This window comes from Narcine bancroftii, chromosome 12 (genome assembly GCF_036971445.1).
Source record: "Narcine bancroftii isolate sNarBan1 chromosome 12, sNarBan1.hap1, whole genome shotgun sequence".
NCBI lineage: Eukaryota > Metazoa > Chordata > Chondrichthyes > Torpediniformes > Narcinidae > Narcine > Narcine bancroftii.
In genome coordinates, this window is record NC_091480.1 from 91,055,867 (window position 1) to 91,200,045 (window position 144,179).

Genomic DNA, 144,179 nt, shown 5'->3' on the forward strand with positions numbered 1-144,179 from the left:
TATGAAGGGGGAGCTGAATGGTGAGACTCTTGATTGTCTAATAGTCTTGGGGTGTACTGACACCTACATTGACGAGAAAGTTGCCAGAGCCTTAAATTTGTGGAGATATCCAGCGAACTGAAAGATATCGATGGCTTGTAGTGAACTTACAAAAACTGTACGGGACAAGTGTAAAGTTACTTTAAATTTGCAGGGACATTGCCTTGCTGATGTGTGGCTCTTTATTATGCCAGAGCTCTGCACCCCTGTGTTAGTGGGGTTAGATATTCAATCTCAGGTGAACAGTGTAGTGTTAAATTTCAGTGGGCCACTACCCACACTTACCATCCCCCGCGCTAGTTACTGCAGTTACTGCATTAAAGATCAAAGCTCCTTCCCTTTTCAGTGATTTATCCCCTGAATGTCAGCCGATTGCCACTAAGAGCCATTTTTACAGCAAAGAGGATCATGAGTTTATCAAAGCGGAGACCCAGAGACTGCTTAAAGAGGGAGTAATTGAACCTAGGAAGAGTCCGTGGCAGGCCCAAGCGGTAGTTGTGAAAAATCACACTAAGAGACGACTGGCAAATCCCCATTAAGAAAATGGAACGGCCCTATATGGCTTTTGAGGCTGATGGGGGGTTATATCTGTTTAAAAGGGTGCCTTTTGGGGTCACTAATGGTGTGTCCGTGTTTCAGAGGGAAATGGATAAGATTGTTAGGACATACGAGTTACAGGGTACGTTTCCCTGTCTGGATAATCTCACTATCTGTGGGAAAACACAGGCTGAGCACGACAACAATTTAAAGAAATATTTAGCAACAGCTAAAGAACTCAACCTTACATATAACGAGGGCAAATGTGTGTTCAACGCGACAGAGCTACCCATTCTGGGCTACATTGACCGCAAGGGCGAAATCCGCCCCGACCCAGAAAGAATGGCCCCCTTTAACAAGTTACCACCTCTAGTCTCAGCAAAAGCCCTTCAAAGGTGTATGGGATTCTTTTCCTACTACTGCAAACGGGACTACGCCACGAAGGCACGCCATCTGTTTGACACTAAATCTTTTCCTCTCTCTCCAATGGCCTTGAAGGCTTTCAAGAGAATTAAAGCTGATATTGCCAAAGCTGCACTCTCGTCCATTGACGAGGATGTCCCATTCCAAGTGAAAACTGATGCCTCAGATTGTGCCTTGGCAGGAACCCTTAATCAAAAGGGCAGACCTGTGGCATTCTTCTCCTGCACATTACACGGACCAGAACTTAAACATCCTGCCATTGTAAAAGAAGCCCAGGCTATTATTGAAGCTGTTCGCTACTAGAGACACTTTCTAGCCGGCAGAAAATTTACTCTGGTCACTGATCAGAAATCTGTAGCCTACACATTCAGTACTAAACACGAAAGTAAAATCAAGAACGGTAGGATGGCATGCTGGCGAATAGACTCTCAACTTATAATTATGAGATCCAGTACAGACCGGGCAGGTTAAATGATCCCTCTGACGCGTTGCCACGATCTGCTGCTGGTGCTCAGCTGGAGGGGCTAAAAGAGATCCATAGCAGACTGTGCCACCCAGGGGTCATGAGATTCTTCCACTACATAAGGGCTAACAACCTTCCTTACTCTCTGGAAGAAGTCAAGAATCTGACTAAAAGTTGTCCCGTTTGCACAGAATGCAAACCACAATACTTCAAAGCTCCGGAGGCCACTCTCGTCAAGACAACCCGACCTTTTGAGAGGATTATCTTAGATTTTAAAGGACCCTTACCTTCCAACAACTGTAATTGACGAATATTCCAGGTTTCCCTTTCCGATATCTTGCCCTGACGTCTCGTTAGCGTCTGTCATTAAGTCACAACAGAATTTTCAACATTTTTGGTTTTCCCAATTACATTCATACTAATAGGGACTCAGCATCCTGCAGCGAGCCCTGCTACGGAAGGGGGTTGCCACCAGCTGTACCACGAGCTACAACCCGCAGGGCAATGGGCATGTTGGAAGGGCTAATGCTACAGTCTGGAAGACTGTTAATTTTGCTTTGGTTACCCTGTTACCCGGTGGCAGGAGGTGCTGCCTGAGGCGCTACATTCTATTCAGTCATTATTGTGTACTGCAACAAATCAAACACCTCATGAATGTATGTTTGCCTTTCCTAGGAAATCAGGAACTGTGATGGACTGGCCAGCCTACTTATCTGAGCCTGGAACTGTGCTGTTGAAGAGCCATGCTCGGGCACGTAAAACAGACCCCCTAGTCCAACCAGTTCAGCTACTGCATACCAACCCCAACTACGCTCATGTTAGATTCCCAGACGGGAGTACTGACACTGTACCCCTAAGAGATCTGGCCTTGCCTGGTTCACCCCTACTCAGAGAGAGCCTGAGAGATTGTGCTCACCCCCACCAGCCTGAGACCCCTAGTCAGCTTTCAGATGGCCATGGTGAGACTCCACTGCCTCACGCTGGTGATTTTGGAATGGGTCCAGAAGTCAGTCCTTCCCACACTACAGACCCAGGAATTGTACCAGTTCCCAAGGTTGCAAAGGAGCCATCTGTTTTGAGAAGAAGGACCAAAATTCGTAAACAACCTGATAGGCTGACATATTCATAAAATATTTCAATTGCTTGATAGATACTGGCATATTTTGGCTGTTAGAATATTCGCAAGGCCAAATATGGTATCCATGTATTGCTTGCTTCAGTCTTTCCTAGCAGCTGTCCTCTTGATTTTAACCCTTCTTCTGCTGGGGGGAGACTGTGGTGAATGTCTGCCAAGCTGCCTGTCTCCCCTCTGATGAGCCTTGCTGTACTAACATTGGCTGTGCATTATCTCTACTGTTAAGGACACTCCTCTTGGATATAACTGTAAATGCACCTATTGTCTTTCATTATTGTATCATGAGTTTCTGCTAATAAAAGCCATGATTATTGTTTGACCACATCGTCTTTGACTTCTTCATCAACTGGCACTTCAATCCTCTTGTTTTTAATGTCTAAATCACCTTGGGATTCTTTTTAAACCTGTTTGCCATTGACATTTCATGGCCTCTTTTGGCCTTCCCAATGCCCTGCCTGACTTCTTCCTTTAATACATATTATTCAAGGGCCTTGCCTGTTTGTTAGCTTCCTAAACCTTACATATCTCAAGTTTCAGATAATATTATCTTACTGCTACCTTCATTTATTCCTTCTATGTTTATGTCCAGTAAAACCCGTTATCCAGAATTCAAGCAACTGGCAAAAATATCTCGTAAAATTAATAGGTAAGAAATACGGTTGTTCAAAATTGGCACGCCTCGCCATTCATTAGCCAATCTCAAGCAACCAGAAAATTCCCATAGGTGCCAGATACCAGAGGCTTTACTGTACTTGAGACTGATCATCTGAGATAAACAAGCCTGCACTGCTCTTATTGCTCTCTCTCTCTCTCTCTCTCTCTCAATCAGCCAACAACTACTTGTGAAATTTACTCTCTAACAAGCATTTTCTCCTTTTCCCCTTCTCTACAAGTTCTCAATTGTGCCAAAAGATCACTGACCTGAAGCAATAATTCTGTTCACAGAGGCTGTCTAACCTGCACAGCATGTCCAACATTCTGTAATTTAATCCAGATTTTTTGTTGTTGGAAGATGCAAGGCATTTCTTGCAGTTGCTTGAATGCTATATTAATAACAGATTATTTAACACTATGCATTTCTGCAAAACTTGCCAGCATGCAATAGGTGCTTTTATTTTACAAGCATGGTAACATTCATTAAAGGATGTAAAATGACTAAAGATATGAAAGGGTCTATATAAATCTATGTTAAGGTTACATTCCAGAATGGGGAATTCTAGGGAAAACCTAGGGATCTAGGTGAAGTCCTTCACAAAACATCATTATATTAACAATGAAGCCGAATGGCATTACTACAGGGATTAACCTATCAGATATAAAATTCTAAATAAAAGGAAAATTCCAAGATGCTGATCTTTCATAACAGGATCAAAAACCCAATGAATCCCAAATCCTCTTGAGATGATGTAAAATATCAAATCGCTCTGAAGGAATATTATTTTGAGAAGCATATACATAACTCAGTGTCAATTCAAAATCTTCTTTGTACATGTTCCACTGCTGCACTTGACCTACATTTTTCACATGCCCTTCTACTTTTACTTACCCCTTTCCAGAGCATGACACAAATCCTAAAACATCATTTTGATTTTGACAGAGTCTACTTATATCTGAGTCTGGAGATGACTGGGGGAAATAAGTGCAAGGACTTCCAAGTCTGGCGATTTCTTTAAATTAAGTGGGTCATCAATTCAGTTAATGTCAGCAAGGTCCTGTGCCTGGGTGACACATCCGAGACTGATTGTCACATAATAAGAGTACAAAACTTCACTATTTATGTGTTTCTTTGTACATTACAAAATACTGGACATAATTATAATATTTTGCTGTTATTGTAGTCAGAATCCGAGAGCAACCAATCAGTGGATTGATCCAAGAAAAATGGCGGCCTGAGCAGAGCAATGGCCTGAGCAATGGCAGCAGGACCCAGGAGTGGAGAATGTGGAGATACAGCGCTGCTCCAAAGGGTTCAACCACCTAGTCCTAATGTCGGTGGCTCCGTACCTCCGTACAGGTGTTAAATGGCCTGTTTAAATCCTGCAACTGCAGTGTTTGTGTCCAAGATGACGTCGCCTGTGCTCGGTAGTGGCCACGAGGTGCTGGGGAGCAGCGGATGGGCACAGGGCACTAGAAACGGGGAGAACACTCCCCCCCCCACCCCCACCACCCGTTGAGAAGGGGAAGAAGAGGAGACGACCCTTCAGGACAGTGACCTTGGCGGCGGGCCAGCAATGGGCTCAGCAGTTGACTGATGGTTAGGGGGTCCCACACTGGCTGTGTGCTGCTGGACACTGGCTCATGGGAACCAGGCATTAGAGTCAGAATTCTAAAGGCAAGAAGGACTCCTCGGGCACTGAAGGCTTCCTGATCATGTCGGATGTTTGGATCTGGAGCTTTGGGTTGCCGACGGCTCCAACACGAATCTGTAGAGGTTGCAGAATCCACAGACGCCCAGTGACACGGAAGGGATCCTTTTATGATTCCCTTTCTCTCATACTGCAGGGGGCACTGGTTGACACTAATGGAGACTCTTTGTCTGCCTTACAGTACACTGAAGGCATTTTCATGTAATATTACATGTCAATAAAAGGAATCTTGAAACCACCAACTCATCCTGGTCGCAAAAGATACCAAAGTTTCAGCTTCCTTACATTTGGTCAAAGAACTACTTAGCAGGAACACAAAATCTATGCAGCTTATCGGATTTGCATCTGAAAGCAACATCAGGGAGCATCATGAGAGCAGAATACATATTCCAAAGTGGAAGTAGATCATTCATCAGAATGCACTGAAAAAAAATGTTCGACGTTCATGTTTGACAGTCCTCTTGTTACCTAAACTGAGCTGAGGCTCCAACCAAATGCAAGCAGCAACTGCAATCAAGATTTTTTAAATGCTGCAGAATCATAATTTCATTACTAGAACCTATGTCCACTAATAGGTCAGAGCATCCATCACTGTGGATTGGAACCCACTTGGATTCATGCAGATGTGACATTAAATTTGAAAATGTTTAATTTTTAATTTTTTTTAAATGTAGACCCTTTCGATCCATGAGCCCATGTCTCCCAATTACACCCAACTGACTTACAACCCCACCCCACCCCCTCTCCCCGTACAGGAAAGTGGAACTCCCAGAGGAAACCCATGCAGACATGGGAGAACGTGCAAACTCCTTACACACAGGGCCAGATTTGAATCGCTGGCGCAGTAACAGTGTTGCGCCAACTGCCACACCCTATTTCTCAATGTGAGGCCACAAACCACTGCCTCTGTTAGCCCGAACGTTGATTTATATCGGCAGGTCATTAATGGTCAGAATAAAATATACAGGGTCCCAAGGCAAAAATAGAAAAAAAAACTGCAGATGTTGAAAATCTGAAGTGAAAGCAAAAAATGGTGGAAGCACTCAGCAGGTTAAGTGGAATTCAAGGGAATGGGAAACAGAAAGAGTTAATGCTTCAGTCCAATGACCTTTCATCTGAGCCTGATTATGTTTAATTCATCACACGCCTTGTAGTCATTTCCTCCCCTCTCATCATCCTGACATTCTGCAGACATGTGGACCTTTGCTCATGTTGCTGGTTCAATAGTTCTACAGGGAACAGTAAATCACAGGCAGCAGATAGGCTAAATCTGCTTTTTGGCCTTTTCACTGTATCCAAGATCCTCAGGAGATCAGTCGTGTTTAGAAACAACTGAAAAAAAAGAACATAATAAAAAGGTAAAAAAATTATAAATTTTATTAATGTGAAATCACACAAAATTGTATTTAAATAAAGAGGGTTAAGAACTGTACCTCTTAAATTAAGATTGGTAATGTCTTTCAGACGAACAGGCTACATCACAGCTGGCATAAAATTGGGGAAGGCAAACCCCAAGAATCTGCATTTTGACTCATAATGAGCAAGTACAGAAATCCAGAGGTCAATGCACCGCACAACTCTCCATGGAAACCGCTTGTCCCACGGTTCAGGGCCATTAATTCTCTTTCTCTCTCACTCTGGTTGACCTGATTATTTCACAAACATGCAGTGTGCTTGGAGCAATGCTGTCAAGTCGAAAGTTATATCTCGATCGCAAAATATGGCAAAGTGAATCAAAAGGTAACACAAGAATAGGACAGTGTTCCTTTAAACAAGTAAAAGAACCTCTGGATGGGTCATGGTAGATTATCTAGACAATACACAAGGCCGGTTTTAAGCCTATTTGACCAATTTGATCAAATTGGGCCCCGCGCCTTAAGGGGGTCCCGCACACGTGTTTGAGCCCAGGCCTTGAGCAGAGAATACTGTGACAGACTTCATTTAAACTGGTAAGAAAATAATAATACTATAGGCCTGATTTGTCAGTGAACTCGTGCAGTTATTGCCCTTAATTGATCGTCTTATCTCAGTGAAATATTTTTAGGAAATACATCTTCGATTAAACTACTGGCTATAGGCCTCCTTTGTCTCCCTAGCCAAAAATTTCATGTTTCGTATTCATTTGACCCAGTAAGATGGATGTATTCCAGAGCTGATGAACAGAGCTGAAGATCAAAACAGGCTTTAGGCTAATCAATAAGAGAACTTGTACTTTAATGTGAGATTGAGATAGCGTCATGCTAGCCTAGGGCCGAGCCTATAGCCTAGGCTTCAGCAGTTGCCTGAACGTAAAGAGCCTAGGCCTAAGCGTAGAATTTCTGACAATGTTGGCAATTGTAGATGGAATTGGTGAGGATATTCGGGTCTTGTAAAGATGAATAACCCCAAAGTTAGATTAGTTTAAGATGAGCTTTACTAGGCTCGGTCGCTGTGGGGGTTATAGTCTCCATCTTTACAAGCTGGTTTACAAAGTTATTCAGCTTGGGGCATGTTCTGTACATCTTGGGATTATTAATCTTACCAAGATCCGGATATTCTTAGCAAGGCCTGCCTCTATCAGTGCTTCATCATTTAGCGGTGGTTTGATTTAGTAGCAGAATAGTACTAGGCTACTGTTACTAACTGTGCTATTGCACTGCCAGGGCTTAATATAGCCTCTTTCATCTTTTTAGTGATCTGGAACAGGTGCAGTTTAGCTTGACCATGCGGAAATTGTTTTCTTCGGGGGCAAATTTCATCCATTACACGCATCAATTTTTCCACCCATTTTCTAGCCAAATATCTAGCGAGAAACTAGCGCTAGACATTTGACTAGAAAATCAGCTAAACAAAACGGCAAAATTAAAGTGCGTTACCCCCATTCTGGAATGTAACCTTAACTAACTAACCTAACCTAACCTAACTGTTACTAAAAAAAAGGCAATTCTTACCTTATTCGAAGTTGTCGTCATTCAACAAATCCAGAGTCGGTCACTTGATTTGCTGTTCGGTAACGTTCACAAGTTCAGAGTTGGGTGTATTGTTCCAAGGTCTGCAGCTGACGTAAAGCTAACGAGCAAAATGACGTGGGATTGATGTCAGTTTCTTACATTGTACCAACGACGATGACAACATTGTTCCACTTTTGGAACAACGTAGACATGTTAACAGGGATGTCGAGTCCAAGTTTATAACAAATTGCTAACGTCAAGTTTTTTGTGTAATTTTAAGTCTAAACATTTTAAAATATACTTCTTTTACCTTTTTTTCCTTAAAAATATAGCCCAGAGAATTAGCAGCTTAAAATTTGTATGTCATTTGACATGGCAAGCACAAGCAGGGATAGAGACAAAGGGTGTAACCAGAAACGAGCACTAGCCAAGGCTAAGGTAGTTGAAAATGAAACTCGGAGTGCTATCACAAAATTCCTTGTCACTCCATCTTTGAAGCGCCCATGTATTGAGGATGAAGAAAACAAAAACAATTCAGAAAATGACAATACATCCTTGCGTCAAATTACAGTTGCTGAATTCAATGATGAAATTGATAACAAGTTAGAAAAGGATGACGCAGCTGTGAATCAAATTGAAGATGATCTCACTACACCCCAAGACAGTGCCAAAGCGGAAAGTCCACTTATAGCCGAAAAAGACTAAGCCCAAACATCACGCAATGATGGATCATCCATGAGTACAGTTGTAATTAACATTTATGATGACCCAGCCAACTGGCGAGCATATATAAATCAAAATGTAAGAGATTTATTTAACAATGAAAGGTCCTCATATTCAAGTGAACAACTTTCCATGAAATGAAAAAGGATTGTGTTTTTCAAAGTTTCACTGTAAGAGGAAACTTCCAAATGGGGAGTGTGTTGAAAGACCTTGGATTATATACTCTCAGTCTGCCGATAGAATTTATTGCTTTTGTTGTAAACTTCTTGGTAAGAACTCAACCAGCGTATTATCAACAAGTGGATTTAACATCTGGTCTAATCTTCATACAAGGTTGTGTGAGCATGAAAATTCTAAAAACCATTTGGAAGCCACATGGAGTTTCTGGGAGTCACACCAAAGACTTTGTAATGGACAGACAATTGACAAAGAACTTGAAATAATTGTCAATGAACATGCAAAGCACTGGCAGCACATATTCAAAAGGCTAGTAGCAATAGCACAGTTTCTTGCTGAGAGAAATCTAGTATTTAGAGGAACAGAGGAAAAAGTTGTACACAATGGAAACCTTTTAGGTCTTATTGAGCTGTTTGGAAAGTTTGACCCTGTTCTTGAAGAACATTTGCAAAAAGTCAAAACGCACGAAATTCATAATCACTATTTAGGAAAAGATACTCAGCATGAACTACTAGACATTATGGCTACAGCTGTTTTGAATGAGATACTGAAACACGTAAAAGCAGCGAAGTACTACTCCAGAGTTTTAGACTGCACACCTGATATGAGTCACCAAGATCAAATGTCTCTAACGATTGGATATGTGTCTGATGGTAACTTGGCTCCTTCAGGTGTTTACGAACATTTCATAAAGTTTATGCAGGTTGAAAGTAGAACATTATTAAAAACACTGAAGGAATTAAATTTAGAGGTGAAAGACATTCGAGGCCAAGGCTATGACAACGGTAGCAACATGGAAGGCCACACATCTGGAGTACAAGCACGACTGTTGAAGGATAATTCAAGAGCTTTCTTTGTACCCTGTGCATGTCACAATTATAACCTTTTACTCGGAGATGTAGCCAAGTGTTGTCCAGATGCTATAACATTTTTTTGGATCTTGCAAAGGATCTACATATTGTTCTCTGCATCAACTAAGAGATGGGCAGTTTTTAACCAACATGTACCCGGGTTATCAGTGAAACCCTTGAGCAACAGAAGGTGGGAGTGTCGGATTGAAGGTGTTAAAGCTATTCGTTGTCAGGTTGGAGAAGTATATGATGCACTTGTGGAAATATCAGAGATAAGAGACGAGCCCAAGGTAAAAGCAAAAGCTGAATCTTTAGCAAACCAGCTAAAAGACTTCAGTTTTAGTTTTTGATATTTTGGCATGAAGTATTTTTTAAAGTTAACTATGCAAACAAGGAACTACAAGGTGAAACAAAGGACATTGATGAAGGCATGGAGTCATTTGAAAAGCTATTATCATGGCTAAATATTTATAGAGAGGGCAGTTTTAATGATGTCCTAATAGGTGCAAATGAATTGGCTGAAGCTGTTGAATTACCATTGGAGTTTAGACAATTTCAAGAAAAAAAAACTACATAGAAGGAAGAGAATGTTTTCATATGTGGCAAAAGATCAAGCTTTAGATGATCCAAAAGAAGCACAGAGTTCAGTGCCTCAGCTTAGTGCTAGACAAAGCTATTCAATCTTTAGAGCCGAGATTTAAGCAGCTTAAAAGCCATGTCAAATTATTTGGTTTTTAAATAACTTTCAGAGCTTACAAAAAAAGGCAGAAATAAGAAAACACACAGCAGACCTTGAAGCAGCTTTAACTGACAGCATACTAAAAGAGAGCACTGATGAAGGGGTAGTTACTGAAACAACTAAAGATGTGGATGGTTATCTGTTGGCCGAAGAACTTGAAGCTCTGAAAACTTTTCTTCCCTTCAGTGTCGTTTCCTGATGTTTTTATTGCTTTGAGGATTTACTGAACAATGCCCGTAACAGTCGCATCGGGTGAAAGAAGTTTTTCAAAACTAAAACATATTTACGGTCAACAATTTCACAAGAGAGACTAACCAATTTGCGATGCTAGCTATAGAAAATGACATTACTAAAACCATTGACTTTGAAATTATATTGAAAGTTTTTGCAAATAAAAAAGCCAGAAAACTTTGTTTCTAAAAGACCTGCATAAACAGTATGTCTGTAATTGTCTTAACTTGTATTAAAAAAATAAAACTTTCATATTGTCTTTCAATATTTAGTATATCAAGCATTAAATGCTTTTTGGCTAAGACTGGCATACTATACAAAATATAAAACATTAATTTCGACTTTTGTAGAGTAGAGGCCCCGCTAACAATTTTCTAATTGGGCCCCGCAATTCCTAGCACCGACCCTGACAATACTAATTAACAATAGGAGCACACTCAATGTCCCTGAGAAGAGATCGGAGGAGATGGCACATTTCATCTACTGTACTTGTTTTACAGATTGGACATATATACAATTAAGTTATAAATTTATTAAACCTAATTTGTTTCTTGGAAGTCTGGCATCACAGTTGCCATCTCACCAGAAGTATTTTGTGTTCGCAGCATGCTGGGAAAGTGCATATCCTGCATGAAGATACTGCTCCATGATTACATGTATTTTAACTGAAAAGTACTAATGCTGGCCTTCGGACGATCTATACAGTGCCTGGAGATTCCTTTCTATTTTATCTGTTGAGCAAAGTCCCATCTGAAGGTCGTCAGTATTGTGCAGTTTAAAAAAATAGACTCAAATTACATTTTCCTTTATGTCTATTATAACAATGATTTATTGTGCTTGTGTTACCTCCGGTCAGAAAATAGTATGGCCGTGCATCAATAAAAGGGAATGGATTGGTTTTGGATGTACTCATAAAAAAAAATTATAGGTGGTGGTGGTGTGCAGTAACTCATGGGAAAATAGGATTAAGGATAAAGAAGTAAATTCAAATGGAGACCTAATTTTATTCAACTTCTACAACACCTGGTAGTGATTAAGTGACTGGCACAAACTTTCTGATTAGTTCTGACTGATAAACACAGTCCTCAGATCAGCAATCAATCCAAAGGACAGAAAGAGAAGAAAGTGAAAAAGCAAGAATACAATTCAAAATGTCCTGGTTGGACCCTATCCCTGCTAAGTCATGAAATGTCCCTTTTTCATTAATGACTGAATATTGTTCATTTTGACAAGCTTCACCAATAAAAAAATTGTGCTGAAGATGGCAGTGTAAGGATGTACTAAAAACCAGAGAAATGATCTCATAGGGGAATGCTATTTTGCAATAATCTTGTCCGTGTCATCCGAATATTAAAATATTCAAATCTCCAGGACAACAATGTTGATAATGGATAGAGGTATGGAATGGCAGTGTGTGATGAGGCTGGACCCATTTAATCTAATCACATGGAAGAGACATACTGCTGGCTCTTTGAATGCATGGCTGTAGTGATCAGCCACACTCATCACGTTCTGCTTGAGTATAGTCAAAACCCTGGTATTCGGAATTCAAGCAACCATCAGCCTCAAGCAACAGGCAAAAACAAATCGAGAAAAATAAATTTTAAAAATTAAAATAAGGTAAAAATACGTAAGTTTAGTAAAGTAAAAGTAAATGTTCTCTGATGTGAAGATGGGAGCAAATATTCAGCCAGCGGAGGGCCTTGGTTATGCTTTGCTCGAAACAGCTGTTTGAATAAAGCTGTGTGATACAGCAATGGCATCACCTAGGATGAAGGGTGGGGGTGGGGGTGGGAAGAAGGGGGTTAATTATCTACAATGTTATTGGTTGCCTGTCGGGCAGCTCCGTGGAGGGGAGGAACCTGCAGATGAAGCGATGGTTAAATGTTTCAAAGAACGTGACTGAAAATAAAGTAAAATTTTTACATATTCATGCAAGTGAAGTTCGTTCAGTTAAGTACAGTATAATATTTTTGTCTTTTAAACTGATTATTCTTAATGTAGGTGTGGTGCGCTTTTAGACAGAATCAGACACACACAAGGTATAAACTGTACAGCAAGCTTTAATCCACAAAGACTTCCACAGAGCCAGGCTGGTTGTGGCTGCAGCAACTCTGAGTGAGGCCTCGGGAGGCCGGCACAGGCTTATATCCCGGAGGGATATATATTGACACCCGACTGGGTGGGGCTTGATCCATTCAGGCCGACTGATTGACAGTCCCCTTACTGATTGACAGTCCCCTTACACTCCTGCAGGTACAGAGGTCGCCCCCTGCAGTAGGCCGGCGGTACACTCCTGCAGGTACAGAGGTTGCCCCCTGCAGTAGGCCGGTGGTGTAGCACCACAGCAGGTGAATTAGTTCAGTATTGCAACAGTGAGTCTCAAGCAACCAAAAAAATACACTGCATCTACCAATCACCATAGGTGCCAGATACCAAGGGTTTTACTGCATTAATATATTCTCATCAAAGTCTGGATAAGCTAGCATGTTTCTCTTGAAGGGAGGTGCTTTGTGGCTACAAATAGTACATTGCACATGTAGGAGAACACCGCTGCAGGAGGTGCCAGGCCATGAAAAGGAGCAAGTTCCACTTTTCTAGTTGTCTAATTCAGAAGCACGAGTGAATGAGCTAGAGAGAGGAGAGACATCCTGTACTGTACCAAAAAGAGCATATGGAGTCTCCCAACCAGACTGACTGGAGGAAATACAGCAAAGAGAGCGTAACAGATTGGATCAGGATCAAATGGTGTCAAATGTTTAAAGGCATCTCAAGCACTGTCAAGATCAGTCAGCAAATCCTAATCCTAAATGAAAGGCTGGCGTCATACACTTGGCTTGAAAGAACAGCAAAGAGGAGGGTTGAGGACAGAAAGAAGAGAAAGTCAGAAAGAATCCTGATGTTGCACACTGTCTGAAAGATGAAAACAAATCATGCAAAGTATGGAAGCAATCTTTTGGAGCAACAAATCTGCATCAGTCTTCAAGCATCTATTTATACAGTGCTCAGGGCAGCATTGAGGTTAGGGCAACGCTGTTACAATGCCAGTGACTTTTGACCAGGGTTCGAATCCTGCACTGTGTGTAGGAAGTTTGTGCGTTCTCCCCAGGTCTGTGTGAGTTTCCTCCAAGTGCTGAGATTTCTTCCCTCAATTCAAAATATACCGGAGCTAATTGGGCCGCACGGGCTCATGGGCCTAAATGGTATGTTTAATCGAAATACAAATTTAATTTAATCTAACTAAATTTAATCTATATACAAACACTACCCTAATCTCATTTTATTCTCCCCTTCAATTAGCCCTGATTTTGCCAGCCAGCTACTTAGAAACTATGTTAATCCTTCCTATTTTTTTTCAATTTGTTTCTCTTCTGAATTCTTCCCTCTGCTGTTCTTTCAAGAGATTGTTTTAGTCCCAGGTCTCCCTCTTCACCCTGCAGAGGCAAAATTGAGGATTAACGCTCCTCCACACTTTCTCCTATTACTTCTCCGACATTATTACGTGGGAAGCACAATGGTCGTCAGGATTATAATCACGGTGTTGGTTTTGGGCTGCAGTCAATTGCAACACAGAGGAAATAGGAAGTAGAATTTCAATAAATAGATCAATATTTGCTCTCTCAGAAAACAAGTATTGGTAAAATTGGATTTAAAAAAAGCAAGTCAGTACGCTGTTGAGAAATAAATGCCAGGGAGAAGCAAACAGACGGAAAGCCATCATACAAAAGGTAACAACATGATTGCAAGAGAAGCTTTCTGAACAGATATCTCAATTTGTACAAATCACCTGAAGGGCAAGAAAAGTGGAGATCCAACTAGAAGAAGGAAGTTGTTGAAAGGCAGGTTGGAATGGATAAATTGTCAGTTTTGGTTTTGAGCTGTAAAGCTGCTGTGTAGAAATTAAAGCAATCATTACCTGAGAAAGAAGAAGAGTTTGAAGATTTGCATGATGCCATGTCAGCGATTGAAAGTCAGTAACTACAGAAAACACAGATTTCCAGTGAAAGGCAAATATATATATATATATATATTTTTTTTTTTAATTTAGATATACAGATGGCAAAAGGCCCTTTCGCCCCACGAGCCCATGCCACCCCATTGACCTTCACCCCAGGTTTTGAAGGGTGGGAGGAAACTCACGTAGACATGGAGAGAATGTAAAAACTCCTTACAGACAGCACAGGGTTTGAACCCTGGTCCCAGTCGCTGGCACCGTTACAGAGTTGCACCAGGCAGTATGCTAACTGTGCCGCCGTTTGACAAGAGCTTCCAACAGTCAATAGAACATAGAACATTACAGTGCAGTACAAGCCCTTCAGCACTCAATATTTTTAGTACTTATGAAGATGAAATTTAAATGTCTCACTTTCAGGATATGCTATGAAGAAGATCTTCAAGAGGAAAATACAAGCTGAGTGACAATCTGGCAAAAAACTGATAGAGGCCTGTAGCAAAGAAGATAATTCAGATAAAGGGAGTCAGTTCATTGTTTGCCAAATATCTTCAACTTGAGATGATGTTCAAAAAATCTGATATATAAATCAATAATGTGAACTTTTAGTTTTGTTGGCTTACCTTGAGGAAACATTGGAAGATGCCACTGCCATCTCCTGAGTTGCGTTAAGATCTCAGCTGTTGCTTTTGTTAAATCTGAGAATCAAGTGTTTGGAAAGCCACCAATGAACCCAACCTAAAGTGAAGCTGTTTGAGATTGGTCAATTTCTGTTGACAGTATAGGAATTCAATGTGGGGTTAAATAAGATGGAAAGTGCTGAATCAAGGTTATCCATAAAGAAGTCAAAATCCACATCAAGATTGATCTAGAATGGAAGCAAATCAAGAGTTGACATGGATTCCCATTCTGGGTATAATGATGAAGGTGGAGGAGTAAAAGCAAGGCTCTGATGAAACAAATCCTGGGACTTCCTAGCAGAGTGGGATTCTTCTTCTTTGGCTTGGCTTCGCGGACGAAGATTTATGGAGGGGGTAAAAGTCCACGTCAGCTGCAGGCTCATTTGTGGCTGACAAGTCCAATGCGGGACAGGCAGACACGCTTGCAGCGGTTGCAGGGGAAAATTGGTTGGTTGGGGTTGGGTGTTGGGTTTTTCCTCCTTTGCCTTTTGTCAGTGAGGTGGGCTCTGCGGGATTACATCTATTAAAAACATCACAGTGGTTCAATAAAAGCAGCTTCATGCATTTTTCTCAGTAGTAGTTGGTAGGGGCATTAAATGCAAACTTTGTCAGCAATGTCCAATCCTGAAAAATACTTATTTTCAAAACAAAATGTTCCTACTGAATTCAAATCATGGCACCATTTTGTTAATGAAGAGATATCAATTTGTTCATGTAACAACTGAAATGTTAGTGTCAAAAGATGGTGAGAAACAGGAGTAAAGTTGAGAGTGATGGATGCTGGTCTAAGGGAGAATTAGAATCAAAAACCAAAAGTAACTCATTATTAAATGGGATGCTTGGTAGCCAAGGGCAGAGCTGATCATAGACTCTTTTTACAATGACCTTGGAAATAATAAGCATGTTGGAGAGAGTGTGGGAATTATTATCATCCAACCTGTGTAATGGATAGATTTCTTGTACTTGGGAGTTCAGAGGTAAAGTACTTTGCAATAATGGTGTTAGTTATGTGCATGTGCAGATAAATGATCCAATTAAAATATTTTAAACACCAAAACCCTTGCTTGAGGACATTGATAATGCATTTTTTGTCTATTAGTTTCAAATCACAGTGGTGTCAATTATCATGGTACAACCAGATAACGCTTAAAGCAAAATTATGCCAATTTAAGCCCATTTGCAATCTCAAGTATTGTTTACAAATTCTGTGCAACTGAATGGCTTTGAGAGCTCCAAGGTAACTAATAAATTGTCTAATAGTGTTTCCGATAACAAATATAGCAGTCCTTAAAATTAGCAATTAGGTTCATATTTGCATTATGCAGTAATATTTTGAATCCAAGTTTTCACTTTATGTGAACTGATAAGTTTGTAGATAATAAGAATAATAATTTACTGGACTCAAATTCTGTCCCAACGGCTGGTATCAAAAGAGGTTGGGAAAGAGACTTGAATATAACATTTTCAGATGAAGATCGGTATTCTACTCTCAGCTTGAGTAATGATTCCTCATTTTGTGCAAGACACTTGATGTGTAACTGCATTCATATGTCCAAACTTAAACTATCCCTTTCCTATGCAGATATTGATCCTTTTTGGGAGAAATGTAAAATTTTTGAAGCCTCTCTGATTCATATCTGGGAATGCCCAAATATAGAGAGATTTTAGAAAGAGATTTTTCAAACTTTATCAACCATTTCCAAACTTAATTTGGAACCCTGTCCATTAATTGCTCTGTTTGGTTTTCCTCCATCAGCATCTCAGGAAAAAAAAGTTTTAGCTTTTACTACATTGAATAGCCAGACGAGCTATTTCATTTAAATAGAAAGCAGTCGGTAGTGCACTTTGTAAATTCCTTCTTACAATGGGTGACTGTTCAATTCATTACGCAGCAATTTATATGGATGAAAGACTACAGCAAGGAGAAGCTTCAGGGTGTTTTCCAGCACAGAGAACTCATAAATAAAATGACAGATCTATCATATTTGAGGTGATTAACTGAAAGGTCACTTTTGTCTGAATTTTGATGTTTATTTGTGCGCAGCTGTACAATACCTGAGAGTCTGGGGCAGCCTCTAACCTTTGCGCTTTGTGTGACTGTGAGGTGATGATGCCTGTCTAAAACATCTTCAATATTGAGCAAAGCAATCAAGCAACTAATTTTTCCAGCTCGTTGTGTTATACAATGACACTTAGGCTCCGTGATTATTGATTATTAGCTGGTTAACAACACATCAACGAAAAATGAATAAGAAGAATTCTGAATCTGAAACTCAAATCCAAATATACCATGATTTTTAGACTGAAGAAATCCTTTCCAGCTTTGCTTGGATATAGTTTACTCTGTACTATTGCATGACAATAAGGAATCTTGCACATTGAAGATTAAGAATATTACAGGAAATTGCCTTCTGCCGGCCATAAAGCAGATACAGGCCCTTTATACGCTTGCAAGTGGTCCCAGGAATTAACAGCTAATGGGCCTAAAAAGGGTCTAGTGTGAAACAAAAATTTTCTTAATTCTAGGATGGACTGCCACGAGGCAGAGAAACCCCTCCATGAGTGCTCCGTGCATGCAGCCATGCATATAGCCCTTTCTCTGCTGCACGGCATTCTGGGAGGGCAGGTCCACCATCGCTTTTTCCCCACAGAGTTTATAAATTGTGCATGATAGGGCTTACAAATTTCCCATGCTGAACAAATTGTATGTGATAGCTCTACCAACATTCCCACGCTGTTTAAAAATTGTCCGCTATTGCTATTTATGGCTAGCATTTTCCCACAGTCCCTATATATAGTTTATATAGGTCGGCACAACAACAACAGGGGCTGAAGGACTCATATTGTGCTGTACATAAAATTAATTATATTATAATTAGGGATGATTAATTTTGTTCAAATATAATATCATAATTCATTGATCAGGATTTAGGGCACGTCAATGCTTCATGACATCACCAGTAGAAGGTAGAACAGTCCTAACCCCAGGGATGGCTTCTTGCAAGTGTGAATGCGTGCAGTGCCCCAGTTAAGAGTGGTCAAGTGTGAACAGCAGAAACACCATTCCTATCCCAGGACACTGAACGGCCAATTTAGTGGGACACAAGTGTAAAAGGGGCTAGAGAGTTGTTATTTGTATTGACAGCACCCCTTACAGGAAGAGAGAAAGACAAGCAAAGGAGAGTCCTTTCTGAGCACACAGACTGTCCATGTATTTGCCTCCAGTGTTCCCGCAGCCTCTGCAACCGCACAGGCTCCTGCTCGATCCATCATCAACCAGATCCAAATTTTCGATCCGATCAGGATGCCTTCGGTGTCTGAGGTCCTTCAGGAGCCCTTCTTCCCCTCAGCCCTCTCTTGAATCCCAGTTCCGAATCCTGGTTCCAATGAGCCAGTCTCCAGCAGCCCACAGTCTGCGCGGGTTCCTCGACCGTGTGGCCCACAACCTCAGCCACTGAGCCCCTCACTAGTCCCCTGCCACATTCACCATCCTTTTAGGGTCATCTCCTCTGCTCCTTCTCAACGGGGTGGGGGTGTTCTCCCCGTTTATGATGGGCCTGTCCGCTGCTCCCCTTGTGGCCACTGCCAAGCTTAGGCGCTGCCATCTTGGGCACAGAACTGATTGTTGCAGGATTTTAAAATAAAACACCTTTAAAAGGACATTTGAAGCCTGTGGGGAGCTGTCAGCATGAGGAGTGGGCAGTTGGACCATTTGAAACAGAGCTGTATCTCCAGTCTCTTGGGTCTGTACCAGAGGCAGCATTACCTTGACAGCAGCTCTGGCAGTGCCACCATTTTTTCAATTAATAAGAAAGGATTTTGGCAGATTCAACTGCCGTCTCAAATATCATCAAATCCAAGTCATTGCAAATTTATAGGTTTGAGTATAAGAGAAAAATGCTTTTAAACAAGGAGCATACTTTAGGGTTAAGGTTACACAGGGAGCTACATTAAAACTATTGCCTTTAACCAAGATGAAGTGAGTGAGTGCAGCATAAGCCCCTTTCACACTTGCAAGTGGTTTCAGGAATTAACGGCCAATCAGCCTTAAAAGGTGTGAAAGGAAAATCTTCTCAACAGCGTGAGATGATGTCATCTCATGCCGGGGATAGACTGCCTTGACAATCCTTGGCACCCGCAGGCACCAGCGTTGCAATCAGGCAGGTGTCGAACAGACAATTGTATTTTGGGATAGAAATGACCCAAGTTTTTGCGCGAAGGAAGAAAAGATTAAAATGAATCTTTAAAGTTTGCCGTTGGAAAGTCGCAGCGAGAGAGAGAGAGAGAGTGTGAGAGGAAATAAATAGCAAAAGCAGACAATTTTCAAACAGCATGTGAAAGTTGGTAGGGCTATAGCACACAATTTATAAAGATCGTGGGGAAAAAGCGATGGCGGACCTGACTTCTCAGAATGCTGTGCAGGAGAGAAACCCTTCCATGAGTGTTCCGTACACGCAGCCGTGCATACAGCCCTTCACGGTATTCTAGGAGGGCAGGTCCGCTATCGCTTTTTCCCAATCTTTATAGATAGTGTGTGATAGCGCTACCAACTTTCCCACGCTGTATAAATTGTACACGATACGCGTTCGCGCTACCAACTTTCCCACGCTGTATAAATTGTACACGATACGCGTTCGCGCTACCGACTTTCCCACGCTGTATAAATTGTACACGATACGCGTTCGCGCTACCAACCATCCCACTCTGTATAAATTGTACACGATATGCGTTCGCGCTACCAACTTTCCCACGCTGTATAAATTGTACACGATACGCGTTCACGCTACCAACTTTCCCACGCTGTATAAATTGTACACGATACGCGTTCGCGCTACCAACTTTGTATAAATTGTACACGATAGCACTACCAACTTTTTTTTATGCTGTTTAAAAACTGTCCGCTATTTATTGCTAACACTTTCTCACAGTCCCTTATAAAGGTTGGTCAAGTGTGAGCAACAAAAATGCCATTTGTATCTTGGGACACTAAACGGTCAATTTAGTGGGAGGAGGGTCAGCACCAGAATGTTTCTTAGATGGGGACATTGGCAAGTTAGAGGACGGTAGGGATCTAGCTGTTGAATCAGCGGGGGGGTTGCTAACAGAGACGCTGTTGATGGGATTGGGGGAATGCTAGCGTACGCCTAGCTGTTGACGGTGGGGGGGCATGGGAGGTATGCTAGCGGGACCTAGTTGTCGATGGTGGGGGGGGGGTGGTTGGGTGCAAGCCAGGACATACCTACCTACCTTACCTGTCACTAATGCCATCCACCCCTCTGACATGAGACACAAGGGCGCTCTTTTTATTGCATCTAGTGACGTGGCCTAGACGCTACTGATGCGTGAGGGAATGGGGGCAGGTCTGATGGCCTGGGGTAGCCGCAACTATATGGGGGCACTGTTGATCATGAAAATCTCCTTAAAATCTTCCTGTCGCGTACTGTTTTTGAGATTATAACCCTCTTAATCCCTACAATCCTCCAACTCAGGCTACATTTGTTCTCTAAAAAATTTTTGAAAATTATTTGAAATATTTGAACACAGGTCATGGGCCGTAAAGAAACAAATACTTTCTATTATTTCTAAAGTATTTCAAAGCTAGTAAAAGAGGGAAAAAACTGTTTTTGTGATTTCCTGTCACATTGCAATTATAATTGATGTCACTCCTGGTGTGGTTCTAACAGTTTTTAGAGCAGGAAGATCTGCATTATGGAGTTGTTAAGATTATCTGTTCACAACTTTCAGATTTACTGTCAGAGTACATACACGACATCACATACAACCCTGAGCTTCTTTTTCTTGCAGGTGTAGCAGAATGACCACTAATTAGAAGTGGAAAACAAAACAAAACTGTATACAGAGTATGCGTAGAAACCACGAAGAACCGTAAACAGATAATAAATGTAAACAAACTAACTGTGCAATGCAGAGAGAGAATAAAAAAGAAAAAAAAAATAAGAGTCCCTGATTGAGTCTGATGGTGGAGGGGTAGCAGCTGTTCCTGAACCTGGTGGTTCAAGTCTTGAACCTCTTTCCTGATGGCAGTAGTGAGAACACAGCATGTGCTGCTGGTGGTGTGGGTCCTTGATGATTGCTGCTTCCCTGTAGATGTTCTTATAGGGGGGAGGATCTTTTCTGGGATATCCTGGGCTATGTTCACTAACAGTACAACTAAAGGTACACCATTCATACCACAGCCTTAAGTAACAACGAAATTCTGATTTCCTGCTTGAACGATGTCACAGTAAAAGCCTTTCTCAAGATTCAAGATTCCTGTCATGTAATTGTACAAATTTACCTTCCTTACAGTAAAAGAGAAGCAAAAGGCAGTCCCTTCAGAGTCCCATCAACATTCAGACTTCAACCTGTTGCTCATTGAACAGTTCTAATGAAAGCCTGTCTTGGATTTGGCCCCTTGCATACATTAACAAAGGTCTAAAGAGTGGTTTAGGGACTAAACAGAAATAAGTTTTGACCTGTATGCAATATGTCTTAAGCCTGCTTTATTCATGATTGAGTAAAAACACAAGCAATACTTCAAGCAGAATATTGCATGCAGGAAATTAATGGATTTGTTTTAAAATCTGAAGATCCGATGGGAGCCAATGCCCCCTCCAGGCTCCATGCTATACAAGCTGATCTCGATCCTTCCTCAGTCCCTGACAATTCCACCTGCAATCACTCAGTCATGTTCCTGGGCTCACTTTAGATCCTCATCCTACTTTCTATCCACTTATATTTATCTGACATAATGGATAATATGCTACAGCCATGAGGCAAGTGCGCTATCGGCAAGTTCACATACCATTTCTGGCAGAGTCCAGTTTTCAGGCACACATCTTTTGCTGAACAGTATACTCCACGATGACTCATTTGTATACCTCTCCTTCCTCAGCACAGAGGATCTGATAGCCCCTCAACTTTAATTTCAAAGTGGTCCAAAAAGACGAGATATAGCAGCAACGTACCCTCAACCATTTAGTCATGAGCATGAAGTTTCAACCTTTTGTAGGGCACAAAGTTCAGGCCCTGTAGTGCTTTCCATCATGAAAACCAACAGATTGACTTCCCCAAAGTACATCAGTGAACCAGATAGTGCGCTGTTACAGTCTGTTCATGTCATGGGGAGTATTAATGAGACAGTAAAATCCACGAATTCAAGCAACCAGCAAAATTATTGCAGAAAATAAACAGGTAAGAAATACAAAAGTTTAAAATTAGTGATTTGTTCACCAATTACGCAAAATGCAATCTCAAGCAACCAAAAACCTCACTTATCTGGCACCTTATTCAGGATATCAGGGGTTTTACTGCACCAGAGATGGCAGATACCAGGGGTCTGTATTCTGATATATTTTGTTGAAGTTAAGTTCTCCAGATGACTGAGGATTTGACCTCATTTCTCTGAGCCATCGTTCCAGCAGTATAATACATTTTCTGTGAAATGTACTGCAGCCACTCACCACAGCACACATCTCCTTTCTCCTGAACCACCGAAATACAACTCGTGTGATTTCCGTGGATCTTATCTCGGCTCCGTCCCTTGACACACCCCCTCTTAGTTGAAGGAGTAATGTAATTCTTTCACCATGACTGAGCTGATAGCCTGGAATGCCCTATTTAATACCTCTGTGGGAGCACCATCTTAAAAACTGCAGCTGTTCATGTTTTAACTCCAATTAAGCAGTAAATACTAACCTTGCAGGCATCACCCACATATGGAAAAATTAACAGTATTTCACTGCCAGAGATTAACACTGTCACAAATACGAGGGAGTTGGGAGTAAAAATGACCTGCAGGCCCTCTAAGTTGTTCGAGTGCAGCAGAAAATAAAAATTCCTGAAACGTGAAAGTCTGCAGACACCGTGTTTGAAATAAAAACACAATGCTGGAGAAGTACAGCAGGTCAAGCAATGTACTTTATATTTCAAGTCAAGTTCATTGTCATCTCACTGCACAATTATAACCTGACGGAACAGCATCCTCGGTGCAAAGCAAGCAGTCACAATCAGACATAGTACACAAACAATACATATTCAGCACAAGTATTTTATCTATACAAATCAATATTGTTTTGTACAAATAAGAGTCCCAGATGGTCAGTGCGAGCAGTTCCTTTGGTCGTTCAGCATTCTCACTGCCGGTGAGAAGAAGCTATTCCTCAGTCTGGTGGTTCTAGCTCTGACACTCCCTTATAGAGCAAAGATACATAACCAACATTTCAGGCTTGAGCGCTTCATCAAGGCATGAGCAAAATGCTTGATGCCAGCAAAATCCTTGAAGAAGGGCTCAAGCCTGAAATGTTAGTTATGTATCTTTGTGTTTGCTATATAAACTGTTGGACCTGCTGAGTGCTATATTTTAACATTTTTAAACATAAATTTTCACTTTTGATAATGCCTACCTTTAATTTGACTAACATTGCTTATGGAAATGAATAAATCTGAAATTGAATTAAATGTGGAGTATATGTGTACGCCATTATTGAAATATATCAGTAGACCGACTTACTTCTTTATATATAATATAATATAACAATTACAGCACGGAAACAGGCCATTAGGCCCTTCTAGTCCGCACCGAACCAAACACCCCTCTCTAGTCCCACCTCCCTGCACAATGCCCATAACCCTCCATCTTCTTCTCATCCATAGACCTGTCCAACCTTTTCTTAAATAATACAATTGACTCCGCCGCCACTATTTCTCCCGGAAGATCATTCCACACGGCTACCACTCTCTAAGTAAAGAAGTTCCCCCTCATGTTACCTCTAAACCTCTGCCCCTTAATTCTTAACTCATGTCCTCTTGTTTTAATCTTTCCTCCTCTTAACGGAAATAGTCTATCCACATCCACTCTGTCTATCCCTTTCATAATCTTAAATACTTCTATCAAATCCCCTCTCAACCTTCTACGCTCCAAAGAATAAAGACCTAATCTGTCCAATCTCTCCCTATACTCTAGATGCTTAAACCCAGGTAACATTCTGGTCAACCTTCTCTGCACTCTCTCCACTCTGTTTATATCCTTCCTATAATTAGGCGACCAGAACTGCACACAGAACTCCAAATTAGGCCACACCAATGTCGGTCAAAAGCCGTTTGCTAATCTCAAGGTAGCCTTAATTTGAAATCTTATTTTTAAGATCTGTTGTATGAAGCTAATTCCTACAGAAGGGGTTGGTAAATGAAGCTCATATTCAGTGCAAATTAATAATTGCTTATTATTATAAAATGATGAATTGAGATAGAATTATCACTAAAATAAAATAGTTTGCTGGAAATCTTGCCGGATTACAGAAAACAGGAGACAACAGGAATCAAAACTGAAATCGGGATTGGAAATCTCACCTTAAACTGAAAAACATAATCAACTCTTCCAATCCTGTTTCCCCAAAATTCATTCATAGAACATAGAACATTGCAGCACAGACAGGCCCTTCAAGCTCACGATATTAAACCAACCCATATATACCTATCAAATAAAACTATACCCTTTGTAGAGCTCGTCGAAAGAATCAAAGACTTGTTGATCCAAACCAAGGCTTTTATTAGCAAAAGACAGGAGCTCTTCACAGGTGGCCGACCAGTCCGGAATGATCCGACCTGGCTAGGAACACAACTCTTTAAGGCCCAGACAGTAGGCGTGGCTAAGCTCTCAGCCAATCGCTGTAAGCACAGTCTAGATACTGTAACTATATACACTATATACATTGGTGATAGATCTGTACTATCACACCCTTCCTACCTCATAACCCTCTATTCTTTCATCGACGTGCCTGTCTAAGAGTCTCTTATTGTTCCAGCCTCCATCATCTCCCCCGGCAATGCATTCCAGGCACTCACAACTCTCTGTGTTAAAAAAAAGTTACTCCTAATGTCTCCCCTAAACTTTCCTCCCTTCACTTTGTACTCACGTCTTTTGGTGTTTGCTACTTCTGGCCTGGGAATAAGGTGCTGACTGTTTTTCATATCTCTGCCTCTCATAATCTTGTAGACCTCTCGCCATTTACAGTGTCCACGATCGGTACCGAACCAGGATCCAAATCCCGCGCTGGCTTGTAAGGAGTTTATGCGTTCTCCCCATGTCTGCATGGGTTTTCTCTGGGGGCTTCTGTTTCCACCTACCCTTCAAAAATGTACCAGGTTTGTGAATTGGGTGACACGGACTCATAGGGGAGAATTGGCCTGTTACAGTGTTGTACGTCAACATTTAAAAAATTTAAATTCTTCGCTCCAAAGAGAAAAGCCAGAGCTCTGCTAACCTTGTCTCATAAGACATATTTTCCACATCCTGGTAAATGTCCTCGCACGCTCACCATAGCTTCCACTACAGAGAAAGTCCGAGATTTATGCCTATACACAGCCTCAAATAGCTCAACGTTGACCATTTCTGCATTCACAGCCAACTTTGCTCTATGAACAGTGGGTGATCTCATCAATTAGCTTCGCTCTCCATCTTGAAAATCTCATCTAATTCCATTGACTTTACTGCCGCTCCCTTGATCATCAACAATAATCTCAAAACTTAATGTAGCATGCTATCAATTCTTTTGCCAAATTTTAATGTCAGACAGCATCCATTTTATCTCTGTGGAACAACTTTAAAGTTACTTCTCATAGAGTCATAGATTAATGACTCAATGGTGCTGAAGTAGTTCTAAAAATAGTGATTTTTCTATTTTCATTCTTTGAAGTTCTTTGTGAATTGTTTCCCCTTTCACTTTCCATTTCAACATTTGAAACAAAGGAGCAAAAGTAACCTGCTGGAAGAACTCAATGGATTGAGCAACATCTGTGGAGAAAGAAAGAAATTGTCCACTTTAAGAATTGAGAGGTTTCAACCTGAAATGTCGACAACTTCTCCACACCCCAAAAACACAGATCTTGCTGCTCCATGGAGAGTCTAAAAAGGGAAGTGCAGGAATTTTTTAGTCAATTCCTGCACTTTGAGATAGCCTGCAGGACCCTTACTACTTTTCTGGGGAAGCCTGCAGTCTAAATCTCACCGCAAAACTCACCTCATGAATTCAACGACCAGCCGATGACTCAGGCCACGTTGCTGCACGGAATTAATGTGCCCAACAACTTAAGGGGTGCAGAGTAAACGACCACAAGGTGAATAATTATGTTAATTTTATTAACATTTTCACAGATTTTTCCAACATGGTTGTCTAAAAAAACACTCACTGAGTTCCCCCAGCAGATTGGTTTGTTGCTCTAAGATTTCAGCAGTTTTATGTCTCTTCATGATAGGAAGGTTGTCCATTTTGTGCCTGATTTGGAATAGTTAAAGAAGAACACTCAGCAGGTCAGGTACCAGATGCAGCAGGAAAAGCAAGAATTAATGTTGACTAATAAAGGGACTGAGGAAAGATCAAGTCCGTTTCTCTCTTCTCAGGTGCTGTCTGATCCATTGATTATTTTGATAACATTCGCTGATATTTTTTTTAAATTATGGACTTTTAGCACCTACAGATTTTCTGGTCGTTCTCTTTTTTTTCTCTGTTCCAACACCTCTCGCTATGAAATATTTTGCACTGCCCTTGATCAAATCAATAGAAACTGATTATTTGCAAAACAACCTTTCTTTTTCCATCTTGGTTTCTTCCTGGATGGCAGATAATAATAAACAATAAGCAGGCCTAAATGATCTGTAAATTTGCTATGAGTTAGTTATTCCTATCTATGCAGATCTCAGGAATGCCCCGACTCTTTAGAGTCATCAGTTGTTTAGAGCAGCTATCCTCAACCAATTTTTTGGCTAAGGTCCCCTTGGGATTCTGCTCAACGTTTATGAGCTCCCTTCCCTGTGAAGCAGCCAAGTTTGGTTTCTTCTGTACTTCTCTCCTACCGACTACATAAAAACATTAAAAATATTCATCATTTCAGTCCGTGCCCCCCCCCCCCTTAAATATGTTGTGGGGGGAGGGGTGCTGTTGGCCCCCATTGAGAATGGCTGGTCTAGAGACCTTCCAACACTTTTCATTCATTTCTACACCCTGTGCCTGGGAAGTGAGTTTTTAAAAATCCATCCGAAGGCCTTGCTGGTATTATTTATGTAACGGTGGATGATTGATTGTGCTATGTTAATAGCATCTTGACTACAAGCCAAGAAAGGAATCAGGTATATAAAAATGCATTAACACAGTCACCTTCATGGTCACCAATGCTGTAATTCTTGTCCTGTCCTAAATGTGGAGTCATGGTTGAAACAGATAGCAGATTTCAGTGATGCTTCTGAGCAATATTTAGGCATACTTTTAAGATGATGTGACTCACTGAGTTCAGATAAGTTAAGAGCTCCTGGAGGGTTGAAACCTCCCACTAACTGTACTTCTCCACCTTCTCCCAACAGATTGCCTTTCTCTGCCTGACTCTTCCCCTGAACATGCTCAATTCCAGGAGGAGTCAAACCACAAAAATGCTGGAAGAACTCAGCCAATCTCGTAGCACCAATAGGAGGTAAAGCTATATTACCGACATTTCGGGCCTGAGCCCTTTTTCAAGGAATGAGTGAAATAAGACATTCCTGAATTAGCTGGGGAGAGAAAAGGGGAGGAGACCAGACCAACAGACAAAAAGTGTTAATTAGATATGATAAGAGGAATGATGAGAATAGATTTTAGCTCTGTGAAATGAAACAAAGGGAAAAGGTAAGAGAGAGAGAGAGAGACAGACAAACAGACAGCTAGAGGAAGATGTCGGGGAGGGGGGTTATCTAACAGAAACTGGAGAAGTTGATGTAAATGCTATCGGGTTTGAGCGTACCCAGATGGAAGATGAGGTGTTGTCCTTCCAATTTGTGGGTGGTCTCAGTCTGGCAGTGCATGAGAGACGTGTCGGCATGGGAATTTGGTGGGGAATTGAAATGGCTGGTGCTCCTCAACTGCACTCCCTGCCCATTGCTCCCCAATTCCAGGATTAGGTCCATCCCATGCACCCATGATAGAAAGCACCTGTTTTGTGGTTAGAAACCATAAAGTTAAAAAAAAACCCGAGAACCTGCCACACCATTTCTTCAGCTCAGTTTGGAGAATGGAATGAACCGTGGAAAGTATAAAGATAGAGGATTTACTTCATAGGCCAAAGAACTTAGCCCAGAACCAACTTGGAATTTCTGGATGATCCCTGTAATTAGTAGTGTGGGAGATGGGAAGTGGGGGTGGCCATCCAAAGGTCCTTCATGCTGCATACCCATGTATGGTTAAAAATCTATCACCCACTTGTGCACAGCTCCAAAATGGCCACACTGGAATCCAATCAGTGCTGCATGCTGACAAATCCTGATTACGTCTGACTAATCCTGCAGTCACATATTTATCATTTTTTCCCATAAAAAGTGATTTCTTTCTCAAAAGCTACAAAAAAAGCCTATCTAGCGGAAACCCCACCAAATTTGCGTCTCCTCCCATTCATATGGGTCTTTTCAATTTATCTCCATGTTGCCCACCATTCTAATCAGAGACGATGTTACTGCATACAATATCAAACCTTGAACAATTATAATTATTTCAGAATAATTAAGAACGCTGTTTCATTGGGTTGTACTTGTCAGATGACAATAAACTTGACTTGAATTAGGGGCAGAAACATTGGAGGCATTTAAGAAACTCTTAAACAGACAAATGGATGAAGAAAAAGAAGGTTATGGGGTGGGAAGGGTGTTGTAATGTTCTATGTTCTACATAATATTAACTGCACTCATGCTGGGGAAATCATTTTGGATCCTCAAAGTGCTACCACCCCAAATAAGTAAATGGCATACATTATCCCTACACAGGTCAAGGATTCCAAAATGCAGAAACAATTTTTTTTTCTGGAAATGGCAAGACTTTCCACGCTCTGCATTGATTGACAGAGAATAGCAAAAAGACTGTGGTCTGATTAGTAATACAGATCTGTTATTTAAACAGATCCAGTCATTGGGGAAGGAAGGAATAAAACATGAAAGACATCGGATTAGTTGCCATGAGAGACAAACCTGTTTTGATCACTGTCCTTTTGGATACCTAGCCATGGAAAACATCTATAAAAGGTTGTTTATGGTACTTTATTTACTGATTACATTTCAAGAGATTTGAGGTGGCTGTGACCTGGGTTGTATTGCATGGTCCGATCTGAAAATATCACAAAATGGCTATGAAGAGTTTCTTTTTTTTTCCAGAAGCAACACGAGGGAGCAGTTTAGTTAACTGATAACTTCATCTGAAATCAGCAGGTGGATTGATAGAAGCAGAGCAGAGTCTTCTGTTCCCATTTCAATTGATAACAAGTCTAATTAATTTTTAAAAGAAAGCATGTTAAACAAGAATCTCTCAGGAGAAATCTGTGCATGTTCACCGAGCTATATGGCAAGCAGAAGCCCCAGTGTGTGTGCAAGGTAATAATGCATTATAACTTGGCATCATCTCTGCAGACTGAGCTTTATTTCTATATGACATTAGGCTTCTAATTATTTTAGCCATTCATCAAATGTCAATAATTACCTGTTTTATTCGGACGGCATTGAGCAATCTATTGGGTATTTCATCTGCTGTGTGGTGAATGAAAGAAAACCTTCTCAATATTGCTCAGTGGATGGGGAAAATGGTGCAGTCTGTCTTTAGAATTGGTTTTATGTGGAAATAAATTCAATCAAATACAACAATCCCAAATTCCAACTGGCTTTAACTTCTTTCCAGCTTAGCAAATGTCAATGGCCTCATTTTTTTGAGATATCTTCGTTGATTAAGAGCCAGAAATGCTGAATTAACTTGCTTGGCGTTGCTAATGTTCAGTTCAAAAATTGAACTTCATATTGTGAGGTCAGCTTTCAAACTTAAAAGTCTTCCTTTGAGTCATTTCCCTGCGAATATCAAAGCCACCTCTGGGAGAAGTTATGGCATTCAATAGCAAGAATTTGTTCTCTTTAGCATATGTGCCTCAACCTCGACAATGATGATACCAAAGTGCAACTGACACGTTAAGCACAACATCTGGTGAAGAACTGTGAAGCTCATTCAAATCCTGGCGAGCAGAAAGTATCCAGAGAGGTTTGTAAGTGTAGTGAACTGCTCATCAGAATCACAGTGGAATTGGCAAAAATGACACAAGGCTTGTGTGAAGGCAAGAGGAACACTTACACTACATCACAGTCTCACAAACATTCACCCAAAGTAATTTTTTCGGATCTTATCTCTTCAGCCTTTAACGGTGGCCTGGTTACCACAGTAGTCAGCACAACACAGTTACAGGGCCAGTGATCGAGACCAGGAATTTGTCCATTCTCCCCATGTCTGCATGGGTTTTTCCCGGAGGCTCCGATTTCCTCCTATGCTTCAAAATATATCAGGGGTGCAGGTCAATTGGGTGGCACGGGCTTGTTGGCTGAAGGGGCCTTTTACCATCCTGTATGTTTAAATGACACTGAATCAGTCTTCTCAAATCATTCTGGTAGAAAGGAACAGAATAGTTACTGACCAAACAAAAAATCTTTTAGACTTGGAAATTACAAGGGCTTCCAAATGTAAATCAGATCAAATCCTAACTTAAGTCAGATCTGCTTAATGCCCATTTATAGAAATACCAGAACCTTAGATTTGACCATCGTGGGGTGAAAAGCTGCCTCACACCCTCAATTTTCAACCACCAGTTTTCCATTCTATAGGGAACGAATGTTATTTTTTTTTGTGCCCTGAAAATTGTTCCCTCTGGTCTCATGTTGTACATGTGCAAAGATGCAGACACACATATACTCTTCATCCCTCTTCACCACGACTTTTAAGAAATTTATTGGATATACAGTTGCTGGTGACAGGTGCCATATACCTTATCATTCAGAATTCAATTGTCTAAACTTTGTGACCAACCTCCGCTCTCAACTGAATGTGAGGCTTTTACGCATATAGTCCACAATTAAAGATTATGCTTGGAATATTTCATGTGTAAACTCTTTAATGAAGTGAAATATACTAATAGCTTGAGCACATATCAGTTGCAGAGAGGCAAAACAAGAGCAGAGAAAGGACTAAAGTTGAAACTTAATCTGCAAAGTAAAAAAATTAACCTGTGCAGATTGAAAATGGGTTCATGGAAATTGCTGACAAAAATTCCTTGCTTTTGTGATTCATTTATTTATAAAGGGCCCTCAAATATTGCCACAAAACAGCAATACTATGAATCAAAGCAGACTCTAAAGCTTCTTAGTTCCTTCTTAGGCTGGAAGTCCATAACTAGTGGTATTTCACTTCTTTCTTTGGCTTGGCTTCGCGGACGAAGATTTACGGAGGGGTAATGTCCACGTCAGCTGCAGGCTCGTTTGTGGCTGGGACAATTGTGCTTGGTCGTCTCCATCAATGATCTGAATGATAATGTGGTAAATGGATCAGCAAGTTTGCAGATGACACTAGGATTGGAAATGTTGTGGACAGCAAAGAAAGTTTTCAAAGCTTGCAGAGAGATCTGAACCAGCTGGAAAAACGGACTGAAAAATAGCAGATGGAATTTGAGGTGTTGCATTTTGGATGGACAAACCAAGAAAAGACCTACACAGTGAATGGCCAGGCACTGACCAGTGTGGTACAACATAGGGATCTGAGAATACAGATACATAATTTCCAGAAAGTGGCATCACAGGAAATAGGATTGTGGTGCGCTGTTAGCCAGAATCAGACACACACACAAGGTAAAGACTGTACAACAGGCTTTAATCCACAGACTTCCACAGAGCAGCTACAGCAACTCTGAGTGAGGCCTCGGGAGGCCAAAGCAGGCTTGTATCCTGGAGGGTGATTGACACCCGACTAGGTGGGGCTTGATCCATTCAGGCCAACTGATTGACAGCCGCCCAGGTATTGTCCTGTCCCCTTACACTCCTGCAGGTACAGAGGTTGCCCCCTGCAGTAGGCCGGTGGTGTACCACCACAAGGGTTGTAAAGAGAACTTTTGGCATATTCACAAATCAAAGTATTGAGTGCAGGAGTTGGGATGTTATGTTAAAGTTGTATAAGGCCAAATTTGGAGTATTGTGTGCAGTTTTGATCACCTAACTACAGGAAAGATATCAATAAGATGGAGAGAGTGCAGAGACAATTTACTAGGATGCTGCCCAGACTTCAGGAACTGAGTTACAGGGAAAGGTTAAAAAAGGTGGAATGTTATTCCCTGGAGCAAAGATTTGATAGAGGTGTTTAAAATTATAAGGGGGATAGACAGAATAAACGTTGATAGGCTTTTTTCACTGAGAGTAGGTGAGAGTGAAAGGGGAAAAGTTTAGGGGGAACTTCTTCACACAGAGAGCAGTGGGCGTGTGGAATGAGCTTCCAGCTGAAGTGAAGAATGCGGGCTCAATTTTTACATTTAAGAGGAATTTGGACATGAATGGGAGAGGGACTGGGTACAGGTCAGTGGGTCTAGGCAAGAAAAAAGTTTCAGCACAGACTAGAAAGGCTGAAGAGGCCTATTTCTGTTCTGTAGTGTTGTATGGTTCTAATGAACTGTTCTTGCAACTGAGATCAAGCCATGTTGAATCGCATTTGGAGAATGCATTTGTCAGTGTATTGATACCATGAGAAAAAGTTTAAAATAAAACATAATTAGGAGACAGTGCTCTACTGAAATGAGCTCATAAATATATATTAGGAGTGTAGACTGGTTCACTGATGGTTGAGAAAATATCAAAATTTTAATTAAACCAGATCTTCTTCGATAGTCAAAGATGATGATAATTAAAACATTGCAGTCAAGGAAACAGTTAGATTCTCTCAGTTGAGTTGAATGAAGTTTTATCAAATAACCTTTATGGCATAAAATCCATGGTTGTTTCTATCTCATGTTTTTTATTTATAAATGTTAGGGTCAATGTGACTTTTCATCAGTTTGAGAATCTTTCCATCCATGTTGGAACCAACAAGCCTGGATTTTGAAGGTTCATTACCTGTAATTTTCCAACAATCTGATATGATCATCAAAATCAAAGAATCAGTGTTTCCATTAATTGTTGAACAATCTGATTCATAGTTGGATCTGATAACTAAGCATTCCCAGTTGTCCATTTGCCTCATTGGAAATGCATGGCCCATATTGAAAAGGGTTTGTTGGATTTCTCAGTATCAAATAGTGAGAGTGACTCTTGTGGCTGAGAACAATACATTTCTAGCTGGAAATATGGCACAAGTCAGGCACCATCTGTGTGCCATTCTGTCCACCCCATTATAGAGAGGCTGCGAAGGGTTTGGAAAGAGCACAGAATAAATTTACCAGGATGCTACCTTTGGAGGTTTTGTACAAACTAATGATGTTTTCTCTGGAGCGTTAGAGGCTGAAGGGAGACGATAGAAGTTCATAAAATTATGTGAAAAACAGATAGGCTAGTCAGTCAGAATCTTATTCCCAGAATACATTTTTTAAAAAACAGAACATACATTTAAGGCGAGAGAGAGCAGGGGTTCTCAACCTTTTTCTTTCCACTCACATACCACTTTAAGTAATCCCCATGCCATTGGTGCTCTGTGATTAGAAAGAGATTGCTTAAGCTGGTATGTGGATGGAAAGAAAAAGGTTGAAAATCACTCTTTTAATCATCCCTCATTGACTCGCTATGTGCCCGGTTTCATAACTCCAAAGGACATGGGCGAATGCCAATTTTTATTGAGCAAAATATTTCGGTAACAATTGGGTCTAGAGCAGTGATTCTCCACCTTCCCTTCCCACTCACATCCCACCTTAAGCCATCCCTTACTAATCACAGAACATTGATGGCATAGGGATTACTTAAAGTGGGATGTGAGTGTGTGATAGTACAGATCTATCACCAATGTACATAGTGTATATAGTTACTGTATCTAGACTGTGCTTACAGCGATTGGCTGAGAGCTAAGCCACACCTATTGTTTGGGCCTTAAAGGGTTGTGTCCCTAGCCAGGTCGGATCATTCCGGACTGGTCGGCCACCTGTGAAGAGCTCCGGTCTTTTGCTAATAAAAGCCTTGATTTGGATCAACAAGTCTTTGGTTCTTTCGACGAGCTCTACAGAGTGGAAAGAAAAAAATTGAGAACCCCTGGTTTAAAGGAAACATGCAAGGCAAGCTTTTTTTTAAATAGAAGTCTATCAGGGGTAGTGGTGAAAGCTGTTAGATATGTGAATATGCAGGGAATGCAGGAGTGTGGACCGTATGCAAGTAAAAGAGATTTAGCTTGATTTGGCATCATGTGGGCCGAAGGACCTAATGCTGTGTTATAGTTCAAATTAGTTTATTCACAGGGTTGTCTATGATGTCATGTATGTACTCTATTAAGAAGCCCAAAAATCCAATTGTACAATTACAACCTGATGAAACAGCATTCTATGGTCCTCAGTGACATATCACATACACAGACAACAGTCCATATGCAGATCATATATAAAAATAAATAAATATTAGCTAATAAATAGTAGACCCTTGGAGAGTTTGTATGGACAGTTCATTTCAGTCATTCAGCATTCTCATTGGGCTGAGGGAAGAAGTTGTTTCTCAGCCTGGTGGTACTGGCTCTGATAATCCTGCATCTCTTTCCCGATGGGAGTAGCTGAAAGATGCTGTGTGCAGGATGGTAGAGTCCTCAACGATTTTGCGTTCCCTCTTCAGACAATGACCCTGTTAGATCACATTGATTCGGGGCGGGGGGGGGAGGAAGGAAGGAAGGGAGAGAGAGAGACCCCAGTGATCTCTTTGCTACTTGTATGGCCCTGTGGATTGATCTCCGATCCAATGGTCTACAGCAACTGTACCACACTCTGATGCAGCTGGCCAGGATGCTCTCAATGGAGCTCCTGTAGAATGTTGACAGGAAGGTAGCTGGTAGCTTTGCCCACCCAGTCTTCTCAGGAAATCCAGACACAGTTGCACCTTCCTGACCAGAAGAGGGCATGGCTTGGGTGGTGGGGCCTTGAGGATAGATGCTGCTTTCTTGAGACGTTACCTCTTGTAATGTCCTCGATGGAGGGAAGACTGACACCCATGATGGTGCTTGGAAGTTCACAACTCCCTGTAGTCTCTTCCTGCCCTGTGTATTGGCACCTCCATACCAAACAGAGATGCAACCAGTCTCTGGTGACATACCAAATCTCTTGATGAAGTATAGCCACTGGTGAGCCTTCTTTGTGATTGCATTGACATTGAGGGCCCAGGATAGATCTTCAGAGATGTTGGGACCTTTGAATCTGAAGTTCTGAACTCTTTTTACTGCTGACCTCTGTTAGGTCTGCTTTGTTCATGAATGAGTGAGACAAACACCAGGCTGAGTCGAAATCAGGGTTCTTTGTTCTTTATTACCGGATTGTAACACTTGCGACTAACCATGTTAGTCGGAGAATGCATTCTGCCGTTATCAGCAAAATGGTGATTTTTTATACCCTTGGATACATGCTTAGAACATCATCATATCATTACTTGTCCAATGACTAAAACTGTTGCTATCCTTTCCCTGCTAGCTTCCTGCCTCTCAATCCATCAATGTCTCTCTTATGTTGTAAGTACAAGGATGCATTTACATCTTGTTACAGCCCTGTACATTCCCATCTCATGATGTTTTACCTAACAGGAGTACAAGGACACCTCCCCTTCTTGTTACTGCCCTGTACAGGGTAACTCCCTACACATTCCCATCTCATGATGTTTTACCTTACACCTCTCAATGAGGACTGATTTGTGTTCTCCTAATTTCCCCATTCCTGGAGTCCACAATCATCTCTTTGGTTTTGTTAACAAGGTTGTTGTTGTGAACTAAAAATATACAAACAAATAAATGAACTTTGTTTTTATTTAACGCTACAAATTTTAAAATGACACTTGAAAACCAAAACAATATTTTGGCAGAAAGGATTGGAAATCAAGGCACTTGCATCACTTGAATCTATACCTGCTTAATGCAGCACAGCAAGGAGAGGGATCTGACAACTCATTGACCATCCCTGACAAATGTATCCATTGATCAAGCAATTTCCTGCGCCAGGGACCAGGGTGAGGGGCTACCGCAGTTCTGATTTAATTGGTGAACTACTGCTTTGGCCTCATTTATTTGCTCACGACTCTTTTGAAACACTTTCGAATATCAACGCAAAATACAGGACTATTTCATGAATATTCATCGCAGTATTTCTATTCTTGATTGAGGACTGTTAACTTTGAATGGCATTACAATGTCATTTGGAATAGTACAGGGTAATTCAATGCACATCCTTATTTTAATATATTAAATATTTAATGTAGAGATGTACTTTTTGTGCAATCACAAAGGCAATGACAATGGTGTGCAAGGATTGTGAATATACACAATATTGCTTTTGTACAAATCGTAGATGATCTGCAGGATTTAGAATATGTTTCAGAAAATAATGCTTTAAAATAATTGATGATCAATTGAAAAGAAACACAGGTGGAGGAGCTGGTATTCAGTACAGTGTGTAAGCATTGAAAAGTTTATGTAATAATTCAAGTAAAAATGTAAGCATTTCAAGTCAAGTTTATTGACATTTGATTGCATATGTCTTTGGCTTGGCTTCGCGGACGAAAATTTATGGAGGGGTAAAATGTCCACGTCAGCTGCAGGCTCGTTTGTGGCGGACAAGTCCGATGCGGGACAGGCAGACACGATTGCAGCGGTTACAAGGGAAAATTGGTTGGTTGGGGTTGGGTGTTGGGTTTTTCCTCCTTTGCCTTTTGTCAGTGAGGTGGGCTCTGCGGTCTTCTTCAAAGGAGGTTGCTGCCCGCCGAACTGTGAGGCGCCAAGATGCACGATGCAAGATGTACAACCTAACAAAACAGCGTTCTCTGGTCGCCGGTGCAAAACACACAGACATACAACCAGTCCTAACATACAAAAAAAAACAAACAATGCATATGGAGGACAAGTATTCCTCCACAAGTCATTTTGTTTCATAAATACGAGTGTCTCAGATGGTTAGACTGAGCAGTTTCTTTGGTTGTTCAGCATTCCCACTGCCCGTCCCAAACAGATATGTTGCATCACCATCAAAATTCGTCCTATAAAAAAAAGCCAACCCTGACCATATACATATTACCTAGACTCTTCAGATTTTTACACTTTGTACAGAATACCACCCCCTCCACTAGTGTTTCATTTCAATTTTAAAGCATTGTTTGCTGAAACACATTTAAATTGATCATCCCAAGTCATGCAGACGTAATTCAAGCAATAGTCTATTTAAATGAAATATAAACAAAGACGTCCAGAACTGCTGTGAAGTAGAGCTCCAGTGGCGCAATCGGTTAGCGCGCGGTACTTATACAGAACTGCTGTGAAGGACAATTTGGACTCTTCAGAGATTTAATGTTAGTTAATCGAATTAAAAGTAGCAGACAATGTCAAGTGAAATACAAGTCCACTCATCAACAATTCATTTGTTTGAGTGCATTCAAAAATGAAAGAGGCTAGATTTATTGGACTTTGAGACTTTGGGCCTTTTTGCAGGAGCTAAAAGCCATTTATCATGAAAACAGTTTTGCATGATGGCATCTGCCAATGTTTTGTACCGAGGAGTACATGGACCACACTGTTACCCCTTGCTTAATCATCTCATTTAATTAGATCATGGATGATTAGTATTTAAAAGTGCATTTTATCCATAACACTAAGGAAAATTCAGACTTGAAGATTGGGGCAGTATGGTTGGTGTAGGGGTTCGCACAGTGCCTTTAAAGCACCAGAGATTGGGACTGGGGTTTGAATCCTATGCTCTCTGTAAGGAGTTTGTACATTCTCTTTGTGTCTGTGTGGGTTTTTCCCGGGCGCTCCGATTTGCTCCTACTGTTCAAAATGTACTGGGGGTGTAGTTAATTGGCCGTAAATTGGGCGGCACTGGCTTATGGGCCAAAATGGCCTGTTACCGTGGTCCATCCAAACAAAAAAAAATAGACTATTACTTCAAATACCCAGCAATAAAATCAAAATGGGTAGGGATAAGAGTGGAAAAAGGAGTCTGATTTTGATTCACATTCTATCAAGGATAATAAGGTACGGTTCTTTCATTATATTGTTCCCACACATGACTGATGCAGGCATTGAATGCAGTGGAGTCCTTGATTCCCATCCCGTAAGATTATTAAGGGGAATATTTTCATCAGCCAAGATAGGATATGTATTTACCAATATGTCCCTCTCAAACATCACAATAATATCATGTCTACTTTGCTGCAATATCCATCCAATATGGATCACTTTTGTCAAATGGAAAATAGAATTTGTGAATGGACTGAAAATTATTAATAACTTAAAATATCACCAGTTCATGTGATTGCAGTAACTTAGAGCTGTTTCTCCAACACTGTGCATTGTAAGCGAAGTCTTGGAATGTTTGGGGAAAAAAGTTATTTCAATTACAACAAAATGCTCAATCATCCAGAACAATGCAACACATTTGGGGTGCACTAGAATTTCCAGGCCATTAAGTTTTAAGACCATGACTTGTCCCTTTTTTCATATAATTTCCATAGCAATTTTCATCAATAGCAGGAGACTTCTCCCAGTGGTCTGCCACAAAATTACTGCTTAAGTCAAAATAGAATCTCAGTTGCGGAAAGCAAATAATAAATATTTCTTGGCCTGACTTATATATCCCCAGACTTTTTTCCACTGATATTTATGGAAAGAAAGACTACTAATTCATTAGACTCTGTGTAGCCAAACCAATTCTCATCCTTTCCTGATCCTTTCTTCCATGATCATTTGGGAAACATAAGTGCACAAGAAGTGTACTTATACACTGCCCTTTTAACGGCTTCACTTACCTGTGTGTACGCCATGAACGCGGGATGGGGGTCATTTTAATCCCAGTAATTGCTCGGCAAGGTAGGTAGTATCAGAGCCAATGTGTTTTGCATCGGCTCTTGGTGTAAAAGGATAACCCTAACCCTTTTGACCTCCGGAATGCTGCGTGGTCATAATGACCCAGTTTTTCTTGGTTCAGTGTGAATGGCCTGACCGACGCAACCTGGCTTTAAACATGGGTCGTTCACGTGCCAATTGAGTGGAATCTCTGTGTAAAAGGGGAAAGAGAATAATGCTTTAAAATAATTGATGATCAATTGAAAAGAAACACAGGTATGGGAAAACCCACACAGACACATAGAGAATGTACAAACTCCTTACAGAGAGTGTAGAATTCAAACCCCAGTTCCAATCTCTGGTGCTTTAAAGGCACTGCGCGAACCCCTACACCAACCATACTGCCCCAATCTTCAAGTCTGAATTATCCTTAGAGTTATGTGGATAAAATGCACTTTTAAATACTAATCATTCATGATCTAATTAAATGAGATGATTAAGCAAGGGGTAACAGTGTGGTCCATGTACTCCTCGGTACAAAACATTCCACTTCAGCTGGAAGAAGTGGTGAATGCAGGCTCAATTTTAACATTTATGAAGAATTTGGACAGGAACATGGATGGGAGAGATATGAAGGGCTATAGGCTAGGTGCAGGTCATTGGGACTAGGCAAAAAAATGGTACAGCACAGAGCAGAGGGGCCAAGGTGGCCTGTTTCTGTGCTATAATTATTCTATGATTCTAAGACCTACTGTACTGAGATAACAACATTGAAAAAAGTTTAAAAAATATTTTATTGACAATGAATTCCTTAGCAACATCATAAGAAGTGTGAAAGATTAATTTTGTGTTTTTAAAAAAATCCTTCTTTGTTGATGCAACTAGCTACAGTGGGTGCTCAGCCCAGATATTTGATTCAAGGGTACATTTGTGGGAATACTATGCACTTTGACCTGACCTGCAACCTCTATTTGACCATAACATTCCAAGTATATAGAAATAACCATTGTCCAAATTGTAATGGAAACAAATGAAAATTTTGGTACCAAATTCTGGGAATAAATGTACACGATCCTTTATCCGGACATCTAAAATCCGGAAAGCTCCAAAATCCATTAAGTGGGGAGAGAGGCGGCCGGGTGGCCGGGGCTTGAGGGAGGCAGCTGGTGCTTGGGGGAGGTGGTCGAGGGGCCGGTGGTCAGAGGAGGCGGCCGTGGGGCCGGCGCTCGGGGGAGGCTGCTGTGGGGCTGGCGCTTGGGGCAGGGGACCGGCAGTTGGGGGAGACAGCCGGGCGACTGGAAGGGGATGGGGGTGGATACGGCAGCACAATTTGGGTGGGCTTTCCGAAATCCGGAAAAATCCAAAATTCGGAACACACTGTCCCCCAAGGGTTCCGGATGAAGGATCGTGTACCTGTACTATAAAGAGTAGTTCAAATAAGGTAACGTAAATAATTTACCAAAATATTCTCAGTGACGTTCCTGAAATAATTCAAGTAGTGCTTTCTCCCCAAAAAATCCTCATAATCATGGGGTCTTGTAATTATCATGAAATCACTAAAGATTAATGTAATTTTTGTATGAAATTATTGAAAATGGTGCAAACTTTTATAGGTAATTAGCAGGGATTTTTTAATAGAAAAGTGTAGGATCCATCTTATTCTAAACATTCAATTTAGCAAAAGTTTTAATCCACATGAATGCAGCAACTTTGAATAGTTCTTCAACATCACATGTGGCCATTATTCTTATTGCACAAGCACACTATAATACTCCAGTGAATTATATTATAAATTAGCAAACTAGAACACAGATAACTGTAACATTGCAACAGTGCAAATAAATTTTGGACCAGTACAGAAAATTCTTTTCTACTTGAGGCTAGACAAATTAAGTGCTGTGGTAATAAATGGGATATAGGAATCCACTTATCCAAGTGCATGGGTCCTGCAACATAAAATCCTGCCCCAAAATGACAGGAATCAAAGGTGGGGGTGAATCCTTGCTTCCTGCCCTAATGTGCAAAGATTTGCAGGAGCTTCTCATTACCTCTGATATAAAGACATATGAAAATTGCTTTAAATATATTAATATTCAAATGGGGGGAGGGGGAAAGGAGTAAATAAGTGAAACCAATGGAAATAAACATTAAAATAAAGTATTATAAATAACATTTTCACTTGTATTTCTTACTCTTCAAGCCGGGTATTAGCATTCCCCTCGTTGGGAATTCTGATCCAGTGTCAGATCTGATATATGCAGTGTCCAAAACCACACAATGCATGAAAATAACAATAAGAAACCTACAGATACCACAAATCTGATACCCTGATCCCATGTGGCATTTAAGTATAGAGCAGAAAGATAGATGGGGCGGCATCTATCTCTTAACCCATCCCAATTTTAAATTGGAACTACTTAAGTACATGAAGTAATTACCTGCAAACAAGTGCAGGCTGACAATTTCCTTCAAAAGCCTTGGCCACAGCCAATTAATTTCAGTCCAGCAGGACACAGTAGGGTTTCTGTTATAATGAAAGGTCTTGGAAACTTTACAACTTGAATAATGGCAAATCTGAAGTGCACTAAAGCCAAGGTTTTGGTTTTAGGAAGTTGCATCAAACGGAGAAAGCAAAATTGGCATTTAAAAATCAACTTTGAAATAATGCTGCCCAAATAATTGTTAACAAATGAAGGGCTCCCCTGAACACTTCATCTGATGGTCAGGTTATTTTTCAAAATGTTTACCCCTTCTATATTTGCAGTAATTGGTTGGAAGGCTATTAGGAACAGCTGTTTTTCTGTACAGGCATGTCAGAGCTACATATTTAGTCCCAAAACACAATTCAGTTTGAGTCTCTATTCCCACGAAAACAAATTCTAAATCTATTATTCAGAGCTAAATGATTTCTGAAGTACTTAAATGACAGATCCTTTGAAACCTGAACAGGACTTGATAAACTATCTGTTGTTTGAAAGTTCACTGAATGCTTTTCTTATAGGGACTGGTTCTACTTCAACAGTCTACAAAGCACATGGTACTGTGCACTATAGAATTAGCCTTACACAATTATCACTGCAAAAGGCCTTTCCTTTGTTCATCAGAAGTAAAGTATTAAGTTGAAGTAGATCTGTCTGAATGATTGCTACCTCTTGCATTGGGCCCTCTTATCTAATGATGAAGAAGGCCTTCACTTGCTGTAAGGGTTTATAGCACAAGAGGCTCATGGTGTCCATGCAACAAAATTTAAAAAAAAACATAAAATTCTGGAAACATCTCACATCTGGTAAAGAGAGTAAACAATTGTTTTCAGTAATAGAGAAGGCAAGGAAGGGATAGATAAAATAAATGGAGTATCTCTGAAAGGGTGAGGCCAATAAGTTAATATAATAATTAAATAACTAATTGATACGTGACTTCAATTATTTTCTGCTTTTATTTCAGATTTGTGGGATCTGATGGTTTTTTTTTAAGTTATTTTTATGCTATTGGACATTACAGATATCAGAAGTCATGTTTGCATCAGTGACTCAAATGGGCAGAGGACCAAAAAGGAAAATTGGAGATTTTACAATTCATTCTCTGCATTTTCAACAAAGAATTTTGTCAATTACATTCCACTGCATTGTGGGTACAAAAAATATTGCTAGTCATGGAGAGAGATAGCACAGAAACAGGCCCACTGGCTCCCTGTGTCTGTGCTCACCATCATCCATCAATTAACACTATCCCTACAACAATATTTCTCCCCCAAATCTCACGAACTACCCTTGGAGTCCATCACCCACCTATGCACATGTCAATTTATAGTGTCTAATTAAGTTTCCAACTTGACATCTTTCAGGTATGAGAAGAAAATGGAGCACCCCAAGGAAACCTATGAGGTTAAAGGAAGAACATGCAAACTCCACCCAGACAGCACTCAAGGTCAGCATTGAACCCAGGTCTCTTGTGCTGCCATGCAGCCACTCTACCAGCTGTGCCACTGTGTTGGCCTATGTGATATTTTCTAGGTTCTAATCCACAACAAATTCATATGAAATTATAAAAGTAATTCCTGTATAAGTTCAAGTCAATTATTATCATATAATTGTGAAGTACTACTGGAGGATACAGTGTTCTTCAATTCTTGGTGTAAAAACATGCAAACACATATGTACAAACATTTCTCACTTTTCAGGAAGGCACAACAGCGACTGCACATTCTAAGAAGAATGAAGTGGGCAAGGCTACTGGCCACCATTATGTCAAGCTTCTACAAGTGCTCCACTGAGAGCGTCCTGGCCAGATGATTCATAGTGCGGTACAGTTGCTGCAGAGAAATGGACCAGAGGTCAATCCACAGGACCATAACAGTGCCAGAGAGAATCAATGGAGACTCCCTCCCCCCCCCCCCCCACCCCCACCCAACCACTGATCTAATCTACCAAATCGTTGACTGAAGAAGGCATGCAAAATCATCGAGGAACCCTTCCACCCTGCACCTTTCAGCTGCTCCCATCAGAAAAGAGATACAGGAGGATCAGAGCCAGCACCACCAGGCTGAGGAGCAGGTTCTTCCCATGGGCAGTGAGAATGCAGAATGACCATTCAAGACTCTCATATTCACAAAACAAAACCTATTTATTTATTTGTATTTAAGATTACTTAACCTATATATGTCTTGTTTGTCTGTGCGTGTGCTATGTATGATTGTGTGTCTGCGTGTTTTGCATTGAAGATCGGAGAACGCTTTTTGTTGGGTTTGTATTTGTGTGATCGGGTGACAACAACTGGACTTGAATATGATATATGCACAGCACACATATTTACAAGTGATTTATATGCAGTACATTTATGAAAAGAAAGAAATATTGTTAGATAAATAATAGTGTCTGAGAGGGATTATATGAGCAGTTCATCAGTCATTCAGCATTCTCACTGCCTTTGGGACGAAGCTGTTCCTCAGGCTGGTGATTCTGGCTCCGATACTTATGTATCTCTTTCCTGAAAGGAGTAGCTGGAAGGTGCTGTGTGTGGAATAGTAGGGGTCCTCCATGATTTTATGCGCCCTCTTCAGACGATGATCCCAGTAGATCATATTGATAGGGGGTTGGGTTGTGACCCTACCCTCAGTAGGGTCACAATGATCAAATTGAACCATCCTATCTCTGGTTTAGAAGGAGACATGGTGAATTTGGTCCTTCAGGTCCATGCCAGCTCCCAAAGGATCAATTCTAGGAATCCTTATTTGCTGTGTTTTATTTTGATTTAGCCTTGAAAATTATATTCTCTTACATGTTCACCAATTCCCCTTACTCTTTTGCAACTTATCTCTGGTGGGAGCAATTTACCACATCCAGGAAACCTGTAATCATGTGATGTCTCCCGGGAAGAAACTGGAGCATCTGGTATAATCCTCCACAGTCACAGGGACAGCATGTAAACTCCATGCAAATTGCATTGTGGGTCAGGAATCAGCGCAGTTCCCTGAGTTAGTAGCTATTGCCTGAGGTCTGAGTTAAGCTTACTATAATTCATTGTCAAATAGAACTTCATTTATTTAAATTCCATTTCCAGATTGATCTCTTTACATCTCCATCCCCCATACAGCCTTTCATTTCTTTCTTGACCAGAGACCTAACCTGTCACCCTCTACCACAGTTCTCTGCCTACCAGAACTTGTTCTCACCCTTTGACTCATCCCATCCTTCATTCACAGAGCCATCCCCCCTCCCTTATCCACCTATTGTCTCCTGCCTGTTGGACTGTGCTCCTCCCCCACCGCCACCATTTTCTTCAGGCACCCGCCTGCATTTTGATCAAACCTTGATGAAAGGCTTTAGCTTTCAACGTTGGTTATGCATCTATCTGTGCTCTGTGAAGTACACTGTTTGACTTAATGAGTTTCTCCAGCATTGAGTTTTTACTTCAATCACAGTGTCTCCAGACTTTCGTGTTTTACTTGATTTGTGATGCTCTGTGGAAGCCCTTTCTTTGAATCAGTAGTTTGAAGGCTCACAATAGGGTTGGGAATGGTATATTAATGCACAGCTAAGGAAGGCTGTATCAGAAAAATGTTAACCATCACAGTAAACATAGGAGATCCTAGTGCATCAATTAAAGAGCAGTGAGGACTCTGGGGACCATTTTATTATCAAATAATACTGTAGAGATCAAATTAACTGGTTAGAAGGAAAATACTGTTTGTTCACCATTTGTAAACCCTGCTGTTTGCTGATTTAATGGGCTGCTCTCCTAAAGCAATTCATTGGTTGTAAGCACTTTGTGACATCTGGAGGACACGATAAACACTAATTATTTCTTTCTTTCCAGCAAAGTTACAGACTTCACCATCTGCGGGACATAGCCCCCGATGGTTGAATAATGAATATTGGAGGGAAGAACTGGTAAACCATCAGAACAGCATCTTGGAAAGGCACAACATATTACACAATGCCAGAAAGAAGAAGAAAATTAAAGAAGAAGGAAATTAACTGTATGTAGCTCTTCTTGATTTCAGTTGATCACTGGGTGAACCTATTAGAAGAAGAGGTAAGGACATGTCTCACGCTGCTCTGTGGAAAGAACGCGGATTGGAAAATGATCTCGGAGAACTCTGGCACAAATGGTGAGGCCTGCTGGCTCTTTGCTTCCTGGAACTCCACCTCAACATTTCTCCCAGTTGAGTGCAGCAGGAGTGGATTCTGCATGCTTTTCTGGCATTGATGTTTCACTCCAATCCTCCGCTGCTTTCTGAACATCTTGGAGGAAGATGTTGAACGACCCTTTGTTAATCACCTCAATTGCTTCCCATCAGTCCATTAGGAGTCAACAGTTTCACAGATCTTCAAAGTTATGTTCAACGTTCAGATTTATTGTCATAGTGCAATACGTACAACTTTGACATTTTCCTGCTGGCGAGGCTGAGTTACCACACATTAGTAGAGCAAAAAAATTCACTCAAGATGATATGCATACATATAAACAAGTAAAGAAATATAAATAAACTGAGCAATAGAGAGAGAAAAAAATAAAGTGCACAAGTAAAAGTCCTTAAATGAGTCTCTGATTGAGTTTATTGTTGAGGAGTCTGATGGGGGAGGGGTAGCAGCTGTTCCTGAACCTGGTGGTACCCAGATCTCTTTCCTGATGGCAGCAGTTAGAACAGAGTGTGTGCTGGGTGGTGTAGATCCTTGATGAATTCCGCACCTCTCCAATGGCAGCATTGCCTTGAGATGTTCTCAATGGAGGGGAAGGTTTTGCCTGAGATGTCCTGGGCTGTGTCACTAACTTTTGAAGGGTTACTTGTGTCCCCATACAAATCACAGAAATGCTGGAGGAACTCAGCAGGTCTTGCAGCATCCATAGCAGGTAAAGATGTATTACTGGCGTTTCTTCAACCTGTGTAAACCCTTTCTGGGGTCAGCATTTTCTTCCATGATCTCAACTAGTCATGTGTTTTCTTTATCTGTCGGAGGCAGTGGTCGGAGAACACCAGCATGGTGTCAATGGATCTGACTACGAATGCAGGACTGGACTGAGTCGTCTGGTTTTGACTCAATGTATTGCTGTGGTGCTGCTTCTGCAAGCAGCTGTTCCAACTGGCTTGCTGTCATCTCAGTTAGATCATCTAGTTGCAGCACTGATGTAGCTGAAGTCACCATCCAGAACAACTGGCTGAAACATTGCCAAGAGGAGCTCCTAGCCAATCATTCGTTCTTGAGAGCAATGATATTGAGGAGCAAGAGCACATTATTTATGAACATTACACATGTTTTAAAGAAATAACTGCTGGCCCAGAAAAGTATCACCTCCTCTTCTTGTTGGGTGCTGTGCCCTCCCTTCCTTATCCACCTATTACCTCCTGCCTGTGGTCTGTGCTCCTCCCTGCCTCCACCATTTAGTTTGGACACCTGCCTACATCTTACACACAACTTGATGAAGGGTTCAAGCCCAAAATATTGGTTATGTATCTCTATCTTTGGTTATATAAAGTACATTGTCTGACCTGCTGAGTTTCTCCAGCATTGTGTTTTTACAGCAGTAATTACTTCCTGACGTGCAGTTAGAGCAATCGGTTAGCAGGGCTGACTAAGTATCTTGATCTTTATTGTAAAGGACTTGAATACAAAGTGAACATCTCTTACTGAAATGATAAAGTTCCTGGTGATTTTGCACCATTCTGTAATATTGTGCACAAGTCTGGTCTCCCTATCTAGGGATCAATTTACAAAATAAGGAATGTAATAAAAGTTTACCACAATTGATTCCTTGGTTAAGAATTGTCCAATGAGAGGGGTTTATGCACCCTTCAGACTATTAAAGAATGAGAGATGATCTAATTAAAACATGCAAAATTCTTATGAGGCTTGAGAAAGTAGATTCAGTGATGATACAGTTCCGATGGGTGAACTGTTTAAAACCTACAGTTGCAGTCTAAGAAAAAGGAGTCTGAAATTCAGGAAGAAAAAGAAAGGATATCTTTTCAGCCAGAGGATAGTGAATAATTGGAAATCTTGACGCAAGAGGACTGGGGGCTCAGCCACTGAACACATTTAAGAAAGACTTTACACATAAATGCTGGAGAAAGTCAGCAAGTCACACATTGTTCTTTATGTAGCGAAGATAAAGATGAATAACCAACGTTTCGGGCCTGAGACCTTCATCAAGGTCTGAAGCGAGTTTCTCCAGCATTTTTATGTAAACTACAACCACAGCATCTGCAGATTTTCTTGTTTCACTACATTGAGAAAGAGATGGATAGATTTTTCGATGCTAATGAAGGAATTTGGGGTTAGTCAGGAACGAAGTTTTGAGCTAAATGATCAGCCATGACTGAGGGGCTAAGTAACCGTTTTCATGTTTTTATAACACAATGTCTAAGATGTGTGGTAGCATTCCATGAAACAGTAAACTTTACAAACCTTTGTAATGGCACTTCTGATAGAAAAGATGTGACATTTACATTAGTTTGTGGACAATTGAAATATAATAATGTCAAAGCCTTGGAGAAAGAGTGCAGAACAGGATAAGTTCAGGGAGGCAAGATTTTGAATAGCTGGAGAGATTGGAAAATTTTGGATTTTTTTACTTTTTGTTTTGCTTCAGTAAGGATGCTAAAAATCCCAAAGAATTTTGAAAGGACAATAGAGAGGCTCATTACAAGAGGAAACAGATTTATAGCAAGAAAGGTGAAAAATGCTGAATCCTTTATAATAATAACTCGCTTAAATCAAGATGCAACATTTGAAAGGATGCTTGAAGCAGATTTAGTAATAATCTTCAATGGATAAATGTTTGAGGGGGAACCATTTGTGGAGCAGGAAATGGGGAACTAACTAATTGGATAACTATATCAAAGAAATGACACTGGTAAAATTAGCTGTGTGGTATTGATAAATAAATCTTCCCTCATTCTTTGCCAAATATTTTTAATGAGTTTAATATATAAATCATACAAAGTCATCGAATAATACCAAACAGGTCATATCATGCACATATCACAGATGAAGCATATAACATAAATCAAAAGCCTATTTTGAGTTATTTCTTTAAAACGTCAAATTCCATAAATATGGTATTATTTCCTGCATCTTGATCAGTGTTCAGGCCATAACCTAGCGACCGGTATTACAAAAAAAAACTCAAAAGTGAATAGTCTGTAACAGCAAGTCTGTAACTGTGCAGTCTACTCAGCCTATTGGTAAAAAGCCTTGGTGCTCAAAAGCTAGCTGAACAATCAGTCATTGGAATTCACGCTTTGTGCTTTCTTGCTCTCTCAAGTGTCAGTCATGAAGAACTCAATGGTTCTTTTGCTTCAAAAACTGCAACAAAAGGATAAAGGGACTCACTGCAGCCATTAAAACTAATAAAAGAGCATTAATGTGCTCAAACCAGGATGATTATTTTTGGCATTCCCATAACATTGTTAATTCATGGCAGTTGTGTTGTTTTTGACATGACACGAACATCTAACTTTGGTCTTTCAATAGATACAAATGGCTTGCTGGTGAAAGGACATGGAGGAAGGTTCGACACAGTCGAAAGCGTTAAGTCTTCATTGGGGTAAAAATGCAATGGTGGGGAAACTCACTGGGTCAAACAAGGTACTTTATATAGCAAAGATAAAGATGCAGAACCAACGTTTTGGGCTTAGGCCCTTCATCAAGGTAAGAGCAAAATATAGGCAGGTGCCTGAACAAAATGGTGGGGGGGAGGGGGGAGGGCTGGGGGAGGAGTGCAGACCCACAGGCAGGTGGCCGAGCTCATGAAGCTGAAAAGCAGCAGCTGAGATTACAGATGGGGAGCAGTGAAAGAGAATCCCACAGAATTCCCTTCAGAGAGCAAAGGAGAACATCTTCAGGGAAGGCATTCCCTCAAAGAGATTTTGCAGAATTTTGCAATAGACAGGAGTAAAACAAGAAAGTCTGCAGACTCTGTGGTTGAAATAAAAACACAATCCGGAAAAACTCAACAGTGTGTACAGTACTTTACATGGCAAAGATATAGAAAAGTCTTCATTGGAATTTGTAACATAAAGTCCCATCTGCAAACTACTGGAGCCCTGGAACCTTAAGATTTTGTTTCCTGATAATAATGTAGCTTTCCATAACAATTCAATTTCATGAAACTTTTTTTCTCAGAAGGAGATGACCATTATTTCAGTTATCTCATGTTGGTTTGGAAATTTGACTGGGCATTTCTGGACATGGGAGCCTAGTGAAATGTCATTCTGGGCACAAGGCATGATGTCAGTCCCTGTTCAACATTTGTTTTGCAATACTCCAGCATAATCTGGATCACATTATTCCATAATTAATCACTCCCTGGACATTACGATCTTCCAAATGTTAGACCTGCACATCAGCCAGATAAGCAAATTACTTACTTTCATCATTCGGCTCATCCAACCAAGTACTGACACCCTCATTACACCATGATTTTCACCATCCCTGCACCTCATCCCAGGAAACTACAACTGAAACTGTTGATGGGGTCTGATTTCAATACCTATTTTATACATCCTTTAAGGCAGCTATTGCCAATGGAGGCTCCACAGAGGGCCACAATACATTTAAGTAAAAAACCTTGTTTTCTTTTCACCTCACAAAACATAATAATTTTTATGTATTTTATGCAGTTGGGAGGAGAGAAATATGGAAAAAACCAAAACTTCACTGCGTCACTGGAAAGGGGCCCCATAAATGTTAGGAGTTTTGCCAAAAAAAAGTTGAGAAAGGTTGTTTTGTATAGAAGTGAACAAGCATATTACAAATTACTCCTTTTTTAAATATATATTTTTATATATAATTTTTTGGTGTATGTGTATATATACATATAAACACATATGCACATGATTATACACTCAATGTAAATATATAGTATACAGTATATATATATTACACACATACATCCACTGCAAGTTTCAACTGGAACTGTATGTATTCATCCGAACTACAAGATGAAAATATGTAAAAACACACCAAAATGTCTTTCACCATCCATAAAAAGCAAAAGTATATTGGCCATGCTTCAGGCCCTTCAAGGAATAAGCAGGTTGAGTCAAAAGCAGGAAATCTCAGAATTCAGTCAATACTGGCTGAGGGAGGAATCCAGACCAACAAAAGGAGTTAATTGGATACCATAAGGGGAGAGATGAGAATTAATCATGTCTGTGCAAAAGGACACAGGGAAAAGGAAGAAACAGAGCTGGGGGAAGGTGACAGGGGAAGAAGTTGGGGAGGGTTGGGGTTTTTTAATGAAAGTCAGAAATATTAATGCTATTTGCTTGGAGGGTGCCCAGTTGGAAGATGAGGTGTTGTTCCTCCAATTTGCGGGTGGTGCCAGTCTGACAGTGCATGAGACCATGAACAGACGTGTTAGCAAGGGAATGGGATGGGGAATTGGGATGGGTGACCACTATTGCGGTGGACAGAGCCGAGGCGCTAAATAAAGCGCTCTGACTCTCCGATGTAGAGACCACAACAGGAGCACCAGATCTCAACAAAGTGATTCCCCCAGAATATGTAACTGTTCTACTGGACCACATGAGCGCTCTGAATTATTTCCTACATTGTTTCATCCAGCTGGAAATCATGTGAATGGGAAGTCTGCTTTAATGTTTTTAATCTGTCTCAAGGTTATACGAACGCTGTTACTTTCGGATTGGTTGATAAGCCACAATTTGCATTTTTGCGGTTAGGGTTGCAAGAAAATGTATAGAGATAATTTGGAAAAATGATGTGGAATTGAATATACAAATATGGCATAATGAACTGCAATCATGTTTATATTTGGAAAAAATAATATAATTTGCAAAATAATTATTTTTTTTGTTAAAATGTGGAGTTTATATTTGGATTGTATGGCTATTGATCTTAAGTAAAAGTTATGTAAAGATTTGGCACGTTGATTAATTCATGTATAATTTTTTGTAAGGCTCCGAGGAGTGGGGAGAGAGTTAAGATAATGTAGCTAGGAGAGGGAGGGAGGGGGTGGGGGCATATTACCACTATTTCTCAAATTTTGTTTTTTTTCTTTTCTTTTTTATATATCTGTATTTTTGTATCTTTGTATAATATTACAAATTTCTTTGTAATATTTTATAAAATTCTTAAATAAAATTTTCCAAAAAAAATCTGTCTCAAAATCCAGTCATCAATTGCTATTGTAAATGTTAACAGCAAATTCTATTAAAACTTTGGGAGTCTCATGAATCAGTGATAGAGACAGCTTGTGCTTGAAAACTCCCTGCTCCTTTTCATTTGATAAATAAATGTTCATTGTGGGGGTTAGGGAGGGGAAAGAGCTTAATAAAGCAATGAGATCAGGAGTCGCCATATAGTGACCAACAGCAGGTTCGCAAGACTGAGGCTTTTCCTCCCAATAGCTCCTTCAATAGGAACATCCATCCCATGGAGAATATTCAACTGTTCAATGTTCTTCAACGTGTCTCAACTCCACAGGGAGTAAAATTACTGAACCATCAAGTGGCAAGTCACACGAAAAATTTAAAGTAAGGGCAAGATCTTATTTTGTGAATTAGGAGCTCTTGACAAGTTGAACTGGATTCCAAATGCTGCTTCACGGAAACCTACTGTTCTTGCCTTCCATCGATGCACCCAATAAACACCATCATCTACACTCAGGCTAATGATGGCCATCATTTCTTCTCCAGTCTGAGGGTAACAATATTTCATAGGGAATTCATTCTATTGTGAATGGTGGCTGTCAGTATTACAAGAAAGGAAATCTGTCAGGATTTTGTCCTTGATTGGGATGTTTCTGAACAAAATCAGTTAGGACAAAAAAGCAGAAGAAGAACACACAGCTGCAAAGGCAAGAATTCTCTGTACGGTTAGCGCAATGCTGTTACAGCGCCCACAACCAGAATCTGGAGTCGAATCCTATGCCGTCTGTAAGGGCTTTGTATGTTCTCCCTGTGTCTATGTGGGTTTCCTCTGGGTGCTCCAGTTTCCTCCCATCGTTCAAAAATGTATCGGGGTTGTAGGTCATTTGGGTGTATTTGGGCAGCTCGAGCTCATGGACCGAAGGGGTCTATTACCGTGTTGTATAAATTTAAAATTTCTAGATTTAAATTTTAAAATGTAACCAACTGTCTCTGAAAGCATAAATCAGAACAATTTCCACCTAATCAACAAACAGGCGGCAACAAACACCAGATATTAATCCTCCCAGCAAAATAAGTCTAAACCATCAAAAGTAAAACACCATCGTGATGGGAACATGCAGGAAACATTTATTTGGGCAGGTTGTCTCTGACAAAAGAAATCAACTTCAATTTTCTAAGCTTTCATCACAACTGCAAGGATTTTAAAGGTGAAAAGCTTTTAAACAAGTACAGGGTGAATAAAGGAAGACAAACATAAGAGAACGACAAACAGCAGACAGATGAGGGCGGCATGCTTCCTGCTGTGGACGTAACCTTTCAAAAGACATTCAAAACAGTATCACATACAATGGCAGAATTGAACCAAATGCAATTAAAGGGATTGTTTCAGTATGGGTATGAAAATAACTACGTGATAGAAATTGGTGTGTGATAATCAGCTTATGCCCATATTAGCAGGGTGCATTCAGTGATGTCCTTGCAGTTCAGTATGATCATATTCATTGATACACATTTACACCAAAATTCTTTCTTGCTACAAACAAGTGCTTTGCAAACAAAAAAGTAACTCCAATATATTACTGAACAGAGAAATGATATATGGCAGCTAAAAAAAATTACCATTATAGCAGTGCAAGAATAAGATTGCTTTTGATACTTAGTAATAACATGGGTCTGGACATGCAGCACATTACTGAAAAATCAACGTTGCAGTCAAATTTTAAATTTAAATGTAGAGATACAGCACCGTTACAGGCCCTTTCAGCCCTCGAGCCCATGCTACCCAATTGTACCCAATTGACCTACAACCCACTTCATTTGGAAGAGTTGGAGGGTAGCAGCTGTACCTGACAAGTCTTGTGGTACCTATACCTCTTTCCTGACGGTAGCAACGAAAACAGTGTGTGTGCGGTATGGATCCTGATAATTACTGCTGCTCTCCAAGGGCAGAGTTCCCTCTGATGGGGACGGTTTTGCCTGTGATGTCCTGGGCTGTGTCTATTACCTTTTGCAGGGCCTTTCGCTCGTGGTTATATGTGTCCCCATACCACACCATGATGCAGCCAGTCAGCACACTTTCCAACACACAGCTGTTGAAATTTGACAGGGTTTCCGACGTCATCACTGAACCTCCTGATGCCATTAGTGTGTTTGGTCAAGGAAAGATCCTCTAAGATAATTATGTTGTTTAGATAGAATGTGCGTCTGAGGTGGCATTGGTTGTTCACACACGAACAACCAAAACTTGAGCTAGCTGGTTCCTTACACGGGTTTAGACAGTGTACCGGAAGTGCAGTGATTAAAGAGGTGGGACTTGCAACACTCATCATCAATATGTGCTATTCATTAACCCATTGTTCATGGAATGCCTGCAGTTAACTTTAGACTGCAGGCATTCTGCGAAATTTACCAGGGGTCTAGGAGGTAAAACATTGGACTGGGAATGACATCCTCATTCCCGTTCTGACCTTTTTACACAGCGCGCTTTCCAGGAAAATGGCAATAATTTCCTGGAACACAGCGGCTGTGTTAAAAAGAAAAATAAGCGACTCCCAAAAGTGTAAATGTTTTGGTCTGAGCAGGTCTTCAGGGATGCTGAAAATCTGGCAGATGATTGTCTAAGAAGGTGGGGGAAGGAGTGTTAGTTTTTCTTAGTTTCTGGGAGCAGATTAATTTGGTTTGGCAAAAGCATCAGAGACATGAGAAAAGATTGATTTCAGTGGAATCATGGAAAGCCCCCATATTTCTGGCCCCTACCCAGCACCTCTCAGCAATAAGGACAGGAGCATGCCTCTAAAACATCCTGACAACTTGAACACAATTTTCATTTAAACCCTTCCAGTCTCACAGGCAAGATCACTACATTATATATTGCAGGAGAAGTGATAAGAACATCATGTCTTCAATCTCCAGCACCTAACAATGCCACTAATCACATTCCCGACAAGTATCAACGAGAACACATTGCCTGAAAGTTCTCTAGCGCCCCATCTCATGCATTAAAATAAGGCCTTCTTCTCATAATTGCTAAGTAGCTGAATACTCCTCCTCTGTGGCACTCAGACAAACTCCCTTCCCTCTCCTCCTCTCTTATCCTGTCCATCGGCAAGATAGCTGTATTGAAAAGTGGAGAATCAGTTCAAAATTTGCTTGCATGAAACAGTTGATAGTAAAACAAGATTACATTTAATTCCAAGCTACGGAACAGCTGGTTTTGGCCTACGCAGAGTATATGAAATCATCTATTATTCTTCATCTTGTCAGCATGAATCACTAGGCCCATTCTTCATGCATAAGGTGATAAGTACTTTTGAGGTTCATTTTGTGATGGGAGCTCTAATTACATCACATTTGCAAATGGTTCTGCGTGATTCAACTCAAATAAAACTATTTCTACTAACTGAATTTTATCCCAACAGAATCAGAATTTATTGTCATAAACAAGTCACGAAATTCAGTGTTTTGCAACAGCATCACTGTGCAAGCATTCATATTATGAACCACCTTACAACAATAATATATAACAAAATAAAAATAAATATAGTGGTGCATGAAAAGTAAGGCAGTGTCTGTGGTTCATTGGTCATTCAGGAATCTGATGGCAGCAGGGAAGCAGCTGTCCCTGTGCCACTAAGTGCTCGACTTTAGGCTCCTGTACCTCCTTCCCGATGGTAGAAGAGTGAAGAGGGCATGGGCTGTGTATCTATCACACAGGTCTTTGAGGATAGAGGCTGCTTTTTTTTTAAGACACCGTCTCATGCAAATGTCCTCAGTGGAGTGAAGTCTGGTGCCCGTGATGTTGCAAGCCGAGTTAACAACCCTCTGGTGTGGAAGTCAGCCCGTGCTTCTGACATGAAAACAGACTGCAAAAGAACACACAGCAAAAATATCTCTTCAAAGCATGCAGGTTTTTATTATAAATATTCAGTTCGTATACGGAAAGTGAGGATGACCAGTCAGGAGATGTCCCAAGCAGACATCTTTCTGAAGTCTCAGCTCTCACTTCAAAGAGACAGATGGTTGCTTCTATATCTATACAATTTCAAATGAGTAAGTGACAGAATGAATGACCCTCATTCTTAATGTTACATCATTCTATATGTGGGAAAAAATAGTTTCCCAGCCCTGGTACCTGGCTTTTTGGTGCTTACTTTTCATAAGACAAAATAAAATATGTTATGCACTGAGATTGCACCGAAAAAACAAAATTAATGATGTAATACTAACTTTATCTTTTATTTTCATTGTATCTGTCCTTGCAGAGTCTGCACAATTGGTGCCTATTCTCAAAGCATGCTTGAAAGGTCAAATTTTCAGCCGTCTAACTGTTTTCAGCTCCTAGAACGCTTCCACCAGCATTGTCTCCGCTCCATCCTCAACATCCATTGGAGCGCTTTCATCCCTAACGTCGAAGTACTCGAGATGGCAGAGGTCGACAGCATTGAGTCCACGCTGCTGAAGATCCAGCTGCGCTGGATGGGTCACGTCTCCAGAATGGAGGACCATCGCCTTCCCAAGATCATGTTATATGGCGAGCTCTCCACTGGCCACCGTGACAGAGGTGCACCAAAGAAAAGGTACAAGGACTGCCTAAAGAAATCTCTTGGTGCCTGCCACATTGACCACCGCCAGTGGGCTGATATCGCCTCAAACCGTGCATCTTGGCGCCTCACAGTTTGGCGGGCAGCAACCTCCTTTGAAGAAGACCGCAGAGCCCACCTCACTGACAAAAGGCAAAGGAGGAAAAACCCAACACCCAACCCCAACCAACCAATTTTCCCCTGCAGCCGCTGCAACCGTGTCTGCCTGTCCCGCATCGGACTTGTCAGCCACAAACGAGCCTGCAGCTGACGTGAACTTTTACCCCCTCCATAAATCTTCGTCCGCGAAGCCAAGCCAAAGAAGAAGAAGAAGAAAGAAAGGATTTTCAGCCATCTTGCTTTAAAAGCAAAAGCTTTAGCATTGAGATATAACTCAAAACCATTAAATTATAAGTGACATAAATCATTGTTCTCCACTGGAGTTGATTCTTGTCCTGAGAATTGGTGCCTCCATACCAGGCAGTGAATCAACCAGCCAAAATTCTCTCCTGTAGAAGTTGTTGAGAATTTTTGGTGACATACCACATCTCCTCAAACACCTCATAAGTATAGCCTCTGGGGAGCCTTCTTTGTGATTGCATCAACATGGAGGCTCCAGAACAGATCCTTGGAAATGTTGACACCCAGGAATTTGAAGTTCTTGACCCTCTCCACTACTGACCACTCGATGAGGACTGGGTCATATTCCCCTGACTCCCTCCTGAAGTTTACAATCAGATCCTTGGTTTTGCTGATGTTGAGTGCAAAGTAGTTGTTTTGACACCACCCAACAAGCTGATCTATCTCCCTCCTAGTACATTTCCTCATTGCCGTTTGTGATTCTGCCGACAACTGTGATGTCATTGGCAAACTCGTAGATAGTACAGGAATTGTGCCTGGCCACACAGTCATGGGTGTATAATGAGTAGATCATCCTTGGAGTACGTCTGTGTTGATGATTAGTGAGGAGGAGGAGGAGACGTTGCTTCTAATTTGTACTGTCTATGGCCTTCCGATGAGAAAGTCAAAGATCCAGTGGCAGAGTGGGGTACAGAGTTTGTTTCTTCTTGACCAGTACTGAGGGAATAATGACGATTTACCCATAATACTACAGTATCCATTGTGAAGTGGGTTTGGCAGTGGAAAATTTCCCCAGCACGTGGGACAAATTTGATTGGGAGAGAGGTTGAGGAGACTGTTCCAGCTGTGTGGGGGATTATGGGTAGGGAAAACTCCAGTGGAGAAGAATGATTTATGTCACTTATAATTTAATGGTTTTGAGTTATATCTCAATGCTAAAGCTTTTGCTTTTAAAGCAAGATGGCTGAAAATCCTTTAGTGTGACATAAATTGGCTGAAAACAGTTAGACGGCTGAAAATTTGACCTTTCAAGCATGCTTTGAGAATAGGCACCAATTGTGCAGACTCTGCAAGGACAGATACAATGAAAATAAAAGATAAAGTTAGTATAACATCATTAATTTTGTTTTTTATGACAGGTGGCGGTACAACAGCCAGTCGTCCCGCCCCCATCAGTTCTAGGGGGCACTACGACGCTTCTCTATATGAATTCAATGCTGCAGCATCCTTTTAGGGCTGCTGTCTGAAAGATAAGTTTTAGATCTGTTCTTTTAGCTGGCCTTCAGGCAGAGGCCTGACATGAAATGGCCTACTACCTACCTAGGCAGTCCATCTCCTGCGTGATTTGACGCCTGCGTGACGATTAAGGAGTGGTCACACTGGACCCTTAACCTGCATATCGGCCGTGTGAAAAGGGCCAGTGTGAAAGGGGCTTTTGTTAGGTCTTGCCTCCTTCTAGTGCCTGGAGATATCTGTATGCAAATTCTGCCCTCTGGCACAGTTCAAGCTGAGGGAAGCACTGATGCTCAGTGCAGCCCCCACAATGCTTTCATAGTCCTACCACCACAGGGCACTGAGCCTCTTGTCCCATGCAACAGCATTTCAAATGGTTGTCTGTTACATAGGAGCATAGGAACAGGAGTAGGCCAAAAATGGCCCATCGAGCCTGCTCCGCCATTCAATACGATCATGGCTGATCTAATTTATGACCTAACTCCACCTACCTGCCTTCTCCCCATATCCCCTAATTCCTCTATCATGTAAAAATGCTTGAGGAAGAAAGAGGAGTGATAAGGACACATTATAAACACATTTCTGGTACAATAAATGTGGATAATGGCAGGTCCCAATTGTATTTTCTGTGTCTATAATTAATAGAATATTTTGAGGGAAAAATACAAAGCTTAATATTATTTTCTTTCACATTCTGATTTCTATTAATTTTAGTTTAATTTTAATTTAGTGTTACAGGATGGTAACAGGCCCTTCTGGCCCATGAAGCCTATATGCTGCTCAAATAAACGCATGAATTCAATGATCCTACTCTCCCCAAAGGTCTTGGGAACATGGGAGACAATGGGAGCTCCTGGAGGAAATCCACCCAGTCACGGCAAGAAAGTAAAAACTCCTTAAAAATGTTCAGTCATGTTTTCACAGGGATATTAGATGGTGCCCTGAGTTAAAGTCAGGAAAGAGAAAATGGTGGAGAAACACAAAAACTGCATATGTGAGAATCTCGAGCAAATAATGAGCTTTCGGAGGAACTCAGTGGGTAGAAACGGTCAGTCAATATTTCAGGTCAAGTCCCTATATTGAAACTAGGGTGGGAAGGGGAGAAAATCAACTGCATCAATTGGTAAAAGGAGCTGGGGAGGGGCTAAAAAGCGATAGGGTGTGAGACAGAAGGTGGGAGAAGGTTAGAGAGACGTCAGAATTGGAGTAGTTAAAGAAAACAATGAGGTGGGGTTACCTCAAATCAGAAAATCGATGATCGTGCCATTGAGTTTAAGGCGGTCCAGGAATAATATGATGCGTTGCTTCTCAAGTTTATGTTTGGCATCACCCTTTCAATGGACTAGGCTGAGGACAGACATATCACTTTGGAAATGATGAAGGGAACGGAGAGCGTAGTGGTTAGTGCAACGTTGTTACAGCACCAGTGACCAGGTTTCAAATCCCGTGCTGGCTGTTCAGAATTTGTATGTTCTCACTGTGTCTGAGTGAATTTCCTCCGGGTGCTCTGGTTTACTCCTACCTTTCAAAAGCATACAGGGGGTGGAGATCAATTGGGTGTATTTGGGCTTAAGGGCCGAAAGGGCCTGTTACCATGCTGTACGTATAATTTTAAAATGATGTCTAAATTGAAATGGTTGGCTACTTGAAATTCACAGCGTCCAGGTTATCAGTGAGGTGGTTTATGATAATAAATATCTACATTTTCATCCAAATCATTTATATGGATGACAAACTACAGTGGACCTCGCACAGATCCCTGCAGTACCCCACTAATCACAGGCCTCCAATAGGAAAACACTAATCTTTATGTTCATATGTACAGCTTCAAGCGTAAGGATTCCGTATACACATATAGTAGTGAAATGGGAGATTTAAGAATAAATACAGTTGCATTTTTAAACTTTTTTTTGCAAATAAACAATTGTGAGATTTTAAAGCCTGCACTTAATTGAATTCTGTACATGGAGCGAGATGTGGCTGAGAGATTGAGTTGCTTCTACCCTGCAGAGGGCAATTATGGTAACTGTGAAGAGATCCCTGAAACAAATAGAAAGATAATAGCTGTGAAGCCACACACACTGAGTGCAACAGCTTCTCCAAGTTCCAACTCAAATAATGATGCCAAGTTCAGGGAGATAATTCTGTAATTATTACCATTCCATTCAACTTCTCCACCATAAAATTGTTAGCTGTAGGCCACAGGATGTAAAAAAAAATCATTTATTCCTACACAGATGTTCATTTGCAGCTACCACTACAACTAAAAGAACCCTTCAAAGAGTATTTCCATCAGATGGTTTGGGAAACTGTACTTTGACTTAATATCCCCAACAGACTTACAAAGTTCATACATCACAGACAACCCTGAGATTCTTTATTCTGCGGGTGAGACAGAATTATCGCTTATTGGTAGTGCCAAAAACTGTACTCAAAAAACAAACTGACTGTACAACACAAAGAAAAAAATTCAATAAAATGCACAAGTGAGAGTCCTTAAATGGGTCCCTGATTGTCTGTTGTTGAGAAGTCTGATGGTGGAGGGGGAGCAGCTGTTCCTGAACCTGGGGGTGCGAGTCTTGTGCCACCGACACCTCTTTCCTGATGGTAGCAGCGAGAACAGAGCTTGTGCTGGGTGGTGTGGATCGCTGACGCTAGTGTTCCCTGTAGATGTTCTCAATAGCGAGGGTGGGGAGGGGGGGGTTGCCTGTGATTTCCTGGGCTGTGTCCATTCCTTTTGCAGGGCTTTCCACTCAGGTGTCTTCTTTCCAGACCATGATGCATCACACCTCCGTAGAAATTTCCCAGTGTCATACCAAACCTGCACAAACTCCTGAGGAAGTAGCAGCGCTGACGTGCTTTCTAATTTAGCATTGGAACATATGCTCTTGCATTCTCTATCACCCATTAAATTCTGTATTCAACTAACCACAGTATCCTATGTCTCGTTTTATGCAGATTCAAAACATTTAAAAGGCAAACTTCTAAATAACATATGGGGAATAGCAGGAAATAGGGTGAGACCATGTACATACAAATCTGACAACTATTCTGGGACAAATAGTATCTTTATTGTATTGCAATTTTATTAATTTCATGACTCAAGACTGAACTGCACTCTGAGGGGAACCCATTCTTTCCACAAAGTCTCCACATTATCTACAGAACACTTACTTAATCGCTGTAAGATTGCATTATCTGCAGATAATGAAGCAAACCATAGATCCGTTCAAACCACACCAACATGGAGTAATCTTCTTTACCTTGCCCCATCGGTACCATTCTAGGCACAGAGTCTTTTTTTTTTACAAACTGGTTGAAATTTCAGTTATGTTCGGTAAAAATCAAACGATGACTGGTTCCTGACAAGGTAGTCTAAAGCCTCCTTGATATAATGATGTAACATTCCCCGCTGACGGTTCAAAATTCTTGCCCTGTGTCTGTTCGAAAGGAGCACTTGGGAAGGCCTTGAAAACCTCAAGTCCATGCACTGGGACCACAGAGAATCCACAGGAGCAATGCACCACCTCACAAAATGCCCACACACGTACCAAACTAGAAACCCCTTTCCTTATCTTTGGAACAGTTAATGATTTGCACTTTAGAATCATCAGTCAACTTAGAACTCGCGCCATATTAGTGGAAGTTAAAATCCCTTGAGATAAAAGATGATTAAGGGTAGCCAAATATACTGCAATTAAATCGAAAGTACTGAATGTCACAGATGAAAGATGAGCTAATTATGCTGAAACTTTTGTATTCTTTTAAAGAAGGAGCTTCATCAAGTCTTAATTTCCAGGCCACAGATATTCACAAGTGAGGTCTGATAAATAGCCCTGAATGTCCAGGGCAATGAGGAGAGTTTATTGGCCAAACACACATGCACAAATGCATTGAAAATCTTCTTGCAGCTTTAAAGAGACATAAAATACACTAATAACCACTAAGTATAAATTAAATTATGAGGAAAAAGTAAGATAATCATTATAAGACAACAGATAAATATTTGCAGTTGCAGTTAATGCAAAAAAAGGAACGTTACAATAGTAAAAACCCAATGCTGGAGAAACTCAGCAGGCCAAACAGGGTAGCAAAGATAAAGATACATAACCAACGTTTCGACCCTTTTTCAAGATACCTGATGCTACCCTGATGTTACAATTGTACAGCCAAATCTTTGATCCTGGAGTAGTATTCTGGGTGAGGAGGTATGAAAACGTTCAAGAGCCTGATAGCTAATGGAAGAAGAATTAAATTTAGACAAACAGCACAGTATTAGGCCCTTTCGGTCCTCGTGCCCGTGCCGCCCAATTATATCCAATTGACCGACAACTTGGTATAGTTTGAAGGGAGAGGGGAAACTGGAGCATCTAGAAGAAACCCACGCAGATATGAGGAATACGTACAAACTCATACAGGTAGCGCCAGATTCAAACCCGGGTCAATGGCACTGTATCATCTTTGCGCTAACTAACCGTGCTGCCCTTCTTTAGCTTAGAAATGCTGGATCTGCCTGAAGGTGGCAAAGAGATATCATAACTATTGACATGGGGATCTTCTATCATGTTGGCTGCTTTCTTGAGGCAATGTCTTGCTTAGATGGGAAGTCAGTGCCTGTGAGGATCTTTGCTGGGGCAACTGTAGCCTTCTGCGTTGCTGGACCCTCGAGTTTCCAAACCAGAATACTTTCCACAATATAACTGTTGAGGTTTGACAGACTATTTGACGATATTCCAAATTTCCTCTGGCGCTTTGGAAACCAGAGCTGCTAGTCTGCCTTCTTCATTGTTACCTTGATGTGCTGTCACAAAGAAAAATTGTCTAATACATGCAAACCTATGAATTTGAAACTACAGATACACAATCCTTTATCCGGACATCTAAAATACGGAAATCTCCAAAGACCAGCATTTTTTTTTCCTGGTGCTGGTACAGCGGAGGGAGAGAGGCTGGGTGAGGGCGGGTGGAAGGGATGGCAGTGAGAATCGGGTGGGTGGGTGGGGGAGGAGAGAGAGATGGCAGCATAACTCGGGTGGGCAGGGGGTTGAGACATAATAGAGCACAAAAAGTAAGGCAGTGTCTTTGGTTCATTGATCATTCAGAAATCTGATGGCAGTGGGGAAGAAGGTGTCCTTGTACTATTGAGTGCTTGCCTTCAGGCTCCTGTACATTTTCGCTGATGGTAGCAGGGTGAAGAGGGTATGGCGTGGGTGGTGGGGGTCTTAGAGGATAGAGGCTGCTTTATTAAGACACTGCCTCTTATAGATGTCCTCGAATGGAGTGAAGGCTGGTGCCTGTCATGTTGCAGGCCGAGTTAACGGTCAACTACGATGATGTCATCAGTAAACTTATAGGTTGCATTGGAATCGACTTGGCTTTGCAATTATGCTTAAAGAACAGGGCAATATGCACACAGCCTTGTGGCATGTGAACCAACCAGTATAATGTACAAAAATTCTTTGCTCATGATGAGACTGAATAACATTTTTTTCAAAAGGCTTTCTTCCTGAAAAAATATTCCAGCTGAACACAAAGATATTTTCAGATATGCTACATCACATAGGAAGTTAGAGAAACATTAAATTAACTTTTATTGAATTTACCCTGTTTAATCGCATAATGATTGCGTTAGTTCAACTGACCTAAAAAGGTTTTGCTGCTTATTTTCATTTGTACTCAGCATCTGATGCCTCTCATGTCAGTGTCTAACAGAGTTGGCCAGTATTGATGGATTCCAGTTGCCATGAGACTACTTTTCCATTAATCACAAAGCTCTGGTGAAAATTTTCACAGCATTTCGTCACGGACAGCATCGAGATCAGCAGGCAAAAGCAGAAAAAGAATTTTCAAATGACATGGTTTTGTATGCTTTAAGTAGACTTAAAATCTGACAGGAAATCACAAAAAATAGGTTATATCTAAAAAAAACAATACGTGATAGGAAAATTTTAAGGTGATTTGCTTGATCAGCAGCCCAAAATCTATAAAATACACCCACCCAGAAGTGTTGAGGAAGCAAATTCTTCATTGTCCAGTGTTATTAGTGGAGAGCACGTCGAAAGAACCAAAGACTTGTTGATCCAAACCAAGGCTTTTATTAACCAAAAGACTGGAGCCTATCACAAGTAGGTCGACCAGTCCAGAATAACCTGGTCTGGCTCGGAGCCATCGTTGAAGACCTGCTAGTAGGTGAGGCTACACTCTCAGCCAATCACAGTCATCCTACACTTCTTCTTTGGCTTGGCTTCGCGGACGAAGATTTATGGAGGGGGTAAATTTCCACGTCAGCTGCAGGCTCGTTTGTGGCTGACAAGTCCGATGCGGGACAGGCAGACACGGTTGCAGTGGTTGCAGGGGAAAATTGGTTGGTTGGAGTTGGGTGTTGGGTTTTTCCTCCTTTGCCTTTTGTCAGTGAGGTGGGCTCTGCGGTCTTCTTCAAAGGAGGTTGCTGCCCGCCGAACTGTGAGGCGCCAAGATGCACGGTTTGAGGCGATATCAGCCCACTGGCGGTGGTCAATGTGGCAAGCACCAAGAGATTTCTTTAGGCAGTCCTTGTACCTTTTCTTTGGTGCACCTCTGTCACGGTGGCCAGTGGAGAGCTCGCCATATAACATGATCTTGGGAAGGCGATGGTCCTCCATTCTGGAGACATGACCCACCAGCGCAGCTGGATCTTCAGCAGCGTGGACTCTATGCTGTCGACCTCTGCCATCTCGAGTACTTCGACGTTAGGGATGAAAGCGCTCCAGTGAATGTTGAGGATGGAGCGGAGACAACGCTGGTGGAAGCGTTCTAGGAGCCGTAGGTGATGCCGGTAGAGGACCCATGATTCGGAGCCGAACAGGAGTGTGGGTATGACAACGGCTCTGTATACGCTTACCTTTGTGAGGTTTTTCAGTTGGTTGTTTTTCCAGACTCTTTTGTGTAGTCTTTCAAAGGCGCTATTTGCCTTGGCGAGTCTGTTGTCTATCTTGTTGTCGATCCTTGCATCTGATGAAATGGTGCAGCCGAGATAGGTAAACTGGTTGACCGTTTTGAGTTTTGTGTGCCCGATGGAGATGTGGGGGTGCTGGTAGTCATGGTGGGGAGCTGGCTGATGGAGGACCTCAGTTTTCTTCACGCTGACTTCCAGGCCAAACATTTTGGCAGTTTCCGCAAAACATCCTACTCTACCACCTCTACATATGTACATATACACACTGGTGATAGAATCTGTATTATCACGGTGTGTGTGGGTGGGTGGGTGGGAGTGTGGGTGTGTGTAATGCGAGTCGAAAGAACCAAAGACTTGTTGATTCAACCAAGGCTTTTATGAACCAAAAGACGGAGCATATCACAAGTAGGTCGACCAGTCCAGAATGACCTGGTCTGGTTAGGAGCCATCCTTGAAGACCTGCCAGTAGGTGTGGCTACACTTTCAGCCAATCACAGTCATCCTACACTACCATCTATACATATACACATTGGTGATAGAATCTGTACTATCACACGGAGGAAACTACCTGAATTTAATTCATTTTGATCTGCTTCATTTATAATTGGTCTTGAACAAAGGTGGGTTTGTAAACAGGAAGCAAGATCGCAGAAATCTGAAATGACAAGAGAAATTGCTGTCGGAACATATTTTCAAAAGGGGACAGAGCAAGGTTCATACCCAAAATGACCACCTATCTTGGTGTTCAATAATGGTTGAATTGCAATTTAAGCATTCAATTAAGTCACTTTTTAATAATCTCACATTATCATTTTGTCTCCCATTATATTTAATAAGGTTTTAAGTGAGAAATTAGTCTGGCTTCAACACTCCAAAAATAATGATCAAGATCCACACTTTATTTATTTTCCAAAGCAGAAAACATTTTAATAACCGTGGGTGTGTTCATGCCTCTGCTAGACTTTTTCTTCAATCAAATAATGTAGCTGAGGGTGCTACAGTGGTGAACAATCAAACAGCCTCCAACATTTAATTTCCTTAAGTAATCAGAGAACCAACAGCTCCCTAAATATTACTGTTACACCTGACAAATTAAAAGTTATAATTGTACAATTTAATCATACAAGGCCATGAAAATCTTACCACCAAATTGCTTTGACTGGCCTTGAATTGTAATTTTAGACTTAAGTGTTTCCAAATAAAGAGTACACTTGTTACTTATTTAACAATGGCTAATAATTAGGGACATTTGCCAGGTATGAAATCCAATATAAACAATTTTCCTTCCCAATGTTACCTTTATATTTGTTCCGTAATTATTTTAAATCGATGTAAAACATCTACAGATATTCCTAGTGAGAAACGTGATTCTGGTTTACTTATCTAAATGATTCATCTGATTAACATATGTTATCGCTCACTTTAATGCCTTAGGAAAGTTACAGACAAAGATAAAATGGTAAGTTCTTTAAGAGTCACACAGCATAGAAACAGGCTCCTCGTTCCAACTTGTTCACAGCCACCAAATTGTCTGCAAGAATTAGTTTCATTTGGCTCCATCTACCTTTACTGGGACAATTTTTCCTCTCCTTTACACACAGGACTCTGTACAGATGAACAAATTAAAAGTTGGACAAAACCACAAATAACTCGAAATGTTTGCAATTTATGAATGGTCATGGATTGAGAATTGATCATTGGTAGTGAGGCAGGATAAATTGGTGTTTCTTTGGTTGGGAATCGGTGTTTAATGGAGTGCTGCAGGAACTGGTGTTGGGCCCACAACTGTTCGCAATATCCATAAATGGTTTGGAGAAGGGGGTCCAAGTTAATATGAAATCATAGAGTTCATGAATAGTCATGAAAACCTTCTTCATATCAATCAAAATGAGCTCCCTCAAGCAAATTAACAATCCTTGGCAAATAAATAATATTGGGGGCATAAATTCATAAACAGCACCATCTGCAGTACAAGATGAAAAATTATATTCACCTTTTTATAAAGGCATCAGTATTAAAATAGCCAGTAGACAGCCTTATAGAGCATTCTAATTATAACATTGTTGTATGATAATATAGATTTTGACTCAAGCACAGACCTAATGAGATAAAGCCAACATTAATGAGAAAGTGCCTCTGGGCTGCCTTCATTAAGCATATGGAATGTTCATCTCCCCAGGCAGGGTTAATGCAAATCCTATGTCACAAGTAGTGACATTTTAAAATTATGAAACCTGCTCGGTATTGCCACAGATTATTGCTGGTTACTCTATGAGCCTCAACTGCAAGGCTGTTTCATCTCATTCTACAAAACTAACTAAAAAATCAAGGAGGGATTAGATCAGGAACCGAGGTGGAGCAGGAATCAAAACTTGTGCTGTGAAATTGATTTAAGGTAATGGAAATGAAATTAATGTTTTAGTTGCATCAATAATTAACATTTTGGGGATATACAAGACTCAATCTGAAGGGGAAAAAAAATCAAATTAAAATAAAAAGAAAATTCAGAGTTAAGAAATTTCTGGAGATGCCAAAACATTCCAGACACCAAACTAATATAGGTAATATTATGAACTGCTCAGATCAGAATGAATATGGGCATGTAATTGTAGGAAATTGAGGAGATGGACCAGGGAAGAGAGCAATATTAAGTAATTCTATTTTTCTCTTCCTTTCTTTCAGGATAAGGTCATTTGGAAGGTATAAGTGCTGGGCCTGCAACTATTCACAATATATATAGAAATAATTCAGAGGAGGGGACCAAGTTTCACATATCTCCATTTACTGCTGCCACTAAATTGAGTGGAGAAGTAAATTGTGTAGAGGACATGGAGAGTTTGCAGAGACATAACAGGTTTAAGTGAATGGCAAAGATCAGTCAGATGAGTCCAATGTCAGTAAACATGAGGGCATCCACTTTGAAGAGTTGTCGAGGCTGACACAGTTGGCATAATGGTTAGCACAACACCTTTACAGCGCCTGCAATCGGGACTGGATCGGGATTTTAAAAATTGTGACATTATTGCAGCTAAGCAACTGCAGCACTGGTGTTGATGTGGATGTGGAAGATCAGGGAACAGAGACACAGTGCTCCTCTGCAGGATCCAACATCATGTCCCACACAGGTTATGAATGGTGTACAGCCAGCATCAGTAAATCCACAGAAATCCATGCCCAAGGTGGTAGTGCCCGTGCTCCACAGCAGAGGACGAAAGCAGGAGAACAACACCCCCACCCTCACTCCCCCACCAACACCCGAGAGGGAGGTCAGAAAGAAGGAACCTACTGGGTAGGAAACCATGCAGCAGGTCAGCGGAGGAGCTCAGAGGCTGAAGGACTCACACCCAGTTTTGGGCACCTTGAGAATGGCTCGTGAGAACCTGGTATAGACACCAGGATTCAGTAAGGTACCAATGGCAAGCAGAGATCCTGAGGGCCTCGGGCACTGACAGCTTCCTGATTGTATGGGAGGTCTGGAACTAGGACCTCTGTTTCATCACTGGAATGAGCAGGAGGCAGTCTGGCTATAGAGGATATAGGAGTGCAGGAAGAAAACCCCTGGACACAATGTCTCCAAAGTACCTTCTTTTGCTTCTCTTCCTCATTGGTGGGGGCGGTGGGCCTAGTGGTGCCTCTGTTTGTACCTTTACAGTTAACAAAAGCAAACGAATTCTGTATATCTATGTGTGGCAGTAAAGGAATCTTGACTTTTAATCAAGAAGGCAAATAGATGCTGACCTTCATAGCTAAAGGGTTTGAATTTTGGAGCACGGAGGTTCTGCCGCATCTGAACAGGATACTGGTGAGGCCACACGTGCAGTACTGTGTGCAGTTTTGGTCTCCTCACTTGGTTTGGTGACTTTTGAGGTGGTGCAGAGGAGGTTCACCAGGTCAATTCTGGAATTGAATGCATTTATCTTATGAGGAGAGATGTCGTAACCTGGGAATCATAATCGTTAGAGAGGATCTTAATATGATGAAACTGTGGAAAGAATAGATGGAATCTTCCACTGGTAAATGAGACAAGAATATGAGGGGGTGTAGCTTCGAGTTCAGGGAAATTAATTTAAGACAGAGGTAAGGAGAAACTGCCTTTCCAAGATTGTGAAAATCTTTGCTAAAGGAAGCAATCAAAGCAGCCTCATTGAAATGTATTTAAGTAACGGATAGATAGATGCCTAAAGAAATCTCTTGGGACTGCCTAAAGAAATCTCTTGGTGCCTGCCACATTGACCACCGCCAGTGGGCTGATAACGCCTCAAACCGTGCATCTTGGCGCCTCACAGTTTGGCGGGCAGCAGCCTCCTTTGAAGAAGACCGCAGAGCCCACCTCACTGACAAAAGGCAAAGGAGGAAAAACCCAACACCCAACCCCAACCAACCAATTTTCCCTTGCAACCGCTGCAGTGCCGCATCGGACTGGTCAGCCACAAACGAGCCTGCAGCTGACGTGGACTTTTTACCCCCTCCATAAATCTTCGTCCGCGAAGCCAAGCCAAAGAGATAGATTTTTGAATAATGTGAAAATTAAGGGGAATGGGGAACAGGCAGGCAAGTGGAGCCAAGTCCACAGCCATGATCTCATGGAATAGTGGATCAGGTTCGACAGGCCAGATGACTTACTCCTGATCATATTTCTCATTCATGTGTCCTTAAGATGTCTATTTGAACAAGCCATCATTCATTCTTTGTATGAACATAGACAGTGGCTCTACACATGGAATTTAACCTGCTGAGTTTCTCCAGCATTGTGCTTTTACATGGTATTTGACATTGAATCATATCTCCTCTTCATTCTTCTCACATCTTCTCCATCAGAAACCAATGGTCCAATGAGTGCAAAACATTGGCTGGCATTCTCTTGTCCTGGACTCCAATCAAAAGCCCATAACCTGACTCACAGCACATTTTGAGTAATGAGTTTTTTTTCCCTCCTTCTGCAGCACTAAAACATGTTCATCATGTTCATCAGAGCTGCCTAGGTATTTCAATGGACTTAAGATGAATGTGAGAATTGAAAATACACCTTTCCACATTCACAATATGTGTCTGCCTGTCCCGCATCGGACTTGTCAGCCACAAACGAGCCTGCAGCTGACGTGGACTTTTTACCCCCTCCATAAATCTTCGTCCGCGAAGCCAAGCCAAAGGTATGTGTAGTACCACACGCACACCCAACACACACACACAAATGAACACACAGAGTCTGGGGACTTTCGTGTTTCACTTTGTTTCTATCTCTGGGGTAAAACTGAGTCTTTGAACTTGGAATGGGAAAAACAAGAAAGCATTTCAACAAATATTACACCATCAGGCAAGCACAACAGGATGCGTGCACAGCTGAAGTCCTATCCGGGCACACCAAATATCAATATATAATCCACCAACAACATTTGAGTGTCAGATCTTGGTTTGCATGTGTAATGAATGATAATTTCATAAAATCTTATGGATTTAACCACCAATTTTAAATATTATTGGAAGAATAGCTGCTGAGCACAAGGATTTCATTTATCATCCAGGTGTAAGGTGTCTCAGCAAGGGTGAAGACTTAAAACACATCAGGGGTATTACAACTGGAAATATAAAAGCTATTTCATGATAAAGTCAAGCACATGGCCTACCTGGAAGAGGCCAACTGGTTTTGTGATCTTGCTTTCTTTATTGACCTTGCTTCCCGCCTTAGTGATCTGAATGATCAAGTTCAAGGTGAAGATTAACTTGTAACTGACCATATCTTTTCCATTTCAATGCACAAATGGCCAAGTCATTTTCTCGACCCTTGAAGTTCCCCCAACAGTTTTTTTTTCGCTCCAGATTCCACTGTCTCTTGTGAATCCAAGGACTATTTACCAACAGGTGGGTGTGGAGCAGTGCCAATGTGAATGTGTCCTTGCTTTTACAAGTCATGCAAGGACTGTGTGGAATGGAAAGTTATTTGGCTAAGCAACCAAACAAGTCTGAATACACAAAGGGGCATGATAAGAAAATGAGATATTGTTTCTTGGTGGCAGTTGGCAATAGAAACAACACTTTATAAGATTCAAGAATCAAATTTCAAGATTCAACTTATTGTCATGTAATAAAGACAGTGCAATATTGTATGGAATTTGTTTTCATCTACCAGAAGGCAAAAAGATTTAACATCAGCAGATTTTGCCTGAAGCACCTCTTGCAGTCAGAAAAGGAGAAGCAAAAGAGAGTCCCTTTAGAGTCTCCAAGTGTCTGTGGATTCTTCTCCAGTGCTTCCTCAGTCCCTACTCCCTCACAGAGTCCAGTCCAAACTCCTGATCTGAACATTCGACATGATCAGGAACCTTTCAACAATATCCTCGGCACCCTCTCTCATCCCTGTTCTGATACCTGATACCCCTTCAGTCAGTATCCAGCAGTTCGCAGCCCAGTGCGAATCCCTTGACCGCAGTCACCAGCAACCCATAGACTGCGTGGGTTTCTTGCCTCGAGTCACTAATAGGCTGCCGTCTGCATGTTTCTTCAACCACAGAACCCCCTCACTGGTACGCCGCCATGGTCACAGTCCTGTGAGTCTCTTCTGCTTCTCCTTCTCAAAAGGTGGGAGGTGGTCTCTCTGTTTTCTGGTGCCCTGCACCAGGCATCTGCTTCCCTGGAGTCTGTAACCCCTCCTAGCTGCTACTAATCATAGGCACCGCCATCTTGGCTGCAGACCCCGTGGTAGCAGTATTTTTAAATGAAACTTTAAAAGGCCATTTAAAGCCTGTGTGGAGCTGATGGCAGTCGGATTGGGCAGTTGGACCCTGAGGAAGTGCTGTGACTCTATACCCCACAGGTTCACACCAGCGGCACTGCTGCTGTCAAAGCATCTTAAAATTTTATGATAAGAGTGCGGCTTTATTGGGACATAATTCATGCTGAACGTGCTGTGGTGGAGGGGATCTCTTGTGCACCTGGAGAAGTTCTTTGTGTTATAAAACAAAAGGTTGTGCTCAGCTGATGTGCTCACTTACTTGGGGAAATAGCCTGCTGAGTTGCAGCTCTCTCTCTCTGTAACTGGGGGGCTTCTTGCTTTGCAAAGCGAAAATAAAAGGTTTACCTTGTTTATCGGTGTTAAAGAGTTTTCTGATGGTTCAAGAAATCAGCGTGGTATGTTACCATGGGCCAGATCTTATTCTGGCTTGTGGGGAGCTTTTATTTATCATTTGACCAGCAACTTAGACTTTCATATGAAACAAGAGAGCTAAATCTCTTCTCAGATCCATTGACAGCCTCCTCACAAACAATGGAATCAAATACTTATTGACTTCCAAATGCTTCATATGAAACATTCCAAAGGAAAAGTGTTCATTATGCACAGTTACCTTGATTTTGAAAATGTTCTATAGCTGTGATCAAGCATCACCTCTCTTTTGGCAGAGCACACATCTTGTAAGCAGGTCTTTGCTGAATCATCCGACACTGACAAAAGCGGTAAACCATTCAGCAACATTCAAACAAAAGCATGAGATTGCCAAAATGGAATAATATATCTCAGAGAAATAAACACGAATCATTTACCCTAACAAGGCACCCACTGGTATATGTCCATTGCTTTAATAATCAAAAAGTAAATTAGTTTGGAAAGTAGTAAATATTTTGCATTTAAAATTAATAAGCTGTTGGATGGAAATAAAAACCCAGTCTGAGGAAAGATTGCAAAATGATTTCAAGATACCTATCAGATTTTTATCAAACAAGGGAAAAACCAGAATGGACGAGATTAGAATTAGATAAAATAGGGGAAAAGATACCTGAACACATATTATATAAATGGGACAAAAAATTGGTACAACATAGAACTTCTCCAGTATTACATCATCACCTCAATATTTGGAAGAAGATTCATGTAGAAAGAAATAAAATAAATTATCAATTACCAAAACTAATATTGACGCAAAATAAGCTACTCCCTTTTACAATAGACAACCTTTCCTTTAGAAAATGGGTAAAAAAAGGGATTAAAAGAATAGAAAATTGTTTTTCAGGAAATAGATTCTTATCCTTTGAACAAATGAGAGATAAGTACAATATAACTGGAGATACAGCGCTGGCATATTACCAGCTGAGATCCTACTTGAAAGATAAATTAGGAAGCAATTTGAGTTTACCAGAGGGAAGTAACCTTGAATATGTGATTACAGATACAATGTTAATCAAAAGATTTATAACAAATATGTATATTAAACTGCAAGAAAAGGAGAATGAGGAAACAAATGGTAAAACTAAACAAAAATGGGAGCAAGATTTAAATATAAAGATAAAAAAGGAAACATGGGAGAAATTATGTTCTGGAACGATGAGAAATACAATAAATACGAGGCTACATATGATACAATATAATTGGTTACACAGACTATACATTACACCGCAAAAGTTAAATAAATGGGACCCAACAGTATCTGATAGATGTTTTCGATGTAAAAAAGAAATGGGAACAACAATTCATGCAATCTGGACATGTGAGAGAGTAGAAAAATTTTGGGATGATCTCAGTCAGATATTAAATAAAATAACAGAAAACAATATACCAAAGAATCCAGAGATCTTTCTCCTAAGTAACATAAACAAAGAATTTGGAATTGATTTGGAGGATGCACAAAAAAGATTTGTTAAGATAGCTCTAGCCGTAGCAAAAAAATGTATTATGACAACCTGGAAATTGGAAGATAATTTGAAAATACAACTATGGTATATAGAAATGAATAAATGTATTCCATTAGAAAAAATAACATATAGTTTAAGAAATAATATTGAAATATTCGAACAAGTATGGGAGCCTTACATTAAATACAATAGCGAAAACCTACCGGGGACAAACATTACCCAAGTTGATGGAAGGAGAAGGAAAGAAAAGAATGGACTCAGTAGAATTTCTGGTGTAATTTTGTTGAATGACAACATTGTCTGACTGGCTTAATGCAACCTAGATTGTATACTTAAAATGGATGAGAGGGGGGGGGGGTGGGGGGGTGGCTTGGGAGGAGGGAGGGGGGGGAGAAAAAGTCACTGTATATGTGTGAAAAAGAAAAAGTGTATATCATGGCTAATGTGATTTATGGTGTGAAAAAAAATTTTTAAAAAAAAGTTATGCAATCAAATACATAAGATGACCAGATATCTATGCCCTTAAAAAAAAAGGAAACTATGTTAAAATAATTAGACAATTTTTCATAGTCATCTGAATAGAGGCAAGGTTGTAAATAAAATTGGGCATTTCCATTCTCTTATAACTACTTGTAATTATTGCTGGACACCAATTGTTTTTCCCAAAAAGTTTGCTTCCTGAAAAATAATGGGGATTATGTTTGACATCTTCAAACTGAACACAAATAGAATTTCAGATTTGCAGTATCACGTAGGAATTTGGAGAAACATTAATGTTTATTGAATTTAGCATTTTTAAATCGCAAGGCATTAGTTCAACTGACCTAAACATGCTTTGCCGATGATTTTCATTTGTACTCAGCATCTGATGCTTCTCGTGTCAGTATCCAACAAAATTTGGCCAGCACTTTTCCATGGTTACAATAACCTTTCACCGTGTTTGTCACTGACGGCACCAAGGTCAGCAGGGAGGAGTCCAAGTGTGAATGAAGAAAATTAATTTTCAATGGGATGTGGCACTTTATGGTTTGTGTGCTTGAAGTATAGGTTATTTCTGAAAAACGGTACGTTAGGAAAATTTTGAGGAAATTTTCATGATTAGCAGCTCAAAATGCATAAATGCACCTGTGGTGAGATGTTTCCTCCATTGTATATAGTTATTGTTGTCTACTGTATATATGGAACTGGCCCGCCCACTGATGACTCATACCCTATGACTCCTCCCTTGTGGTCTTGGGCCATAAAGGTCGAGCCACCTCTCCCTTCCCGCCATTCCTATACCTAGATCCGAGCCAGCAAGTTTCTTCTGTATGTTAGCCTAGTCTTGGTGGTTACTGGTAGTGCAGTACAGCAACCAAAAGTGTTCAGGAAGACAAAATAATTGTTGTCCAGTGTTATGTAAGACATAACTAAAATGAGTATCATGTCAATGACCCCATGGAACTGTTGTTGTCTGGCTGGCCTCTCCCTGAAATGATTAAGCATCACTGGTACGAACAGTCTGGAAATTGTGAAACTGCTCATATTCTGAGCATTCCACATTTCAATAATTCTTTATTCTTTTGCAGCACACTTTGTTCTGAAAATACAACAGTTAGCATTTTGCATCGAGCTTCCACTTAGATTAACAGAGGTTACTAGAATTGTAATAAAATGGTTTAAAATAAATGAATTTAAAATAAATTAAAATACATGCTGGCCAAGTGCTAAGGCATAATTTTTAAGGTAAAAAAAAAATTATTGCAGCATGAAATGAAATGAACATTGGTTGTTTCCATGGTAATGAACTGAAATGCTAAAAGATTGATCTGGACAATTTTATCTCAGTTAAGAAGCACAGTTGTCATGACAACAGATTTTCCCATCAACACATTGACAATGCAGCTTTATTAAGTCCAAAATCTTGGGACACAATGAAATTTGTAATATGTTAAGCATTATTATTGAATCTTCTCAAGGAGAGGAAGGGTATCAACTATTTCAAACTGTGGATCCCTGGGAGGGTGGTGAACTGGGGATAAATATTGTTCAGCTTCAAACATACTTCAATTATTGCAAACTGAATGAGTCCCATATGGCCCCTCTGGAGAACTCAAACACGTTGGCCATTGTTGATAAAAACAAAACAACCTTTCCCTTAATCCACGGGAAATCCAAGCCATGCTGATTACCGTTCATTCCCTCTGCTTAACAACAAAGACCCACTCCATCCCCCTCCAAGAAACTCTATTTCATTCAAATAAAAGAATTTGTATTGGAGCTGTGCTCTTGCTTACTGAACCACTCCTTCCCTCTATTCCATTATTTCTGTCAACTTAATTATCTCATTTAATGGGAAGTGGTTTTTTTTTGCATGCAAACTACTAGTTCTTTTAACTATTTCCTTTAACTGCTTGTGCAATGGAGTTTTTATATTTAAGGCTTTCATGTTATAGGGCTGGATATCAAACTTCCATTGGTTAAAGGTTGTGTGCATGTGCGCATAGGGCTGGTTAGTGTTGCACTCCAGGGTAGGGAAAGGCAGGGAATCAATGAAGCAGGACACTCAATGTTATGATGAAGTTTCCTTTGACCCCCCTCCCTTTTTTGCAAATGCCTGGTTCTCCATGAGTGATTCACACCATCTTTATATTAAGTCAAGTTTATTGTACAAGTACAACCTGAAGAAACAGTATTCTCCAGTCCTCGGTGCAAAAACACACAGACACACAACTAGGCATAACCACTTTCAGGCAAACAATGCATATGCAAGGCAAGCATTCATATACACAAACAAATAAATAATTATTGCTTTTTGAATATAAGAGTCTTGGATGGTTAGGGTAAGAAGTTCCTTTGGTTGTTCAGTATTCTCACTGCCCCTTGTGTTCAGTATCCTCAGCCTGGTGGTCCTGATCCTCCTATATCTCTTTCCCAATAGGAGAAGCTGAAAGATGCTGTGTGCAGAGTGGAAGGAGTCCCCAATGATTTTGCATACCCTCTCCAGACGATAATCCTTTTAGATAACATCAATTTGGGGGAGGGAGACTCCAGTGATCCTTTCTGCCACACTTTTGGTCCTATGGATTGACCTCCAACCATCTGGACACTCTCAATAGAGCTCCTGTAGAAGGTTGCATAATGGTGGCTGGTAACCTTGCCTGCTTCAGTCTTCTCAGGAAGAATAGTTACTGCTGCACCTTCCTGACAAGTGAAGACATGTTGTGTGTCCACAATAGATCTCTAGTTAGGTGAACTCCAAAGAACTTAGTGCTCTCCAGTCTCTCCTCTACAAAGTTGTTGATGTGTAGTGGAGTGTGGTCATTCCTGGTCCTCCTGAAATCCACCATCTCCTTCGTCTTATCCACGTTGAGATTCTCATTGCTTCTCTCGCACCATTTCACGAGATTTTTAACATCTTCTCTGTAGTGCTCTGTAGACCAGGTAGAAGGACTGAGTTGGGAAAATGAATCCGTTCCTGATTAAGTGGCAGGGCAGACTCAATGGGCTGAATAGTCTATTTCTGCTCCTATGTCTTATGGTCTGCATGAAAATCATAACATTTCCCTTTGTTGTGTGTTGCTTTATAAATCTGCACACTTCTAGGAACCTTTGTGTACTAATGGGAAGGGTTCAAATGAAAAATAACAAATATTCTCATTCATGAGAAGAATAATTGAAGAATAATTTATTTGTCATTTCTTCTTAGATTCAATCAATGGAATTTCTACACCAATGGACTTTTGGAATAAGGAACCAACATAATTGGATTACAATAAGAAATTTTGGTGCTGCTGTTCACTAAGGTAAGTAACGATGTTTTATTGAAGCACCTAACACTTATCATAAGTTATGCCACACACTGTTCTTAACAAAACACTAACACCTCCATCTATGCATCTATGCATCTGAATTATATTTTGAACAGCTCAAAACATCTTAAAGCAAATATTTTGATGTTTCGATCTTCTGGGACCACTGCACTCTAGTGTAATATTGATAGAACACTTATTTTGTTCTGACCAAAGTCTTGAATGCCTGCAATTTCAGTTGCATATCATTGTTTTTTATGCATTGATCTAATTATCTGGAGTGAAACATAAATAGAATCTGTTCAGATCGCTCCAGAAATTCAACTAAGCATCCAGGTGTGAAAATTAAATAACTTTATCTGTTGTAAATGTGAAATAAAATCAGAGTATGTTAGAAAGACTCAGGCAACATCTGTGCAAAGAGAAATAGAGTTAATGTTTCAGGTAGAAGTCGCATTGTTAGAACTGGGAAAGGGAGGAAACAAGTTGGTTTTAAATTGCAGAGAGTATGGCAGAAGTATGGATAGGGTGAACAGAATATATCCGAATCGGTGAGGCTGTGGGATAAAGTTGTAAGAGAAGGATATTGATATTTGGGGAAGTTTTGCTCAACACCTTCAAGACGTGGAGGGAAACATGAACCCAATGAAGGTGGACAAGGCAAAAAGTGGGAGGGGGAAATCCTGTTAGAAGGTGAGGCAGCATTTCTTTAGGGTTGGATTCCCAGAAGGAGTAGCAGCAAATTAACCAGTGTGCAAATAAAAAATAAGCTCCAAATGCTGGAAAGCTCAAAACAAAACAGACTCGTAATGGGTCAAAACACAATAATATCCCATAATACCACCAGTCCATTCATTCATATGTATTAGAATTATTGGGAAATAATTCTATATCTCTTGAAATTCCATTGAGCTATTTGACCCTATTGGCCTTGTAAAGCAGTTTCCTCTCTAAGTGTGCAATGTCATCATTGCAACAACACAACTATACATCAGAAATATGCTTTCTTCAGAAGTAATCCTACGCCACAAAATGGAAACATCAAAAAATAGGTGCCATTTGGCCCTTCAAGCCTACACCGCCATTCAATATGATCATGGCTGATCAGTTCTCGGTTCCTGCCTTCTCCACATACCCCCCGATCCCCTTAGACACATGGGCCAAATCTAACCTACTGTTAAATATTGATGAGGAATCGGCCTCAACTACTTCCTGTGGCAAAGAATTCCACAGATCTACCACCTTCAGAGAGAAGAATTTTTTCCTCATCTCAGTCCTAAAAAACCTCCCCCTTATCCTAAACTGTGACCCCTGGTTCTGGTTTTTCTCAGCACTGGAAACAACCATCCTGTCTAATCCCTTGAATTTTATATGTTTCTGTAAGACCCCGCCTCAATCTTATAAATTCCAGAGAATACAAGCCTAGTCTATCCAACCTCTCTTCATACGCAAGTCCTTCCATCCCTGGTATCAGTCTGGTGAATCTTCTCGGCACCCCCTCCATGCCGAGAATGTCCTTCCTCAGATAAGGAGACCAGAACTGCACGCAGTCCTCCAAGTGTTCATTGTAGTTGCAGTATGTCTATGGGGAAAAGCAAAAATGCAATGCCCAGCTGAAGTTCATGACTGAAACAGAAGTTCATAATCTGCTCTGCTTCTGTAGTTTGAGGCGGTGACAGAAACGTGTCGAGAAGAAAGAACGTCCATGCATCAATCTGCTTAGGTCTTAGATAAGGAAGATGTAAATTTCCAGAAACTGAAGTGTCCTTCAGTCCTTAAATAATTGGTTAAACCTAATTCCATTCCATTGTTACGTGCCCAGAGGACCCCAAAACCCAGCAGCAGTAGATATTCACTGACAAATGATTAATTAAACAAAATTGTCTTTAACTATCTTTAAACATGAAAACAGATTCAAACCTTAACTTATCTCTGCTATCTTAACTAACCCAAATTTACCCCCTTCTAATTCTAAGCACACATGTATGATGTGTGTGTAAATTTAAGAAAAGTTCTTTGGTTCACAGTTCAATCTCTCTTCTCATTCTTCCAAGTTCATTGGTTGCAGGCAATTCTTATATTGTGCATAGAATTTAACATGTATAAAGTTCACCAAGCTTTGGTGCTCGAAAGGTAAATGTTTACCACTCAGGAAGGTTCTCGTAGAGTTTGCAGAGAGAAATTTGTTGTAAAAGGATATCCACAACTGAGATACCACCATTAGTCATCTCAATGATGAAACTTGGTTCTCCAGATGATAACCTCTTTCTTTCAGGCTACTACAGAGTTCCTTTCAGTTCCACTTATTCCAAGAGAAACATCAGACAGATAGCACTTCCAGCCATCCACCACTGGAGTTTTCCGTTTCAGTTCCAACAAGCTTTTCCTGCTTGCTTCAGCTGTGGCTCTTCAGTCTCTTCCTCTCTTCATCTGAGACTGCTAGAAAGCCCATGAGACTCTCTCACTTACAAACCTCCCCTCCCCACCTTCTTCAGTAAACAACAGGAGTTATCCTTCTGCTCCTATCAATTGATTTAGGTAAACAAACTTCTCAGAAGCCTTGTAAAAATGTTCAACACAGACGACCTGTCTCCAGTCAATTTATTTGATGACATCATTTCAATTAGCAGCTGCTTGTGGAATGTGCATAGCATTCTCCATAGTTTCTGTAATGTTACTGAATATGAATTCTTCAGTATTTCAAATAAGATCTGTTCTAAAATGTGTGTATGTATGTAAGTAGTCTACTCTAATTTTATCAATTTCTCCCAATATTTATCTCCATTACACCATCCACTAATTTATGACAGTGAGGAAAAATGTTTTCAAGATTCTTCTTATTTATAGGTGTTCAATTCAAATAACCTTCAGTATTTGCCAGATTACATCTCTAATATCTGTACCAGAGCAGGGAATTGATTTTAAGATTGATGTGATTGCATTTCAGCTTGTGCTTCATCTGATCCCTTCCACTATGGTCCCTCCACATTCTGAATATAATTTCCTCAATTATAGCACAGAGTGGAGTGAGGCAGTTTGCATCACATCATAGCTGCATGAGTAATTACACCAGATTTATTTCTAATCAAATGAATTTAAGGACAAACTGAAAGAAAATCAATAGTACAACCCATTTATTATTTTTTGAACCAATGTTTGGAGTTATCAAGTAGAACCCATTTATTTTTCCTCCTCAATTGTCTCTGCTTAATGGATTCTTGTTTGAAAAGCTTGCTTATGTTTAACGCAGGATATCAGATATTTTATCATTTAGATGGACAATATTTTGCTGGATAATGGTAAAGCCTTTAGGCAGATAACAATCTTCAAGGGGGCATGGAATGGTGTGTTAGTTTTGACAACAGAAAATTCAAGTGAAATAAGAAAATAGATTTTTCCCCAGCTCCGGGAAGAATAAAGCATATACTGTGGTGGTTATGAATAAACCATTGCGATTCCAGGAGAAATTTCTCTTGCCCAAAGAAAACTAAGAAGCCGAACTCACTCCCAGAATGAATACTTGAGCTGAATTAATTGGGCAGGTTTGATGAACACATCAGGGAGAAATGAAGGATACGTTGATGTGGCGTGATGGGAAGAGGTGGGAGAAACATTTGTCTATCCCCGCGGAACCAAATAATCTTCTTTCTGCCAGTTTACAAAATGTAATACAACATTGTCAACCAATATAGAAATTATCCATTCATCTCATTTTCTGGTTAAGGGCATTGCCCAAAGTTAAACTGGCTGGCAAATGTCACCTGTGTCAAGGCTAATTTCTATAATATCTATGCAGACTTTTAAGCTGACCTGCTGAGTTTCTCCAGCATTGTGTTTTTACAGGACCTTAGGGTCATAAAGGTAAAAACAGAAATTGCAAGGAATGCTCAGCTGGTCAGCAGTTACTGTGAAACGATGAATAGAGTTAACATTTCAGGTTGAAGACCTTTGGTCAGAGCTGGGATAGAGAAGTGAAATAAAGACTATTTTAAGTTAAAAGATACTGGTGTGAGGGATAGATAGTGCAAAGCGAATATCTGGACAGTCAAGTAAGTGGATGGGGCAGTGAGATGAGATTATGTTTCTTTATCTGCATAATATGGTGCTAATAGCTAGGCCATTAATTCCCCTACAATATAAAAATTGTTGCAACCTTGTCTAAAATATACTTACAAAGGTAGTCTCCATTGCTTCAATGGGCAGTGAATTCCACAGATTGGGAAAAGCAGTTCTTCCCCATCTCTGTCCTAAATCTACTACAGTAGAAGTCCAAAACTCTTGACTTCTCTGGGATTCAGTTGGTCTGTATTTTTGGATATTCTGGATTATCGTCAGTACTTTTAAAATTTAAATTTAAGGAGAAATAAAGAAGAGATGAACATGTAAATTTTGATAGTTTATTTATTCACAAATACAGCATACCTCATTTATCAAAACAAGCAGTTTTAAAGATAAAAGTCAACATTTATTGCCACTGTGCACCTGTGGCATTTACACACAAAATCCCACTAAATTTTAAAAGTTTGAGTTTTTGAAAAGTCTGGATTGTTGGGTGGTCTGGATTTCTGGTATCCAGAATTTTGGACTTCTACTGTATCCTGAATCTTGCAGCAGAAATGGTCAATTTTGAAACATATAGAGAAAGCAAATTACTTAGTTGCCTAATCACATATCATGTCTGGAAGGTTACAGTATGCTCAGAAGGAGGACAAAGTGCTCCTGACACGTGCATTGGGTCCCATTGTAAAAGTCCAGCAGGCCATACACAGGTCAGAGTGAGAGATGGGATGGAGAAGTAAGGTGGCAGCTAAAGGAACCTCAGCATCATTCCTGTGTATTGAACCCAGACGCTCTGCAAAGTTCTCATCCCATCTGGTTTTGGCATCGTTCAAGTAGGAAGGTAGGTTAGTAAATTTGCAGGTGATACAGAGATTGGTGGCACTGAGGGCGATCAAAAAATTCCTCGAAGGCTCGAAATGTCACTAATAATTCTTTACATCCTATGGACACCCTAACCCTAACCTTAACCCTGCCGAGTTCCTCCAGCATTTCCATGTTTTCACTTACCAAATAATTCAACAAGTTATAGATCAGTTTCAGATGTGGACAGATAGAGTTCAATCCAGACAAATCTGAAGTGTTGCATTCTGGGAGATAAAATTTAAGGGGAATGTTTCCAGTTATTGATAGGGTTCTTAAAAGGAGTGATGTCCAGAGGGATCTAGGGCTCAAGGTATATTGCTCATTGAATGTGACAATACAACTAGATAGGGTTGTGAAGAAGGCACGTGGGACTGAGTGTAAAAGAAAGCAATCATGTTGCACCCATATAAACCCTTGGTTTAGCCTCACTTGGAATTCTGTGCACAATTCTGGTCATCCCATTGCAGGAAGTAACCATATAACCATATAACAATTATACATGGAAGCTTTGGAAAGGGTACTGCAACAAAATGTTTCTCTTACTTAGAAATGAGAGGTTTTTTTTAAATAAACACTACGTCAGAATGTCTGAAAGATGTCTGGAAATAATTAAATAATTTTTCAACAGTCATCCTTGTAACAGAGAATGGTACTACAAAGAGCAGTGAGATGATGAGCTCGTAACCTGCTTCAAAGTGATGAAAAATGAAAATAAACATTCGTCAAGATACCAGGGAGAACATTTTGCTCTCCCCTGCCTTGATGTTATTTACCTGTGAGAGCAGAAAGGGCCCTAATCAAATATTTCCTTCACCTCTGCAGTGTGTAAAAGTCAGTAGAGCACTGGATAACAGCCAAGGCATTCTTCTCAAGTATCCGCAGTCAATTCAAACCAACAATCTGACTGAAAGACATGAATTCTTCTGGTTGGGTCACAGCCAGTATTAAAGTAATCCATCAAAAGGCAGAACGGTGCAATGGAAGCTGAAAGTGAAGTCAAGCAAGGTGAACTTGGTGCAATGGAAACTCAGAATGCTGCCCAATAGCTCTGGACCCATACTGTCAATGTGGGTTGTAGAGTGTCACAGAATATCAGCAATCTGTCTTTTGGATGATTAATAGGTTTGCAGAAGTAAATCATGAAAATCTGTAGACACTGTGATGGAAGTAAAAACACAAAATGCTGGAGAAGCTCCGCAGGTAGAAATACATAACAAACGTTTCGGGCTTGAGCCCTTCATCAAGGTATGAGAGGACGCTGGCAGGCGATCAAACAAAAGATAAGAGAGAGGGGTGGTAAAGGCAGGAGATTAGAGGTGGACAAGGGAGAGGACAACAGCTATCAAGGGGAAGAGGAATAGGCAGATGGGTGAGGGGGAAGGGAGAGGAGAACTGGAAAGGGGGAGGGAAAAGAAGGCGAGCAAGTTTAGCAGAAAGCAGGGAAATAACTAGGCGTTGCTTGGGACCTGTGTATCCTGCAGCCCCTTATACATGGGACCCTAAATTGCCTGGTCAAATGGTAACCGGGCAATTTAAGGGCACTCCCGCTCCTTTAACGACGCAGAGAGTCATATGTCACGCACTCACCGTGTTGCTGGAGGCCCCACAGGGAATCCCCTGTTCCCTGTGTTGGCCTCCAAAGGGTAAGTGGCCAAGGGGTGCACTGAATTGGGGCGGGGGCGCTGTTGAGGCTTGGGTGAGCGTGAGGTTGGAACGCTGTCAGGATTGGGGGAGGAACATGGAGTTGGGGCCAGGGGAAAATACTGCTGGGCCAGTGGGTGAACGCTGTCAGTCCAGTGGGCAAACATTGTTGGGCCGATGGGGAGCAGTGGGCTGTCAGGGGAGTGGAGTGGACCAGCGGGGAGCAGAGTTGGGGCAGGAGCAATGGGCGTCCTTCTTACCCATAATTCCCCATGCTGCTGGGGAAGCAGCACTTTTACTTCCCAGGCAGCCATTAATCGCTTACAAATTGACCAGCAGCAGATACCCGGTGCAACTACATAGGTAGACAATCCACCTCCAAGGTTGTTTGTCTACCCGTGCAGTTTTTAAAATTGGCCAGTACACAGGTAGATAACCTGCCAAATTGGCAGGTTAGAGTCATGTTACAAACCAATTTGTAAACCCCTAATGTTAAGGCCATCTGGCTGGAGAGTGCCCAGACGGGCCCAGGTTTGCAGAGAGTGTCCACATTTTTCTGTCAGCCCAGAAACATTCATATTGACACAACGGTCGGTGTGTCAGTGCCCTTGCCATTTGTCAACTGTCAGCAATCTCAGATTGAGCCAGGAGTAACACAAGAAAGGAGTAAAACAAAGGAAACTCCTTTCCATGAAAACTAGCAGGTGGATATTACATCGTACCTGAGAAAAGGGCCATAACAGTAGAGATGCACGTCTTGTGTAAGCCCGCCTCAAAGTTACAAAACAATTTGTGGTGGCACAGTTATCATCGAAGTTAGTGATCGGGACTGGTGTTTGAATCCCACGCTGCCTGTAAGGAGTTTGTACATTCTCCCCTTGTCTTTTCCCAAGGGGGTTTTTGTTTCTTCCAATCATTCTAAACATATTGGGGTTGTAGGTTAATTGAGTGTAATCAGCATCAGAAGTTTGTGGGCCAATCAGGGACAGTACCACACTGTATATCCAAATCAGTGATTTTCAAACTCATACTCCACCTTAAGCATTCCGTTTGCCATATGTGTGATTAATAAGGGATTGCTTAAGGAGGTTTGTGAACGAAAAGAAAAAGATTTGAAAACCACTGTTTTAATCGTCCCTCATTGACTCGTTATGTGCACGGTTTCATTACTCTAAAGGAAATTGGCCAGTGACAATTTTACTCAAGCAAAATATTTCAGTGACAATTGAGTCTAGAGCAGTGATTCTCAACCTCCACTCACATCCTACTTTAAGCATCCCTTACTAATCACAGAACACATATGACATAGGGATTACTTAAAGTGGAATGTGAGTTTAGTGGGGGGGGGGGGCAGTTTGAAAACCACTAGTCCTAATTTAAAAGAAAAAATAAATGTTGTGTCTGTTAAAATAGACCTTGCATACATTGGAAGCATATTCCACAAGATGAACTTGATATTGCTGAGCAAGAAGACAAAGATACTAGAGTTGTGGAATTTGATGAAGGAGACTGAGGTAGCAAGGAGCAGGGTCAGCTGGTCTGGTGACCAGGAGGGCCACGAGGACAAATTGAAGAGAACAAGCACAAGTACTTAAAATGGAGTTTAACACTAACCTGGAAGAAAATACTGTATTGACACATAATTAACCATGAGACTCGATAAAAGGTTTGGGTTTGAAACATCAACCATTCCATTTCTTCTACTGATAATGTCTGACCTGCTGCTTGTGTTTGGATGTTAAAAGACTCATTCCATCCTGGCTACACTCTCTTCTCCCAACTCCACCATCTTCACATTTTCTTATAATGTACTATTTTTAAACAAAACCTATTTTTTTGTGATTTCCTGTCATATTTTAAGTCTGCCAGTATATTGCCCACAAAGCGAGCTGCTTTGGTTATTTCAAGCATGCCTGGGCATGAATTCAATGCTATTCAAATGTTGTCTTTGGCCTGGGCATGCATAGTCAGGATGGATGCATACAGACTATAAAACAGTTCACATATTCAGAAGCTGTGCATTATATTGATATAGATTGAACACATATTGATGCACATGTTATTCAGGCAATAGTACAGTGAGTGTACTTGACAATAGCATCGATTGTCTTTTTGTTTTAAATTTTTTATTTTTCACACTATGAACCATATTGACCAAAATACACATAAACATTTCCCTCTTGAATATACACAGTGTCATTTTCTCCCCTTTTCGCCCCCCCATCCTTCCCTCCCTCCTTCCCACCCACTCAAAGTTCAACATATCCGATACATTAAACCCATTAAACAATGTCATCACACAATTAAAATAAACAAGAAAATTGTGTCATCTACTTTTACACACCGGGTCAGTTCATTTCGTCTTAGCATTGATTGTCTTCAAGAAGATTCAATACAGCAGAAATGTCTTGTCAATGTCCCAATAGCTGTGATACTTTCTGTTACATTTATGGAGAGTATATGCTTAAAGTTCAAAGATACAGCATGATTGTACTTACTGAGAAAGCCTATGTGCTCTACTTGGGTTGTAAAAATTGGTGACCAGGGCAAACCCTGGGCTCCTTTCATTTGTTATGCAATGTGCTGTCAACCTGAGGGCTTGGCTCAAAGTACTCTGAAGTGAATTACATAAAATTTAATTTAACGATTCTCCAACTTCCTAAGTGAAACAGCAAATCTGAAATTATCTTTGTATTCAGCTTGAAGTTATCTATCATAATCCCCAATTATTTTTCAGGAAGTGAACTTTTTGGAAAAAACAATTGTTGTCCAGTGTAATTAGACTCCTGAACAACCTCACACCAGTAAAATAATGTTGCCTTTATACTGTTCCAACTATTCTCTTTCTGTATTTGCTCTTGCACTACATATGGGTTGACTAGCTAGACCACTGGCAAAACAAACTTTCTTACTGTACATCAGCACAGGCGGCAATGAGTATGAACTGAAAATGAAGTTTGCAGAAAGAAGGTGGAAGCAATTGCTAGTTAATTGAAATACAAAAATATTTCTTTATGAAAACGCCATTTGATGATACAACAAATTTCTGACGTGCCAAAAAGTAGTGATGGAATAGTTCATGGCCAAAGGGTGGTCTTGGGGACGAGCTCCCACTGCTACACAAATGCTCTTCATGGCATGCATCTCAAACAGCCTCTGACAACCAAGTCCAACATAGACATAGTTCTTTTGCCCGGTGGAGCTATTCTCACTGAGAGGAGAAGGGGGCAAAAGCGGGCCACTGGCACCTTGAAACCAGTTGCTCCAGGCAGGTGGGACTTGTTAACCACAGATCGTAACCCATCTAGGAGAGGGAAAACTCCAATTTCAAACCTCCGCTGCCTTGTGGCTATATCTGCTCACGGAAAAGGTTTTGGGAGTAAACCCCAAGGAAAAATCTGAAGTTAGATTCCCAAAGGTGACTGACTGCTGCACGACAACTCCTGCTGGCACCAAAATGTATCATCGTTCCTTTGTATCTGTCATTAGCATGGTGGGAGGGGGCGGGGGGCCTTCCACTGTATGGGCAATAGACGGATCTCCATATGAACTCTGCCCTGGAGATCCAACTCCAGCTTTGTTTTAGGTACAGCACAACCAATGGAGATCACAAGGAACAGATAATTTGGGACCGATGAGTCCCAAAGCTTGCCATCATCTGGGGTTTCCCTTACCTCATGTCTAAGAATGTTCATGATATAATATCACACAAGTTCAGAGGGTAGACTGCCATAAGTACCATCAGAAGTAATTATTTGATCATTTGATTTAGACTTTAGATTTATTATCAGAGTACTTAAATGACAAACTAATTCAATGTACACATGCAAATAAAAAAAATGTAAACAAGCTGAGAATAAAAAAATCAATAAAGTGCAAAGGTAAAGAGACCTCAAATGAGACGCTGAGTTTGTTGTTGAGAAGTCTGATGGTGGAGGGGACGCAACAGTTCCTGAACCTGGTGGTGGGAGTCTTGTGGCACTTGCATCTCTTTCCAGATGGTAGCAGCAATTTATTACCTCAAATTCCACTACGCAGTAATGGTTTTGCCTATATTCCATTCTAAAATTGTACCATGAATCTTTTACTTCTACCCCGTTATAAAACTACTCATGGAATATATTTGTTTTATTAAACTTAAAGATCGATGATTTCTGCCTAAACTCTCAATCCATTATTATTGCCACTTAAAGCAACTTCCATGCCTCGGAATGATGCTAAATTATTGATTCTGAGGAAACATCAATAAATTGTAATGCGGCAGTCGCTCAAAGCTAAGGTCACTGTTGATGCTGATCATGGGAAATCCAACGGAAGAATTCTGATGGACAACAGGCAGGTGGAACAGCAGTTGGGTGCAGATCAATAACTGCTGTTTCAAACAGAGTGGGGGGAAATAATCACATTAACCTGTGGACGACGTAAGTTGTACCCAGCAAATAAATGTACTAAATACACAATTTACAGTTTTAATACTTCAATTGTTGCTGGAAAACTTTTTCCCATACCAAGGATTCTGGGGAAAAAAATCACCACATTTTTAATGAAGTGATATGTTCTTTGGCTTGGTTTCGCGGAGAAAGATTTATGGAGGGGGGTAAATGTCCACGTCAGCTGCAGGCTCGTTTGTGGCTGACAAGTCCGATGCGGGACAGGCAGACACGGTTGCAGCGGTTGCAGGGGAAAATTGGATGGTTGGGGTTGGGTGTTGGGTTTTTCCTCCTTTGCCTTTTGTCAGTGAGGTGGGCTCTGCGGTCTTCTTCAAAGGAGGTTGCTGCCCGCCAAACTGTGAGGTGCCAAGATGCACGGTTTGAGGCGATATCAGCCCACTGGCGGTGGTCAATGTGACAGGCACCAAGAGATTTCTTTAGGCAGTCCTTGTACCTTTTCTTTGGTGCACCTCTGTCACGGTGGCCAGTGGAGAGCTCGCCATATAACACGATCTTGGGAAGGCGATGGTCCTCCATTCTGGAGACGTGACAGCGTGGACTCGATGCTGTCGACCTCTGCCATCTCGAGTACTTCGACGTTAGGGATGAAAGCACTCCAGTGAATGTTGAGGATGGAGCGGAGACAACGCTGGTGGAAGCGTTCTAGGAGCCGTAGGTGATGCCGGTAGAGGACCCATGATTCGGAGCCGAACAGGAGTGTGGGTATGACAACGGCTCTGTATACGCTTATCTTTGTGAGGTTTTTCAGTTGGTTGTTTTTCCAGACTCTTTTGTGTAGTCTTCCAAAGGCGCTATTTGCCTTGGCGAGTCTGTTGTCTATCTCGTTGTCGATCCTTGCATCTGATGAAATGGTGCAGCCGAGATAGGTAAACTGGTTGACCGTTTTGAGTTTTGTGTGCCCGATGGAGATGTGGGAGGGCTGGTAGTCATGATGGGGAGCTGGCTGATGGAGGACCTCAGTTTTCTTCAGGCTGACTTCCAGGCCAAACATTTTGGCAGTTTCCGCAAAGCAGGACGTCAAGCGCTGAAGAGCTGGCTCTGAATGGGCAACTAAAGCGGCATCGTCTGCAAAGAGTAGTTCACGGACAAGTTTCTCTTGTGTCTTGGTGTGAGCTTGCAGGCGCCTCAGATTGATATGTTAATATATGGATAAAAGGTTGTTTGCCTTCTTCGCGGTATTGACTGTAAATGGACCATTCACAAAATTAACTTTTGCCCTTGACCCTGGTTCATGTGACAAGTTACTGCTATGGCACATTTTCGTCGTGAAAACCTGCTGCCCTGTAAGATTAGTCAGAAGTCCCAATCCTTCCTTTTACAACTGAGATAAGGAGATAAACCCTTCACACAATGTGAAGATTTTGAGTCCATTTTCAGCACATCTAAGACCATCAGTTGACATTTTGATAGAGGGTTCAAGGGATAGAACGAAAACATGAAAAATTGTCACCAAGGTGGAAAGTTAGTTGGCATTAAATTGAATTGACTCCAAAGAGTGGAATAGTCTATTTCTGCTCAGGTTGCGATATGACGATAATGAAATGCATTGGAATTAAAATGGATTTTAGTAAAATGAACTGTAGAAATGTTGTACATACACCCTCTGTCAAGATCTCAACAATTCATAGGTTAATTGTTTCTCTCCATATAAAAGCAAAATTATAGAGAAAAAAAATTGATCGCTGACTGAAAGCGAAATATTTTTCCATTGATGATATAATAGTTAAAAATTTGCATTAAATGCAGAATTATTTTCATTAATTCCTTTTTATCTATGAAATGAGTTAAGGTCTCACAACGGTATACAGGAAGATGAGCAGACAGATAAGAACACTTTAGTATATCGTATATTTCGGCATATGTCTAGTTTTGAAACCCTCAAAAGGCATTCAAAAATCAAGGGTTGACTCGTATGCCAGATACAAATATGAGACTTTAAATTCAACTCAAAAACCATTCAACATAGATTTGATGTATAAGACGACCCTTGAAACACCAATAAAGAACCCAACCTACAACAAATTTTCAAGCAAACAGTATATTAGGAAGAATTTTTTTATTGAAATAAAAACATTTAAAATCCACTTCTATTACTTTTAACTAAAACTCACTTCATACTTTTGTCATTTTGCTGGAAGCTCCATAATAACAAACACCTTCCAGCAACGTCCAACAGCTCAGTCAATGCGATTTCTGGGAGGGTCAACTTATACATCCGTATATAATAAAACCATGAAAATGAGGCTGAAAATGGGGACCCGACTTATCTAAATGTTGACATACACCAAAATATACGATATATTCTTTCTAGCCCAACAACTACACCCTTAGATAAATGGGCACAGACAATTTGGTAAGTGGTCTGTCAAGCTTCATTGTTCTTGATATAGTGTGCAGCTCAGTAATGAGTTCTTTAAGGCATCATGGTTTACACAGACAATGATACACGATCAGAGAGACAGGCAACTCAAATCCAAATTTTACTTGAATCTCACAGTTCCCCTGAACTAAGTTGGAAGTAAAAAAGTTGATGTCAGCTTCTCTGGAAAATAAGTGACACAAAATTTTAACTGAAAAGTTGCGATAATCGTTTTTCAAATGAAAATATTTCAGAATATTTGGACTAAATTTTTTAAGTTAGACAAAAAGCACGGTTACAGGGCATTTCGGCCCACGAGCCCATGCTGCTCAATTGCATCCAATTGGCCTACAATGCCCGGTATGTTTTTTGGAGGATGGGAGGAAACCAGAGCCCCCAGAGAAAACCCACACAGACATGGGGAGAACATACAAACTCCTTACAGACAGCACGGGATTCGAACTCCAGTCCCAATCGCTGGTGCTGTAAAGACGCTGCGCTAACTGCTCCACCTACCATGCTGCTAATTTTTCTTTGTTCCGTTCATTAGTTAGTAATTAGATGAGTATAGATACTAAAACATTTCTACCAGAATTCAATATTGCATTAAAAAAAAAATTTTTGAGGAAAAACTCATGTTTGAATAACCCAACTATCTATTAAAAATAAAAAACAGAAAATAGGCTAGTACTAAACCTGATTTTTCCACGATAATTTCCATCATAAATCATGTGGAAGCTCCCTTGAGTTAAACACAATTCATTGCACCTGTTGTGCCATATATCAATATTAATATTAATGCATGTCTCACTAGTTTTTCCTAATAACATATCAACAAATCAGGTTCCACACAGAATTTAAAGATACTGTGCTGGAATCAAACTTTCAGTGGAATTGATGTTCCATTGTGGTGGAGACAGCAGACAGCTATGTATTCTTAGCTGCAAAGATCTTAGTCCAACAAGGTCAGCAAGACAGACAAAAAGTCTGAGGAAATTCAACACGTCCCTCAACCATTTTAAAAGATGCTCTATCAAAAGCATCCTGTCCAATGCAACGTGGGACTGCTCCTCCCAAGGCCGCAGAGATTGATGAACGCATTTCAGGCCATCGCACAAACCTTCCTCCCCTTTATCGACTCCAACTACATCACTGTTGTGCAGTTTATAGTTCTCTTTAACAAAATATGATAATGTCACGGATTATAAATTACTTGAAAAATCCAAAGGAAGTGTGATCTATTTTATAGTTATATGCAACAACACAAGTGAGGACTTGAGACAAATGGAGTGTTCCTAAGTTTAGCATTTCTGTGTTTTTACTACAATCACAGCATCTGCAGACTTTCTTTCCTGTGATCCTGTTTGGAATGGAAATTATAACTAATGCAGTTGCTCATTATACAGTGAAGTGATGGGTCTTTTGGGTTTATTGTTGCATTTCACCATGGGAAGAAAAAGTATTAAACCAACATTTTGGGCCCAAGCCCTTCATCACGGTTTGTGCTGAAGGCCTGAATTTAAAAGGTGGGGGCATGGGGAGGAGGCACAGGTCAACAGGCAGGAAGTCGTAGGTGGATATGGGTGGCAGAAGAGGGGAAAAAAGTGAAATTCAAATTCACAATCCAAATCATGGTACAGTCACTTTATGAGAGGCATATGATAAGGTAGGCTGTGAGCACCTTTTTCCCAGGTCAGGAGTAGCAAACACCAGAGGGCATCTATACAAAGCGATGGGAGGATGGTATAGGAGAGACATTAGGAGTAAGTTGAGGGTGCCCGGAATGCCTTGCTAGGTAGGGGTGGTGGTAGAAGCTGGCACAATCAGAGCATTTAAGAGACTCTAAGAGAGGCACATAGATGAAAGAAAAATTGAGGGTTACGAAGTAGGGAGGTTTTTTTTGGGTGGGTCGACACAAGATTGTGGGCTGACGGGCCAGCACTGTGCAGCAATTATCTATGTTTACTTTAAAACATCTTTCTTTGAATATCATGTAGATAACAGATTTCACTGGTTTCCTTCCAATGGAGATTTTACTTCAACATGGGAGCATAATGTAATGCTTCTTTCCATCAAACACAAGCATTGTTATTTTTCTACAGATTCGACTAGTAATATGTTCACTACACATGATCCATTTCTTTTTTTTTTGCCCATCAATTTCACTCCTGCAAGTTGTTTTCAGTGTAATGAAGGCTGGTTTCATGATAGATATTAATTCATTATAATTTAATTTTTACATTTATGAAGAAGCTAAAGGTGCATCTTTGCAATCTGTTGCCATATGATTTGAGGTTGTGAAATTTCACTGAAGCACTAATTACACTGTGGTAGAAGTTTCACCTTCAAATTGACTTGCAGGTTTCACTGAAATCCTGTTTTTACAATATACATGACAAACGATATTCTATGTGCTCAGTGTTTAGTAAGGGATTAGTTAAGGTGGTATGTGAGTGGGATAAACAGGTTGAAAACCACAAACTTAGCCAGTCCCCCTCTTCTACCACCCTCCTTCACTTGGAAGAACTTGTTCTCACCTTCAGTAACTTCTTTGACTCACCCCACATTCTCCAATTCAAAGGAGTAGCCATGGGTAGCCACATGGGTCCCAGCTATGTGGAGCAGTCCATGCTACAAGCCTACACATAGCCTACACAGGCAAGGCTCCTCAACTCTTCCATTGGTGCTGCATCCTGCACCTATAACTAGCTCATCAGCTTTATCCACTTTGCTGCTAACCCTTCACGCTGATCTCAGATTCACTTGGCCCACCTCGATCTCTCAGTTTTCATCTTGGGAGACAATCTCTTGACAGACGTTTTCTGCAATCTCACCAGCACCCAGATAGCTCTACACACCCTGTAAGGATTATATTCCTTCCTCTCAATTCCTCTCTCTCAATCGTATACTCCCACAATGAGGTCTTTAATTCAAGAACATCCAACATGTCCTCCTTCTTCAAAAAATGTGGCTTTCCCTCCCACTGCCATCAACTCTGCCCTTTAATTTCTTCTTTATTTCCTGCACATCTTCCTCTCTCCCAACCCTTCAGGTCCCCAAACAGTCCTTCCAAGAGAAAGCAACACTTTACTTGTGAATCTGCACGAGTTACCCATTGTTTCTGCTGTAGTCTCCTCTATATTGGAGAGATTGGATGCAGACTGGGAGATGGTTTCGATGAGCACCTTCATTCTGTCTGCTGGAATAAAAGACACCTTCCAATGGTGAACCATTTCCATTTCATATCCCATTCCCACACCAACATGTCTATCGCCAAATCAAGCCCTCCCACAAACTGGAAGGAGATCACCTAACATTCTGTCTCCTCCAGTTTTCCTTAGGCCACTTCTATCTCTCTCTTTCCCTATCCCTTTGTCCCCTTTCCTTCAGCTCCAACCCCCTTTCTAAGGGAGCAGCGTTGCCAGAGATCACCGGAGCGCTGCTCCGGCACCTCCTTGTCGCTGATTTTGGTGAACTCCGGCACCTAAAAAATTCGCTCTACACCCTGCCCCTTTCCTATCTATTCAGAGAGCTACGCCTCGCCCAATCACTTTTAAACTTTTTTTTCTCTTCTGCCCTTCCACCCTGTAGCGCATCGAATGACACAAAGACTTATTGACTCAAACCAAGGCTTTTATTAACAAAAGACTGGAGCATAGCTCATTGAGGTCGATCAGTCCAGACTGACCTGGGTCTGGATTGGAGCAGCCCTTTATGACCTGCCAGTAGGCGTGGCTGCAGCTCTCAGCCAATCACTACGGCTATATGTAAATATATACAAATAGATACATTGGTGATAGTATCCCATACTATCACACACCCATATTCACATATGACCTCGTGCCTGTCGGCCTGTACCTCCTCCCCCTGCCCCCTCTTTTATATTCAGGCTCTCTGCTCAAACCGTGATGAAGGGCTTGGGCCCAAAACATTGGTTTAACACTTTTGCTTCCCATGGATGCTATGTGACCTGCCCAGTTTCTCCAGCTCTGTAATTGATTCTCATGTTATATGCTTTAGGCATGTGTCTTTTTTCTGAACTTTCTGCCTTATACAGCTGTTGGTAAATATAAAATTAAATATTCTGAAGATATTACACTTAACAAGGGATTAATTGGCACTAATCCTTTAATGTGTACAAGAACTGATTTCATCTAATTATAACCACCACCAGAAATTGGATATAACTGTGCAATAGTTCTCATTTAATTTTATCTAAAAACACATTTTTCACAATTACAGACCTCAGTTTGACAATCTTAAAAATGTAATTACAAATATTAAAAATAAACCTCATTTTAATGTTTTGCCCATTTCAACATCTGGAGATTCTTAATTCTGCAGTAGAAATATCAATATATTTTGAGTTTAAATCAAATGACTCGCTGGAGGGGATACCCTTCAATGAAAGTTTGACAAACAAAATTAACATTGCTAGGTTGTCACAATGACATTGGGCTAGCCATTTAGTTTGGAGTTCAGGCATTAAGTCTCACAAGTACAAATTCCCTGGTTTGATTTCAAAGCAATACTGATTTCTCGGCCACACACTGCAACTGGGACATTAGTGCATTGAATGACAGCCTTTGTACCTTCTGAAATTCAGCACATTCTATAGGATTCAGAATTTATTGTCTTGAATGTGTCACGAAATTTGTTGTTTTGGTGCAAAAATTGCTCTAAATATCAGTTTTAAAAATAAATAAATTAATGCAAAACAAGAGAAAGCATGAGGTTGTGCCTGTGGTTCGTTGTCCATTCAAAAATTTGATGGTAGAGAGGGAAGAAGCTGTTTTTGTACCTTTGGATGGCTGTCTTCAGGCTCCTGTATCTCCCACCTGATGGTAGCAGTGAGAAGAGGGCAAGGTCCTTAAGAATACATACTGCTTTCTTGAGACACCACCTCTTATAAATGTCCTAAATGGTGTGAAGACTAATCCCCATGATGGCACTGGCTGAGTTCACAACTCTATAGCCACTTCCTATCATGTGCATTGGCACGCCCAGATCAGTGGGTGATGCAACCAGTCAGGATGCTCTCCATAGTACACCAGTAGAAATTGCAAGTCTTTTGGTGAAATATCAAATCTCCTCAACCTCCTAACAAAATCTAACCACTGGTGAGCTGCCTTCCTGATTGCATCGACATGGAGGCCCCAAGACAGATCTTCAGTGACGCTGACACCCAAAGAATTTGATGATATTTGAGTTCCACTGCTGAGGACTGGTTTGTGTTCTCCTGATATCCCCCCTCCTCAAGTCCACAATCAGTCCCTTGGTTTTGCTAATACTGAGTGCAAGTTTATTGCTGTGGCACCACTCAGCTACATGCTTCCTCAATCCCGTCTGTGATTCTGCTGACGACCGTGGTGTCATTGACAAATTTGTGTATGGCATTTGACTTGTGGCGTTGCAATGTTGACAATTTGATGGCTTTGGAGTCACAGGATTTTACCATTGCACCAGATTTGTTGCAACCTATAATCCAGTGCAACACTATTTCACAAGTTCAAAAACAAATCAACTAAACCATGGTCTTACTTTACCATTGTGAATAATGATCATCTCTAACAACATTTTTAATAAGTCTGCAAATTTTTCTTTTTATATTATCTTTGCGACTATATTACCCTCAGAATATTTACAGAGATATTAATTTGCATTGGTTAGCATCAACTCATTTCAGGTGATTGAGATGAACAGTTGATGAAATGGAGTCTATCCTGGAATGCAACCTTGATGTCTGGCAGCTCACCTTATAGGACTATATCCAAAAGACAGCAGTTGTCACTTCTTATTACCACCAGCACTGTTTCACTGCCTGCACTTTACTCTCAAGAGTCGACCCTGAAAATCTGAGTTGAAGAAGAAATATGCCCTGTATAATCAGTGGATTCATAAAATATGATACAAGGATGCATCTGACCTCCAAAGGTAGCAAATATATTCAGCTGATAATTGTTTGCATCTGTCTGGATTTTGTCTCACCTATCAGACAGCATGCTCTCCCATGTATATAAAATATGGTCCCCGTTCTTTTGCAGACATTAATTGCCTTGGGGATTTCTTCACAATTCCAACAATCCTTCAATGTTTCAAGCAGCAAAGTGTTGGCAGGCTCTTAGTTTGTACGGAGTATCAGAGTATTTAGTTGAGCAGACCCCTTAAAACATTGACTCACTGCGCCCTTTTTTTTAAACATAGTGAAGGATGTAACCAAAATCAATGGTGATCGTTTTATGCTATCCCAAGGAGCAGATTACTAGCTTCATATCAAGCTAGTAATCTGCTTCAGAGGTGGAGAGGGTGAGCAAATTTAAGTCCTTGGGACTCATTTTCCTGGACTCAACACACTAATGGCATCATGAAGAAAGCAAATCAGTAGTTCTACTTCCTCAGGAGTTTGCAGAGGTTTGGTATGACATCAGAGATCCTGGCAAATGTCCACGATGTGTGGTGGAAAATGTGCTGACTCTCTATATCACGGTCTGGTATGGGGACACCAATACCGCTGAGCATAAAACCCTACAAAAGATAGTGGACACAGCTCAGGGCATCACAGGCAAAACCTTCCCCACCTTCGAGAACCATTTACAGGGAATGCTGCCATCATAGAGCAGCAGCAATATTCAAGGATCCACACGACCCACCGCACACTCTGTTCTTGTAGCTACCAACAGGAAAGAGGTCTCGGTGCCACAAGACTCGGACCACTAGGATCAGGAACAGCTGCTCCCCCTCCACCATCAGACTCCTCAACAACAAACTCAATCAGGGACTCATTTAAAAACTCTTACTTGTGCACTTTAATGATTTGTTTTATTCTCTCTGTACTTCACAGTCAGTTGTTTGCATTTCTGTACTTGTTTACATTATTTACCATTTGTTTTTGCACTACCATTAAGTGGTGATTCTGCCTCACCCACAGGAAAAAGAATCTCAGGGTTGTATGTGATATCATATACGTACTCTGACAATAAATCTGAAATCTGAAATATGGTAGATAATTTTGCCTGAGTCAGTTATCCATTGATTTTATTTCTTACTGGAGGGAAACAGGTCTTCAGTCTACATGAACAGTCAAGCACCTATTTTACACTAACACGACACTGATCCCATTATATTTCCCCACATTCCTCAGCTCCTCGCACAGATTCTACCACAGATGAGGGACAAAGTACAGTGGCTAATTAATCTACCAACCTGAAGGTACATAAGGGATGGGAGGAAACCTATGGGGGGTGGGGGGAATGGGGTGAGGGGGTTCAGTGTCACAGAGAGAACATGCAAACTCCACACACAGCACAGAAGAACAAGATTGAACTCAGGTCACAGAAACTGTGAGGCATTGTTTGCTTTGGCTACCTAATTTTCTTGGCCTAAATACAATTTGAAATAAGACATATAGATTGAAAAAAAATTGGACTCCTTTTAAAGTTACTAACATTCTTTCCTACCCATTCAACATTTTAAAATTACTCATTACGTGGTGACTACCAACCGTTGTGCCCTTCCTCACTTACCCCATCTCATCCAAACACAATCACAGGAGCACTTGGTCAAATTCATAAATATCTTATGCAGTTGGATTTCAGGAAAGTGTAAAATTAGCTTTCACAGAAACAAAAAACACACTTATTGTGTTTAATGGCAAATATATATTATTTACACATAAAGAAGATTGTGGTAAACTGCCTTCTTGATCAACTGCACTCTACATGGTTAACTCAAATTTGTTAGTGAGGAACTGTAGGATTTTGCCCTAATAACATAAAGAAGCAGCCAGTTTTTAAAAATAGTTTATTTACAGCATTCCACCCATTGAGACCCGTGCTACCCAATTACACCCAACTAACCTACAAACCCGTAGGGCTTCCCACAGCATCCTGGTAAAACCCAAGCAGGTCACAGTGAGAACGTACAAGCTCCTAACTGACTGCGCTGGATTCAAACCCAGGTCACTGGCACCGTAATAATGTCACGTTAACCACTATGCTAACCGAGTCATCCAGTTATATTTACGTTTTTATAAATTTAGACATACAGCATGGTAACAGGCCATTTCAGGCCATGAGACCATCCTGCCCAATTTACACTCCATTACACCTACACCCCCAGTACATTTGGAACGGTGGGAGGAAACCAGAGCCCCCCCAGGGAAAACTCATGCAGCACACGGAGAACATGCAAATTCCTTACAGACAGGATGGGACTCGAACCCCGGTCCCAATCGCTGGAGCTGTAAAGGCATTGCTCTAACTGCTAGGCCAACTGTGCCGCCTATTCAACAACAGATTCTTTCCAAGGTGTGCTGCAAGGGAGGGGAACTTTCAGGGCGGTAGTATTGTTCTATATCTATATCTTCTAGCTGGTGAAGAATGTGAGACCTTCAGGTATTGATACTGAAAACATTATGAGTTTCTGTATTTGAGTAAATTTCAAGGCAATTTAAGTCATTTCTAACTATAAAGATATAAAGAAAGCAATGTAATTTGTTGTATTTTTATTTGTAAATGACTGAGATAGATAGCAAATGACAAATGTACTCTTATTTATCTAGCTGTGATGAATAAACAGAAGTGTTTCCAGTTCAAATGACATTTTAACATCAACTAAACACAATGTGCTGGGGAAACGTAATGGGTCAAGCAGCTTCAGGGATGAAAAAGAATGGCTGACGTTTCAAGCCTAAATCCTCGATCAAGCCTGCTATTGAGAGTGTCTTGATAAAGGGTTTTGGCTCGAAACGTCATCCATTCTTTCTTTCTCATTGATGCGACTTGACTTGCCGAGTTCCTCTAGCAGATTGCATTTCGCTTCCAGGTTCCAGCATCTGCAGTCTCCCGTGTGTCTCCCACTCTGATCTGCTACAGAAATCTGCTAGAAAATGGAATGAATCAAAGATTTTAATTCATATTCTAATATTCATATGTATTTATGGAAAACTTGGAATAAGATTATAAACTGCACACAATTCCAGATACCCACTGTACGATATAGAATATTTTGATTTTCTGTTTTATTAAATATCCCAGAGCGCTCAACAAGATGTGATGCTCTTTTCACATGGAAATGTACAAATCTGGACACTGCTAGTCACCACTATCAGGACTTCTCAGGAGATTATGGCGCAACTATCTATTTCTTCCCCTCGTTATTTTTTCCGATGCAGAGTCACAAACTGAAACGTCAACTATTTCTTTGCCTCTACAGATGTTGCTCGACCCACTGATCACTTTGTTTCTGCGCTTTTATTCTCCCTGATTTGTTTCATTGTTCTCTGGTGCCTGGTTCTCTGCTTTTGTTTGTAATGGTCACACCTTCTTTGTTGGCTTACAAATATTGCTTTGAATCAGCCTGTTTCTTTGCTAATTTTAGGCTTAACTTGGCCATCATTCAAAGACCTGACTGAAATTTTAAAAACTTGCTCTGAATAGCTGAAAAACAATAGTAAGACCATAAGACACAAGGAGCAGAAATGGGTTATTCAGCCCATCATGTCTGTCCCACCATTTAATCATGAGCTGATCCATGTTCCTACTCAGCTCCACTGCCCAGCCTTCTCCCCATAACCTCTGATGCTCTGGATAATGAAGAACCTATCGATCTCTGCCTTAACTACGCCTGGCCTCCACAACCGCCTGTGGTAACAAATTCCACCGACTTACCATCCATGTGGTGTGTTGCTTCAAGTTAGGTAATATGCAATTATTTTTGTTGCAGTTAAAAAATTGGGAAATATTCCAGAAAAAGATTCAAATTTATTTGCAAAACCACATTTTGATCCCAGCTGTGTAATTCAAAGTGATAATCACACACCTGCAATTTTCAGACTCCCAGACATCCAGTGTGGCCCACCAAAAATTCATGCATCGCCAGTACCTCAATTATTGGCTGTGCTCTCAGTCCTCACTCAGTGGCGGAGTATAAACAGCTATTAAATTGTAAGCTTTGTCAGAGCCAAATCCAAACATAAGCTTGAATGGTGTCAATAAATCCAAAGTCATCAAACAGAAAACAGGAGGGAAATTTAATATTTCCCATGGGCCATTGTTGCTGCCTGGTGTCTGATAACAATGTACATGTCCCTGGGCCAGTTAAAAGGCCATAAAATATTTGTGGGCCAGTGAAGAGTTGCATAAGCCTAATAGAAATTGAATTTGGCTGAGGTAATGGACCAAAACAGTCAGGAAAATTTATGAGTGGTGGAAATGTGAAAAAAATATATTGGAAGTTTATAGGTCATTTGGCTTCCATAAAAAAAAGGCTTTCTTCAGATGTGTATCCATTCCCCAGAGGACTAATATTTATTTTCTTTTCAGATCCTGATGAACTCGTGTCATATTTCCATCAATTACTCTCTTTGAATTATGAATTGAAGTTGGGTTACCATGGGGCATGGTGAGTGAAAATGTGCTCCCCAATCTGGGTGTCATAAACTTTTTCAGGGGACTTTGAGTATATTATCTCTGTTCACCCAATAATCTTCAGGCCACACCTCAAAAGGTTATGGGCGTGTGATCATTGTTGCACAGCAGATCGTGACTTTGTGCCACATCGGAGATTCCAAACGTTGGTTTTCCACGTATTTATCATTGTCGCGTGTATTGAGATACAGAGCAAAGCTTTGTTTTGTGTGCCATTCAAAGGCAAGCAAAAGGTCACCTCATTCCAGCATCATCTACAAAAGGAAATAAAAAAGAAAGTCCCTTCAGAGGCAGGAAGTGGTCTGTGAACCCCTCAAATCCAGACATCCACTCTCCAGCGCATCCCTGAAGCTGCCATAATCTATCTTCAGACACTTCAATGACAATTCCTCAGATGGTTAATACTGGAGCTGATGGTGAATTTCATGGATGATGTCTGCCTTCACTGAGGGATGTAGGAATAGGTCTGTGTTTTTTTTCTCATTATGGGCCTGGATAGTTCAGTGAAGACAGGTTGGGAGAAAACAATTAATTTGGAGATGTTAACTGTAAGGAGCATGGTTTCATACACTTCAGTGAACAAATCATCGATGTGCAGAAGGGCCAATAAGCATGTGCACACGGAAGCATTTTGTGCATGACAGCTTGATGGTTGAAGTCTGTTCTCCATGCTCATAAAAGGAAGAAACAAGACGGCATCCAGTGAAGAATATTCCAATCTATTTTGCTGCAATTAATAGAGAGATGATAATCTTATCAATTTGGAAAATGTTTCCCGAAAAGAAAAGCAGTCTGAAGTTGCACTGCCAACTTCTGATAAAGAAGCAAGTTATTATTTTGAACTTGTGTAGCAAATTAGTAACTTGTGTCAGGAAGAGTATATGGGCCAAATTGTTCACTTCAAACAGAAATATTACAATTTGTGCCCCTGGTTTGTTGATCAAGAATTTGTCTGAATTGAAATCATTTAAATCCTCCTTAGTTCCTGTCCAGACATTTAATTATTTATTGATTTTAACTGCCTATCCTATGAATTCTGGCCTGTTGAAGAGAAATAGTGAGGCTAGGTATCTTCTTGGCACTTTGGGCTGGATCATCTATCCCATGGAACAAAGATTACAGAAGTAACAACTAGGATTGTCCCTCACTTCCATTTGGACATGACCAGAGTCGTGGAGTCCTTTCATGTTCATGGAATCCCTAACTTTTTAACCACCAATATATTGGATCCCTCACAGCCCTGTGCCTTTGTCAATGACCCCCACCCAATTTAGTCTTGAGATATTTCTGCACACTTTTTTTTGAGTACAAAAGTAGTTTAATCAAATAACAGTCTTAGTTCTTTTTCTATAGGCCATGAAGTAAAATTGTTAAATTGGCTCACATTTTAAAATCGCTCAGATGACAAGGCTACACAATTAAATTGGCTTTAAGATCTTCCCATGACAATGTAAATAACAATGCCAAAAATAAAGTACAATTTAATTTAGGCAACTTTGAAGATGTAATAGTGTGTCTCAATTCAAATGAACCATTTGTCCTGCCATGGTTCAGAGAAAATGTCATCTTTAGTGGTCAGCAGAAATGATTAAAAGGTTAACAAATTTGTTATAGAATTTATTTATAAACTCTATCATAGTTAATCCAATTACAGTAATATTTTATTCCTGTAGCAGTTGTTCAAAAGTCATCCAATGGAATCAACAGTCTTTGTCGATGCTATATCAATGCAGGGCCATTCATCTGGAACCACATTCAAGAGGATCCAATGTTCTTTGTGCCGTGTAATCTTCATTCATTCCCATTGGTTTCATATTTGTGTTTGATGTGTTTCCAGAGTTTCACGTCGTTGATGCGCTCAAAGATTGTGTCTCCGACCTGGTCGAAAACCCTCTTGAAGACCAAAGCACCCACCACAATGGTAAGCGCAAAGGTGGAGGTCCTCCTGAAGAGCAGGTTGTAGGCCAGCCGCACCAGCACCATGTTGGTGCCGACTCTCTGCGCATTCTTGAAGTGGAATGGATTCAGCCTAATAGCCTAAAATTGTCTGATCTCGGAAGCTAAGCAGGCTCAGGCCTGATCAGTACTTGGAGGGGAGACCGCCCAGGAACACTAGGTGCTGTAGATTTCTGTGAAGGGTGCTGGACAAAGTGGCAACTCTCTGTTTTTATAGTTGACAAAAGTTAAACAATTTAATGTATGTTACATTCTAAATGTAGTATCACGTGACAATAATGGAACCTTTACCTTTTCTTGGAAGTTGGAATCAGGGAGAGAGCAGGGAAGGCAAAATGAGATTGGTAAGAAATGCCAGGTAAACAATACATTGTTAGGCTTCAGTCTCAGAAAGGAGCATATGTATACATGATTGCTTTTAATATATTTCAAAATGTACCCTTTGTCTTTGGTAATTGATATGGAGAACCTTGGTGATTTCTCTTAAATGTGCACTTATTTGAGGTGGGAGGGCATGAAATGATAGAAGTGAGAAGAACCAAGCATTGTACATCAATAGGGAACATGGTTCCCCGTCATTTTGACTCCCCCTCCCACCACCGTTACGTACCAGCTAGCAGCAATAGAGATTAGTCAGACAGTATTATATTTAAAATAATATTCTGAATTAAATTAACAAAAATATAACGCTATCTAACTTATCTCCCACTATGGGCGAATATACTTATGTGTTTGTGGAATACCCCAAGCCACTAAAGCTCAAGGCACAATTCCCGAAAGGCAGTTCAAAGTTCGGTCTCAGAACATCCAACGTTGACACGCAGATTTGAACTCGATGAGACACGCAGACTTTAGATGGATGTGAAGCAGTTCACGAAGTAGGTAGGAGAGACTGAGGGTGACAGAATATTTATTAACTCGTGAAACCCTTGTCGAGATGCTTCCAGCGAAATGTTCTTTTTAGATGAGTGATAACCAAAACTCCCCTTTTGTTGGCATAGGGGACACAAAGTGAGTGCTGCTCACAATGCTTCCAAAACCCTTTTCGTGGGTCAGCCACACAATGGTCACAATCCAAATGCAGTCTTTCTTCTGCTTCTAGAATCTTTTCCATGGGTCAGCCAATCAAAGTGACCTTCATTTTTTGGTCACAGAATGGTATTCTCATTCCCCTATAACCTGAAGAAATCAGACAAACTGTCTATCTCGACATGAGGCCACCTTCAGCACAGTATCCCTTCAAAGGATGCTTCTCCAAATGCTGACTCCTTAAAATGGCCACATCACATTCCCCTATAACATGGGGAAATCAGACAGATTGTCTATAACCACATATAAGGCCACTCTGCTGTATTACTTCCAAGAGCACTGCTCAACAGCACAGTCTCCTCAAAATGGCTCCTAGGCAAAACTGTGTACTCAGCCTTGAATCTGTTGGTCACTTGATCTCTTCGGATGTATCCAATTTAGGAGCGCGCAATCTTCAGCCTGCTGTCAGTTCAGTCACTCTCCAAAGCATGCAGGGCTTTGTTAAATTTGTTCTCTTAAAGTGGCAGTCCCACACAATTGAAAATGACTGGGAGCGCATAATAACCCACCCACCCCTCCCCCTCACTTACCCACCCCCATGTTGATGATCGCTGAGAACAGCCAAGTTATTAGAGCCCCATTCTATTGAACTCCATCAAGAGCAATTTAATGGGCTTGTTGTGAAAGACAGGTACATACATGTTGCTGCAATGTGTCTGAGAGTCACTGAGGATCAAATCTAGTGATTTGGAAGATAATGAGTAAAGTGATAGAACTGTTTATACAATGGCTTAGAATAGCAATTATGACCAATTTGACTGCATAAGGAGCTAAATTTAATAATTGTTTTAAAATAAATATACATATCTGCCATAGCTTGTTTTTTTTTTCAAAACTGTTCAAAAAATGTTCATGACAGCTGAAGCTAAAGTTAGATCTAAGCACAGTGATTTTCTGCTACCTTCGGAAGACAGGTTAAATCATACTAAACAGCTGAACGAATCCAAAGTAATCTCCACCATTTCCTGGCCACACTAAGCATTTACTCAAGATATATGGAGAAATGAAATATAGAGAGATAACATTCACATGTTGCTTTTTGCTACTGCCCACCACCATCATTAATAATGCATTAAAAAAAATAAACAAATAAAAATTCCCTTGACAGGGGCAACCAGAGTGACAAATGTACAGAGAGCCAACATCCACAGAGCATTGCTCAGAATTATTGATCTCAAGTTTATTACAAAGGCAAGGTTATGACATGAATCTATTTCATGGATAATATAATTCTGAGATCTTTATTTCCTCCAAAAGTTGTTTTTGAGCAAAGTAAACAACTAGGAAAATTGCAGAATATTAAAACTGAACATATGTTCTCCTAAATGTAATTTTTTTCCATATGAACCGTAATTACTGATTTTTGTCTACTATTGCAGACAAATTTAGTATCTAAGAAGTAAAACACAAAAGTCTGTCGACACCGTGGTTGAATTAAAAACACAACGCTGGAGAAACAAAGCAGGTCAAACAATGTCCTTTATATTAGCAAAGGTAAAAAATACCTTGATGAAGGCCTTAAGCCCAAAACGTCGGTTCTGTATCTTTACCTTTGTTATATAGAGGCCACTGTTTGTCCAGCTGAGTGTCTCCAGTTTTAGTATCTAAGACCTCAGCAAAATTAATAGCTAATCGCTGTTTTATGCATTATTTCCACATCCAGGATGATCAATTGGGATGGAATTATTAAGGTCCAGGTTGACAAACTTTATTGTTTTTTGAGGAAGTAACAAGGAAGGCAATATATTTGATTTGGTAACAGATTTTAATGAGCCGTTTTGACAAGATCTCACTAAACAAGCAGATTAAAAAAGTAAATAGCCATGGGATCCAAGGAAAAGTAGTAACTTGAATCCAAATTTGGCTCATTGTTAAGACACAAAATGTAAAGGGGACATCTTTGTGACCGGAGGATTGTTCCCCAGATCCCTTGATCTTTTTTTGTCATGCAGATAAACGGAATAGACTTAGAAGTACATGGAAAGACAAATACAGTCATGATTGGGATTTAAAGAGAAGGAGAGCTTCAGACCACAGAAATATATAGATGGTCTGGTGAGTTGAACAGAAGAATGGCAAATTGGATTGAATCCATGGAATTGCAAGGTAATACATTTGGGAATGTATCATATATATGTTGAACGTTGAGTGGGTGGGGAGGGGGGTGAAGGAGGGAGGAAAGGGAAGGGGGAAAAGGGGAGAAAATGACACTGTGTATATTCAAGAGGAAAATGTTTGTGTGTATTTTGGTCAGTATGGTTCATAATGTGAAAAATTTAAAAATTAAAAACATAAAACCAGAGAGTGGTTCAGGTCTGGATCTCATTTGTGGAATGGCAATTGAGACAAAACCCAGCTCTCAACCCACTTAAAAAAAAGCACTTTGATGCAAATGTGACCTTGCAGGACAGCAGACGTGGTGCAAGGAGGAGAATTTGGCTGGGTGGCTCCTTCGACCAGGATAGACATGATGGGCTGAAGAGCCTGTGGCAAATTTTCGACAATTCTAAGGACAGATTCCACAATTGGTAGAACAATACACTATCCAAAATAGACATGTTCCAGATGCAAGAAGTCCTTTTATCCATCCGTGACTCAGATTTCAGATCTATTGTCAGAGTATATACATGACATCATCACCCTGAGATTCTTTACATACAAACTTCTTTATTAATTTCAGGGATGAATTATTAATGTTTCGATGATGACACATGAGGCATTGAAAACACAACCCTACAGAAGCTTTCCATTCAACTATCAATTTTTCAGGTTTTTTCAATCTTTTGCACATGAACGAAGCAATCTGCTACTTGCGTGTATCACCTTTTGTTTTAGTTGTATCTGTGATTTGTACTTTCCTCACTGTCAATAGCCACAGGTTAAACATTACTTTTAAATCTTTTTTGTGGAGCTCCTACAGTCACTTAAGGTCCTTTGGTAAGGGTGCCTCATTACAATTCTGAATATATCTATGGTCATTTGTGTTTCTACCATGTGATATATTTTTCCCTGCGCAAGTAGTTTGTGATAATTTTATATGGAACAAGATGTGACAGCTCAATCTTTTGCTGGCTCCATAAGTTACTTAATACATTACTCTGCAGTTTTGGAAAATTATGCATGGAGCTGATTGGTTTGTGCTAGTTTATGTGGGAACATGATTTATATAGCCTCTTCAGCATGCATACAGAAAACAGTGGAAATATTTAAAATTTAAAATTCTGGCCATTCCAGCCCATGAGCCCACGCGGCCCAAGTATCTCATTTAACCAACAACTTATCCCTCCCTCCCTGCCCAAGGGGAAAAGAAAGCGGAGCACCCAGAAGAAAACCATGCAGAGAATCAACAAACAGACAGCTCCAGTTGTGAACTTTGGTCGCTGGTACTGTAATAGTGTTGTGCAAGCCACTACATTAACCATGGCACCCTCAAGATCATTTCTCAAAAAAAGGAAACTTTCCTTTTACTCTCCCATACATAAAATATCCCATATCAGAGTGTGATAATACAGGATAGTATCACCAATGTATATATTTACATTTAGTCGTAGTGATTGGCTGAGAGCCATAGCCACGCCAATTGGCAGGTCATAAAGGGCTCCTCCTAACCAGACCCAGCTCCATCTGGACTGGTCGACCTCTATGTACTACGCTCCAGTTTTTTGTTAATAAAAGCCTTGGTTTGAGTCAACAGGCCTTTGAGTCATTCGATGCGCTACACAGAGTTTAGCCCAGAAACTCCCAGATAGGTTATTTATTCCCAGCACAGAAATTTTAAGAAATTATGCTGTAAATGGATTATTCTGTACGTACCACTGGTGCTCTGTGATTAGTAAGGGACTGGTGTGTGTGAGTGGGAAGAGAAGGTTGAGAATCACTGCTCTAGACCCAATTGTTACTGAAATATTTTGCTGGAGAAAAAGTGGCATTCGCCCCATTTCCTTTGGCATTATGAAACCACGCACATAATGAGTCAATTAAGTACGATTGAAACAGTGGTTTTCAAACCTTTCTCTTTCCACCCACAGACCACCTTAAGTAATCCCTTACTAATCACAGAGCACTATGGCATATGGAATATTTAAAGTGGTCTGTGGGTGGAAAGAAAAAGGTTGAGAACCACTGATGTAGCAGTTGGCACATCGCCTTCACAGCGCCAGTGTTCAGGACCGGGATTCGAATCCTGCACTGTCTGTGTCTGCGTGGGTTTTCCTTGGGGGCTCCGGTTTACTCCCACCCTTTGAATAATACCAGAATTGTAGGTTAATTGGGTGTAAATTTGGCAGCACGGACTCCTAGGCCGAAATAGTCTGTTAACATGCTGTATGTCTAAATTTAATTTTTTTTAAAAAAAGTAATAATTTAATTTTCTTAGCCACTCAAATATAAATATTAGTCAATGTCATTTTTATTTTGCTCACGTAATTCCCAGGCTGAGAGCACCATAAAATATGTGGGATGTTACCTGTTTAGCTTGGAATAATGTGAATGAATGAGCTTCAAAAACATGTCATTTCATATTATGAAATCTGTCAAATCGAAAAAAAATCCATCCATCTGATCTGTGAATATCTCAAAATATTTGGAAATAGAGTAAAACTCCAAGCTTTTGAAATATCTAATTCTGAAACATCTAACTCTACTTTATTTAACATTGCATCCACAGCGCAGGCCATTATTAAGTGCCTGCACATACCTCAAAGAGGGTAGTTTAACTTAAATACTATATTCTTTAACTAATAAAGTTATTCATTAAATAAGTGGGTTTAAAACAAAATGGAATTTTCTTGGAAACTATATTGCCGATGGATTTTAAGGACAGTTATTGGATCAAGTAACGTTGACATGAATTAGTGCATTGACCTGGATATGGGGACTGGTGAGGAAGGTGGAATTTGTGAACGGACACAGTGCCACACAGCAAGCTACCTTCATTTTTCCATTTTGAACCTTTATTATTCACTATTTCACAGCTTGACAGGAAACCAAGCTTGCATGCTTCTTCATGAAGCAGTATAAAGTTGCTTACTTTTTCATTTACTGAGGAATTCTATGACAATATTTTTTTTAATATAGATTAGTTGCCTTCTTTCAACCTCACAGTGTTTATCCTTGTCATTCATTCGCTTACATGCGCCAGAGTTTCAAGTTGGAATAAAATGGATGATTTACCATGTGAAAAGAGCAACTCTCTGTAAAAACTAAATAAACTGCATTCAGTCATTTTCGGGGCCTCTTGTAACCAATACTTTTGTCCATATTACAGATTCTGAGAAGGAAGAATAATTTACCCATATCATTCTACCTCAGGAAAAGTTATGAGCTACAGGTATTGTTAGTGCCCAGATCACCATGTTGTCTTTTCTATTAGAATATTAGATATGATCTGAATTTACCCCAGTCCACAAATCTGGAAGCTAGAAATGACCTTGCCTCGATCTCTGGTCAATCTCTAAGGTAGTACTTCAGTTCAAGTACCACATAGGGGAGTTCCCATCCAAAAGTCTTCAAGTATAGTAATCTCCCCTTATGTTCCAAGACCCCCAGCAGATGCCTGAAATCATGGATAGTACCGAACCCTATATATACTATTATAGACAAAATTTTCCAAGTTACTAGTATTTCCAAATTTCAAAACGTGTCATCTTCAAAGAGGCATGAGCAACAATATTCCGAATTACTATTTTATTAATCCAATAAACCAAACTTTGTAGATGTAGCTTTAAGTAGCTTTAATTCATTCATAAAACAGATAAAAATTTTGCATAACTTTGCATTGAGATTTGCATAACGATGAATAAACAAAGCGTTCTGTATAATGATATAATGATATTCAACTTTAAACAGATGTAAACAATCAACATTAAGACAAAATAAGATGAATTAAGATAAATTCAAAGAAAAGTATCTTGAACTTGTGTCCCCTTCATAATTCTTCAAAGAATGAGATGGAAGCACTTGGTCCGCTCAGATATTACGACCTATGATGTTATAGTCACCATGGTAACACTACAAACAATACTTTTCTTAAAAGGGGTAGGCACAAAATTAACTACAAATCAAACACACGAGGTTTTAACCTTTACAACTATGTCGATCTGATAACCAAGATGACTACTAAGTGACTAACGGATGGGTGGTGTATCCACTGTGGATACGCTGGCCAAAGGGATGATTCACGTCCCATTTGGGATAGCGCGAGATTTCATCTTGCTACTCGGAATAGTGCGCAATTTAAAACTTATGAGTTATTTATTTCTAGAATTTCTGGAACGCGGTTGACCGCGGGTAACTGAAACAAAAACCACAGATAAGGGGGGCTCGCCGCAATTTGAAACAATGTATTATGCAGACTTTCCTTATGAAAGGTGTGGAGCAGAATTAAATGAACCATCTTATTTTTGGCATTACAAATATCAATGCAATTAATATCTGCCAACAGAAGAAAGATTTAGCAGCAATATTGTAACATTTTAGTTTACCAAAATGAGCAAGGGATATTAAATATTTGTCTTAAGGAAATATAAAGAACAATTTTAAAACACCAGTTCACATTCTCTGTCTTGCCTGCAAAACATACATCAGGTATGGGAGAGTGGGGGCTCAAGGCTCTTGTGGCAAATGGGTAGTTAATATTTTTTTGTGGAGCTTTGTGAAAGTTAGGATATTGATGACCACCTGTTAGAATATTCAGCTGGGTTATATCCCAGATCAGCAACTGTAAACTCCTAGTTTCATTTTGAGTTATAGCAGCGGACGTGGACATTACCCCTCCATTAATCTTCGTCCGCGAAGCCAAGCCAAAGAAAAAAAAGAAAAGAAAGAGCTTGAGTTAGGCTCAATTATATCAAGCAATGATCTATCAAGCAATGATTCTTAAATTAATAATTTGAGCACCTCTGCAAAATTGGTTTAATAGAATATTATTAAAGTGGGTTCACAGGAACTCAACAAATTGAAAGAAACCATCATCATCCCTCAGGATGGATAGCCAGAACAGTGGGCCACAAATTGGAATGCACCCAGGTATCGCAAAAATAATTCCTCTATGTTACCGACTCATTCGGGAGTGCTTCTTAGATTGATTTCCCCCAGATTTAAACCTGCGTGAAGCTCTATCAAATTCCTGCCTTTCCACAACCAGGAATTAACAGTCAATTGACACATGAGCCTTGGATATAGAGCTTAGGTCTCCATGATGAAACAAACTGTGACCAATGTGCGTGCTCTACCAATAATGTTTATTTCAAGATTATGACCTAAAGAAAGGTCTAGGTTCATCATTTTTTTCATCCAGGATTGTGTTTTTAAAAACACAATCCAAAACCACAGATAAGGGGGGCTCACTGCAATTTGAAACAATGAATTATGCAGACTTTCCTTATGAAAGGTGTGGAGCAGAATTAAATGAACCATCTTATAAAATAAGATAAAAAATAAAAACACAAAACAAATTTGCAGGCCAAACAATAATGAATTAGGTTGTGGACTATCGATTCCTGGAACTTACACACCAGGCAATTATGGAATTGAGTTTTTGATGTCTATTTCCTTATTTATTCACCAAACAGTAATGGGAGTGAATTTCTGGCATCTATCTACCTAATTACAATAGACTAATACTCCAAGAGTAATGATAATTTGTCACGCTGTATGTTGAATATTGCATACAATATCACGTGCCTACATTAAAATGATTATAGAGTACAATTCTTGTTCTATTTGAAGTGTAATAATATACCTGAAGTATTATGGATAACTCCTTACTTCAGCAGAAAATAATGAGTCCTCAAAATGAAAAAACAATTAGCAACATAGCATGGTATAAAATGAATTATACAACTATGATGTGGCCACAAAATACCAGATTTCATGATTTGTTCATGATAATAAATTCTGATTCTGATTTCATAAGTTGTTTAAAGTCAACAGCATTAGAGCAGATCAGCTCCACATCTCCCCTGCTGGAGAATGAAAATCGGCTGATTTGTAACATCGTGATTAGTTGATATTCCTGTCAATCAAATCTGGTGACCACATGCAGTAAGCAACTTATTTATTTTGTGTTCAGTTATCTCTCAGTGCATTTTTCGGTAGAAATTAGCTGGTGTTTGCAGTTGGACTGGTTGCAATTACTGTCAGCATTTGGATTTCCTTTCTTCCTTCATAAGATCGCAGCAGAAAAGAATTAATCTATTATGGCGCATTGTATTATGGCCCATTTATTCAAGGCTCATTTGAAAATATAATCGTGTCAGAGAATCAAGGTGCTGACCTTACAGAGTCAGCCTTACATAAGGATAGGATCTTTCCTTTTAGTGCTGAACCTGTACAGAGAGCATTATCCGAGGCAAGAGTGGTCATGGGCAGTGGTGAGTTGCCACAATTCTTTCGTGGGCCCAAAATTGCCAGTCAAGGATTCATTGATTTGAACAAAGGTTGAGAAGTTGGAGGTGAACATCATTGAGGCACTAGAGTGACTTTGCAGACGAACTCTTGGTATGGGAAGGTGAGGGGAAGAGGTCAACTGTGGTCAGCAGGGGAGGGAAGTAGGGAAGAAAGTTTCTGATTCCTGGGCTTGCCTTCAATGTTGGAGATTTGGATCATGATATCTTGAGTTAAGGCAGGGCGAGTTTGGAAGTGGAGTGGGGAGGATGCTGGATGATAGGAAACGTGGAGTACACATTTAACATTAATTGATCATGAGCTAAAATGGAAGGTTGGAGGATTTCTTGGCCACTGTAAGTTACCCTCATGTGATATTAAACGGAAGTATCTGCAGGAGTTGATGGGAAGGTGGAGAGAAAAGGTAACAGGAACATTAATGATGGAATCGGATTGATCCACAAGTCTGTACAGTTGTCCAAATGAGCCTTCACCATGACATAAGAAAATAGAAATTGAGGTTGACTAAAATCTTAGTGACATGATATTAAGGATCGGCTGAGAAAGGGTTGTAATTGGAGCGCAGAGGAGCTTGGAGCAGAAGGTCCAGAACATTGGACTTCGCTGAATGCCCCAGTGCCAACAAAGATGGGAAAAGGTTTGTTTATGGTGCATTCCTCTTATTTTCCTTTTGTGAAGCAATGCAGGGATTTTTGGCTAGGTTAGGACATAACAAATTGAAAGATAAGCAGACCATGGAGTCTATTTTGTCATTCATTAAGCTCTTGGCCAAATTATTACATTAACTTCATGATTCATACTCATGATTCAGCAGTGAAAGTACTCGTTAGCTGAACATACACATCTCTCTGATGCACAATTCTAAAAACAACCATCGATTAGAAATTTTTCCTGAGCTGCCTCCATCTCCTGGTGCCAACTCCCTGGGCCTTGATTCTCTAATTGAATGTTACAGCCAAGGCCTTGCAAAATGTAATACTTAACATCTAGTTACCTATAGTTCTGAACACTCCAGTGAATGCGACTATTCTGGTCACTACCTCAGAAGATAATTGTCCTCTGTTCACCTTCCCGACTTCCATCAACCAAGCCAGGGATCAAGCCATAAATAGTCAGTGAACCCCCTCCAATGCAAGTACATCCCTGTTCAGGCAAGGCAGCCATCTGACATCATATACATACAATTCCAGGACAATCAAAACACGAGGTAAATGAAGCAAGACTTTCTTACACTTACATTGCAACATTTGAAAGAAAAGTGCTATTTAGTTTCCTGATTACCTCATGCGAACTAAATATTATGTTACTCCTCTAAGATAGGACAGCTTTAGGAATCCTACAACAAATTAAAAGAATGGGAAAAGGAACCATCCGATCTGTTAACCCAAGCATCTCCAAGGCCATCTGCCCTCGCCATGTCAAAATGGAGGAAGCCCGAAGCCAGTGGTTCTCAACCCTTTTTTTTCCACTCATATACCACCTTAAGTTCTTTGGCTTGGCTTCGCGGACAAAGATTTATGGAGGGGGTAAAAAGTCCACGTCAGCTGCAGGCTCGTTTGTGGCTGACAAGTCCGATGCGGGACAGGCAGACACGGTTGCAGCGGTTGCAGGGGAAAATTGGTTGGTTGGGGTTGGGTGTTGGGTTTTTCCTCCTTTGCCTTTTGTCAGTGAGGTGGGCTCTGCGGTCTTCTTCAAAGGAGGTTGCTGCCTGCCAAACTGTGAGGCGCCAAGATGCACGGTTTGAGGCGTTATCAGCCCACTGGCGGTGGTCAATGTGGCAGGCACCAAGAGATTTCTTTAGGCAGTCCTTGTACCTTTTCTTTGGTGCACCTCTGTCACAGTGGCCAGTGGAGAGCTCGCCATATAACACGATCTTGGGAAGGCGATGGTCCTCCATTCTGGAGACGTGACCCATCCAGCGCAGCTGGATCTTCAGCAGCGTGGACTCGATGCTGTCGACCTCTGCCATCTCGAGTACTTCGACGTTAGGGATGAAAGCGCTCCAATGGATGTTGAGGATGGAGCGGAGACAACGCTGGTGGAAGCGTTCTAGGAGCCGTAGGTGGTGCCGGTAGAGGACCCATGATTCGGAGCCGAACAGGAGTGTGGGTATGACAACGGCTCTGTATACGCTCATCTTTGTGAGGTTTTTCAGTTGGTTGTTTTTCCAGACTCTTTTGTGTAGTCTTAAGTAATCCCTTACTAACCACAGAGCACCTGTGCCATAGAATGTCATAGGAGCTCTGTGGTGGTAGATGAGTGGAAAGAGAAGGGTTGAGAACAGTTGCCTGAAGTTTTCTAAGTTGGAGTCAGGGATAATAATTCATGCCAAAGGTCTGCTCCAAAGTTAGGCTGACAAAATGCACAACAGATCAGAAGCAGTTAGCATTCATGATTTAAATATCAAAACTTCACAATGAAGAAATCCCCCTTAAGGAACAAAACTGCAGAGTATTAATGCAAGTCACAAAAACAAACAGATGTCCTTCCTTGTTTATGTCCTGTACTATTTCTGAGAGATTTACACCCTGAGGAAAATACCTTGTGTTGCTCGGATCAGGAAACATTTTCACGTGTACAACTCGTCTCACGGATTGATTAGTCACCCTTCCTCCTTTAGGGTTTACACACCATAACAAGGTCATGCATCATATCAGACAGATGATCACAGATGACTGAATATCTGTGAGAGAGACAAAGTCATTGTGGCACAGAGCTCCAGAGAGATTCATGGCCAGGAAGTTTCTTTCAGTTAAGATAACAAGTATAACAATGCTACTTAGGAAATAACCAGTCATAATGTAGCACTGTGACCTACCAAAGAGGGTCCTCACTAAACTACTCACATATCCTTTGCTCTTTGTAATGGGACTTTCCATTCCACACAAAAAAATCTAGAATCACTTCTTTCAAACAAGAATATAACTCCAGGTTCCCCCAGTCCCCACTCTTCCAAAATCAAATTTTTGAAGCCTTGCACTGAAAGAAACTGTAGTGAAGGTGAGAGGATATCTACTTAATTTTCTCCCTCTAATCCCCTTGTCAACTTTCTCTTAAACCCATTCTTTCCCTTCCCCATCCTGTGGTCTCTCCCTCTACGTGTCTCTCCACCCTCCCAACTTTTGTCCAAAACCCTATTCACTCTCAGCCCCTTTTATCCCACTCTGTACAAAGTGAAGAGAAGTAAGTTTAGGGGGGGGGGAGACATCAGGGTGAGTTTCTTTTTGCACAGAAAGTTGTGGGTGCCTGGAATGCCTTGCCAGGGGTGGTGGTGGAGGCTGAAACATTAGGAGCATTTAAGAGGCTCTTAGATAGGCACATGGATTAAAGAAAAAGAGAGGGCTACGAGATAGGAAGGATTTAGTTTTTGTTTTGGTAAGAATATACAGGTCAGCCCAACATCGGGGGACAAAGGGCCTGTACTGTCCTATGATATCTCCTCTTTTTACTTTAGTCTCAATAGAGGGTCCTGACCCAAAATATTGACCATTTCTATCCATGATGCTGTCTGACTCAGGAAATAAATAAATGATAGATTGATCTCAGAAGTCTGGTATGTATTTGATGCTGCCATGGAAGAGCAGCAGCAATAATCAAGGATCCACAGAATGCTCTGTTCTCGCTGCTACCATCAGGAAAGAAGTACAGGTGCCACAAGACTCGCCCCACCAGGTTCAGGAACAGCTACTATCCTTCCACCATCCGACTCCTCGGAGTCAATCAGGGACTCATTTAAGGACACTTACTTTTTGCACTTTAAGGATTTTTTTCTCTCTCTCTGTATTGCATAGATTGTTTACATGTGTGGACAAATTAAGGATCGGCTGAGAAAGGGTTGTAATTGGAGCACAGAGGAGCTTGGAGCAGAAGGTCCAGAACATTGGACTTCGCTGAATGTCCCAGTGCCAACAAAGGTGGGAAAAGGTTTGTCTTTATTTGTTTACATGTGTACATTGAGTCAGTTTTTTTTTTGCACTACCAATAAGTGGTAATTCTGCCTGGCCCGCAGGAAAAAGAATCTCAGGGTTGTATGTAATGTCATGTATGTACTCTGACAATAAATCGGAAATCTGAAGAGAAATTCGGCATCAACAACAGCAGAAACCAGTTGATTTGACAGCCTGTGTCCCGGGAGAAATGCCCACTGGCATTCGGGGCCTTTTAGAGAATGTTACCTATGAGCAAACCTCCTGGAGGAAGGAAGCACATTCTGAAGGAAATGCTGGAAGAATCAGTGTGACCTAGTGGTGGGCAACCAAGAGAGGCAAGTTTTTGTGAGATCTACCCAATAAAATCCACAGCTAATTAAGAAGTCACTAGAGATTCCCCACTACATTGGATGTTCACCCTACAAACATAATTAAAACTTAAGCACAAAAATCATCTCTGATTTTAACTGTCTGGATGTCCAGTATGGCAATAAGACTTTGCCAGTTTGGAAGAATTGTTATTGCATGAGATGAATGCTTGCCAATAATGCCACTGAATTGGGATGTGAAAGCTTCAGAGCACATTGCAACCATATAAAGCTAGTTTGTGTTGTCAGGTGCACTACTGTGATTAATAAATATTAATAAACCATTCATGAACATGGGATGGGAGTTCTTTTTTTTCTAATAGCATTAACTTTGAATTGCCATTGATCACTAACAGAATTCACCTTTGTAGCTTGCCTGAAAATGCCACAGATCATCTAATTGGAATTATGTAAAACAGCAGAGTGATGGAATAATCTGTCACTGGTTAGGCACCTGGAAATTTAATTTGTTCTTAGTGTAGTCATTGAATATTGAATGACTATACTACTTCTTCTGGGTTTTTTTTTAACATTCTTCCAAGAATGCATGGATTTCTGACATCCAGTCCTTGAACCAAGAGCGCCTTACAACTTGGGGAGAAAGTGTAACTCGCTAGAGTTTTGCATAAAGTTGATTAATCACTGGTTAACATCAATAAGAAATGCAATCTATGATGCTTGATCTGGCACTCCAGTAGTAGCCTGGAGCATTAATTGACTGAGCAAAGTGACAAAATATCTTTTAATGATGAAGTACTTCACTGGGAATGGCAGGGAAAATCAAGAGATACTCCTTTAAATTTAAACATACAGCACAGTAACAGGCCATTTCAGCCCACGTATACATGCCACCCAATTAACAGCCAATTAACCTATAATCCCCAGTTCATTTCAAACAGTGGGAGGAAACCAAAGACCCCAGGAAAAACCCACACAGACACAGGGAGAACGTACAAACTCCTTACAGACAGCGTGGGATTCGAGCCTGTGTTCCGATCACTGGCACTGTAAAGGTGTTATGCTAACTGCTACGCCATTGTGGGCTAGAGGAGGAGAAGGCTGACTCAACGTAGACAATAGTTGTTCACTATTGTGGAAGAAAATGACAAACATGGCCTCATTGGAATGTCCCCTCTCAATATCTACTCTGTGGACCTTGGGAAGGTAATCTGACACTTCAATTAGTCCAACATTCTTTCGAACCCAACATCACCAGATGTTACTTTGTGGCCAAAATTTATGAAAATAGTTGTGAAATTTTTAAGACTAGAATGGCACGTGTTGGGATGTTCTTGCATGTCCATTCCAACATCGAACAGTACAGCACAGCAACAGGCCCTTCGAATGTGGTCTGGGCTGAACTTGACATCCAAATCAAACTAAAAATCTGCTCCTTGAACCTGAGAGATATTTCTCCATCCCCTTCATATTTGAGTGTCTGTCTAAAACCCTCCTAAGTGCTAATATTGTCTCTGCTTCCACCACTACTCGTGGAAGCTTGTGCCAGGCACCTACCACTCTCTGTTGGCCTTTTTATACTGAGATCCTGCAATACTGCTGTAAAGAATACCCATCATTAAGCCAGCTTTGCTTGTTTACATTGAACCAAACAATGCCAACATAATGCTGGCCAGTGTGTTATTTTACACCACAAGCTGGCATTCCCGGAGCTAAAGAGGTGGGACTTGTAGCATCAAGTGTGATGCGTAGCATACATAGACATTGATTTGGCACTGTGACTCCCTCTGTTGCAGGCTTAAAGGCGGGACTACAATGACCCGTCCCCATTCCGTTTTTGTACCTTCTACACAGAAGACGTGGCACGATAAAGGCTCAATGTTCCCACAGGCTTTGTAAGAGGGCCTTGTGTGAAATATTTGTCCCACACATCTCCTTTAAACCTCTTCCCTCTCTCTTTAAATGCAAGTCCTCTCGTGTGTGACACTCTTGTCATGGGGAAGAGATTCTGTCTGTCCACTCCATCAATACCTTTCATGATTTGATAAACCTCTCTCGGGTTACTTGTAGTAGGTTCTCGGGGCGCCAAAAAAAAAAACCTCTCTCAGGTCTCCCCTCAGCCTAACCCAACCTCCAGAAAACAACCTCTTCTATCTCCCCATTACTCATACCCTCTAAAACAGGCATCACCCCAGTGAATCTCTTCTAGGCTCTTTCCAAAGCTTCAACATACATCCTGTAATGGGATGACTAGAATTGCACACAGTAATCCAAGTGTAGCCTCACCGAAATTTTATGCAAGGTGCAACACGTCTTTCTTACTTTTATATTTTATGTCTCAAACAATCTTTCTCTCTTTCTCTTTGGCTTGGCTTCGCAAACGAAGATTTATGGAGGGGTAAATGTTCACGTCAGCTGCAGGCTCGTTGGTGGCTGACAAGTCCGACGCGGGACAGGCAGACACGGTTGCAGCGGTTGCAGGGGAAAATTGGTGGGTTGGGGTTGGGTTTTTCCTCCTTTGTCTTTTGTCAGTGAGGTGGGCTCTGCGGTCTTCTTCAAAGGAGGTTGCTGCCCGCCGAACTGTGAGGCGCCAAGATGCACAGTTTGAGGCGATATCAGTCCACTGGCAGTGGTCAATGTGGCAGGCACCAAGAGATTTCTTTAGGGAGTCCTTGTACCTCTTCTTTGGTGCACCTCTGTCACGGTGGCCATAAAATCACACATAACATACGACTTTATCATCCTATCTGCTTATGTGGCCACTTTTAATGAGCAATGGACCTGAACCCCTAGATCTCTTTAGACATCAATACTTTTAAGAACCCTGCTGTGAGCTGTACACATTCCTCTTACCTTAGACCTGTTAAAGTGCAATACCTCACACTTACCCGGATTAAACTCCATCTGCCATTTTTCTCTCCTTACCTATAACTGAGCAATATCTTGTTGCATTCTTTGATAATCCCCTGCACTGCCAGAACTCCACCAATCTTGGTATCATCTGCAAACTTACTAATGCACCTGTGATAGTACAGAATACTATCACCAATGTATATTTGCATATAGCTGTTGTGATTCGCTGAGAGATGTAGCCACACCAATCATAAAGGGGTGCTCCTAACCAGACCCAGGTCAGTCTGGACTGGTCAACCTTGGTGTAATACGCTCCAGCCCTTTGTTGATTAAAGCCTTGGTTTGAGTCAACAAGTCTTCGAGTCATTCAATGCGCTGCAGCACCCACTTCCTTTTTCAAGTAGAAAAGCACGATTACCCACATTAATGATTTTCAGACGTAAGCATGTGCTGCCCTAGCCCATCATTTCCAAGGAGAGAACAGAATGTAGCTGGGGGTCAAGAATGGGAGTCTGGCATTTCTGTTGAGAAAGGAAATTGGGAAAAGCAGCATACTGGTGGACAATATAGTGGGATTGGGATCAGTGGAAGAGCAGGCAGGACAGTTGGGTAGCAAAAGATTGGAAGGATGTTCAGAACAGTGTGAGATGAGGTTAAATTAATGGGATACATTTTACTTAACTTACAGGCCCTGTTCTAATGCTGTGGGAGAAAGACATTTATCTTCATGAAGATCCACAGACAAGAAATGCTTTGAGAGGTTGGTCATGGCTCGCATCATTTCCAACCTACCTGCCACCCTCCACACATTCCAATTTGCCAAACCAGGTCCACAGCCAATCCCTTGAGCACCTGGACAACAAGGACATTATTGATCAACTATAGATCCACTTTCAACACAAAAGGTCCAAATAAACCCACCTCCAAACTCTGTAACCTTGGCCTCCGCACATCTTTCTGCAATTGGATCCATGACTTCGCAATCAGTGTGGATTGGTGACAGCATTTCTTACAGGATCACCTCAACCTGATAAGGTTGTGAACTCATCTCCTTACTCTACTCCCTGTACAACTATGACTGCGTGCCCATATATCGCTCCAACTCTAGCTACAAATTTGTGAATGTAATTGCCATTGTAGGAAAGATATCTAACAATAATGAGTAAGAATACAGAAGGGCAATAGAAGGAATGTTGACTTGGTGCCAGGACAATACCCTCTGTCAACATCTGCAAGCTGGTAATTGACTTCCAAAAGATTCCCCTATCTGGATCAAAGGTGCTAAAGGCAGATACAGTAGACAACTTTAAATTCCTCAGGGTAAACATCTCCAGTGACTTACCCTGGTCCTGGTCCATCAGTGAAATGGCCAAGAAAATACACCAGAGCCTCGACTTCCTCAGATGCATGAGAAAATCTACGTACAACGCTGCCATTTGAGAACAGCAGCAATCGTCAAGGATCCACTCCATGCAGGACATGCTCTGTTCTCACTACTACCATGAGGAAAGAGGTATAAGTGCCACTCCACCATCAGACTTCTAAACAACAGATTCAATCAGGGACTCATTTCAGGGCTCTTCCTTTCCACATTATTTGTTCATGAATATTTATTTTTTCTGTATTTGCACACATTGTTTACATTTCTCTCTTTTGTATCCACATCTTTTTTTTTCTTGAGTACAGTTTACACTACCAACAAGTAGAAATTCTTCCTGGCCCATAAAAAAAAGGAATCTCAGGGTTGTATATGATGTCATGCATGTACTCTGACAATAAATTTGAACTTGAACTTGAAATTTGGCATGTCCTGCAATGCTCAACAATTTCTACAGATGCACCATTAAAAGCAACCTGTCAGGGTACATCACTGCATTCTGTATCTGTATGCACCAGATTCCAAGATAGTTTGCTTCCTGCCATTATCAGACACCTGAATGGACCCCAAAATAATAAAAAAATTATGCTTATTTTGCTCTGTACAATCTGATTTCTCTCTGTAACTCTGCACTTCTCATACTATATACGAGATAGCTTGACTGCTTGTAAAATTAAGTTTATCACTGAATACTGGGGCACGTGACAATAAATTTGAATTTAAGACAATGTTGTGTAGGGAGATTATCCCAACAAATAACGAGGCTCATCTCCTCTTGCAGATTGTTAAAGTATATTATGAACAGTTAAAGGCTCTCTCCACCGCCCCCCCCCCCCCCCCACCACATAGGCCAAGCGCTGATTAAAGCACAGCACCGGATTCAAACCTAGGTCTCTGCCGCTGTGACAGCGTTGTGCTAACCAGTACGCTCACCATTGATTGCTGGTTAATTGGAAACTTCTCTCATCACCTGACCGCATGCATGTTGATTCCACACATTGCACTATTTCAAATATTTCACTTAAAATAAAATCTTGAGGCTATTTCATTTATCTAAATTCTGACAGAGAATTAAAACATAATTCTGGATAGTTATGAGTTTGATGCTACCTTGGACTAACTGGAATGTTCTTCACTGATAATGAAAATAGAAGTTTCAGCTGCAGTATGTTGAACATTTAAACAATGCACAAATGGACTGAAACAAATGGAAGCTGGAAGTATCCTTCATTTAGTGCAGAGACATTTTTATGCTTTGTGAAATGAGTGAGTTAATTGGTCTTGGCAGCAAATCATTGTCCACACTTCTGAAATATTTCTTGTGATCCCTGTAGAGTCCCTACAAGTAGCTTCAATATTACAGCTTCCTTCAAAGTTCTCAAGCTTCAGTAAAGTGTCTTTCCCTTTCTGACAAGATTACTAAATATAATGCATTGCTCTCAAGTGCAGAACTGAGTTTAGCTTTCGCTCCATTGGTCAAGACAATACACATCGTTGGATCCTATCAAAAGCCTTTTGACTGCTACAAAGGAGAAGCAGACTCATGCTCTGGTTATCTACATTATTTACAGAAAGCAAGCTTGCTCAAAATAACAAAGTGCTTTGAGTCTATGCCTTAGGAGTGACTGGGGCTAACCATTTATTCACAGGCCACAGGTAGAAAATAAACAGAATGTACATGATCAATGGAACTATAAAGAACAGCAAACTGGAGTAGAGATTTCTGCACAGAACCTTGACAAAATTGCAAGGCTCAATCTAAAAAGGCATACGCTTCATAAATTACAACTATAAAATATACAAGGCCAAAGATTCTCCTGTAAACACAACTTACGATCTGGTGCAAATCCCAGACTGTTTTCGTTCTATCAAATGGCTGATTTCAAGATCTCCAAACCCCCAGTGTAAATCAGAAACATTTTAAAGTATGATGACACATGTCGGGATGCTATTGCGTATCCAAAAATATAACATCCACTAGACCATGCACAGATTATTTGGAGAGGGAGATGGGAAAAATTTGTTTCAACAGTTCTTCCTTTCTCTTAGTGGCTATGGTATTACTTTTCAAGGTAGGTTATTTTTTAAGATTTTGTTTTAGACACACAGCACGTTTACAGGCCCTTCCAGCCCACAAGCTTGCACCTCTCAATTACACCCATTTAACCTACAAACCCCATACATTTTGAAGGATAGGAGGAAACTAGAGCACCAGGAAGAATCGTGAAGAATGTCCAAACACCTTACAGACAGTGCTGGATTCGAATCCAGGTCGCTGGCCTTGCAACAGCATTGGGCTAACTGCTATCTTAACTATGCTGCCTTCCTCAATGAGAATTTGCTGCAATGTGAGGACACACATGTACATTACAAATTGTTGACAAGAATGTAAAAAAAAAACATTGTTTGAACTGGAGAGTGGAGCTCATGCAGTGAAAATAAAAGGACGAGTTCAAGCAAGATGATTTCAGGTAAACCATGAAACCGTCACTGTATTATGATGGTGGTAAACAGTGGTAAAAACTGTGGTGGCTTGCCCCAAGTGAATACTGGCACTCTGTGTAGGAAATGGAATGTAATGGATTGAGAGACTCCCAAATGATGATTTTGGGTGAGGACCTGTACAATTCTTGCAGAGCAAGTGTGCACAGATACACTGCAACTTGTGGAGCACCGAGTTCTGGTATGCAGCCATGGAGAAAGATATTGCAATTAGTATATTGAGTCATGGAAGAGACCATTAAACCAAACACAAAAACTACCAGTGTTCTATTGCAATGTCATTTGTCTTGGTATAGGAATGACATTGTAACTCTGAAGAGGGTGCACAAATCATTTTAGCTGCTCCCATTAGTGGAAAAAAAAGATGCAGGGGTATCAGACCAGCACCAGTAGACTGAGAAACAGCTTCTTCCCACAGGCAGTGAAAATGCTGAACAACCGCTCACAATAACCATCCAAGACTCTCATATTTACGAAACAAAATCTATTTACTTATTCATTTAGTTGTATATATGAATATTGATCCTGCATATGTATTGTATACATATATAGATTTCACATAGTGTATATACATTTCATAGATTATGTGTGTTACGTCTGTTTGTGTGTCTGCATGTTTGGCACCGAGGACCAGAGAACACTATTCCGTCAGGATGAACTTGTACAATCGGATGACAATAAACTTGAACTTGACTGGCTAAGAAGCGGACAAAATGGCAACTTGGAATCAAGCTGGTTGAGCCAGCAGTGTTGGTGTGGGCTAATAGGTGTGTGAGTCTTTCAGCTTATGAACAGAAAGAATGGACATGGTTTCGGAGCAAACAAATAAACTGGAAAAACAATGGTTCAGATTATAGATATTTTACAACTGAATGGATGTGAAATCAGTTCAACAAACACAATGATTTTGTGAAATAGCACAAAAACTACAGGATCACATGAGCCCAAAACTTTCAGAAATGGTGGAGAGCTGGGGGATTTGGAGCTAGAACATCGGATCAGCTGCTCACCAAGAACATGACCGCACTATAGAACCTGTAGCACAACTTTGAAACATTCTTAGACCATCAACTGTGTGACAAGTTAGTTTGTGGTTTTATTGATAGATGATCAAATTTATCCAATCTAGTTTTACCTATTTAACATTGTGGAAAAAAGGCAACAGCTATAGAAATGGGATCGAGGAACACCAAAGAATTTTGTGTGGCAGAAGTACAAATACAGAGGTAGTCTAGAGTCCTGGAGTGGCAGCAAAGGCTGCAGATGGAATAAAAATCTGAATCACATGGGCAAAATGAGGAAAGCTGATCTTAACAATATTAATGGAAGCCATTTACTGCAAGTCTGTAAATTCAAAATGACAATACATTTTAACGACTGAATAAAAAGCACAAGCTTAAAATCAAAACAGTTCTCACAGCAAAAAATGGGATTTTGGACTGAAATCATCTTTAATGCTGCTACCTTAATCTTGGTAATTTGAGCTCCAAATATAATTTAATTTTTAACTTAATTTTACTGTACAGTAAGAGGCTCTTCGGGCCCATGAGCCTGCGCCGCCTGAACACCTTCATGTGACCAATAAACTTACTAACACCTTATGTCTTTGGAATGTGGGAGAAAACCATGCAGACACATGGAGAATGTACAAACTTCTTGATGCACCATCAATAATCACAAAAGACTGGAGATGTGAAACTATCAGGGTTTTATTCACTCTAGACTGGAACAGCCATCAACTTCATTGACTGATCAAGGCAGAGAGGAATGGGCTGTGGGTAGGATCGGGCCTGGAAGGCGTGTCCAGCCGGCAGCAGCCAATCATAGCAAAAAAAGTGGTTGACCACTTTCACCCCTCCTTTTTAAGAAGAGGTCGGCAGGGTGAGGATTAAAAAAAAATGAAACAAATACCTATATACATTTCACAGATTAAGTCTGCCCTCTCCCGTGCAGCGAACAATCCGGTAATGGTTGGGCCACTGCTGTAGCATCCTGAGCAGCTTGTAGGGTTTGGCCTGTCATCGCCATTACTGATTGTCGAGGGGGGAAACAGGTGAGGGAGAAAGGGAGTGTGGTGCTAGTGCATCATTGGGCAACAACAGTGGCCAGAGGTGGAGAGTGATCTGCTGCAGGCTCAAAGACCCCAAAGGTAGAAGTGGGGGGATGTGCCCGATGGTGACGGATCCTAGATCGAGACAGTGTCCTCGCGCCAGTCAGGGAAGACAACCTAGGCATACTGGGGGCTTAGCGTGGAGGAGGTGGACCCTCTTGACCAGGGGGGGGGGGGTCAGTCTTAGATTGCTGGCATGCTTCTGAAGCAGGAACAGTCCTGGGGAGGTAAGCCAGATGGGCAGCGTAATCCCTGATGCAGACTTCCTCAGGAAAGCAAACATCCATTCATGAGGTGCATTGTTGGTGGCTGTACATAAAAATGACTGGATAGAGTAGAGTGTGACTGAGAAGACTCTTCAGTGGGAGGCGGGAAGTCCTTGTGATCTCAGTGCCAGGTGGATGGTTTTCTAGACCCTTTCCACTTGCCTATTTCCTCTAGGGTTGTAGCTGGTGGTCCTGCTCGTGTAACACTCCTGGCCAGCAGTTACTGCTGCAGCTCATCATCCATGAATGAGGTCCCCCAGTCATTGTGGACGAAGCCAGGGACCCAAAGACCGTGAAGCTATTGCAGAGGGCCCTGATCACTGTGGCCGTCTGGGCATGAGATGGCAAAAGGAGTATTCATTGATGATTGTAAGGAAGTAGGCATTCCAATTGGAGGGGAGGAGCCCCTTGAAATTAATGCTTAGGCACTTGAAAGAGCAGGCAGCTTAGATCCAGTGTGCCTTGTCCGGTCGGCAGAATTGCGGTATGCATTTGGTGCAGACCTAGCAGTTTTTAGTCTTTGTCTGGACTTCCTTAACAGAGTATGTTAGATTCTGAACTTTAATAAAATGGAAAAAATTAGTTACTCTGGGGTGACAAAGGTTATTATGGAGGGTCTGCATTGTGCCCATTTGGACATAGGCACAGGTCCCACGGTATAGAGCGTCTGTTGGCTCGTTAAGTTTGCCAGGCTGGTAGGGCTTGTTGTAGTTGTAAGTGGACAGTTCAATTCTCCACCTGTGGACCTTATCATTCTTGATTTTGCTTATTATTAAACATGAATGCAACCGCTCGCTGATCTGTGAGGAGAATGAATAGTTTTCCAGCAAGGAAGTGCCTCCTTCTCGATGGAGGAGTGGCAAATTTCAGGGCCCCGGAGGGTGCATGAGAAGAAGAAGACTGGTCTGCCCACTTGGTTGTGTGTGGCAGCCAGAGCAAAGTTAGACACATCGCTCTCCAACTGGAAAGGCATGGACCGGCCACAACCAATCATAGATAACAGTGGTTTACCACACTCCTTAGAGACAGTGGTGAATTCAATCCCTGGTCACTGGCTCTGTAATAACTGCTGCAGTCACTGTGCAGTTATTGATTTCATCAATATGGCAACAATTTGTTCTTTAATGGATAAGGAAACATTTAAATTCAGACAAGTATGACTAGCTCAGAGTACCATGAATTGAAAATATATTCAGGGTGAAGTATTGAAAAACAGAGAAAATGTTTATTGTTTCACAACAAGCAATAAGTAGAGTGGTTTCGCTGATTAATCTACTCATCCACATGATGAGCAAAGACTGGCTCAGAGAATTGAAGCTTAATTAGAAAGAGGAGCTCATCATCGATGTTACTTCATGGACTTGGTTTTCTACTGATTGAAAAGTGTCTAATGTTAGCTATCTGCGTAAGTGTGGGCGAAACAGACAGAATAATAGATGTTTCAATATCATGCCAAGACAGGCCACCGGATGCAAAAATATTTAAAGATTTCTCCATGATGTTAAAGGTTCCAATGCATCCATTCATACCAATCCAGGTTCAAGACCAATATGCTGTAAGCTTATGGACCTGGTGCAAGGAAGGCTGGAGAGCACAAAATAAAATACTGTTCCACTAAAGGAAAACTGGAGTGAATAGGTACAACCAACTAATAGTAGTTCCTGAAGAGGTCAAAATTGTTCAACTGTCTGGTAATTACAAGGTGACATTGTAGCAGGTGCTGGATGATTAAACCCATTATCTAACTCACAGAATATATATGCACCGTCGGCAAAAGCTGAAGCTTTTCCCAAACTGAATTTGTTGCTTGAAAATATTCAGTAGAATGTGAATGAAGAGAGTCGGCAACATTTGACGTTTAATCAATACAAGGGCATTTATTTATGGACAAAATTCATCCATGAGTATCTTTCAAGCTACCATGCTATAAACATGGATCATTTCCAATGCAATCAAGACATTTTTAAATCTTCACAGAAACAGAAGATTGAAAACTATAATCCATTACAAACGTTGTTCAGGTGGTTCCACAGACAATGTACAATTGAAAAGTAAGCGTGCTCTTGCATGGAAAGAAGTTGTTTAGTTAACTGGTTAGAGGGAAAATGGTGCAACCAAAGAAAAAGAGGGAGTGATTATAACATTAAAGAAACGTGAAAAAGTTGGACAATTCAGATTATTCTTAACCATGCACATCACTGCACAGGATTTCTATCATTGGTTTATTCCCAAAAAGTAAAAAAAAATTGTTGATGCTGGAAATCTAAAAAAAAAAATGCGGTAAATATTCAGCCTCTGTGGAAAGAGAAGCTGAAACAATATTTTGGTCAAAGATCCTTTGTCAGAATTGTAAAAGATAGGAAATATGTTACTTTGGTTGAAATTAAATTGATGCTCTTCCGTCTGAGAAAAGCTTGGAGAAATATGAACAATATGTAGTTAGGACAAAAATAAAAGCGGTTACTGCGATTCTGTGACAGCGCCAGCCACCTGGGTTCGAGCCGGGCGCTGTCTGTAAGGAGCTTCTCCCCCTGTCTCCGTGGGTTTCCTCTGGGTGCTCCGGTTTCCTCCCACTCTTCAAACAAAATCATATCAGGATTGTAGGTTCATTGGAATATTTGAGCAGCATGGGCTCGAGGGCCAGAAGGGACTATATGTCTAACTTTAAAAGGAAAAGAACAACAGAAGTTGGGAAGTAAGATGTTATTAGTTGCAAGGAATGCTCCAAATTATGGTACAGGAGCTCCTATCAGCCAAGTAATGGAAGACGGTTAAGGAAAAACAATTTGCATCAAATACAACAACAAAAAAAAGCATTCTCCAAAATTATTTTTGCTGTTGAAAAGTTTTTATCAACTCACAGCCTTTGTTAAGTTGAAAGCACCCATAATGGCCACATCAAGAATGCAAAGAGTTGTGTTCTTATCTAAACATGATTAAATATTACCATATGGAACTTTGAAACAAAAAGCAACAGGAGATGCCTTGTCAAGTTTTTTTAGAATTCAGACAGAACACACAAGTGCCTGATTTTTATGTTGCAAATAATTGATAGTTTTCTGTAAGCAGCGATGAAGATAAGAGAGAAAACAAAGCATGATATATATTGTCCTCAGGATAGTTATGTGAAAAATTGTGACAAAGGACACTGCATTATAATCAAGGACATGAGTTGTCAACAGAACAAGATTATGTCAAATGGAGACAGAGAGTTGCGATGGTAAGCATGTTGAGAAGACAGATTTTGGAAGAGCTTAATATTAAATGGTCTGATATCCTGAATAAGAAGGCAAGATGTTTGATTTATTTGCCTGAATTGGTTTAAGATCATGAACAGCCCAACAGTTACCATCAAAATTGCAGGGCCAAGTAAAGGAAGAAATCAAATCAATGTTAGAAATATTGAGTGTGAAGTGATTCATTTTGGAAGGTCAAACTTTTTTAAAATTTTTTATCAACATAAAAATCCTACATGCAAAGTCCTCTAATAAAACAAATAACAGGACATATCATATACAGTTCACAAATTAGTATAAATGCAAATTGGAAAAACCTATCCATATTTGTTTATTTAACAATTTTTATTAAAAATAATTCTGGATAGAAATGAGGTGAACTACATTAGACAATCCCTTGGTCTAAATAAAGGGTAATTTCTGTCTGATTTAATGATAAGATCTATGACAACCATAATTAAACCCATATTTAACAAGTTTATCTAAAAAAAATGAAAAGAAAAAAATAAAATCAAAAAAAGCTTAAAACTTAATCTAAACTACCCCTCCCTCTAATCAAGGTTACCTTGTAGAATGTAACAATATGGATCAAATTGTGACCTTTAGAAACTAGACAGAGACTCTCCGGAGCATCCAAACTTCTCAAATTGAAGGTCAAACTTAAAGGCAGAGTACATGGTTAATGACAGAATTCTTAACAGTGTGGAAGAACAGAGGGACCTTGGGGTCCAAATACATACTGCAGATCTCTCAAGTTGCTGCACAGGTTGATAGGGTAGATAAGAAGGCTGATGGTATGCTAGCTTACATTAGTCTTAGATTGAGTTAAAGGGTCATGAGGTCATGTTGCAGTTCTATAAAATTCTGCTTAGATCAGTCTTGGAATATAGTGTTCAGTTTTGGTCGCCTCGTGGAAGCTATGGAGAGGGTGCAGAGTAGATTTACCAGGATGTTGTCTTGATTGGAGAACATATCTTATGAGGGATAGCTTGGGCTTTTCTCTTTGGAGTGAAGAAGGACAAAGGTGACTTGATAAAGGTCCACAAAATTATGAGAGGCATAGACACGGTGGACAGCCAGCACCTTTTATGTGAGGCGAGAATAGCAAACACCAGAGGGCATCTGTACAAAGTGAGGGGAGGAAAGTTTAGGGGAAATGTCAGGAGTAAGTTGTTTTTTTTTTGTTTACACACAGAGATTTATAAGTGTATGGAATGCTTTGCCAGGGGCGGTGGTGGAGGCTGGTACAATAGGGACATTTCAAAGACTCTTAGATGGGCACATAAATACAGGAAAAATAGAGGGTTATGGTTTTAGGTATTGGGTGTAAATGGGTTCATGGGACAAAAGGGCCTGTTACAGCACTGTATGTCTAAATATTTTTAATTTAAATTTAAAAACAAAAATATTCCAAGATGAAAAAAGATATATTAAATATAAAAAGGACAGATAAGTAAATATTCACAGTTGCAGTTGTGCTGTTACAAGCCCAGAGGACCCCAAAACCCAGCAGCAATAGATATTCACTAAGACAAATGGTTACTTAAACAAAAGTTGCTTTTAATTATCTTTAAACATGAAAATAGAATCAAAATTTAACTTATCACTACTGACGTACTTAACCCCCTTCTAATTCTAAGCACATGTGTATGTAATGTGTGTGTAAGTTCAGAAAAGTTCTTTGGTTCACAGTCCAATCTCACTTCTCATTCCTCCAAGTTCACTGTTTCCAGGCAGTTCTTATACTGTGCACAGAATTCAACATTTATAAAGTTTACCAGGCTTTGGTGCTCAGGAAGGTTCTTGTCAGTTTTCAGAGACCTATTTCTTGTATGATGGACACCCAGCCTCCTCAGTGTCTTGCTGACAAAACTTGCCCCCTTCAGGGTTCTCCAGGTGATAACCTCTTTATTTCAGGTCACCACAGAGTTCCTTTTTGTTTCTCTTATTCCAAGTGAAACATTAGACAACCAGTCCTCTCCTCTTGCATAAACAAGGGCTTTGACCAGGCCATCATCTAAATGGGGCTTTCCACAAGTTTGCAAGCTTGTCCTGTTCCAGTCCCAGCTGCTGTTGCACTGTAGATGTGATCTCTCTCTCTCTTTGAGAGAAAGTCTGGTTGACTCTCTCTGCTTGCCAAACCACATGACCCTCCTAGAACATCTCCAGACAGAAGCGGCTCTGACAATCTCTTTCATCTGTTGCCTTTTTGTAAACAATAATCTATTAGTGAGGTCTCTTGGGCACTCTCCAAAGCTCTTGCAAAAGCTGTGGAGCCACTATGTCCAACATTAGCAGAGCTCCAGTATCTCAAATAAGATCTGTTTTAAAGTGTTTGTATCGGACCTACTCTAACAAACCTTTCCCAATTTATCTCCCAAAAACATATCTATATACTCTGTCACAGTGCAAGAAAAAAAAGTGATGTTTCAATAGAGCAGACAGATCTTATGGTCATCACAAAATGATTCATGGTGAGGACTAAACCATACATTTGTGATGCTTGCATAATTTCATTCATAAAGAGCATTCATTATCACAAGTCCCACCGCAGCTGAATGTACAAGAATATAAAATAAGGAAAACTATAAAATCCAGATCAAAGATAGGTACTGCGCACTTGCGTACCTTTGATTTTATTTTGGCCAATTAAATAAAGGAAGGCAGCACTGTAGCATTTAACTATTTGTCCTTTTAATGTGTGAACACAGGCACTGGAAGTAGGTATCAGAGTTTGCCAAAGCAAGGAATGGAAGTGGTGTGCAGACTCATCAAGTTGATAGATAACCTCAAAGTAAACAATACTAGTAGTATTGCAGAATGCATCAGCTATTCGTAGGAAGATCATTTACATCACTCACAGTCAAATTCTAAATTCTCAAATCACTTCAAATCCTTAAGTGCCCCCAGGAGGACATTTCTTTCACTTTTTTCTTACTGTGTATCCCGGTACTGTCTCCATTAGTTAGAGGTGCAAGTTTGCATTCATATTCAAAACGCATTTTCAATGGATAGGACTGTTGAAGCCCTTTCTCCTCTCATATCCAGTCACTGGGAGAAAGGTCAGTGAAGTCTCCCAGTGTCCACAGGAGGTAAAGATATATTACCGACTTTTCGGGCCTGAGGCCCCTCTTCAAAGAATAAGCAAAGGACAGGAAAGCGTTCTCGCTTCTGGAAGGCTTTCCTGTCCTTTGCTTATTCTTTGAAGAGGGGCCTCAGGCCTGAACTGTCTATAATATATCTTTACCTCCTGTGGACACTGGGAGATTGGTTGAGTTCCTCCAGCATTTCTGTGTGTGTTTTTACCACAATTATAGTATCTGCAGACTTTGGTGTTTCACTCTAAAAGGTCAAAGTAGCCTTTGTCTTCCCCTAACAGAAGTCTGGGATCAATTGTATTGCAATTTACTTTTGAAAAATGCATGCATAATTTTTTTTTGCCAGTAGCTATAATTGCTTTAATAAAATTTAATGTTGCTCATGTTAAAATTATAATATTTATGGTATTTTTTCTACATTGTGTAATTTAAAAACCAGTGTTTCATCTGTGTGTTTTTATTCGATACAGCACATTGACAGTGAAGAACCACAAAGCTGTGATACAAGTGTCAAGAAACTGATGGAAGTCTTTTAAAAAAATTGATCCAATCTGCTGGTGACAAGTCTGCATTCTGCCAAGGATGAACTCAAACCCATTATCAAAATGTTTAATCAAAATAAGTCACAGATTCTGCCAGCTCAACTTACATTTATCAAAGAAAAAATCCAAGCACCAGGTTTCCAGGGGTTTAGAAATTCGAGTGCTGCTAAACAAATGAGTGAGTCTGGTGTTGCATTTTCCATCATGAGGCCCAATGCTGTGGCCAAGACCCAAGGATGTAGAATGGAGGACAGGTTGAGGCTTCAAGATGGTGGAAGCAATTGATCACATCAGAGGGGTTATCCTGTGGCTGAGATAGGGAGTGGGAAGTAGGAATGAACCTAAAAGGGAGGGTAAAGAATAGGTATCACTGGTAAGAACTGGGAAAGGGATGCAGATGGGGGAAGAGGATACAAGGATAGCATGGAGTGACTAGGTAAATGGTCATGGCCGGGTTTGGAAGTAAATTTTGGTGAGGCCACATCTAGACTGCAGTTTACAAATTTTGTTTCCTTTATTTAAGAAAGGATACATTGGCGCCATAGATTTATTGGGCTAATTGTTGGAATGGCTTAAAAAGTTAAATCTGTATTCTCTGGAATTTAGAAGAAGGAGGGATGATCTCATTGAAACATCATTCTCCGAGTGTCTGCGTGGAATTCTTCCGAATTATCCTAGGGTTGTAGGTTAATTGGGTGTGATTAGCCTGCACGGGCTCATGGATCAAAATGGCCTGCTACCATGCTGTATGTATGCCTACATTTAAATTTAATAAATTTAAAACTAAATAATTTATATTAAAAAAATATAGCAGTGATTCCCAAAGTGGGCGGTGGAAAGATCCAAGGGAAAGGCAAGGGTAAAGGGGGAGTTCAGAACCTTCAGTCTTGTTATTATTCAGTTTGCTGCAAAATTTAATGAAGAAGCCAGCGCAGTAATTTTTCTGGTCAGACTTGGGGTGGCAGTAGTGAGCAAAATAAACGGTGCCAAAGCGTTCTCGCGAGAGCTGGTCTTGTTAGGTCCTATGTTGTACTGGCGTCACTAACCCCCTGCTCAGCACCGCCGCCAACCACCTCCCCCCCCCCCACTCAGTGCTGCCACTACCCCTTCTCCACTCAACATCGTCAATACTCTCTCCGCTCAGCTCTGCCACCACCCCCTGCTCAGTATTGCTGTACTTGGGGGGGGGGGGGTGCTCGGGAATTGGCCTGGAGTCCAAGGGGGCAGCAGCCCCAGAAAGTTTGGGAACCCCTGCTCTCTAGTGATTGTACACTATACAAATCCAAGATAAATATGTACAAATAAATTATACGATCAATATACAAAGCAAATTCAAGATAAATAAGCAGTTTTCTAAGCTGTAGAAATTTCACATTTGGGTCAGCAGAACATACAAAACTGTTGCAGACAAATATTAGTTACTCTTAATTGCTCATCAACAACTTGGAATTAAACACAAAGCTGAATTAAATGTGCTACATGGTAGCAACAGCATGTCATGCTCTTTCTGAGCTATACCTGTGAATTTTAGTTACCTTGAAGTTGATGGAACATATATCAGAAATGCATCCAAAACTGTATCCCCTGAAAGGCAGTAATTGGCATTTTTTTAAAATACCAAACCTACCCTTGCACCTTTAGCCTATAAAAATTATGAATTCAGAATTGATATGCTCCCTAGAGTGTACATATAAAATTGACATTGAGCTTCATGTTTTAATAAAGGATTTATCCTGGCAGCTCCATTCAGGCTTTAAACAGCCTGTTAAAGGAGCCAGTGATGTTTGTAAGTAAAATCCTGCAACGGTGCCCGCTCTCGACAGCAGCCACAAGGGGTTCCAGACTCCGACGAGGAGCAGATCAGTGCAGGGCTCCAGAAATCCCTCCCCCCACCCTCTCCCCCCCGCCATTGAGAAGGAGGAGAGGACCCTAACAGGGAAAGTGATCATGACAACAGACCAGTGGCTGAAGAATCCACACAGGCTGCTGGGTGCTGGGGACAGGCCCAAGGGAACCAGGTATCAGTGCCAGGATTTGCAATACCTGGTTCCCTTGAGCCAGTCTCCCATGATGAAGCAGTACCTAGGTACACTGGCCTCCCGAAGGACCTCGGGTGTAGAAGGCTTCCTGATCGTGGATCTGGAGCTCGAGTTGCTCGATTGGGCAGAAGAATGAGGTGTAGAAGCTGCAGAAGCACACTGGATGTGAAACCACCGACACTTGTTGTCTCTGAAGGTCTTTCTCCTCTATTACCGCCAGGCAATACTAATGGCGACTCGTTGTCTGCCTTACAGCATGACAATAAGGGAAACAATATTTACTTTTTTTTGAGGGATTCATGAACAATTAAATTAGTGGTTCGCAACTTTTTCCCCCCACTCATAGCACTTTAAGTATTTCCTTACTATGCACAGAAAATCTATGGCATAGGATTATATTGTGCTAACTGGAAAAACAAATCTCCGAGGCAACTTAATTGATTCAAACTCACCCATTCCGATGTCCAGCTAAGACTTTTCACCTGTAATTATAATTCTTTGCTGTGGGGCTGCATGTTGGATAATTCAGATGCAGAGCTGATTGAAGTGGGATTCTGACCAAAGGCAGACTGATCCTCTGGAGGTCTTTTGTGTAAGAAGAACACTTCACAAAGCTTAAGCTTATAAAAGCAGATAACAGGTCAAGAGAGAGGAGTTCTGGAGCTGTGGTTCGCAGGTTAGTAATTGGGAGCAGATGTGAATGGCTTATTGGGTAGCCTGGAAGAAATATTCTTGCCTCTCCTTGCCCACGAGAAATGGTAAAAGGCAGTGAACCATTAACATAAGAACAGAAAATGCTGGATATACTCAGCAAGTCAGGCTGCATCTGTGAGAATAGAACCAGTTAATACCTCAGGTCAAAGGGCCTGACAAAAGGTGTTCTCCATGAAATATAAATTCTATCTCTCTTCCATAGATGCAGCCTGGCAGTAGATTTCAAGATTACTTTATAATTTTTTTAGACATACAGCATGATCATAGAACCTTTCACCCCATAAGTCCATGCCACCCAATTGATTTACAGCCTCAAATATATGTTTGAACAGTGGGAGGAAACCGGAGCACGCAAGGGAAACCCAAGGAGACACGAGGAGAACGTACCAACTCCCTACGGACGGCGACAGTGTAGGATTTTAACCTCAGTACCGGTCGCTGGTGCTGCTTTCTGCCCCGCCAAAAAAATCACTAAACTCATCAGTTCATCTTCCAGCTGTTATGTGGCACTGATGGCTAAAATCGTAATGACTGCGAAATTGAAGGCAGGGAGCTCCATTACTAAAAATACAAAAATCCTGGAGGATCTCAGCAGATCCCGCAGCAGCGCAGGAGGAAAAGATACATAAACAACTTTTCAGGCCTGAGCTCTTCTTCAAGGTGTGAACAAAAAGCAGTTAGGAGCCAGAATAAAACAGCTGGGAGAGAAGGGAAGAAAGAGCAGGGAGGAGCACAGGCCATCAACCATAAATGGACATTGATTGGAGTAGAGGAGTGGCTCTGTGAAAGCAGAGATGAAGGAAAGGGAGACAGAGGGAAAGAGAAAGAGACAGAACTAGAGGAAAGGAGACAGAGGGATTGGAGAAGGGGTGGGGAAGTCAAAATGAATGCCATCTGGTTGGAGGGTGCCAATGAGGAACTTGCAGATTGACTCAATTTGGCAGTGTTAAACCAACCTGCTTCCTGCAAATCATCTTTCAGCCCAGTCCTGGCTCTCTGCTCAGTGAAACTGGAATTAGGTATGCTCAATCCCCAATATTTGTACGATGAGCTCCAATGTTCAACTCTTCGAATGAGATTCAAACTGCTAATTTCCAGACAACTCTCCAACAACATTTCACTTTTCATTTAAATCTTGAAGCAATTTTTGATTTTACAGACTAATATATCTAAACTGCACTCAGGACACCAAGGTTCTTCCAATCGTGGATAATGATTAAAATGAATGTGTAACATGTGAGAAATCAGATGCTCGTTGCAACATTTCAAGGAGGTGGGACAGGATTGGAAAGACATGGAGGGGCACGGTCCTAAAGTGGGGAAAATAGAAGCAATGTAGATGGAGATCGTGGTCAGAATGGGCGAGGTGAGCTGAAAGGACCTATTTCTTGCGCTGCTTCTCTGATTCAATGCGTTAACAAAAGGGATGAGGCTAAAAGGTATCAAAATAAAAGAATCATTCTCAGAATAAAATACGACTTTGCATTTGACTGTAGCCTAAGCGTTTAATTGTGCGGCTGAGAAAGATATCAGGAGAAAAGCTGTTCAATCAAGATGAAATAGACATCAGGCACGTAACTGCTTGATCTGAGTCTTTCCTTTGCCTGATGAACACGTAGTATTATTATTTTCATCAACTCCCTTATGAGCAGGACAAATTATAATCACTCAATGAAAGAAACACGCTAAACTAGATGAACTAATTTCCCAATGGTAATTGCAGTGGGAATTGAAATAGCATTAGTTTGGTTTATTCAAATTAATTGTGATTTTGACATTTTTAAAACCAAGGTAATTGGACTGTGTGGAATCGATTTCTAAGGATTATCTGCAATTAAAAAGTACTGTACTCTTCAATGAAGATTTAGTTGGGTTTTTTTCTTCGATTATTTTCTATGCAATATATCTTAATTTAAGATCTTCATAGCAGATGTACTTAGGGAGACAAGCATATTCTGATAAAGACTTCTCTAAATTACAGAAGAGCATGAATATCAATTTGTGTGTGAAACCAAGGTTAGATGTTCACATAATGAGGTTAGCGACCTGGTTCACGTGAAATTCTTCTTTCAAGTTTGTTCTCCAAACCAGAAACCTTCAACCTTTTGGGAAATCACAAATCATTTCTTCTCCAAACACATTCCCAAATGTTTTTCTTTTAATCTAAAACATTAAAAATTTTGCCTAAATACAAAAATCAAACTGCATGGAGTTAACAAGCTATAATGGATCAAATATTCTTCATTTGAAACCAAGGAGTAGTAAAGAAGTTTGTATTCCATCAACCATGGAGCATGAGTGTAAACACTGACTGCTTTCTAACCCTATATATCACTCATGAAACTGCTGGACAATAGAAGTTTCCCATTTAATGAGTTTCTACCAGTCTTGCATGGAATAGTTTGTTCCGGTCATCCACAGGACTTCATACTCTGAGGTGCAAAAAAAAAATTATGCTGGGATCAACTTGGTTCACAGCTATCTGCAAGTTGCCCTTTTAGTATAAACATTCTTCAGTTTTTAATTGTTGATGATTTTGGACACAGCACACTCCCCAGTTACTCAGAATATAGTTCTGTTCTATCCACATAGAATATAACACAAAAACAGGCCCCTTTGGCCCTTCTAGTCTGTGCTGAACCATTTTTCAGCCTAGTCCCACTGACCTGCACCTAGTCCATACCCCTCCCATCCATGTGCCTGTCCAAATTCTTCTTAAATGTTAAAATTGAGCCCACATACACTACTTCAGCTGGCAACTCATTCCACACTCCCTCCATTCTCTATATAAAAAGCTTTCCCTCTCAAGCTCCTCTTAAACTTTTCCCCTTTCATCCTTAATCCATAAACTCTGGTTTATATCTCACCTACCCTCAGTGAAAAAAGCCTACCTACATTTACTCGGTCTATCCCCTTTATAATTTTAAATACCTCTATCAAATCTCTTCTCATTCTTCTGTGCTCCAGGGATTAAATCCTAACCTGATTAACCTTCCCCTATTAATCAGTTACTGAAATCCGAGCAACATCCTTGTAAATCTGCTCTGCAAATTTTCCATCATCTTGATATTTTTTCTGTAGTTAGGTGACCAAAACTATTATTAGAGATTTTCAAGATTACAAGCCTTAAAATAAATAAGCAGACAACGTTGTTAGAACTGGAGAAGTGGAGGGATCAGGCCACAAGGCATCTCAAGCCTATCCATCATTCATTCCGTATGAAAATGGGTGATCTCAAATTTGACAATTCTATTTTGGGATCACAATTCCTGAACCCACTGATTCAACTTAAATTTTTAATTCATAAATCTACGAATCTTGACCTTGAACATAGTTAATCAATTGATACCCAAAGTCCTCTGCAGCAGAGAACCCCCATATACTGACCACCCACCGTGAGAAGAAACCTCCTTCATCGCAGTCAAAGTGGCTGACCTCTAAACCTGAGTCTGAACTTCCCCAATCAAGAGAATCCTTTATGACGTCTCGTAAACTCCCTTTAGTATCTTTTGATTTTTCTATTGTCGTCTCTCATTCTTCTGAGCTCCACAAGTTATAAGTTTATTCTATTCAAATTTTAATCACAACCTCAAAAACACGTTTATTCTTCCTCAAAGAAGCAGAACCAAAACCAATCACATTATCCTAAATGGGTTGATCAGTATCATGTACACATGGTCCTGGACTTCCTTCTGCATCACAATTCCATCATTACGTACAAGAATTGTTCTGTCCAAGACCACAAGAAACTGCAGAGAGTTGCGATTACAGCTCAAGTCATCATGGAGCTAGCTTCATCTCCCAGTGCCTCAGAAAAACAGCTGACATATTAAAGGACACATCCATCTCAGTTACACTCTCTTCTCTCCATCACCTCCACCACCCCACACCCCTCACAGTCATCTTCAAGAAGATACACAAGCTTGAAAGCACAAACCTCCGGATTCACAGGTAGGTTTTCTTTTTGCTTTTGTTATCCGATTCTTGAATGGCCCTCCTATCTCTACAAAATAGACTGTCCACTTGTACTTTTCTCTTTAACACTATATCATGCATTTTTGCTTTATTATAACATATTTTATTCTTGCACCTCCAGCTGTACTACAGAGAAGCTGCCAGGATAGAAGATAAAGTGTTTTTTTCCCCAATGTACAATGAATAATTTAATTCTTTCACTAAGTCAACCTTCGATTTGCCATCATAAATACTGCTGCACCTACATGTCTATATTCTGCAGATACCCAGATCTCTCAAATCATCAATATTATTTATTGAACAGCTTTGACATAATATTCTGCTTTTCTATCCTTCCTTTCAATGTGGATAACTTCACATTCCCTTTGTCATACTAGATCATTCACCACTTGCCTCCTTGCTGAACCCCTCCATATTCCTTTGCAAATCCTCATATTATTTCCCACCTGTCCTTGTATCAGCCCACTTGGGTAGAATGTCTATGGTTCCTTTATTGAAGTCAATAATGATAAGGAATCTATAGCCACATACCAAAATTCTTATTTCCTGCAGCTGACAGGTACATTGTAAAAACAATGACAAAAGTTTACTTAATTGAATTATAAGGAGACAATAAATACAAAAGATAATTACTTGCAGTCATCCTAGAGCAAAATAAATGCAGGCACTATGTAAAGTTGCTCATCAGTTACAAGTAATACATCTGAAAATAACCAGTTCATCCCCATTCTCTGCTTTCTGTTTATGAACCTATCTGGTTTCCATGCTAATATCACCAACACCTAATCTGCTGCAGTCTTTGGCTTGGCTTCGCAGACAAAGATTTATGGAGGGGTAAATGTCCATGTCAGCTGCAGGCTCGTTTGTGGCTGACAAGTCCGATGCGGGACAGGCAGACACGATTGCAGCGGTTGCAGGGGAAAATTGATTCGTTGGGGTTGGATGTTGGGTTTTTCCTCCTTTGTCTTTTGTCAGTGAGGTGGGCTCTGCGGTCTTCTTCAAAGGAGGTTGCTGCCCGCCGAACTGTGAGGCGCCAAGATGCACGGTTTGAGGTGATATCAGCCCACTGGTGGTGGTCAATGTGGCAGGCACCAAGAGATTTCTTTAGGCAGTCCTTGTACCTCTTCTTTGGTGCACCTCTGTCACGGTGGCCAGTGGAGAGCTCACCATATAACAGGATCTTGGGAAGGCGATGGTCCTCCATTCTGGAGACGTGACCCGCCCAGCACAGTTGGATCTTCAGCAGCGTGGACTCGATGCTGTCGGCCTCTGCCATCTCGAGTACTTCGATGTTGGAGATGAAGTCGCTCCAATGAATGTTGAGGATGGAGCGGAGACAATGCTGGTGGAAGCGTTCTAGGAGCCGTAGGTGATGCCGGTAGAGGACCCATGATTCGGAGCCGAACAAGAGTGTGGGTATGACAACGGCTTTGTATACGCTAATCTTTGTGAGGTTCTTCAGTTGGTTGTTTTTCCAGTCTCTTTTGTGTAGTCTTCCAAAGGCGCTATTTACCTTGGTGAGTCTGTTGTCTATCTCGTTGTCGATCCTTGCATCCGATGAAATGGTGCAGCCGAGATAGGTAAACTGGTTGACCGTTTTGAGTTTTGTGTGCCCGATGGAGATGTGGGGGGGGGCTGGTAGTCATGGTGGGGAGCTGGCTGATGGAGGACCTCCTTAATCAAATGTCTTTTGAAAATAAAATACACTTCATCCACCAGCTCTCCTCTATTTTGCTTGCTTCAAAAAGCTCCCATAGATTTGTTGAACACAGTTTCCCTTTAATGACATGACCTTGACTTGGCATAATGGTGTTTTTTGCTGCCAGTGCCGTGTATCACTACAAATGCAGTCACGAAACAACACGTTGAAAATCTATGCCTTCTAACCATTTACATGCATCTTGAAAACCCATCGTAAAGCACTGCCTGCGCAATGTTTCTCTTGTGGGTGATGATACAGCTCATTAAAAAATGTTGATGTAAACAGGGAAATTTCCTTGTGGCTTGGGAGAATGATTAAATTCATCGTTACAATACATTTTCTCCATCCAATTGGTTCTTCTTGTTGAACTGCTGCCTCTGACCCACTTTACTTGGACAACAGATGAATATTAAGGGGTAGCACATGAAAATATATTCTAAATCCAAGTTCTGTTTTCAAACTATAATCTTTATTTTAGCTCTGCTTGATGAAGAGCAGATTGAGTACGAGTTTATTAGAACTTTACATTTACATTTTGTAATACACACATTGCTCAGTTCTCAAAAAAAAACAATTTAAAGCTATTTTACAGAGCATACGATAAAATTTCCTCTCTCCAGCCACAAAAAGAATTAATCTTTTAAATGGTTCCAGTTACGTGGTAGAACATTGAAGGACAGTTGTAATGCTACTGTTCTTCCTTCACACATGGTCATGCTAAGTAAGGATCCAAAATGGCAGTATTACAAAATATTACTCTTTATTCATTTTTTATGTCAGTCTTCTGCCTTGCTTACCAACAACCTAACAAGTCTCAATCAATACTGCATTACAGTATATGCAAAAAAAAAGTTGCTGTCTGAATGAAATTGGCTGTCTTCTTCAAAGTGCTTTTGATGCCTGCTTCCCAGTTGCTGCCTGACCAAGTCCCATGTAATGGTCAATCTCTGGGATTGACCATGATGCCATGATGCAACCGGTCAGCACACATGTCCCTTTGCTATTATCATTCACCTTCCAGCCCACTACCTTCATCAAAGTCCCTCATAATTAAGGGACTTCATCATGTTAATCAAAAGCAATTTGCCTCTAATAAATTATTTCTCAGCCCATAATTATCAAATTAATTTTTGACTCATTACTATTTAAAAGAAAGAATCGCAACACAGATATTGGGCTGAACAGCATGTAGGTGTCTCAGTTGATTCTGGATAAAGCTTTCAACATTTCAGCTCTTACTTCCCTCAGCAGTTTTGAACATATTCCATCTTGATAAGATAAGCCCAGAATATACAATGCACTGAAAAGGTGTTCAAAATGAGGTTATTTCAGCAATTGGCTCTTCTCTCCTACACAATCTCTTAAATAAAATATTGCCACTTATTTCTCTGTTCCTAGCAGGGGGAGAATAGAAAAGTGAAAACAAGCAAAAGTGAAAACTTGCTGTGACAGTGGTTCATTGTGACCCTGTACTGAATGGTCAGCAGGCAGACATAGCAGAACCTGGTGTGATGGATAGTTGGGAGCAAAATTAAACATGGGAGGACATCGGGTTCAAACTGAGATCAGGATGGATGCAATCAGTACAGGAGATGACAATGGAGGGCGAGAACAAAGGATGTAATTGGGGTCTCAGTCCCGAGGTGAATTTGAAAAATCAGACTGACCTGGGAGCAGACAACATTGGTCACTCCCTGGACAACACAATCAGAGATGTCTTGCAATACTCCAAAAGGAATATTGAATGGAGAACAATGTCAATGTCAGCTAGTACTTATTCTCCAGTTTCACTGGAAAATCTTGCATTTGGCACCTTGTTCCTTTATTCTATTTATGCATTTATGCTTCACTTTATGTCAACCATTAATTTATCTTCACTTAGTTGTGGAGTTTGACCACATTGAAACACAAGCCCCTCAGCCCAACATGTCCATGACAAACAGGTGGTCCATCCAAACAAGTTCCAATCAAAACGGTTCCCTCTTATGTTAAACATGCCCCTAATTTTTGACTTCCATACTGAGGAAAAAGACTGCAACCTTTATCCACATTCCTCATAATTCTATACATCTCTACAAGGTCGCTGATCAGCGTTCTGCATGAAAAGGGAAAAGTCTCAGATGATTAAACCATTCTTTGTAACAAGCCCTCCAGGCCTGTTCTCACTCAGTAATGTTCAGATCTCCTCCATATATTTTAGACTCAGTTTTGTTCCCTGATGAATTATCAATACAACTATTACCATGGAGCTTCCTCTTTTAAAATCCATGTTAACCTCCATCTTCAGCCAACCATACAGCTCCAATTTTAAATGTGCTTCATCTATTCCTCATAGGAATATGTCTATTCTTTACTAGTACCATTTCCACTTTGAGAAGGACATCAGTTAGCCTTTTATCTCTGCAATCTAAAAATCACTACTTCTCGATACAGGTATATAGTACTGTAAATATGAATGCACTTGACAGAACCTTGCAGCATCTGTTTCTTGACACATTTCAAATTTAAAGGAGTGGGTAAATCCACAAATTATTTGGGAGCGGCTGAAAAATCAGCCACTTTGTTCAGCCCGTTCGTTTAGCCTTATGTATCTCAGAGGACTTGGGGAAAGGGTTGGAGAAAAAAACTGATTCATTGGCACTACTTCTGCCACTTACTAGCCCAGGCAGCTTCCAGAAAATCCCAAGAGGAGAGATTTGTTATAATCATCTGAATAGGCAAGAGAATTATTTTGGAAGCAGCATAATGAACAAAGAGTTGATATACCAGGATGAAGCTTTTGTGTAGCTTTTCCTTTGTGCACTTTTATTTAAAAAATGATAAATGGATTATCAAACCATGAGATATGTAATAGGACACTGTTTTATTACTTTGACAATAAATTGAATCTTGATAGATTGTCCAAAATATAACATTAAAGTTTGCACACATTGCACCCTGCACGAAACTAGCAGGTAATAGTCCAACTGATGAAGAAATTAAATACTTGTTCCTGAGAGGGCCACAATATATATGACACGGTGATTGACAGTGCAGCCCTTTTGCATTCATTTTGTGGCAGCGATGCAGGATCCGCA

General features: G+C 40.6%; 1 protein-coding gene and 3 long non-coding RNA genes across 4 annotated transcripts; 2 read left to right on the forward strand and 2 right to left on the reverse strand.

Annotated features, from left to right (window-relative positions):
- Positions 1–6,089: 6,089 nt before the first annotated feature.
- LOC138747441 (uncharacterized) lies at positions 6,090–115,159 on the reverse strand. The gene is made up of 3 exons (XR_011347500.1): positions 114,974–115,159; positions 7,894–8,011; positions 6,090–6,295 (listed from the first exon to the last, which is right to left on the reverse strand). It is a non-coding gene; the product is annotated as an uncharacterized lncRNA (long non-coding RNA).
- LOC138747285 (uncharacterized) lies at positions 27,618–46,108 on the forward strand. Its single transcript, XR_011347409.1, has 3 exons — positions 27,618–27,711; positions 42,895–42,977; positions 45,366–46,108. It is a non-coding gene; the product is annotated as an uncharacterized lncRNA (long non-coding RNA).
- Positions 102,679–102,964, reverse strand: uqcr10 (ubiquinol-cytochrome c reductase, complex III subunit X). Its single transcript, XM_069906371.1, has one exon. The coding sequence runs from the start codon at positions 102,962–102,964 to the stop codon at positions 102,773–102,775; it is 192 nt and encodes a 63-aa protein (XP_069762472.1). The 3' UTR covers positions 102,679–102,772.
- A 124-nt stretch (positions 115,160–115,283) lies between the features above and the next one.
- LOC138747287 (uncharacterized) lies at positions 115,284–121,065 on the forward strand. The gene is made up of 3 exons (XR_011347410.1): positions 115,284–115,432; positions 116,224–116,346; positions 120,229–121,065. It is a non-coding gene; the product is annotated as an uncharacterized lncRNA (long non-coding RNA).
- The last annotated feature ends 23,114 nt before the right edge of the window (positions 121,066–144,179 follow it).

Coding starts and splice junctions, on each gene's coding strand:
- uqcr10 (XM_069906371.1), bottom strand. CDS start 102,964: ATGGTGCTGGTGCGGCTGGCCTACAACCTGCTCTTCAGGAGGACCTCC.